Here is a 130,682-nt window from a genome sequence, read left to right on the forward strand (position 1 = left end):
ATGAGCTGAGGCCAAGCCCTTGTGATCTGACCCCCTTGAGCACATGACCTTAACAGTCTAGGATACAATCCTAAGACTTGGATGATGACAAGAGAACTAACTCGAGTCCAAAGGACACAGGAATGAGCAGGAACTAAGATGATATTCAAACTGAAGTATTTCTAAGAGTTACAGGAGGTTTATATACTGTAGGTATCATATAGGAATCAGTCAGCAAACACAAAGGCTATGTATGAAGCATATGCAAAGTCTATTAGTAAGTAGGACGGATCACCAATAATGCATATTGGAAATGAAATGTATGTAATGGATCAATAATCAGAAGGGAAACATAGTTAACCAGAGTCCAGAGACAGGGGAAGTCTAAATGGGGTTGGGCACTGATATAGGGTTTGGATTCCAGATGTCATATTCCATTCCAGACTCTCAACTCTAAATCCACTTCTCTGGATATCCAGATCCGAGATCTGGATCTCAAATGATCTGATCTATCTTTATCTCCCTTCTGGAATCCAAACCCTATATCAGTGCCCAACTCCATTTAGACTGCCCCTGTCTCTGGACTCTGGTTAACCATGTTTTCCTTTTGATTATTGATCCGTTACATACATTTCATTTCCGGTGTTCATTATTTGTGATCTGTCCTACTTACTAATAGACTCTGCATATGCTTCATACATAGCCTTTATGTTTGCTGACTGATTCCTATATGATACCTACAGTATATAAACCTCCTGTAACTCTCAGAAATACTCCAGTTCAAATATCATCTTAGTTCCTGCTCATTCCTGTGTCCTCCGGACTTGAGATAAGTCTCTTGTCATATTCTGAGTCTTAGGATTGCATCCTAGACTATATTTCCAACTCTACCTTAAGGGTAGTCCATCCTCTGTTAGTTTCTAGTCCGGACTTCGTCCAGATTAGTCTTATCCGCTTGCCCAGGTAATATCCGGACATCCGTCAGATTTATCTCACATTTCAGATCTGGACATCTGTTATCCGCCCTAGTCAAATCCCGGAAACTCCGGACAACTGTTCTAGCCCCCGGAAATTAAGGGCACATACTCGGGAAAGGGGCACAGCATACAAGCTGAGGCCAAGCCCTTGTGATCTGACCCCCTTGAGCACGCAACCTTAACACCAGAAGGGAGATAAAGATAGATCAGATCATTAGAGATCTGGATCTGGATATCTGGAGAAGCAGATTTTGAGTTGAGAGTCCAGAATGGCATGACACTCTACTTAAGTGTAGTCCACCTCTGTTTGTTTCTACATCAGTGAAGGTGAGGACTAAGGGCTATGAGAGAAACTGACTACTACTAAGGGAACTCTATAGCAAGACCTGGATGTGAGACAGAACTTGACCCAAAGGATAGCTTATGAGAGAGAGACTCTGAAACTGAGTGGATGCTAGAGGATGCATGAAGTGTGAATGCTAGAAGAAGCATGGTTGAAATGCACCCAAAAGCATGCTGGGACAGTAGAATGCAAGAGCATGTGCAAGGATATGTGGTGTGTGTGATGGGGGTCTGAATGTAGAGACAAAGGGCTACCTAGAGGCTCAATCCAGTGAAGAGAAGGTCAAATTGATGTAAGGCAGTGGCATTTAGACAGGCATGCATGAATTTGGACTTCTGAGGCTTTAAACTTGCTCTAGAGTGCAAACTATTGCTACTACACAGAGGTGGGGAATGCTAGGATAAGATACTCTAAAAAACTATAAGCCCCTGCTCTATATCAAGCACTAGACGATGCTTGTAGCACAGAAGTAAAGTGAGTAGGTAGCAATATCTGTATGTAATGGTGCTTAAGTGTGCACATATGCACTTACAGCACTGTAGTTGGTCTGGAAGATATGTCAGAGTAATAAGAACATAATCAAAATGCATCAGTAGACTTAGTGAGGACATGGTTCTGTCTTGCTTATTGATCCTTGTATGAATCTTCATCTTCAAGTTCATTTACTTATGTTTCATCTTACTTACTAATGTGTTTCCACATGCTTGTACATAGCCCTGCTCCTTTGCTTACTGATCCCCTCAGATATTCTCTAGTATATAACCCTTGTATGTTATGAACTAGGATAGTCACAACAATAGTAGTTCAATAAAAACATCAGCTAGAGTCAGTTCAAGACCTTGCAAATGCAAGGGTCGTAAGACAAGGCAAGGAGAGTGTCCTTGTTAAAAACCATGCTCAAGGGAGAGAGAGACTGACTCAGAGGGGCTTGGCATCAGCTCATACACTGTGCCCTTCATTTCAGAGGAAGTCCAATGATGGTCCATCAAAGTCTGAAGGACTTCCAGAGGCTGGCTACCCTGGTGGAGGGTGCTAGAGGACTTCCAGAGGAGTGTGGGAGAGTTCTGGAGGAATGCAGGAAGTGCTCAGGAGAGTTCCCACTGCAAGGTAATACTGCTACAGGAAACAGGATGGAAGGATAGGAGGTCCAGAGGACAAGATGTCCAGAGGTACACAGGACAGGACATGAAGGTATGGAGGACAGGATGTCTAAGGGTTAGGAGGATGGGATGTCCAAAGGACAGGATGCCCAGAGGTACAAGGGACAGGAGGTCCAAAGGTACAAAAGACAGGAGGTCTGGAAGGAATAGGGGCTACATCAGATGAAGTCCAATGTAGAAGCAAACAGAGGTAGACTACCCTAAGGTAGAGTCAGAGAGACAGGCAGTGGACCAAGGTCTGGAGAGAGGGTAAGTGCCAGAAAGGCAAGACTCCAGCCTAGGGAAGCAATCCCTAGACTTGGGACAGAGACATAGGGGACAAATCTGAAGGTCCAGAATTCCAGCCTAGGGAATCCTTCCCTAGGCCTTATGGAAAAGGACGAGACTCAGACAGACTGAAGTCCAGAAGATGATTGGCAAGTAGAACAGGATCTAAGATGATATTCAGACTGAGGACTCTACAGGAGTTGTACAGGGGTTATATACTAGAGGATATCTGAGAGGATCAGTAGGCAACAGAGTAAGGCTATGTATGAGCATGTGGAAACACATTGGTAAGTAAGACGGAACATAAGTAAATGAACTCAGAGATGAAACTAGTACAAGGATTAATTAGCAAGATGGAAACAGAGACAACCAAGAACTGGAAAGGCAGAGATGCCTAAATGGGGATAGGCGCAGGATCTTGGATGGAGGGTGGGAATGGTCTGGAGGTAGTACAGTTAATATCCAGAGGTCTGGAGATCTGGGGATCGAGAAGGCAGGACAGAAACAGGACTGAGATATGTGAGGTGGGAGTGTCATATCCCACAATCCGGACTCACATTCCATAGTATTCCCACGCCTTCTGAGCCTACATCTGGACCACACTTCATATCTAACTCATTCCCAGATCCCCTTCCACTGTGTACTCCACACCTCAGCAGGATCAACTACACTCCAGATTTACCCCTGAGCTCTGGACCATCAGATCCTCACTGCTAGCCTGATCCATACAACCCTATCCTGTCCACCCTATGCACACTCCATCCAACAAGACATCCGGACTTCACCTCATCTCGGATTCTGGACTATATCCACCTTCTCATATTCCAGTTCTGTATCCACCTTGTCTTCCAGATCCCCAGATCTCCAGACCTATTCCCACCCTTTGTCCGACATCCTGCACCTATCCCCATTTAGGCATCTCTGCCTTTCTGGCTTTTGGTTACTTCTTCCATCTTGCTTATCAATCCTTGTACAAGTCTTCATCTCCGAGTTCATTTAGTTATGTTCTGTCTTACTTACTAATGTGTTTCCACATGCTCATACATAGCCTTGCTCCTTTGCTTACTGATCCCCTCAGATATTGTTCAGTATATAACCCCTGTAGATACTCCTGTAGTTTCCTTTGTTTGAATATCAACTTAGACTTGCCCAATCCTCTCTTGGACTTTGGTCCACCTAAGCCTGTCCCACCCATCAGGCCTAGGGATTGATTCCCTAGGCCGGAGCTCCACCTTTCCAGCACTTACCCTCTTTCTGGACTTAGATCTAATCCCTGTCTCTCCGACTCTACCTTAGGGTAGTCTACCTCTGCTTGTTTCTACATCAGACAAAGTCCGATGTAGCCCCTATTCCTTCCGGACCTCTGGATGTCCTGTCCTTTGGATGTTCCGCCCTCCGTACCTTCAGACATTCCATCCTCCTAACCCTCAGACATCCTATCCTTCTGTACCTTTGGACATCCTGCCCTCTGTACCTTCAGACATCCTGTCCTTCATACCTCTGGACATCCTGTTTTTCTGTCCTCCGACATCCTGCCCTCCTGTTCTCCTGTCCTCCTGTCCTCTGGACCTTTGGACCTCCTATCCTTCCATCCTGTTTCCTGTAGAAGTATTACCTTGCAGTGGGAACTCTCCTAAGCACTTCCTGTGTTCCACCAGAACTCTCCTGCGCTCCTCCAGACATTTCCTGTGCTCCTCTGGAAGTCCTCTAGTGCTCTCCAGCAGAGTAGCCAGCCTCCGGAAGCCCTCTGGACTTTGTCGGACAATCATCAGACCTCATACAAAATGAAGGGCACATACTCGGGTAAGAGGCACAGCGTATGAGCTGAGGCCAAGCCCCTCTGAGTCAGTCTCTCTCCCCCTTGAGCAACATGGTTCTTAACAGGGAGATGTAGTCCAGAATCTGAGAGGAGGTAAAGTCTGGATGTCTTGCTGGATGGAATGTGCATAGGGTGGACAGGATAGGGGTGTACAGATCAGGCTAGTAGTAAAGATCCGGAGGTCTGGAGCTCAGGGGTAGTTCCATAGCAGATCTAATCCTGCTTAGATATGCAGCACACAGCAGAAGGGGATCTGGGAATGAGTTGGAGGTAGGGTCCGGAAATTGGTCTGGAAAGCATGGGAATATGATAGGATCTATGTCTGGCATACAGGATATAACACTTACCATGGTTCCCGAAAGCAGCAAAACATTTTTTGGGTATATCTCAGACCTATCCAGTGACTCTGAGTCAGATTCAGACATTGAGGACTCTGACATTAACTCACCAGATACTAATGACAACAATGAAATGATGCCCACTGGTAATGGCTGGCTGCCAAGAGTCCCTCCTCACAAACAGCAGAGATTAGATGTGCCCCAGAGAGTTCAACAGGAGTGCAAGCAGGAATATTGGAGCAAGGAGATGAATAAAGCCTTGGAGGACATGGACAAGTTGCTAAAGTCAAAGAAGATGCAGTTTATTGGTAGTCCATGAGGTCTCCAAGCAAGATGTACCCAAGCAATTCAAAGCCACCTGAAGCTGGTAGCAACAAATGGAAGGACATTTCTGGATGCCTCAGAGTGTGCAGCTGAGGCACATGGTTTTGCTGCCAAGTGGGGTGGAAGGCAACTTCAAGGTTGGACCCACAAATGATTGAGTGATCCGGATGACACAGAATCATATTCTATGTCATCATCTGGCCCAAGGTATAGATCATCTAAGGAATATCTAGTAAATAGATAAGACATGATAAAAATACAACATACCTAGTGATAACCAGGACACAGAGGACTCATCCACATCCATTGAATTGTAGTCAGTAACCAGAGGGTCATTAAATCGAACAGTTGGTTGTGGGTTTATATTGTGTGAGGAACTGATTGACTTGTTGACTGATAATTGAAAAAACTTCAAAGTTCAATACAAAACCAGCAATTGCCGGAAGTTGAACCATGACCAAACAAAGACAAACAATCAACAATTATATAGATCATCCATCAAATGTCTTGTTTCTTTTGAAACTTCATCCTTGTGACAACTGATTTCAACCTGATTTCAAGATCTTTAAATCTCTCAACTCAACCATCATGTCTACTCCAGTTGACACCTCTTTGACCAGTCTCAAGGCATCCACTGCCCAGATCATGGCCATCATCAGTGGTGCCTGGCAAACTCCCCCAGGTCCTAGCCACTTTGCTCTGACATCACAGGTCAGTTCACTTGTGGTATGTAGCATTCTTTGTTTTTTTCTCTAACATCCAGGCAGGCTCATGTAGTCAAGGACTATGGGGCTGGGCCCCCTGCCCAGCATCATGCTTTTTTGCTCCAAGGAGCTAATGTGCATCCAGAGCATGACTCTCTAGGTCTGGCCCAACTGGCACAGCATTAGGTATGACAATCCCCATCTCTTGAAGCACATCTGGTACACCAAGCTCCTCACCTGGGAGGTCTTAGGTGACCATATCTTTGATCTCTCAGTTGCTACTCCTCCTTCCACAGGTCTGATTCCAGTTGACCTTCCCTTCCCACCTGTCCTCACTGGCAATGTTGCTAGTCCTTCCACCAACACCACCACTGAGTACTGAGACAAGGGGAAAGGTAAGGCCATTGTTGCTGACCCAGAGCCTGAGGTGGAAGGAAGTAGGAAGAGGAAGTCTCCCATGATTTCAGCACTCTCCTCCCAACTGCCAAAGGCTCACATTTTCTCATAGCCATTTTCAGGTGGAGTGCTGGAGGTTGTCCTTCCCCAGCTCTCCAATTCACCTCAATCACCCTGGGTTCTGATGAAAAAACCTTTTGGCGCTGCCACAGCTTATAAGTCACATTTATGTGTCTGGGACTTGGGTGTATGTTTACAATATAGCAGGTGATTGCCAGCAGTCACCTGGCAGTCATCAAGCCTTCCCAGCCAACTCCTAAAACCAGTCAGTCTCATGGCCTGTCCAGAACTCTGGGTATCACTGCTGTGACAACCCCCAAGACCCAGATGCATGGTCACACCAAGACCATACTGTTATCAAGGCACCTGCACCTGCACCAGCTTGTAAGTCACCCCAGTTTTTTTTCATCACTGTCTGACCTTAATTTTCCCTTATAGCACTTCCTTCTTTGAGTTGGGCAGTCCCTGCTGCAGCACTGAACATACCCATGCCAGATCTCCATGCCATGGCAATTGTGATTCAGGATGGTGCAGCTCAAATCACTATTCTCGAGGCTCATGTGGCAGAGCAGGATGGTAAGATTGATACCCTGCAATGCATCCATGAAGGCCTTAGGCGCGAAATTATCAACCAGTACCCCTCATTCCCAATTCCTGACCCTCCTGCTAATGCAACATCCTTGTTGCTTGATCAATCCATCCCCACATCCATGTCACCCCCCAAATCTGCACTCCCTCCTCTCATTGATCTCTCGGTGGCAGGGATAGTGCCCACACCCCTGAAATTCGAGAATACCTCTGCTATTGAGGGTCTCCTGTTTGAGTACAACCAAGTTGTTCATCCAGAGGATCCAGATATGTCTGGTGAAATTATGGACCCAGGTGATCCAAGCAACCTTGTCCCAGGATACAATTCTTCTGATAACATGGATGTTGAGGTAGATGTTGAGGTGAAGGTTGAAGCATCTTCTGAGGAGGTTGACATGGCTACATAATTGCATAGTGATAGATGCTCCTGCTCTTGATCCCTAGCACACAATCCATCAGCATGCCTTCCTCCCTGTCCTGCTTCCCCTAACTGTCAATGTTTGCACCAAGACCATAAGCACCCCAGCCATGAGAAACTGTCTATTCAGTCCAGTGCAGCACCAAGTGGCCACTTTTCCTGCACTCTCTGTCTTGGCTTTGCTCACAATGTCCACAAGTGCAAAAGGGAGTTCCTGTAGGACAGCAAGAGCCCCACCTTCTGCTGTTGGAACGCAGAAGGTCAGCTGGTCAATGCACAGGGCATGCAGCTCTGTTATGACTGGCAGAACTCCAATGGTTGCTCAAATGGGAGCAAAGAACACATCCACCAATGCTTGGGATGTGGAAGCACAGATCACAGAGCTCAGAACTGTTCTCAAGGACAGGAGGCTTAAGGCTGACACATGGCACCTTGCACTTACATCAGAATATATTGACCCTAATATCCTTCCTTCCCTAAACATGCGATATAGCAACTCTGCTTTCTGCTGTGATATCTTCATGATGGTATTGTTCCAGCAACATTCATATGCCACTTCAGTGAGAAAACCTTTAGTGTTAAAGAACATATGTCTGGTCTTGATATTGAAGGTGAGGATAGCCTCGTAGTTGTTAACCAATGGTTTGCATGAGAGACAGAATTTTTGGTGCTGTTTGAAATGTTCTATGATGGCCAGACCTGCTGTATGCTCGAGAAGTTACATGAAGTTTTCAGTTGCTTCATAACAATCCACCAGTTGGAGTGTGGTTTCTGCTAGGAATCCAGACACATCCAAGACCAGCTTATTTGGGTCATCTAAGATCATTCCTTTGTGCATTGTAATGCAAGTGTCATATGCCATTCTGGACTCTCAACTCTAAATCCGCTTCTCCAGATATCTGGATCTCAAATGATCTGATCTATCTTTATCTTCCTTCCAGAATCCAAACCCTATATCAGCGCCCAACCCCATTTAGACTTCCCCTGTCTCCGGACTCCGGCTAACTATGTTTCCCTTCTGATTATTGATCTATTACATACATTTCATTTCTGGTGTTCATTATTTGTGATCCGTCCTACTTACTAATAGACTTTGCATATGCTTCATACATAGCCTTTATGTTTGCTGACTGATTCCTATATGATACCTACAGTATATAAACCTCCTGTAACTCTCAGAAATACTCCAGTTCAAATATCATCTTAGTTCCTGCTCATTCCTGTGTCCTCTGGACTTGAGATAAGTCTCTTGTCATATTCTGAGTTTTAGGATTGCATCCTAGACTACATTTCTGACTCTACCTTAAGGTAGTCTATCCTCTGTTAGTTTCTAGTCTGGACTTCATCTGGATTAGTCTTATCCACTTGCCCAGGTAACATCTGGATGTCCGTTGGATTTATCTCACGTTTCAGATCTGGACATCCATTGTCTGCCCTAGTCAAATCCTGGAAACTCCGGACAACTGTTCTAGCCCCCAGAAATTAGGGGCACATACTTGGGAAAGGGGCACAGCATATGAGCTGAGGCCAAGCCCTTGTGATCCGACCCCCTTGAGCATCCAACCTTAACAGCAAGAAGGGTTAGTGTGAATCTTCTCAAACACAGATGGTGTCAACAGAGTGAGAGGAATGTGAATGTGTGACTTTACCAGGTCTATAATTATGCCTGGTATTTCAAAAGCATTGTCAAAGGATGTGAAGAATTTTACTTCCCCATCATCAAATGTGTATGCTAGCATCACACTGATGCATCAGAAATGGGCTGAGGTTGAGGTTGAGCAGAAGAGGAAGACATGGTGATTACATTGATCAGTAAGGTGTCTGTATTGACAGGGTGTGGGTTAGGTAGATCTCTTGATCATCCACAGGAATGATCAGGAGATCCTCATTGTCATCGCCCAACAATCAACCAGAGCCTCATTTTCAACAATAATGTCATTATGAGATGCCTGTGTTACATGATGACTAGATGATCCAATTGCTCCACAATTCTGTTCTGGTCTATGTCCACAACTCTAAATGCCTGGTTCAGAGCTGAAGCATTTTTACCCCTGACTCCCTGAGGGAGTCCAGAAGTCTGAAAATTAGTCATTTTGAGTGGTGTCTAACTGATATAAAGACTATATGTATAGAGTTCTTTAATAAGCAAAATGCTACAAGCAAATGCAAAGGAAGATGACAAGAGGGATGTGTGTCAGCAACATGTGTATGTATGTGTTTGCTTGCTCAGTAAGCACTAGTTTGATCTATTTGCTCACAGGCTCACATAAGGATCAAACTGCACTATTCTAGTAGTGTTGGTTATCTGATTCTAGAGACCAGTGGCCAACATCTTACAATATTGTGTTAACTCATTCTTGGACACTGACTCTTTACCTTACTCACACTCCATCACACACTAGTACCATTAAACAGTCATGTCTCTGACCATGACTCACACCAGCAATGTCTGCCATACCCCCATAGACACCATGAAACCAGAACTAACTTGACTGCACAGGGAAAACCTCAGCCCATGACTTGGAAGCCAAAGGCTGGAAATGGCCAGCCTAATCATTAGTTGGTGAAATCAGCCACCCTGGTTTTCAAACCATTGGGCAATGGAACTGAGCCCACAACAAACATCTTCAGGTTGAAGATTCTGACATCCTTACCACCTGGCATACATAAGACTGAGAATAACAATCTACTACAGGCATCTACTGTGGCTATGGTTCTCGAAAATCCTTTATTTGACATGGATGATAGTAACCTGCCGTGTCATTCCAGTCATCAGCTTACCTCAAATATGTTGTATAAGAATCGAAGAATTAACTAATTCTGATGGTCATTCGAAGATGAGCAAAGAATACTGAAAATAGCTGAAGGGACCTCAAACACTGGCAGTGTCTAGTGTGTGATTGTATTCTGAGCCAAGTCAAGGCAGAGTCTTATGCTTACCAAATATTTCAGAAATTTCATGATGTTGAGGCATGGGAATACAATGTATTGCAATCAAGGTTGACCTATGACTGTAAGAAGCGCATCCTCCTTGTCAATATGCACAAGTGCCATTCATGAAGCACCCTTGACCAAACTCAAAGACTCATCCACTTCTACATTGCAATGTCTTCCCTACAATCATAAAATCATTTGTTCAGACATCAACCTGAATTTATAGTTGGAGGTGTAAGGTGGATTGGTTACACCCAATATATCTATCTCATTGATGAAAGTGAAAGGGCATTGCAATGAGCTGTAGATTCCATCAGGACTCATCCTGAGGTTGCTGTGGCAATCTTAGCAATAGTCCGTGAGGTGAAGGCATATGAGTCTCCTGAAGAAGATTCCATTGCCTCAAAAACTCTCTTAACTCTGGAGACACCAATGCCTCATAGTGAATTCATCACCGAAGAATTCGCACTCCACAAACCTATCGTGATCGCAGGTCATACCTGGTGTCATCTCCACTTGGTGAAATATATAATATGGGTAAAGCAAGATGGTGAGGTGTAGATAGATCTTGATGATCTTGATGAAGAGCATATGGCATGTGGCATGCGATTTTCCTCAATGTCAGATGATGAAGACCCCTCACAAACCACTGGCAAAGTCAAGACCCCTCACAAACAATTTGTCACTGTCCTCATTGGCCCCCAGCTACAGGCGCTATATTGAGATCCACAGAGTGCCCACAAGATGCATTATTGCACTAATGAAATCTTTGCAGAGCGCAAACACAAGAACAGACACCAACAATCCTGGAATGATTTTATTGATGGTAGTGACTATATTCAGGCTGTTGCAGAAGGCAAGATCAAGGACAAGGATGGTGCGCAACTTTACAAATCCAAGGCCTCTGACTGTTGGATATTGATATGGGTTGTATTTGATCAGGACTCACTGTATGGGATGTGATGTGCAACATGACTTTCATCTCCCATCCTTTGCTAGCACTAGGAACTGCTGACAGCCCTGGACTTGCGCCCATCCAGATGTCGGACATCATGCACCTTATTTCCCTCAACATTCCTGACCTCTTGATCCCTCTGTGGTGGGCAGTTCTTACCAGAAATGTCTGGAAAGATTTTGGAAAGGCCATCCATGGGAATTCACCCTCCTCTTATATGGGATAGGCCCCTTGGTACTTTACAATGTCCTCCCACTTCCCTACTGGCAACACTTCTGTAAACTTGACCATGCAGTTCGCATAATTTCACAGCACAACATCACATGTGAGGAGCTTCAAGTTGCTGCTAGATTATTAGTGGAATTCATCAAGGAATTCTACCACCAGCGCAGGCTTAAATGGATTCACTTCATACAGCAGAGCATTCACGCTCTCAGACACTATGCTAATGAAGTTGCAAAAAAGGGTCCTTCACAGTGGACCATGGAGTGCATGATCGGGAACCTGATTAGCAAGATTCATCAGCCATCAAACCCATATGCTAATCTCGCACAGCATGCCATTCATCATGCTCAACACAACACTTTGATGATTATGATTCCAACTCTCAATCCCAACTACAACAAACTATTGTATTGAAGATGGTAGAAAGAGCTGCTACCAACTGCCTTCGAGGGCAGGAGCTCGCACATCAAATCATAGGGTGGCCAGCCTCTATTTTTAAAAGGCTTTGCAGCCAGGATACTCTAGATTATACCAGTGTGAGTGCAGGGGACAAGAGTAGAGACAATATTTACCTTGATAACATCAGCCCAAAGTCCTGCTGATTTGGCTGTAACATTGGCGCCACGGTCTGGGCTCCATGCTACACCTGAATAATGCATGACTCTATCAACAACATGAAATGTGGAGCAGAGCTGGAGGCTTATCAGTACTAATATCAGGCATGTGATAGTGACATACCTGAGACACTTTGTCACACAGGAATCAGCTGTCTTCGGGGCACCAACAGTTGTTGACTGAGCAATATTGATGGCAGCCTGAGCCCAAAAGGACTTGTTGAAATTCAGCCCATCACCACCCTTGGCATGGTTGTTCTTGACATAGATAATTAGATGTGTTTCATCTGCTGACATCCAGGTACACCTCTGTTCTGATTCCTGACTCTGGCCATCTGAACTTGTGGCAGCTTTCTTCCTGGGTGCCATGAGACACACACAAGTACCCTTAGAACGATGAGAATGAGCAGAAGATCGAGTAGCGGGCATATTCTCTTTAATATTGATTATTGATGGTTATGTATGTCACACTGATATCCAACAATGACAAAGCAACTGAGATTTTGAAATTTAGGTCTTAGTTGCGCAAAATTTGGTGTCTGAACAGACTCTAAACAACTTGTTAGAGGGAATAGACAAAGCTGCGAAAAATGTAACAACTACAATGGACCACCACATGCAAATAGGTGCCATATGGAATGGGTCTGAAAGACCCAGATCCTACACTGCCATAGAAAAGTTTTCAATCCCAGGACCACTTACAAAGCTTCTTTCATGCACCGAGGGTCAACCCAGACAAATCATTATAGACAGGTAATGACTACTGATGCCAAAAGATTCAACAGCCCAACTCACTGAGGAGCAGCTGGTCTCCAAGGCAAAATTGGCTCTCAAAATGATGAACAAGAATAACATCCTGACCTCCAATGACCTATCCTTTGTGTCAGCAAGAAAACTCTCATGGCAGCATCCTATATGAATAAAACCCTAAGGAATTGGCAGAACGGTTCAACACTCCTTCAAATCACAGCAACTTTCTAGATTGATTTAGCACCAATATCACAATCGAGAATCAAATATACCATGTCCTCATGGAAAATATACCAATAGCTTTCTGCCCAGATTCAACAGCAGCCCTCACAGATCCTAAAAAGAAAGCCAGCATCGCACCGAAGAGCATCCTGAAAGCAAGATACATCAAGCCCATTGTAAGAAGAAACCCAAATGAGGGAACAGCTCATGTAATGAAACTCCTACCCAAACCATCTAGATGCCTCAAGTGTCACTCTTATGATGGCAGCCACATGGCAACCTGGGCCATGCTACTTGGAGTTGCAAGTGCCCAACATTCAAAGACAAATGAAAAGCTCACATGAAGCACAACAGTGAATCAATATACAGGTTCTACCCAATGGAAGACCCACCTAGGAGAAAGTAAACAAGGCACCAGAAGAATCACCTGAACCTCACTCTGAAGGTAACACCCCCTATACTACATGCACTGACCAATGGCCCTGCCCACTCCCTCCCAGACCAAGCAGACCAGACAGACCAAGACTAATCAATTACAGATCTACCTATTTAGCATGCCCTAAATCCACATACCCAAACATCATCCCACTAGGCAGGCACCAAGGCACTCACCCCAACCCAACACCCAATCAATAACAGGATGATACTCAATCTAGAGACTCCTTCTGCTCAACACTCAACTACAACCATGACAGTAATGCAGCCAGCAGGTGGGACTAATGCCATACAAACCTGAAACCCAACATCAGCCTGCATCCAAGAAACCAAACCAAACAAATGAGTGGGCGCATCGTTCTACTCTATGTCCATCGCGTCTTCATCACGTTCAAGACTCGCAGCACCGGCCGTGGTAACCTCCTCTACCGACTCTGTTTGTTCATCGACTTGATGAGTGGGGGAAAGTGGCCGCAACAGCCGATACAACACAAGAGCACCCCCTCCCGTACTGGGCGACAAGATGGGAATAATAGGCTGCGGTGCCGTCTGGTGTTTTCGTAGGCGCCGAAGCAAAGGCGTCGATATTATGCTGGACAACTCTTGCAATGGCTTTAAGAAGGATCTTATCTTCTATCTCAATACTCAAGTAGATCAACCTCATTCCAGAGCTCAACTTTAAAACATTGATCTTCCTCTCAGTCATATAGACATTTACCATGGGTTCAAATTCTGTTTGGACTCATTAGGTAATGATGTTGACTTTGATTATGAGGAGTCGGATACAGTCAAGGCAAAACCTCTAATGGGTGGCAAAGCAGGACACTTTGATACAGTAGTGGTAATGGATGGGTCAAATTGTGAAAGTACTGGTTTACAAGGTTAGTTGTATCACACTCTATAAGCAAAGTTTTTATAATATTTGATATTAATAGGTACTAGAATTGGACGTCTCAAAGTAATGTTTTGCCTGCCACAACAACTATATGGTTCTGTCCATCCAGTCTGGACCAAAGAACCTCTAGCTTATGTTGAGTGGTACTCTCCACTAAAACCAGCAGCAGAAGACTACCATGAAATGTACATTTCCAATTCATTATTAGTGGTCCTTTCCTACTTACCAATAAACTATCCATATGCTTCATACATAGCCTCAGACCCTGCTGATTGATCATTCCATTAGATACCTACAGTATATAACCTCCTGTAAATCTCTGTAGCACCTCAGTTCAAATATCATCTTAGTTCTGCCTCTGTCTATGACAGTTCATTACTGATATTTTCTAGTCTGGACTCATCCAACCCTCCAGATGTGACAGTCTTGTCCTCCTAAAATAAGGGGCAATACCTGGGTAAGGGGCACAGCGCATGAGCTAAGGCCAAAGCCCTTAGGATTCATTCTTAACAGGAAGACAGATCATACCAAACCTGATATAATGGAGTGGAGGATGGATCTGAGTTGAATTATGTGGTGATGAATCTGATGAGGGTGTTTGGGGAGGATTATATGTTAATCTTGAAATCTGGAGTGGGAAAATTGTCATCTTCATCCTCCATAATCATCTGTAGATAGCTTTGAAAAGATGCAACCTTCTCCCTTCTTGTAAGCCAAGCAATCATCTGAGGTTTCTCATTTCTCCCATTAGATGCATACCAACCCTCTTTGCAAAAATCAATGTGAAATCTTTCAAACATCTCAGTGTTGTAGTTATCTGTTGTCCCAAAGTTCTGGATGTTCTCCAGATAGTGTTGTGATGAGTGAAATTTTGGAATATTAAGATCATCTCTGATACTCAAATTGATGATGACTTCCTTGTGATGATGGAAGTCCTTTAGGGCTTGTTGCATATACTCCAGAGGTGAGTTGGGTATTGGGAGAGCTGTGCTGTCATCACCTTCATGCGATCTGCTGTCCTCCCTCCTGTGGGTTTGTTGGCCTGTGATGAGGTGCCTGGCATAACCCTGCATTCTTGCACTAGGGAACAGGGCATGCATGCAAAGAGATTGAGTTCTGGATCTTGACACTCCTTATGATACAGTGTCATATCCCACAATCCGGACCCACATTCCATCATATTCCCACGCCTTCCAAGCCTACATCCAGACCCCACTTCATATCCAGCTCATTCCCAGATCCCCTTCCGCTGTGCTCCACACCTCAGCAAGATCGACTACACTCCGGATTTACCCCTGAGCTCCAGACCTCCGGATCCTCACTGCTAGCCTGATCTATACAACCCTATCCTGTCCACCCTATGCACACTTCATCCAGCAAGACATCCAGACTTCACCTTGTCTTGGATTCCAGACTATATCCACCTTCTTGTATTCCGGTCCTGTATCCACCTTGTCTTCCGGATCCCCAGATCTCCGGACCTCTGGATATTAGCTCCGGACCTATTCCCACCCTCTGTCCGATATCCTGCACCTATCCCCATTTAGGCATTCTCTGCTTTCTGGCTTTCAGTTACCTCTTCTTCCGTCTTGCTTATTGATCCTTGTATGAGTCTTCATCTCTGAGTTCATTTACTTATGTTCCATCTTACTTACTAATGTGTTTCCACATGCTCGTACATAGCCCTGCTCCTTTGCTTACTGATCCCCTCAGATATTGTTCAGTATATAACCCCTGTAGATACTCCTGTAGTTCCCTAGTTTGAATATCAACTTAGACTTGCCCAATCCTCTCTTGGACTTTGGTCCACCTAAGTCTGTCCTACCCATCAGGCCTAGGGATTGATTCCCTAGGCCAGAGCTCCGCCTTTCCAGCACTTTCCCTCTTTCTGGACCTTGGTCCACTTCCTGTCTCTCTGACTCTACCTTCGGGTAGTCTACCTCTGTTTGCTTCTACATTGGACTTTGTCCGATGTAGCCCCTATTCCTTCCAGACCTCCTGTCTCTTGTACCTCCGGGCATCCTGTCCTTTGGACATTCTGCCCTCCATACCTTTGGACGTTCCATCCTCCTAACCCTCGGACATCCTGTCCTCCTGTCCTTCAGACATCCTGCCCTCTGTACCTTCGGAGATCCTGTCCTTCTGTCCTCCATCATCCTGCCCTCCTGTCCTCCTGTCCTCCAGACCCTCGGACCTCCTATCCTTCCATCCTGTTTCCTGTAGAAGTATTACCTTGCAGTGGGAACTCTTCTGAGCACTTCCTGCATTCCTCCGGAACTCTCCTGGGCTCCTCTGGAAGTCCTCTAGCGCTCTCCAGCAGAATAGCCAGCCTCCGGAAGTCCTCTGGACTTTGTCAGACCATCATCGGACCTCATCTGAAATGAAGGGCACATACTCAGGCAAGGGGCACAGCGTATGAGCTGAGGCCAAGCCCCTCTGAGTCAGTCTCTCTCTCCCTTGAGCAACATGGTTCTTAACATACAGCAAATTCATTCACAGTGCAGGAAGGATGGAAGAGTGGCTGGGAACCCCATTGCCACCAGTTGCCTTTGCCCACTCCATCGTCATTTTCTGAGGTTTGTAGAGATGGGCAAGATCAGGATTTGTACATATCTTGACAAGGGCATTGGTGATGATGTTGAGCATTCCTGAGTGGGTTGGTGCAGCATTAGTGAAAAGATGCTCTCTCATCTCCTTCAACATTGTCTTCATGGGCTCGATAGCCCAGTCCTCACCTAACAGCCCCTCCACCATAGAAAACCCTGCATTGGTACCAGGATAGTGCTGTTTCTCCACTGCTTCTTGCCAAATCTTCATCTCAATGGTATTTTTAAGCCACCTATGAAGCCACATCTCTGCCTCACTTGCCATGTCAGTGTTTGGAACTTTTTTCAATGTGTACAGCCCATCAAACATGAAGGCAAGTGTCAGGATGACATAATAGTAGCTCTCCAGATCATGGACTATCTCATGTTGAATGGCATCTGTACCTGGTCATTGAGTGAGCATCATCTGAATGGCCATCCAAGTGCAAGTGCCCTACACACACAACGTAATTAGCATTGGAGTAAGAAGATGGTTGTCAATACAGACTGTCAACTCATAGATTCCACCCTTATCTGCAAATTGTTCCAGATCCTCATCCGTTGTTGGAGACCCATAGCCTGCAATGTTGACTTGGAGACTTTGCACCACATCTTTGGGCTTGATGTGGACCTTGCGCACATAGCGAGCAAGTTGCTTCAGTGGGTTATCAGCTGGTATATCTTGAGCTGAACTAGTAAGGGTGCATTTGCATAGGTGAGAAGAGACTGAATCAGAGGGCGGCTGACCACTGGCAGCAGTTAAAGGTGACTCCCCAGTAATAGTTTCAGTAGTACATTTGCATCCACCACCACCATGTCCCCTGCATTTAGGTCTACCTGTTCCCTGCCCTCCACGTGATGGCAGAGATGAATTAGGTGGTGGGGAGGAAGCATGTGGAACATCTGGCTGTGATGAGACCATGGAAGTAGATGCTGCATCAAAAAGTGGAACAGGAGGACATTTAGTATTGGGAGAGGGAGTGTGAGCTGGAATAGAGGGAGCATGTAGAACAGGAGGACATTGAGGGGGAGTATTGGGAGAGGGCATGTGAGCTGGAATAGAGAGAGCATATGGAATTGTTAAGAACCATGCTCAAAGGAGAGAGAGACTGACTTAGAGGGGCTTGGCCTCAGCTCGTACACTGTGCCCCTTGCCTGAGTATGTGCCCTTCATTTCAGAGGAAGTCTGATGATGGTCCAACAAAGTCTGGAGGACTTCCGGAGGCTGGCTACTCTGGTGGAGAGTGCTAGAGGACTTCTGGAGGAGTGCAGGAAATGTCTGGAGGAGTGTGGGAGAGTTCCGGAGAAATGCAGGAAGTGCTCAGGAGAGTTCCCACTGCAAGGTAGTACTTCTACAGGAAACAGGATGGAAGGATAGGATGTCCAGAGGTCTGGAGGACAGGAGGACAGGATATCCAGAGATATGGAGGACAGGAGGACTGAAGGTCCAGAGGACAGGATGTCTGAGGGTTAGGAGGACAGGATGTCCGAAGGTATGGAGGGTGGAACATCCAAAGGACAGGATGCCCAGGAGGTGCACAGGACAGGAGGTCTGGAGGTCCAGAAGGAATAGGGGTTACATCAGACAGAGTCCAATGTAGAAGCAAACAGAGGTAGACTACCCTTAGGTAGAGTTGGAGAGACAGGAAGTGGACCAAAGTCCGGAGAGAGGATAAGTGCTGGAAAGGCAAGACTCCAGCCTAGGGAAGCAATCCCTAGACTTGGGACAGAGACACAGGGAACAAATCTGAAGGTCCAGAATTCCAGCCTAGGGAATCCATCCCTAGGCCTTACAGAAAGGATGATACTCAGATGGACTGAAGTCTGGAAGGTGATTGGGCAGATCTAAGGTGATATTCAGACTGAAGACTCTACAGGAATTGTACAGGGGTTATATACTAGAGGATATCTGAAAGGATCAGTAAGCAACAGAGTAAGGCTATGTATGAGCATGTGGAAAACACATTGGTAAGTAAGATGGAACATAAGTAAATGAACTTGGAGATGAAACTAGTACAAGGATCAATCAGCAAGATGGAAACAGAGATAACCAAGAACTGGAAAGGCGGAGATGCCTAAATGGGGATAGGCGCAGGATCTTGGATAGAGGGTGGGAATAGGTCCAGAGATAGTAACAGTTAATATCCGGAGGTCTGGAGATCTGGAGATCCAGAAAGCAGGGCAGAAACAGGACTGAGATATGCGAGGTGGTGGATGTAGTCCAGAATCCGAGAGGAGGTAAAGTCTGGATGTCTTGCTGGATGGAATGTGCATAGGGTGGACAGGATAGGGGATCCAGGAATGAGTCAGATATGGGGTCCGGAAATAGGTCCGGAAAGCGTGGGAATATGATGGGATCTATGTCTGGCATACAGGATATGACAACCTGCCATTGTGCATTGTAAGTGCTAGTTGATATAAATGTGAACAGACAACATACCAGGATCAGCAAGTGATAGGTACAACACAAGCCTCAAGTATTCCTCCTTATCATCCATTATACAGTGGCTCAAAAAACTGTCCACATATTTTTGCATTTTTTACTATTTACAATATTGTGTGAGAATACATAAAGACCTCAGTGACATGCTAATACCATATTGTAGTGCTGCTTCAGGGCTTTGGATTGAGCACCACATTGTGAGGATCAGAGGAGATATGGTGGAGATACAAGGCTTACAAAATCATGACTCATGTGGACAGTTTTTTGAGCACATATTAAAACTATATAAATCATCATTTATGACACCATAACAATCATGCCACCATTAAATAAATTATAAAGTGGTGTCATTATGTCATTTTAAAATCATACCTAACTATACAAACCAAAAATTTCCATATGTCATGGTTATATTCACTATGAAAGCCACCCCCCCTGCTCAAAGGGATAATATCCTCTCTCTTTCCTATTCTGGCCTCTCTGCTTGTCAAATTTCCTCTAGAACTGGAGTATCCAAGTCCACTGTGGCCAAGTTCATCAAAGAAAGTCACACAGACAAGGAAAACTTCTGTGAAGGGCGTCCATCCAAGCTCACCTCTACTGATAGGAGGGCTAACCATGACATATGGAAATTTTTGGTTTGTATAGTTAGATATGGTTTTAAAATGACATAATGACACCACTTTATAATTTATTTAATGGTGGCATGATTGTTATGGTGTCATAAATGATGATTTATATAGTTTTAATATGTGCTCAAAAAACTGTCCACATGAGTCATGATTTTGTAAGCCTTGTATCTCCACCATATCTCCTCTGATTCTCACAATGTGGTGCTCAATCCAAAGCCCTGAAGCAGCACTACAATATGGTATTAGCATGTCACTGAGGTCTTTATGTATTCTCACACAATATTGTAAATAGTAAAAAATGCAAAAACATGTGGACAGTTTTTTGAGCCACTGTATTTAGCATATCCAGGCAAACAGCACCTCTATGATCAAAGAATGAAAATGCAAACTGTTTGCCAAAGTACTGCAACATTATGATGGAGGTATGGGCATCCTAACAGCCCCAGATTGTGTTTGTGTGCTTGGCAGTCTCATCAAACCATTCCTGTTTCTGCACATTGACACTGTGCTGCTTCATCTTGACACAGGAGACAGCTTGACGCCAATCCTGGACAAGAGGTTGCAATGGGTTATAGGGCACCAGAATAATGTCAGGCTTGCATTCTTCAGCACATCCAGGGAGATACTTCTGGCAATAGTCTGAACTCCATGTCTGATGAATGAGTGATTCGCTCACCAATTCAAGTGCCACATCCACTACTTGATTCATGAATCTGGCCATTAGATCTTCTGTGCTGCTTCTGCCACCAGCTTGGTGGGTGACATGTGGTGCTTTCAGGTTTGAACAATCTATCTTTGCTGACCAGCGACCTACAGATCTAATTAGCATCAAAAAGTCAGAGACCTTCACCACTCATACCTTGATTGTCCAGGTACCCTCTTTTATTGAATTCAATGAGAATATCCTTCACATTCCAAATCTTGGCAGGATCATTGAGGTTTTGCAATGTTGGAAGATAACTTCATCACAACATAACTCATTGATGACTTGGTGCATAACTTCTTTGTTGTTGTCATTCTGCATGGCCACAAATCCTTCAGATGGGTGTGCAGGGTCCAATGGTTTGGTTGGGGGCTCTAGAAATGCCCTAAGTTTGCAAGCCTGATTGGCAACTGTGTTTTGGTACATCTCATCAGTCTTTGCAATGAAACCCCTTGATTGGACCTCACAAGCAACCTGTCAGATTGTTGCAATACAGGTATAGAAAAGAGTGACTCACTGTGTTATAACTTCTAGGTTCCAAATGTACAAAATCTGGGCTGGATAAAGGTGCAGATGATGCCATTGAATGAAAGGGCAAAGAAAGGGTGGAGACAGGTTGTTCGGATAACCATGGACACAAGGGTTATCAATGAAATCATAATTGAATGAAGTTGAGTACATGGGGTTATTGCACCTTGATAGAAGACTTACACTTGATACTTTTTCCAAATCAACACCAGACTGTCATTGTTGACATGCATAACCTACATTGCAGCATGCCTTACTGAGGCTTATGTATGTCCACAGGAAGGCCTGAAGGTGGATCAAACTGGTGACATGGTATTTCATTGGTGGAGAGCCCTGATTGGTGGAGAGCCACATGATTGTGGGCAACTTGCAATCACAACCCTAAGCTAGGGGCAATATTTGGGCATTTTGAGAAAATTTATTCTATTGCAATGCCTAAGTAATACATACACATTTCATGTAGATATCAAATGTACAGAAAAGGAGGTGTTCTGAGAGCCTGTTCTATCTAGGATGAGCAGATCATTCTGGAGAACTCCAGCCTAAATGAATACCACAAATAACACTCACAGGAAGTTGGGTGCTCAGTGCTCTAATGGTCACAGTGGAAAAACAGCTGAATGGAACAAATGCAGGCATCACATGACTAGATACAAATAATGCATCAACAAAGGACTTGGTAGAATCTTGTGCCTACAGCATGCTGCTAGTTAGTACCTCTGATGCCCCCTTTCAATTCTAGTTTGTCAATTCTGCTCACTACTGATGCAGCAGACAGTCTGTTGCAGGTATTGGAAAACAGTGTGCATGTTCCTCCTGTGCTCCTTAGCCTGCACCAACTTTTGATTAATGAGGCTCATTGTCAAGGTGACTTGATGAATGGTATAGTCAAGGGTGATGATGCATATAAACTCTTATTGGTAGAGTGTTGTACTACTCATATGTTCCATGTTCTGGCTAGCCTATCAAAGCACTGCAAACACTAGAGCTCATTTGCAGGGGTAATTATGGACACCCAAGCCCACACCTGGGCTGCCTGATACTCTCTCTCTCCCACACATTCTTGATGTCCCAAGCAACTTGTTACTGGCACTAACTTCTAGTGATGTTCCCTCACTGGCTGGCCATTGCAGGGCATGATTCCAAGTTGAGGGCCCTGATTATGTTGATTTATCACACCTTACCAAGCAAGCATGCAAATCCACAACACTTACAGATGCTGGGCCACCAGGGGAACTGCCTGAGCCTCCTTTCAATCCCCCAAATTTTGTTGATGACAATTGCAAATGTGGCACACATTGGTTATGGCTTCATCAGCATTGTGCTGCATGACTTGGCAATGATCCTTTTGGACCTAAGGAGTATGAAGTGAAGGAGGAGGAGGAGGAGAGTGATGGAGAGGAGGTAGCTGGTGCTCATTCCAGGTGAGGTTTATGGCATTGGTGGCCCTCAAATGACCCCAAGATCACATGCAGTGAGGACCTAGCAACAATGATTGCACAACTTGCATCTGCACTGTTACAGTTACATACACCCCTATTCATTTTCTCCTTACTACCCTTGTATTATGTCATGAGCCGCATGATGCCACTGCTAGACCTGTCTCTGATATTTGTATTACATCATGATCACTGCTGCCATTGCTAGATGACTCATTGTTGACTTATGCCTGCCCTAAATTGTCTACAATCCTATATATAGTCAATGATGTACTCAGTAGTTCTTCACTTTAATCTTACTAGGTTTTTACCTGAACATTCTCTTACTTAGGACTTCCAATCCTAAGTTGTCTGAACCGATATTCAAGCCAAAGACACTCTCTTCATCTTGTCTTATGACCCTTGCATTTGCAAGGTCTTGACTATAACTTCAGCCATTGCTCTTAACGAGCTGCTGTTGTTATGACCATCCTAGTTCATAATAATCTGCACACTGTCACTTATCTGCCAACAATCCTCTCAACTGGTTGCAAGATATCGCTAACCATGTGCAAATACTGTTGGTAGAAGATGAGTCACTAATTTCTGTTGTTGTGAGATGTCGAGGGATTGTGAGTAAGGATGTCCACATTAACTTCCTGGTCATGGTGAACTACATGACTCTTGTCTGCAAGTGCCAAAGGTATGTATCCTAAACCTTTCTGTGTTCCAACTGGTTCAAACAGTTCTTCTTGATAGCATATGCCTCAAGACTGGTCTTTGCTTAACAGACATATACAAGAAAGAAATCAAACCAAATGCCTTGGTTAGGGCAATCTCTTACCAAACCTTTGCAGAATGGCACACAATTGGCTGCAGGTTCATTGCCATCGCCTGCAGTGGTTCCATTTATTCCTTGGTACTTATCGCCAATCTGGGGCTCATGGTTGCTGTTGCATCTATGGTAGGGACTATGCACTTGAATTTAGCAAATATGCTACATTTGCTACCACCAAGTAAGTTGTTCTTCTGATTTGTGCTGTAAAATTTCAGTAACATAAGTTTATTGCACAGATTCTCCTGAAAGAAAACTTATCATGGAATACATAGCACCCACAATTGCTCACATGCATCTCATGTCCCCACTTGCCATGGACACAATGTTCTCTCCTTTGCTAATTGCTAGATTTGCAGTGTCAAAGTCAGTTGACTGCACTGACCTCAGTGTCTGACTGTTTCTTTGATGCTATAATGCAAAAGTGAGTGTTAGACATTGCAATGACACTGGCATGAACTGACTTTGTTATCTTTAAGTGCATTCATTCCCCTCCAAAGAAACCAGCATGTTTGGAGGTCATGCATTATGCCTGTGCCAAGCGATTCTGGCCAAGTTCCAGTACACACTTTCAACAACGAGGAATTCTATGGCTCAAGTCACCCTTACAGTCCACCACTGTCTGATGTAGAGGAGGACGAAGTTGAGCACATCATAATCAAGACTTCTTACAATCCATTGTCACCTGAGAACCAGCACTTTAAGGCACCCTGGAACAAAGTGGATAACATTATCTGGAGCACAACAGAAAGGTCTCATGCTGAAGCAGGGGAGTGAGTGAGAAGCATCAAAGGTTTGAAAATGAAGGTGTGTGTATGTAGCTATACATTGTTCTACTAAGCTAATGATCACTCCCTGGTTGTATAGCTTGCAAAACTTTACCACAATGGCATCAAGATAATGCAGGACACATACTTGTGCATTCCAATGCATATTATACCAAAGTGTGTTCATATTCCTGCAGTTGTACTTTTCAAATTGATCTCAGCAGTCATCATTTGGAGCTACGAAATGCAGACAGTTCACTCATGGCTTTTGTGTCAATGGCACTCCTGGCTCATATATAATCTACTCTTGAGGTGAATCTTTTGGCAGCATTGGAAAATCTGGACCTACTATGGGAGACTGACACTCAATTGCCCGGGTGTCAACCCTTTCAAGCAATGCACATGTCTTGGTACAACAGACACTGTACCTCAGTGAGCAACCTTTTTTGGACACTCAACTTATGGTATACGCTAATAATGAAACAGGGTCACGAGGCTCCAACAGATGTCCAACCATGGGCATTAGAAAAAGAAGGCATGCACACCAATCACTTGCAGGTAATCCCCTACCTATCCAAAGATTTGCATGAACACTGTTGCATCTATAGTATGATTTCAAAGTTATATGAAGAGTTGTTTGAGTGGGTTTGAAAATTGGTGCATCATCATGCCATTTTTATTCTTGACATTTATATTCACATTGGTAGATGGAGACCTATCTGCAGAAGGAATTTGAGCTGCTGATGGAAGTCACAGTGTCCTGCATGATTTGGGAATCATGCATGGACATGACTACTAGGTAGCCCCCTAAAAGACAAAGTCTGTTAGCTTAGGCATCAGGCTAGTCAACCCATACCTTGGTTTCAAACCTTGGTCAAATAGTTCAGTTTCCCCTCTGTGATTCATGAATTTATTATATCTTGAAGAAAAGTCATTTGTGAGATGGGAATCACATAATGACCTAGTTGATATTGTGAAGCAATAAGAAGGTTAAGGTATTGCCTTGCCTTTGGCTTATTCACTTTGGCTAGAGAAAACCATAGAGAAAAGTTCAAAGCCTAACAAAAACCTATCTAAAAAGCCTGTGTTTTGTGTCTTGTTATTGTATTATTATTTCTGAGTTGTTTTCTCTAGTATTTCCTTGATTTATTTTTCTATTGGAATGCTCTGACCCATCAGATACTTCACAAATTGTACCTACAGGGTATGATGTCATAATGATGTCATTTGTTCTGGAATGTTCTGCTCCACAATGACTCACCTCTGATGTCATTACTCCACCTATGGAATATTCTGGAACACTCTGCTCCACTTTCTGGAATATTCTGCTCCACTTCTGATGTCATTGCTCCGCTTTTTTACTTACATAATATTCCCACACAAAATGTATATAAGGAGGGCCCATTCTCCCCCCCAAAAAAATAGGATATCCCACTTGCAATCATTTGAATCTCAGTCTGAGCTACTCACTGTGAAGATTGTTGCTTACAAAGAAAGCCCCTTTGAAGTACCAAGTGCAGGGAAAAGACATTCCCTTGAGATTACATAAGTTTCTTATGATAGAAACTTAGTTTATTTGAGACCAGCTTCTCACCTATGTAGTTTTCTGATATTGACCAACATGAGCTTTGGTCAATCTGTTTGTTTGTAAGACCTGCTTCTCACCTAGTTTTCTAATATTGACCAACACAAGCTTTGGTCAATCTGTTCATTTGTGAGACCAGTTTCTCACCACTTTGTGCCTATTTGACCAACCAGTTTTTGGTCAACATATTTGTATTTGAGACCATTGTCTCTACAGAGAATTATCTTAACAAGGAACCATGTTCCAGTGTCTAGATAGTTTATCCTAGACAAGTTTATAAGTTGGGATAAAACATAAAGCTCCAGCTAAGTTAATCACATAGATTGGTTTAGCAAGCCTCCCAAGAACTCACATGTTATCTACCATGAAAGAAGAAAAAGTCATAGACCGTGTTAATTGAGGACCAGCAAGAAGTCTTATCCTAGTGTAATTGTGGTGTCATTAATTTTACACACATTTATATAGGACCCTCAGTTATTAAGACAATAGCAGTCTTGCCTGGAAACTGCTCTCCCCCTGTTGCAACCCTTTGTATCTTTGGTCAACAATATCAATGTGTGCACCAAAGCCCATAGAGACAGCCTGGATCGCCATCTATGTCTTGTCATTCCCATTGGTCATTTTGAAGGCAGGGCCTTGTGCCTACTGGAGAATGGACTTGTCCTTGAGTCGCAGGCTGGAGATGTGGCTCTCTTTAGATCTAGTGAGGTGATGCATTTCAACTTGGATTACAGGGGAGCAAGGGCATCTCTTGTCTTTCAGACTGACAAGGAGTTTGCAGCCTGGCTTAGGGATTGCAATGGCTGGGTAGACAATGAGACCATGCATCCTTTCATATGATGCGTATTCTTACAGTTTGTTAAGGTCGTGTGCTCAAGAGGGTCGGATCACAAGGGCTTGGCCTCAGCTTGTACTGCTGTGCCCCTTTCCCGAGTATGTGCCCTTAATTTCCAGGGGCTAGAACAGTTGTCTGGAGTTTCCGGGATTTGACTAGGGTGGATAACGGATGTCCGGATCTGAAACATGAGATAAATCCGACGGACGTCTGGATGTTACCTGGGCAAGTGGATAAGGCTAATCCGGACGAAGTCTGGACTAGAAACTAACAGAGGATGGACTACCTTTAAGGTAGAGTCAGAAATGTAGTCTAGGATGCAATCCTAAGACTCGGAATATGACAAGAGACTTATCTCAAGTCTGGAGGACACAGGAATGAGCAGGAACTAAGATGATATTTGAACTGGAGTATTTCTGAGAGTTACAGGAGGTTTATATACTGTAGGTATCATATAGGAATCAGTCAGCAAACATAAAGGCTATGTACAAAGCATATGCAGAGTCTATTAGTAAGTAGGACAGATCACAAATAATGAACACCGGAAATGAAATGTATGTAATGGATCAATAATCAAAAGGGAAACATGGTTAACCAGAGTCTGGAGACAGGGGCAGTCTAAATGGGGTTGGGCGCTGATATAGGGTTTGGATTCTGGAAGGGAGATAAAGATAGATCAGATCATTTGAGATCTGGATCTTGGATCCAGATATCCGGAGAAGCGGATTTAGAGTTGAGAGTCCAGAATGGCATATGACACAGTTGTCAATTACTAAGGTGGTGCCTGGCTGCTGAGTAAGTGAGTTTTAAAGGCAGCTTTAATTCACCTCATTCCCTTCTGATGACCTCATTGGTTTCACTACTACATCTCTATATTACAATGTCTCACAAGGCCAAAAGCAAGAGAGCAAAGTCACCCACACCTCCACCCCCTGTATCCAAAACCAGAGGACAAAAGAAAGCTGCTTCAACATTACAGGTCCCAGATGAGCAATATGAAGAATTCTTGAAATTTCAAGCACAGAAGAAGAAGGAAGCAGAATGCAGTCATAAAGAAGGTATGTTAAACAGAATTATAATGAATGGAAAATACTCTAATAAATGTTTATGTTATAGATGTCAGGAAGAAAGTTGATACCTTTATGGATGAAAAGAGTGACATTGAGCAGGAGGTCTTAACAGACAAAAAGAGAAAAAGAGGTGCACTTTCTCATTTATACTAGGGGCAGAAACAATGATGTGTACTTTACAGTAACAAGAATGCACTCAGTTGCAGCAGTGCCTACAATGGAGGGTGTGGACATAGAGGATGATGCCAATCTATCTGATATTTTGCCCCTGCTTGGCCCCACCAAAATGAAAACACCTGTAGCAGCTCTTGATGGTTGGTCAGTGTTTGTGTGTGTATACAGTGCTAATTATATATTAGAATCAGATGTTGAAGTCAACAATCGAACACTGGCAGATAGTAGTGGTGAAGAGGGGGACAATAGTAATTCTACTGCAACCACAGAAGTTAGGAGAACTAATGGGGTATGTAACTTTATCTGCAAAACATTGAGCCTAACCTACTATAACATATCTAGCTTATTCAGGTCAAGGATGAGTCCACAGACAACACCACAGATCATCTCAGGAGGAAATGTGTCCCCAAAGGCAATGTCAAACCACTAACTACTCTAGCTTCATTGAAGAAGGATGAATGTGGACCCTTGGTTGATCTCACTCACTAGCTCCTTCAAATCAAAGTTGCTTTGGAGGTTGCTTTTCCTGGACCTTCAGTAGATGTCTAAGATTCGTTCACATGGGACTGCATCAAGGAAGCAGCCAAGGATCCAGGCTCACCCTTGAAGCCCATGCTTGATATGATTGGCAGCAACGATGTTCTAAAAAGCAGGGCCATAGCTTATGTAGGTATTGTAATCTATTTGAGACATGACACTAATATTCTTGTTAGGTGTGGCCTGGTGCTAGCCAGTTGAGGGGAGAGCTGGTTAGAAAGGTGAGAGATACTGTGATATTTCAGTTACAGCAAATGCATCCTAAGGAAATTGGTATCTTTTTTTTATATCATTCATTTTGAGTATTTCACTGATTGGTATCAGGTGATATCACCAACTGGCTTCTTACTACCAAGAAGGACCCATTTTTCTGCAGTGAATTGGACCTCAAAGTATGTAAGTCTATCTTTGCAACAAGGGTACAATACTAATTGATATCTGTAGGCCAAGACATTCAACAAGAATCTGCCTTTCAGAGCATCACTGCTGTGTCAGCTTCTTTATAGTCAATTTTTCCAAGGACCAGGATCTGAGGGCATAGCATATATGGAATGCTTCCAGAAACTTCCCAACAATCTCATAGCTCTACTAGCTACTGTGGTAACTATCTTTCCTCATTGTCATATGTTGCTAATACATGACCTTTGCTAGGGAGAATGTGCTTATAAAGGCATGTTAACAGGTTCACCTGTTGTTGTTGACTTTAAGGAACCAATATTCCAGCACAGGTAGTAGCTCATGTCTGCATCACTCACTTATGTACTGATCAATGATTTCACTGTTTTTAGACATCAGTATTATACAGTGGCTCAAAAAACTGTCTGCATGTTTTGACATTTTTCACTATCTAGGATATTGTGTTTGAACAAACAAACGGCTCAAGGACATGCTTATAGCACATTGTAGTATGGCTTCAGGGCTTTCATTTGAGCCCTACACTGTGGGAATTGGTGGAGATATGGTGGAGACATAAGGCTTATAAAATGATGACTCATGTGGACAGTTTTTTGAGTGTATATTAAAACTATATAAATCATTATTTATGACAATATATAAATTATGAAGTGGTGTCATTATGTTATTTTATGACTATATCTAACTATATAAACCAGAATATCTCATGTATCATAGTCATAATCACCATGAAAGCCATCTCCTCTGCTCAAAGAGATAATATCCTCTCTCTGTCTTATGCTGGCCTCTCTGCTGGCCAAATTTCCTCTAGAACTGGAGTATGCAAGTCCACTGTGGCCAAGTTTATCAAAGAAAGCCACCCAGACAAGGAAAACTCTTGTGGAGGACATCCATCCAAGCTTACCTCTACTGACAAAAGGGCTATTATCCAACATATCACTACAGGAAAGGCTGATAATGCTGTCCAAGCCACCCATTATATCAATTCCACCATGACTACCCCTGTCTCTTCACAAACTGTGAGGAATGTTCTCAAGGCAGCTCATCTCAAGGCAGTAACAAAGAAGAAAAAGCCTCTTCTCTTCATCAAACATAGGCAGAGAAGACTAGCCTTTGTCTTAGCTCATCAACACTGGACTGTAGAGGACTGGAAGCATGAAGCATGTTATATGGTCAGATGAGACCAAAATCAATAGGATTGGGTCAGATGGGAAGGTATATGTATGGAAAAAGAAGGGAGATGGCCTAACAGACAGAGAGGTTAATGGGACTGTCAAGTTTGGAGGAGGTTCTTTAATGGTATGGGGCTGTATGGGATGGAATGGTGTGGGAATGCTTGCTGAGGTTGAGGGGAAGATGAATGCTGAGCAGTATGTGGACATTTTAAATGACCACTTGCTGCCTAGCTTGGCAGAATCAGAATCAGGGATTGATGAAAAAGATATCATTTTCCAACAGGATAATGATCCCAAGCACACATCCAGAAGAGCTAAGGAATGGTTTGAAGAACATAACATCAATGTTCTTGACTGGCCAGCACAGTCTCCTGATGTCAATGTCATTGAACATCTCTGGGGAACACTCAAGAAAAAGCTTCAAGCCTATGAAAACCCCCCTAAAGGAGTATGGAAGCTTTGGGAGAGAGTAGCAGTGGAATGGGGGAAGATCACAGCTGAGGATTGCCAGAAATTAATTGAGAGTATGCCTAGAAGGATAGAGGCAGTAATTAAAGCCAAGGGAGGCCATACAAAATACTAGAATACCTAGTTATTATTGTAAAATACTTGAGTCAAAAAACTGTCTGCATGAGTCACCATTTTGTGAGCCTTGTATCTCCACCATATCTCCACCGATTCCCACGGTGTAAGGCTCAAATGAAAGCCCTGAAGCCATACTACAATGTGCTATAACCATGTCCTTGAGCCATTTGTTCGTTCTCACACAATATTATAGATAGTGAAAAATGTCAAAACATGCAGACAGTTTTTTGAGCCACTGTAATTAGCAAAACAATCAAAATGAAAATGACATGTACAATATGAATAGCTACTAGAACTCTTCATTCATGATGTGGTTATCATAAGGAGTGAAAAATTCAGCCTGGGCTGTTGCAGAGATATGACCTTGATGGTATGCACTCTTGAGCAATTAAAGAGCCTCAAGTGTTGTTGGCTTCAAACAGCTGTGATGCACAGTCCCAGTAACACCGCTGCTCAAAAATGCTCTCTCAGACACAATAGCTGATCCCTGAATGGCGAGGTAATCCTTTGTGATGCAGGAGATAGTCGGGTATTGTATAGAATGGTGCTTGAAAGTTTCTGATCATGTTAGTATGCAAGCAACACAAAGAAAATAACAAGACATACACCCCACCAGGCCACCACATTGTTGATGTCCTTGAGCGGTGCATCTAGATAGTCCTCAAGTTCTTGACAAGGCCTTTGTGTGGTTGTGTCATTCATGACACACAATTTGACAGAGCTTCTCATCCAATTATGGCCATACAAGCCTTGGCGAGCAAGCAAGGGAGGCACAGTAACAGATGGCTCTGCAGGAGCCTGTGAGGGAGTACTACTGTGATGTGATGGCACAGCCTGAATGACAAATGAAAGAATTGAGAGTGCCATTGGATGCAGGAGGGGAAAGGAGGATGGTAGTTTCATCATCTGGGTCATTGATCTACTCCATCTCTTCAGCACTTTTCAATGAACCATCAGGATGATGGGCTGGTGCAGACAACTCGAGCATAGTTGCAGCAGGGAGTGCGAATGTCAAACCTATACCACAAGTGAATACATATCTTGAACTAAATAAAAAAATATTGCGCACCTTTGAGTTCCAAAATGACAATCCATTGTGCAAACTTGGTGGAAAACCTGGGAATCACCACAGTAGTAGGTATATTCTGAAAGAAAAAACATTAGAAGTTAGCAATTTATCAAACATGAGAGATGGTGAACATAGTACTGGTGCTTCAAGTTGTTGCATAGCTGAAAAGGCACCCTTGTTGCTAGCACAATGTTGGGAATGCTACTGTTAGTAGAAGAGAAGGAACAGAAAATGGTGAGTGCACTACTTAAACTGACAGGAAGCCTCATGAAAAACACACAGCTGGAATTGTGTGTGTGGTGCAGGTTCGAACTGGTCCAGACACATCTGAACCAGTCTGCATTTTTCAGTGATGACACCAAACCCTGAACCTGTTAGGGGGTTCAGTCCAGGAGAGAGACCAAACCTGTGACCAAACCACTGGTCCAGTCTGGATGGGTCTGGGTTCGAACCAGGGTTTGGGACCAGACTGCAGCAGCACTACAACAGTAACACTCCTTGGCTGCCCTGCCACCATCGCCGTTTCAGGGACATGGAAGATGAGGATTCCATTGCCAGTCTGGATGTTTTGCAGGCCTTACCTGCTCCTATTAAAGCCAACTTAATTTAGATTATATTTCTTTGCTGTTCCTTTTTGTTATTGTGTTGCTCTGATGTTATCTTGCACTCTCTCTGTATACTTTGTAATTGTAGAACTAAATGTATTTCTTGTCGTGCCTGATAACATGTCAACAGAACCAATTAACACCATGTACAATTAAGCTGATTAAGGTAGCTTAAGTCACGTGGTATTTTACTGATTGGCATCCTCATCTACGACGTACAAGTACTTGTCCGTCGGATTTTCCAGTTCCCTAGTGTTGCAAGATATACTGGGCCTTGGACTCGACACTGCTGACATTGTAGGCACCGAAAACATAACCATATATTGCCATATCTTGGTCATGCAATTTTTGTGATGGAAGCCTGCCACGTGTGTCCTACATGCATGTTCTGGGTGGCATCTCTTGTAAGCTCTAACCGGCCCTAGCGAGCTTTACCGAAGTTTACGAAAGCTACTGAGTCACCCTACTTATTATTTATCGTTTATCGCGATCAATCACTCTTAACCGCTACTTGGTGTCATAGAAAACCGATGGATCGTGTTTTGGAAGCAGGGCACAAAGACGTCTATAGACACTGACAGATACTCGCAGGCCAACACTGTGTCTAGGCACATCATAACAGCCTGTTCCATCACGACTGATGTCTGATGCTTGTCTAGCTCTTATAGATAGAATGGAGAATGCAATACACAATCCGGAATCAGCTCAAGCAAATCAAAACATATTGTGAGTGTGTTGGGAAGTTGTTCTTCTCCATGACGCATCTAGACATCAAAGCTTCTCATGCGACCTCAGGATAATACTGCATCATGCTCCTAAGTTCTGTTTCCGGAATCCTCTTCTCAAACTCAAATGTGCATGGCAGGACATTTGGCATCGTCCCGCTCATGAACCCCGTGTCCTCTAGTGGCTTCGTAGGATCCAGAGTGAGCTTGTAGGCCCAAAGAATAAGGAGGGTGGTTATGAACACCGATCTGTACCAACTAAAATGAGTTTGGAAGACTGCATGCGTGCGAAATAACTTTACCTATTCGCGACATGTTGACCGGGGCATACGCTGGGAGGAATGTCATTCAAAAAACGGATGGCTGGGGGACAGTACTGACCGTCGACCAAAGCCGTAGGCAAAGAATTTTAAATCATCTCTTAGGCTACCTTTATCGTCAATCCAGCGTTGAGGCTTGAACGCATAAGGCTCCGGATAGACATCTGGATCCCGAGAGATAGACCTGGGCGGTGACCATTAGACCCTTCATTTCTTGAAGGATGGTGCTTACCAATGGTTGCCGAACACCGTAGTCCCAGCTGGAATACAATAGTTTTCCTGATAGACCAAATCATCATTTGCGCGATTGGTTGTTCAAAGATCACTTACCCAAATCACGTCCTCGGTTGTTCGGTGAGCCATTCCTGCAGCGTGAATGTTGTAACACCAAGGCACAAAATGAAAACAAATATGCCCACCAGCAGAAGCCACAGGTCGCCATCTCAAAGCCTCAGAGATGAACGCTTGCAGGCAGGGAAGGGACCCTTGGTCGGCAAAGGTCGGCGCTTTAGTGCGGAAATTATTGAATCCATGGGACTGCAATACGGAAACCAATCTAGCTACCTCGGTGCCTTCCGATGACTGTGTCGAGCTCGGCCTGAACTTTGGCTTGCTCATCAGGGAAACATGAGGCTGCCATGAGCACCGTGCATATCGAGATAGAAGTCTGTCGCCTCTTATTTTAGTCGCATATCTTTGGAGACAACAAAACACCTCACTGTGTCTAATCCAGCTCCAAAGAGGGCACCACCGAGAAAGGCCACCTCGGTCTCTGTCAAACCATGGGATTGGTCATTTTCCAGCATATGTTTCATGAACGAAGGGCCGATGTCCACGTCGCTCTGCTGTGGAACAACTCAGACATGAAGTCGAGATTCGAAAGGAAATGTATACCATATGCTCCCTCACGCGATTTAACTGACCAAGGTAGACTGTTTTCCTCCTCTCAAACAACAGTCTCAACTCTCGGCCATACCAAGGGAGGTATTTGAGCCACGGGATCGACTCCACCAGGTAAGCACCAGGACGCTGGATTTCAGTAACCTTTCCCATCATTTGAAGCCTCTCAATGACTTCAGGATCAGCCGCAGACGTGGGCGTATTCTTCCCGTATGTTACTTTCAAAATTATAGATGCAGCATAACTTCAAAGTACCCGTAAGCAAAGTACTGATACTGTCATGGTTGACAGTGCTTACGTTACCACATGGTGCCGGAAGTTGTGTGGATTATCAAGAACGCCAAGAACTATGTTCTTCGCATGTGACATCTGCAGTGGCTGATAGGCCTCAGCTGCTTTAGGTTGGAGATGAGAATGAAGTGCTCTGCATCACGTTGAAAGGTAAGATGGATGAGGGGATGTATCGCAGATTACTAACCTACGCATGCGACGTAACCGGTCCACGAAGGGTATAAAGGCAATACTCATTCCGCCGCTAAACATTTCGCCAGCAGCAATCATGGGGGGACGATCAGCTAGAAATTTGCCCTGATTCTCCATAATTTCCACGGCGGCCTGAAAAAAATGTTATTGAGCCAGAATATGACAACGCAGCGTACAGGGACTGACTCTGTAACGCCCGATAATAATGATCCGCTCTAATTTTGATCGGATAGTAATCAGAGGACCGTACTCGTCAATCCATTCTGCTATGGTGAGGAATGGTCTTGCCGGAGATAGGACACAATCAGCATTCAAAACTCGATGACTCAAATTGGACATTTTACTTGCGAGGTGGCAGGACGTGCCCTCGAAGTCTCCAAGTGGGAGGGGAAGGTGGAAGAGGAAGGCCACTCTTTGATTTAGGACGGTAAGCCCAAAAAGTTACTCCCACTACAGTAAGACAAGCCGCAGCACTGAAGACCAGCTGCGTGTTGACAGGGTCAGGTTGTTGGAGTGGGATGAATGCAAAGAAGGATTGGAGGGAACTCATCGTAAGTTGCGGTGCATTTGGATGAAGAGTGACTTTTAAGCACCTCCTCCTAATTGATGTGCCACCTGTACCAAGATATGAAGTATTGCTGGCATGCAACGGTTACGGCTTATCATTTCTAGCCGTGGAAGAACTACAACAGTCATACCACATCGCAGGGTACTTTCACCCAAACAACCATTCTGATGGACATGCGAATGGGGACTCGCTTACAGCTGAATTTGCTAGCACAGTTCATCCTATCATATCAGTGATTCGGAAACGTATATCAGCGATTTTTGACACCGTGTCCGACATGCGAATGGGGACTCGCTTGCAATTCATCTGGCTAGTATAGTTCATCCTATCATATTATAGAATTTATTAGCGGGCTTTGGCGTCGTGTCCGCACCATCAATGTATGGCTCACCACGACGCTGAGGCATGCCCATCTAAGCCAGAGGAGACAGTTCCTGCTACTAGCGTGAATCTATTCACCAATGGAAGACGAACACTCTAGCATCGACACCAACGTTCGACACTCAACAGGACAGATCCACACTGTGGGGTGCTACCGGTGGGGTGCCCGACATTAATTGACTTGTTCTCGCCCTACCTCCATGGCTCCAACAATACCCTACTAATCACCACAGTCAGCACCAAATTGCTACCAGTACTAAAAGACTCGAGAGGCACGCACGATTTGCTTGTAGGAGAGTCTGAATGTGATTTGGATATTACTAAGTGTCGCATCATGATGACCCCTCTCTAGGTGGTTTTCTTACTGGATGTTGTGACCGATAATTTAGAATTTTCAAACTCCACTGTAGTCCTTCTTGCCTTTTGCTAGTCAGTCTCGTCGTCGTCCTTGTTGAATATGTCTTCATATAAATCAGCCGCGTTCAGAAACAAACTGCTCTCTGATTCTTCGGAATCAAAATTTCACCCTCAAGTTCAAACACTCCAAGAATTATTCCCTACCTGGTCAAATGAAGGTGCGTCCTTATTTTGCAACATGACGTTCGTTAATTCTCCATACTTTCAGATCTCCAGTCTCTCCTCAATGAGGTCGGTGGTGATCTCGATCTTGCAGTGATTCGAATCAGCGAAGGCATGTCGTATTTGTTTTTGCATTTTTCTTGTCATGGTTTTGTTAATTCCGTAACGACCCATAGGGCACGCGGAACAATGGGGCTCAGTTACGCGCAAAAAGGACAAAAAGACTCCTGTAGCTCAGCACGCACCGTCAAAGGACCCAAGCATCTCACGTAGTGACTCGCGCGGCGGTCGAGGTGGGCGCGGGGGACGCGGCGGTCCTGGTAGAGGCGGTGGTCGTGGTCGTGGTGGCGCACGGGGTGCACCAGTCAATGGTCATCCTTCCTCTCGTGCCAAAGCTCATGTCCCCGCTTCCGAAGACAAACCAGCAGTACAGGTTGAGGATCTCACTGAACATGCTGTTGATAAACCAGAGTCAAATGAAGGTTGGGGTGTTACACAGGACGCAAATGAATCGACTACAGCTATGACCTGGCCTTCGGAGCCTACAATTGCTGAATCGACTTCTGCCCAATTGCAGCCCACAATATCTGCTTCGTGGGGTGCTAATACTGGATGGGGTAACGTGGCTGCTGTGTCCAAACCTCCTATATCATCTGCTAAATTTCCGGCGACTTCCAAACTTTCCTGGGCTCAAATTGCAAAGTGGGCATCGTTTAAGAATTCAATTTGGTATTCCACAACTAATCATTGCTTGCGTACAGACCACAAGAGAAACTCGTCGCAGCGTCACCTCCTGCACTTCCTGCGCCAGCAGTCGCCACTCCTGCACCTGAACCAGTCTTTGAACACGATCCTCTTCCACCATCTGTTAATGGCGATGCAGAACCAGTATCGGAAGGTCGGGAGGATCCGACAACTGTTCAGCCTCCTGAGTGGGATGATGAGCCTCAACTTCAACCCCAAACCCAACATCAACCTCCTGCAGACGTTTGGATTTCTTCTCAACCTCTGTCAACGTCGGAACCAGAACCGGTACCAGAGCCCCCGACTGTACAAGAGGAGCCCGCTGCTTCCGCACCCGAGCCTGTGGTCGTCGTGTCGGCTCTTCCAACCCAAATTCAAAAGCAGGATGCCCCCACTCGGTCCAAATCGCCTGTGTCTCTTTCTTCCCGCCCTGCGGTTCGTGGCAAGTACAAGGGCATCGATCAAGCTGTTGTCATGCCATTGTCGACTGTTTTCACCCCTGGCCTTGAGAAAGTGGGCATGCAATTTGGAAGTTTGAGTCTTGGTGGGGATGCCATTGAGCCGACGCCGTGAGTTAAAATCAAGAACTGATATGAAGATCATAAACTGATATATTTCGGTTAGCGTCGAACCTCCCGTAGCTGAACAGCCGCCATCCCCACAGCAGGCCACTCAGCCACTCTCACCTCTTGCGCCTCCTGCACCTCCTGCACCCGTGCAACAACAAGAACTTCAACAGAGCACTCCCGCACCTGCACCGTCCGTTGCTACCTCTATCGCTACTTCTCCCTCGCAGCCTGTTCTCCCTTCCCCAGTGCAGCCTGTCCTTCCCCCTTCACAAACAACGCAATTTGTACCTCCCCAACCTACAGCACCAATCCCGCAGGTACCTCAGCATACTCTTGCACCCTCAATGTCCCTTCCTACCCTTCCGCCGTCGAGCACCAGCTTCACTCAGCAGCCTCCCTCACAACCGCAGCACCAGCCTCAGCATCAACACCAGCACCAGCCGCAACACCAACCTCAACACCAGCCTCAACACCAACCTCAGCATCAACCCCAGCATCAACCTCAGCAATTACCCCAGCTTCAGCCGTATGCCGCTCACTTGCACCTAGACAGCCCGCAAACACAGTCTCAACAATACAGCCCTGCCCAGCAGGTGCAGGCCCAGTCTGCGGCCTATTTCCGGCAAGATGCACCATATTTCAATGCACCAACGCCTCCTCAACAGCAGGATTACAGTGCATCCATGAGTGGTGGTATGGGTCCTTTTGGACAGATTGGGACGCAGCATCAGCAACACCAATCACAAGGGAATCACCTTAGTGGCTTTGGAGGTAGTGAATACTACGGTGATAATCAACGCGTCAGTACACTGTTCCGGCTTGTTGTACTTGTGTTCTGATGTTTAAGTGCAGCAGGGCTTTTACGAATCCTATGCGCAATCTCCAGGGTTTGGCGGCAATCGCAATGTCCTAGGTCACGATGATGTCAAGGGTCTTCCTACTTCCCAACACCAGCACCAACATTCGCAACCCCCCTCGTCCGTCATCCCTCCGTCTACGTCTCAGTCGTCGCAGCCTGCCGCCGCAAGCGCACAGCAACCCTACGCACCGCCAATGCCCTACTATTATCCGTATCCTCAAAACCAGTACTATGGCAGTCCCTACAACCAAGGTTACCCTACGCCCTTCGTCAAGTACCCTGCTCCTACACCACCGGCGATGTTCCAGCACCAACACCAGCCCGCAAAACAGAATGACGGGTTGAGTATGGGTGCGGGCGTGCAGCGCGGATTTGGCGGGTATGCAGATGAAATCGGGTACCACCAGCCCCCGCAACAGCAGACACAAAGCAATCACCATACACCCAGTGAGAGGCAATTGTACGGACACGGTCAAGGGTTTTTGGGTCGCGGAGTAGCTGCACAGAGCGGGTCGCCTGAGGCTTCTTATCGCAAAGATTCAGCGCAAGGGGTTGGTGTGCAACAGCAACCTGCAGGCCGTGGTGTGCGAGGACAATACCCGCAGGTGCAGGGTAATTCAGAAGGTAATTTCTACCCATACCAGCCGAGTCGCCAATACTGGCAGTAGGTGAATGCGCAATAGGCGCTTTCTGCCGAGTCTCGATTTTTGTACGTATGTGCCATTGATACTGACCAGTGTTACACGCGTTTTTCTTTCCCCGTTCGTGTTCACTTGCATACTGTTTCTTCCTTTTAGTCTTGATATCACGTTTCTATAGTCTGCATTATGTGTGTTGCAATTGTAGTACCGTTCTAGCACCACTTTATCATATTGTGAATACGACTGGGAGGGCTCATCGATATCGAGGAGCTCCCCGATTGACGCGGTACTCTGACGTCTTGCGTGAACGACTGAGTTGTGTACATATGTGGTGAGTACCATAGCCATCTTAAATCTCTTGGATCCTCCTGTCTCTCTCGCCTATGGCATACACGTTGCCCTCGCGGGCTTTGCACACTTCCTCTTTATTCTCCACAAACGTTTGTGGCACACCTGCGGGACGCTCCTGAGCCTCCAGCAGTAGAGACCAGAGAGTAGTAATGAACGAGGGCGTTGATGCCGTGAGGAAACCTGTCAGATTTATTTGCGTTTTCTTTGGGTCTGGGGTCTAAAGGAAAATACAATGGACACGGAGAAGTCTTGAACGCGTAAAAAAGCTTACGGTGTGATTTGGGTCGTCGAGGAGACCCATGGCATACTCGATGACCACTTCATCTTCAAAGCCAACGGGTTCTATGACTTTTTTGATGGTGATTCATGGGCGTATGATATTGAGATTTACTTTTTTGAGGTCCACCTGAGGAACGAGATAGGAGTTATGTAATTACCTGAAGCACCTTTTTATCAAACTCTGGTGGAAATTTCACATCAATAGCTTCGTCAGAGTAGCGACGGTCCGAGTCTGCAGAAGTGCCTTTGAAGGACCCTGTTATTCCAGACAGTGATCAGGATCTCGGCGAAAGGAAACTTACCTGTGTCGGCCGTGACTTGACTATAGTACTACTAGTAATAATCAACTTTTGATACCCCGTTCTTCAAGTTCGGAAGGAACCTGGAACAATACCTTTTTTTTTTTTTTTGGATCCTTGTTTATTGTCCGTGGGGGCGAGGCCCTATGTTAGACAGTACATGCGGTATGGAACAATACCTTACTATACTTTCCGTCACGCACAGTACCAGTGAGTCTTTCCTACTAGGTCTAAAGCGATACTGTTGCTGTGCATGATCATAAATATCAGGATCCAGAGTTTTTCCGCGTCAATTCAAAATAGTTTTCAGTGCCAGTGTTGTTGGCAAAACTGGCTGTGCCGGTCCTCAGCAGAACTCACGCGATGGCAAAACTTGGTAGAACTCCAGGGTATCCAAGACTCGCGGAGACGTAATTTAGATCTCTGATAACATAGTTTGAATTCAAGAGAACATGCAAAACGACGTCCCTAAAGTAAGATGGTGCATGCTGGAGGACACCCCCTCGCATCACTGATCAACGACGATTTCGAGTGCCTGGAACAAGTTGACAACAGCTCGCATCGTTACTACTGGAAATGCAGACATTGCGGTGACACTGATAACTCATCAGGTGCTCGGATCCAAGGTCGAGGCCTTATAATCAGTCACTAGCTCCATTCGCTGGCGGCCAAGCAGACGACTTTTCTTGGTAGAAAAACCTTCCAATCAATTCCGAAATCCACCCACTCAAGGCCTTCTCTGTGACAATCCTCTCGATCGTAGGGCATGCAGGTGAAGTAGAGCACACATTCTCTGATATCGGCACAATACAATCTGCACGATGGTGTAATCTTTCAGCTGACACATTTGAAACACAGCAAAATTCGTGCAAACACGAGGCTCAGTCGATCTTGCTGGTCTAGAGAGTATCTCGCCTGATGACATCGCCACTGAATTTGCAGCTCATGAAGAGCTGAAAATGACTGAAGAAGTTCAAAACATTAACGAAGTTAGAAGTGCTCGAGGGAAATGCTCTTGATTTTGACAAGTTGGATCGGGTCGAACAAGGATTAATACCACAGACTGTTCTAGATGAGGTTGAGGTGGTTGTTTACAATGGTGAGGGTAACGGCTGGGACGAGGCAACATCAATGTTAGGGATGAGTCGTACACATGGTCTACGTATACATAACCTAGCTGAGTGCCTATAGAGTTTTGCCAAGTTTTGCCGGCTATAACCGGCAAAACTAAAGCCACATAGTTTTGCCCCCCACAGTGCCATGGCACACTAGTTCTCACCGCCAAAAATCATATAGTACATCATGCGTTTCATGCTAAGTCACGTCCCCCTGGCCGCACTGGTCTTGGCCAACAAGTACTGTCTCATCTGAAACTGCAATTCAGGTCTCAGTTTTGATCGCAGCCATCATCTCTGATCCGAGTCTGATGCCCCTTGTCTCACACAAGTGCGGCGATATTCCTCATCACGCTACGCCTGGGCCCTACAAACTATTGTCCAATATTGTTGCGATATCATCAGCCTTAGACTTCATTGCGATGCATGTGATGATTTAGCTTCAACTATCCACGAAAGTCTGTTAAGTACCTCCCATCGAGCAACCGTTCTGGAGTCTCTATGAAGTTCAGAGTCTCCGCTGCAGCGCTGCTCTGGTGTCTGTATCCATTGGTCACAGTGGTATCCGAATCACCTGCCTTCAAACACTATGGCAGAGCCTCGAGACACTTATTTATGAGATGTATTCTCATCCCTCATCCAAGGTACACACACAGACCATTGACTTTATATCCTAGTAGGACTGAGGCTGTAATCATGTCCGACACACTATTGCAAAATTCATTCTATATTGGCAATGTTTTCAATTCCATTCTATACGGTGAGCACTTTGACAGGTTATTATTCTTGACTTGATAGTCTACAGGTGTGGAGTTGATGCTGTACTTCAACACTATGCAAGCATACTTCGAAAAACAATTAGAGCACAGGCCCTCAGACAAGTTCTACATGATCTTCAGTACTATAATACTCTTTCTTATCACGATCTTTGTGGCCACGCAGTTAGTTTTGGGACAGGAGATGTGGATCATTAATGCAGGCTACCCTGGTGGAGCGTTCGCATACTTTGTTGCCCACGTGTCGGTATGGTATCAAACAATGGGTTCAGCTGCGTCTATCCTGCTGCAGTTGATGACTGATGCTCTACTCGTGAGTGCACTCCATAGCTCATCCCGGGATGAGTGTACTGATGAGCAGTCAGATTCATCGATGTTTCACGGTCTGGATTGGAAATTATCGCGTGCTTCTCGTTCCTTGTTGCCTCTGGTTATCGTCTCTCGGTAAGATAGTCACTTTCTTCCCTTGCGGCTACTTAGTCGATCGACAGTGTTCGGGATTCTCGACCTCACCACCAGTGGTTCTCCGAATGGCGATTTCTTTGAGGGGCTGGCAGCACGCGTTGGATTGGTGTATTTTTCCTTGACCATTGGCCTCAACGTCATTACCACTTGTCTTATCTGTGGCCGCATAATATTTTATGCAAGGTGCATGCGAAACCACCCTGGTCCCGAAGTTGCGAAGGTTTACTTCACTACAGTGACCATTGTTGTCGAGTCTGCGCTACCATACACATTATTTGGGATCACATTTCTGGTGTTATACGGTCTTGACAACAATACCTCGATTCTCTTCCTCTCGTTATATGGCATGTTTACTGTGAGCGGTGACAGCTGTCATATCCGAACTTCTGTTACTCAATTCTTTCTTAGTGTATTTCCCCCCAAATGCTAATTCTTCGCGTTGTGAGGCGAAGGGCGTGGAGCGCCGAAACAGCACAGCCAACGACTCTGGTCTTCGCTACTCACTCGGCTGCAGCGCCTTATACCACCTCCGAAGCTGAGACGTGTAGCTCGGTGGTTTAATTTGTGCGCTAAAGTACTGCAAGGCAGTCCATGAGTGGGGACCGGTGCTATTTCAGTAGCATTCAGTAGTTACTGTTGTTTATTTTTATCTTTGCCAAGAAAAGATTTCCAGTGAGAAGTCTTCGATATCAAAAGATGAGAGAACCTATAATGTATCATAGAGAAGAAGGATATTATTACGGCGAGTGGAAGCAGACTCACTGCCTCGGTGCTCAGCCCTTCGAAAATCTCGCTCGATCAAATATTGACCAGATCCACAGGACAGCTAGGATACACGTAAACAAGGAATCGTTCTGGTCAGCCGATATGCTCGCAGATATGACTTATTGTGGTGAATAAGTATTAACGTGGACCTCGATGATGATGCCACATTTGCCTCCTTGCGGTAACATGCCTGACGATCTTGACATGACCGCAATATGAATCATCTAAGCTGGCCGGCAGAGCCTCAGAGGACAATTATACACGATCAGCGCTTCAATGTTTTCTTGAGTGGTGATCTTGCCGTAAATGATTCATCTGGACAGATACGGAGAAACAACTGACTGGGCACCACACGACTACGCGAATCAGCAGGGAAGGCAGTCCTGCGACAGGATCCCTCATTTGTACCCAGTGGAGTGTGAATCTCACACGCAACCTGTGATGCCCAGCAGGTATATCATGATAGATAGTCCGGATCTACTTTGTTGGTGATCACCGGACATTAGTGATAGCTGCCCATATGTACATGTTCAATGCAACATTAGCATGGTGTGCGACATGCATATGAGGGATGCATGTAGAAAAATATGCCGTGAAGCCTGAAGCTGGCCATGGACGTCTGAATAGACGACTCCTCGAAAAGCAAGTGGATCAGTCGCTAGAACGTAATGAATTAATTAATTATAGGCCGAATAGAGAGCAACTTCGGCCGGCCGGGGTCTCGGCTCTCGCGGGGTCAGGAGGTATTCCGAATCCGAGTAACCATAGTGTAAGTAACCAAGAGCACGACAGAGCGCTCTTTTTACTGTTCTGAGTTCGTATCTCTGTTGCTGGTTTTTCTTTGACTGATTTTCTGCTAACAGGATAGCCTGTGTCATCAGCTCTAGTTAGACCTAAAACCGCTGTGACTTGGAAACCGTGGAACTTTGGTGGAGTGACCCTCCTTCTAATAACATCTTAGGACATGACTAGGCTACGCCCACCAAATTTAACGATCCAGTCAAGATCATACTCGTTCGAGTCCGAGTCGAATGCGTTTCCCAACACGTTTCCTGAATCAATATCAGAATCTCCGCTCGCATCGGATGATGAGCTTTTGCAGCTGTCTTCGCCTTCTTCCTCGTCCTCGAGCCCCATAGCCTTAAACATTCCTGATGCAGAAGAGTTGTCGCGAGACTTGGCAGAACTTGCTCAGCTACGCCAATCTGTGCAGAAAAATCTTCGTCTTCGACCAATTCGTTCGTTTAGCAGACTACCGAAGACTGCTATCCCAAGTGCTACCACTATCCCATGGCGCCAAGACCAACACCGCCGCCAGCAGTTTGATTCAGATTCTTCCTCTCCTAAAAGTGCAAGCAGCACGTACCTTACCCCCGTTGACATCCACTTTCCCAGTCCTCCTGCCTCATCTCCCCCCGAACCTCCAAGCCGTGCCCGGAAGCCTCAGCAACGCTCCGCGTCTATGCCATCCCCCCGCGTTCCCACTTCTGCTATGGATCCCGCTGAATTACTTATTCGTCTCGTCTCTCCCACTCGTCCACTCCTCATCGACACCCGCACTCACGTCGCCTATACCGCGACTCACATTTTAGGAAGTATTAATATCGCCATGCCGTCCCTAATTCTTAAGCGTTCAAAACGCACATTACCGACTTTCGCATCACTTCGCCAGTTCATCACCAGTGACGAAGGAAAGGAAGTTTTTGATTCCTGGGACATCGACGGGGATATCATCATCGTTCATGGGGAAGAGACTGATGAACGGGAGAGAGATAATCCGGGCGTCATTGCATGGGCCCTCCTTTCAGTTCTCTCAAGGTTCCTGAACCCGGACAAGGTGTGGTATCTTCGCGGAGGGATTGTAGGTGCTCAACTTCATGCACGACTTCGAAGATATATCATCAATGTGCCCCATTCTCCTCCTTCTCCTTCCCAAGCCTCTTTGCAACTGCCAAACCCACCCAAGAGCGCAAAGGGAAAGGCATTCCTTCAACTTGACACTCGCAGTGCTGCTGGGCCTAGTAGTAGCGTGCAAATAGAACAGGCAGATCAAGGCCATGGGGGCGAAGTGGAAAGACAAGGACACTCACCATTACCAGTTATGCCTGGGCTCTCGCTCACTCTTGATAGCCCTATAGATTCTGACCCTCCGCCCTCCAAACTTGCCTTCCGCCGCCCACCTCCCCCGCGGAGATCAAATAATGTCAGTGTTGATAGTATCAAGGCAAATGGAACCAGTAATGGAGCAAATAGTAGCGCAGAGTGCGAACAGACTCTGGCGAAACCAAACAAACATGTTGTGACAACTCTCCCGCGGCTTCAGATTCACACAGCCCCAACGCGCAGCTCTACGCTCCCTATCACACCCTCGCAACAGGCCGTGTTCCTCCACCCACCGCCTGCATCCCCGTCGCATCTCACGCTCCTCCATTCCAATCACACACCTCCAGCGAGCGCGTATAACTCGAGCTTCAATTTCAGTCTCACCAATGGTAGCTGCCTTGGGAATGCAAGTTCATCTCCGCCAATGCCCGTGACACCATCTACTGCAAGGCCGACGCCCACAAATTCCACACCCGGTAGCACTTCCTCAGATGCCGAAAACGAACGTGAAGAATTCGTCATCTCTACGATCCTCCCTAACTTCCTCTTCCTCGGCCCTGAACTTATTTTACCTGCACATGTCTCCGAATTAAAATCCCTAGGCGTTAAGCGAATCATTAACATCGCGGCTGAATGTACAGACGACCGTGGGCTAATGCTGCGGGAACGGTTCGAGCGGTATGTGCATATTCCGATGAGGGATTGTGTCGAGGAGGAAGGAGTACGTAAGGGGTTGAGTGAGGCCTGTGATGTGCTTGGTGAGTACTTCACTTCTGTTACAATCCAATATTTCTGTCGGTAGAAAATTGGGTTTCTAATTCAAAGCTTCTCTCGTTTCCACCACTATACGTTCTTCCTCGATGTACATGAACTGATTTCCGATGCAGACGAGGCTGCTCTCTACAACGCACCCACATATGTGCACTGTAAAGCTGGGAAGTCACGTAGCGTCACCGCAGTGATGGCGTATCTCATCCACAGCCACCACTGGCCACTGGCACGTGCATACCAGTTTGTCCTAGAGCGCCGCAAAGGTATCAGCCCGAATATCGGGTTTGTAAGCGAACTCATGGCATTTGAGGAAGCAGAGCTCGGGCGTATAACGAAGCCCAAGCCATCTGCTGCAGTGAGTGAAAGTAGTGTTGGTGACGTCGGTGTGGGCACGGGCAGGCGGCCAGCGCATGTTAGGGAGAGCTTACCACCAATGCCTTCATGGGACCGCGAGGAGGAAGAAGCAGGGGAGGAAATAGGCCAGGACATGGAGATAAGGGACCGGGAGGGACGGTATCGACATGTCAGGCGGGCTCCGGTGGATGAGAACACTTTGCAGCCAATGAGGCGAGTGAGCAAGGCAGGTCTCGAGAGTGCTGGATCGATAAATAGCAATGACGGAGATGTGACGTGATGCCGCATAAGAACTTGGTCATACCCTGCTGTCTTAGTGCATCGTTGATGGACCATTCTCTGATCTTCGTATATACTTAACGAATTACCTTAAGCCCAATGACTTCACTTGTTCAAGCAGTCGACTTTGGAATGAGTAACGTCGCTGTTGCGTCCGATTTGACAATCTCAATCAACTGCGTGAAGCTTGACTTGCACTTGCAGGTTCACGGGTGGGGAACATGAGGATCGACATTGAAGAATGTATATAAGTACAAGAAACTAGCCATCCAACAGCAATCAGACCCAAACCCACTCATCATCCAGTCGACGCTGCACATCGATGATTTTGGCCCTCAGGTCCTGAGCCTTACTAGCTTTGATGGAATACTGCTCGATCACCTCGATAATCCTATTTAACGCGTGGTCCCTCTCGAGACGTGCATCAGAAACTACTGAGGGCACGCTGGATTGAATCGCTGCGTGGACATGGTTTTTGCTCGCCGCATCATAGGCCATCATGGCAAGCTTGATGACAGGACAAGAGATGGACCATTTGGGCGCAAGTAGGAACAAAATCTGCATTGTGCATGTCAAGTCCACAATATATGTCATGATCCGCGACAAAGTCATGTTGCTAGATTGAAATCTCTATCCTGAGCAAGTTCATGTTAGTCGAGGTATACATTTACTCACGTCGGCCGGTAGATCTCATGAGCCCACGCAGGCGTGACAACACCCGTAGTGGCGGACACGCTAGGTGCGAAGTCATGTGGCGTAAGGATATCCACTATTGCGGAGACTACAGCAAGTCCGAAATCAAGATCACTGCAGGCGCTCCATGAGTTGGAACGTGTGCAATTAACCGCGACGACTCACGACGCATTTGTCGTATCTGGAAGCTGGTTGACATTGTCCAGACCTCGTAGAAGTAGTTGTTTGAACTCGGGACCGAGCAGATCCTTGGTAGATACAGGTTATATAGTCATGATTCATGGTGAGAACTCGTGCATAGTTGACATCTTACCTGATGGGGGTCGTCGAAGTTCCAAATGTCGATGATATCCGCATGGATCGCAGACAGACATTCCCACATTGTGTAACCCGTGAAATTTGTACCCGCTGCAAGACATTTCCAATGCCCTTAAAAGGCCATAAGTCATAACATCGTCTAAGAATATGTCAGTGATGACACCAACGTTTCTTGCCAATGCTACACTGATGAATTAGAGCAGCAAAAGGGCGATGATTGTGCATACACAATTGACGCCTTGATCTTAAGACCGATGTCCACTTGCTGAGCCATCATTGCAACCAGTGCCGCTTCCCCTGCGACGTATTTGTCAACATTGGTGGTTGTGACATCGACTAGCTGTTGTACGGTGTCTTCTATCGCGTCCTCTGCTGACGAGGTTTTTCAATACGGATTTGCAAAATGACTGGTCATTTCGCACCAAAAACAACGACATGCGGTATCTCACTATCGACTGCAGCTTCAAGTGGTTCAACACACGACTGGCGGAGTGTTTTTTTCGTATCTTCCAATATTTGGCCAGCTTCCATAGCATTGTGTTGCGCATCATACAAGTCGAATTGGGTAAGAACGACAACAATCGGAACTGTCATTGGAGATGAATCACGAAAGCACAAGCTGCGGGAATTGTACACACTGTCACGGCCGAGTACTTGCTTTCTTGATCTCAAAAAGTCCTGTACACCACTCTCAAGCAAGCATTCCTTGATACGAGGTATCGGGATGCAAAGCCTTGGACGATAGGTTTCTAGTAAACAGCTGCAAAGACAACCAAAAATCGTACCAGATAGCATGTAATTTATCCTCCAAGTCAGGCATCTCAAGTCGGCGAGCGATGAAGTCTTTCACGATTGAGACACTGTTGCCGTCGCCACTTTCAAAGCCACCGCCATCGTGAAGGACAAATTTTGAATTGTCCGTGGTAAAGAGCTGCTTGTTAATATCCACGTCGCCTCGCATGTGTTTGGAGATAAACTGGAAAGGCAGGGGAGTGTCAGTACGTGTTCAAAGACATTGCTATGGTCTCCTGACTCAACTCCATCATTTATTTTGAATGCATGTTGAACCAATGCCGATTTTCCTACGCCAGTCTAGAAAATGGTCCTGATTCATTCATGCATGAAAGCAATAAAAAGGCAGACCTGCCCTAACACCAACAGTCGGAACCTGGGACAAGCCCGCACGATAGCGTCGACAGTTGACCGCAACTGCCTGATGAACTCGCATGAACGCGGATGCAATATAAAATTCTGAAAAAGCTAGAAAGACACTAACCATATTTCGATAACGATGGTCATCTTCCCTTGGGTCTCGTGAAATTCTAACAATGATATCACTTCATATACGGGTAGAGACATGTATTGATGCGGGCGAACCTCGTTTGCCATCTCTGTTAACTGATCTATGTAGAATCTTGTCTCTAGTGAATGATAAATCCACCAGCTTCTTCTGCGAGATCAGACCCATGATATTGTGCCGACAGTGCACAGACAGAGAAAATTGGTCGACAATCACCTCCCTAATAATGAGAATGATAAGAGATTGAAAACACTGAGGCAATGATGCTCACACGACAGGATCAAAAGTTGCACTGAGCGTCAATCCCGCGACTGAACTGTGAAAGCCTCGCGTATGACCACCAATTTTTAACTCGGCAAATTCGACCCTTCTTTTCGGGTCATGGATAGTTATGCCGATGCCTACCATGGAACGAGTAATATGTCAGTGAAATCACTTGGTTCAGAATTGTATGAGTCCTTACTGGAGATGCAAAGAGGAGGTTTTGGCCGATGATGAGACATTTTGGAAGAATAGGGGCACTTGGACAGAGGAAATATTAGCGGAGTTACCATTGTTTACTCTCCCACAGCGTAAGACGAAAGCACGGCCTGTCCCTGCGAGCATATTTGAAGAGTTTCCACTTAATTAATACCACCAAATTAACAGACGCCAGCCCATCTTCACTGACGCCTACAATACCCACTCATGACACCAACTCGGAAAATGAGCACGAGGAGTATATTGTATATAACTATTCTTCCCAACTGAACCAATTATACAAATTCTAATGCAAGTGTTCATGTAGACTTTGATAAGAGCTCGTTAGATTTGGGAGTACTCACATTAGATACGGTCGCCGGTCACAGATTCCCATACTCGACTTCCCCATCGATGACAGTTGCTGTCACTTTGGCACCCAAGATATCTTCTATAGGCACCGTCATGAAATCACGGTCCAGAACGACGAAATCAGCTTTCTTCCCGATTGAAAGCGAACCAAGAATATCTTCAGAAAAAGACGCGTATGCAGCGTCGAGCGTCATGCCTTTGAGCGCTTCAGCGCGCGTGAGACGTTCGGATGGGTACCTAGAAAGAGGGTAATCAATAATTTTTGAAACACCGCATGTGAAAGCATGTCAGAAACTCACCATCCTCCAGAACCATGAGGCGAGTCGCCTTTTGCAGAGAGACGTGAAACAGCGGCATAGAAACCAAGAAGGGGGTTGATGCCCTCGACAGGAAAGTCAGAGCCAAGGGGCAAGACTCCGGTTGGAGATGCGCTGTGGGGTATTAGTGCCACCTCGATACAAGCCGAGAAGAGAAAGTAACTTACTTGAGTAGAGCTCGATATGCATATGCGCCTAGGATTCTCTTTGGACCCTGTAGGAACCCAGTTTGATGTGCTCCAAGACGAGATAAGAAAAAGGACTTACCAACCGATCCTCAGCGTACCACATGTCGCTTGTCCTGTAAGACGAGATATATCAGTCAGACAGTTGACAAGGTACGTCGACGGACTCACGCATGGGTCGGTTGCACACTGGGTATCACTGGAATTTTATCCCATCCATAACACGAACGTGAAGTGAAAATTGGACTCTTACCACCTAAATTTCCAGTCCGCTTGATATCATCCAGTGTCAAGATTTGCGCATGCTCAATACGAGGTCGCAAAGCACCTATGGAAAACGAAGCGTTGGCGAGAATATCCTCATAAATGTCAAGTACGACATGATTCGCCCGGTCCCCAATGCAGTGGATGTTCTAGTGGTAAAGGTCAAATAGTTGAGGTAGTACAAGGATGAAAAGAGATCATAGATATCAGACACTTACAACTTGCCAACCATCGGTTGAAAACTCCCTTACTAGCTTTGCCAGTACTTCCGGCCGCACTCGCATGATACCGCTCGTTGATGGATTATCACTATACTAAAATCTTTATATCAGCACATTCATGCTTGAACGGTAACGTGGGTAGATGCTCACGGGCTCAAGCAGTGCAGCACCGAATGAACCAAGCGCACCTATTTATTGAAGATGAATATAAGCACAGAGCATCAATTGGAACGGAACCGACCATCCAAGAAAAGTTTGACGCTGCGCACTGTCAATCGTCCACCAAATCCGTGCTGAATCAGTCTTGGAATCTGGCTTCCCCAGTAGTCATCAGAGTTCACATTGCCCATGAGATAAAGCCGGAGCTGGTACCCATGTCAGTAAACTGCTACGCTCCAGGAGACCGAGAACTAACAGGTAGCTTCTGAGTCTCTGAAAGTCTGGAAGATGATTAATTCAAAAAATTTTGGGAAAGCATGGGTAACATACTTCTTGTAGAACCGTATTTCTTCTGGGACAGAAAATGCGTCGTGCACGCTAGTCAGACCCACAGCGAGGGCATCACTACCAGCGCGGGTGAAGTACTCCATTGCGCGGGCCTCGCTGAAGGGTTGCGAGGGAACGAGATCCATAGCATTATCGACAAATATTCCTGTAATTCCATAAAGGTTTCAGACAAAGAGGTACTGCCTCAAGAATAGAACTCCCGAAGGAGAGAAACACACCGATGGGTTTCCCGTGCCCGTCACGAATAATCAGCCCCCCATCGATGTTCTCGGGGAGGGGTGCCATGAGCTGCAGCACGCGATTGGATACCCAGGAGGCATGAACATCGATACGGGCGAGAGAGATTCGTCGACCGCGAAGAAGTGGTTCCCTATCAAAGTCGTCCTTGGGTATTGTGAGGAACTGTGAAGAGAAAGTAAATAAAGAGACATACGGCATGAGGATATTGCGCTCCAGGCCATTTGTTCTGATCCCATCCCATGCCCTCTATCCACCGAGTTGGATCACCCAGAATGTCAGGATGTGATATAACATAAGCTTTCAAGCGGCTCAAAACCTCTTTCATGCTGCATCAGTATGTTGACGGTGGACTACAAAGCCAGTCGAAACAAACCATCTACAGAGGCACAGTCTTCCAAGTTGAGATTCATCTTAAAACCATAGTGCAATATATGAGCATGGGCGTCTTCAAGGGTCAAGAATGAGGGCTCGAAATTCGAATTCAAGTTGGTGATTCGTACCAGCCAGCCCGGGAACTACGATACTGTCAGGTTGGATGTCTATTACTCTCAGAGATGGTTCGAGAAAATTAAATGGCCAAGGTAAGTGGATGACGCCTGCCAGTGGGATCTCTGACCACCATCGACCCCGCCAGCGTAAGGTTACGTCCTCTATCACAAGCGCAGCGCGTGAGTTGGTTGCATAAACAAGGCCACGTTGACTCGCGCATACCTAGATCACCTGTGTCTGAGATGAGGGTATCGTGTACAACGATGCATTGGACATTCGGAAGATCTGAGTCGACTGTGTAGATGGTGGAGTTGGCAGAACAGACTGCATAGTCTAAGGAATGGGTTTCAGGTTTAAGCCAAGTCACGGTCGCTGCCGTGGCTCCCAGCGCAACCAAGAGTGCGAGGGGCCGTGATCTAGCCCACCAGCCTTGTTTCTGAGGTGACTTGATACCAGTACTAGTACTCTGCCCACTGGCGCTTGCCGGCTTGACTGGGAGTGAAGAGCCCATATATGTCGTGCGAGAAAACACGCAAAGCGAGTTGGGATACAAGTATATGTAACTAAACTTCTACAAAGAGTTTGATCCCGCGGAGGCAATTCGCATCGATGCCATGTGTGCGCTCCACTCGAACCCCTTTACCAGGTACTCCAGTAACGGTTTGGCTCAGGCGTGCACTCCCCTCAAACTTTTTTGCTGACGCGTTCTCGAACCGAACAACCTGGGAACACTCGGCACTGCAGTTTCAGTGATCGAGCAGCCCGAAACAGTTTTCTTTTGGACCTGTACCGTGCTTTGAGCCCCTCTGAGACTCACAGTTGAACATCGTCATGGCGTCCTCTTGCTCATTCTGTATCAATAGTATGTCAGTATAGGCTGTAACTAAACAAAGAAAAGGTGGTCAAGTCACCCCTTTACCACGGTGACGGCCAGACTCGGAATGGGGGGACATACATACGTTCATTTTCGCTGGGAACGAAGAAGACACGAATCTCGGCGTTAATATTGAATGGCTCCATGGCCTGATACGGTCATAGCAGGTTAAGAATCATGTACACACTGCAAGTTGAACGTTAAGCCCCTGATCTGAGTGAACGGAGATTTTGAGCTTACATAGAACATCCAGCTGTAAATGATATTTGCTCGACTATCATAACATCGTGTCTAATGATGCACTACTACATTTCATATTGTCTTAGGAAGGTCGTCAATACAGTCCCGAATGAGACGGGAAGTCTCAACCTTGTCGTATAACACATGCGGGCACTCGGTATTAGGGCACTTGGCATCCCAACACGCGATCGCCTCAGGCCAGTTCGTCAATCCCACATCAACGACCGTATCTCCTAGCGGTCGTATATCCATCTCCATCACAACTTTATACTTGAGCTCTCTCCACGTATGATGATCAATCCACCATCTGCACCGTGGGCAAGATGCCACCGTGCTTCCTGTCACAAACGGCTGCTCATTAAGTTGTTTCCGAATGCCTTCGCGTCGATCGCGATGCAAGTTTATCAGGTCAAGCACAGCGCCTGTGCGTAGTTTTTGGAGGATAGGTTGATGTTCCGGTGCATAGATGTTCAGAGCAAGCGACTGCGCGGATGCCTGTTTGGCCTCTTCTACCCATCCACAACGTGTTGCAGCTGCATAGAGACGCAGAGGCTGGTCTAAGAGCGGGGGCGTCATAATAAGCGCGCGTATGAGCGAGACAGGCCCTGGCATTTCGTATTTTTCCGCGGCGAATAATAATGCATCAACCTCGTCATACGATGTGAGCGGATTGATCGACAGACCGCAGATCATAAGTAGCAGACTCTCTAGTGTATGTGAGTCCTCGTCTAGATTGATGGTCTCAGGGTGATTCGGAGGGCTTTGTTGAGGCATGGAAAAGAGGGATCGGAACCAGCCCGATGTCGTCTTGAGCGTCCATGAGTGGATACGGAACAGGGTATGATCTTTGGCACCGAGTATCACATCAGCATCTGGAGAAGAGAAGGACCTGTGGAAGACGCCACCATTCACTGGCATCATGTTGACTAAAGTCGCACCAGGAATGGACTCCGTCTCCACCATCGTGACTTGCAATCAAGTGAAATGAGATGCACGGCAGACTAGAGCAAAACTTCAAATCAGTAACTTACTTCTTTTAATATTATTAACAACGAGAAAACGGCCTGACTTCGTGGTACCTTGCACAGATCTTGCAATTGGGATTTGTAATTGTCAAGCTCGTCGAGGACTCGAGGGTTGAGACAGGCAACTGATCACATGATCACGCGTTCACTTGTCAAATGCATCCGCGCTCGACTGAAATTCTTAAGCTTCGGTTCCCTGGAATCTCATCACTCTTGAGCAATCACAAGTTGTCTGTGACCGGACTTATCCTTAAAACACTATCAACAAGGGATTAGCGAAGTCAATACAATACCCTACAGACACAATATGTCTTACACAATCCCAGTCAGAACTGTCAACACTATGCCAATGGCGGGACGTAGAACAACACAGAATCAATCTAGACACCCGTAGAAGTAGTATAACACAGATGAAGCACTGGAATGTATGTTATATTATGGTGTTCAAAGGCTATGTATATAGGCTGAAGTCGAGCAAGCTCGCCATTCAGACTCATCTAGTCAGCTTCGACTCGAAACTTGCCTGCGCACTTACACGCCGGCTAGCGCTTATCATCGAAGTCTGACCCCTCAGCTTTGAGTTCAGCATGGCCCATCTTTTCCAACTTCCCATCGAAATCGCGCTTCCGATATCCTGACACAATGCGTTCGAGTAGTTCCGAAGTAGACACACCCGGTGTACGCCGAGTAGGAATGAATTTACCTGGGCGTGTCAACTTTTAAAGGAGTAGGGGGAAAAGAATTGGAACAGACCTAGTGCCTTTACAAAACCATAAACGTCATCATGACTGGCCGACACGTAAGGGACTTCGTCGTGAGCAACGTAGTCGATATTCCACTTGTCGATAAAAGCTTGGTCAAGAACCCATGGGGAGTTAGGAATGACCTCATCGACCCAGCGACAATGTCGCACAGCCTCACATCTATATCAGTGGTGATTGAGTATTCAGTTGTGGAGAACCGGAGCATCGTACCGTTCAGCCTGTGTCATCACACAGCGTGCTTTATTGGTGACAACGTCCTCATCGGAGTTGACACCAGCGAGTAAATATACAGATGGAAAGGACAGCTTGGCTTGCCGTAATTGCAGGGCATGACTAGCTCGAAGATCAGTACCATTATAAAGAAAGGGAGGGACGGATATACCCAAAGTGAAATAGATCATATACTCCTAATACGAATTAGCACAACATTTATCAAGATAGAGGGATACTTGCCATCCGCAAAAACTCTAACAGGCCTATTCAGCGGTGGTTGATTAATCTTGTAGGGTCTGGAGGATTGGCCCTCAATAGCCTCGCGTATGAAGGCCTGGATATGTTCGGGAGTGAGGGCAGCAGGGTTAAACGTAGACGTTGCTTCAGCAGTAGGCATCGGTTCATCAGGTGCAAGCGCGTCGGGTGTCGAAGACGGTAGCACATCATCGATTTGAGAGGTCAATGTTGATGCGGATGAAGAATGGTGAAGGTTAGGATGTAGTGTCCTGTTAAAGGGATGTGAACCGGCTGCTGCAGTGACGCTGCTCTCTATATCGCCATCATATGTTTGGGAATCAGTGCCATCATCTGAGAGCATACTGGAGGCCAGCTGATGACGAGCACGAGATGCTGTTTTTGATTGAAAGGGGGGTTTAGCTGAACGAGAGATGGTCGGAATGGACAAGGAAGAGCCTCCGTCATCGGTACTGAGAGGGTCATTATCTTCTTCTGACCTGAACACGGTGTAAGCTATATAGACAAGGAAATGAAAAAGAAGTAGTACTTGCGCATCATAAGTAGGAGATTCTGTTGAATGATGCTTTGCAAACGAACGTTTCGAATGCAAAGTTTTTTTATGATGATGAAACGATTCAGTAGATGAATCCATGATCGTTGGTGCTCGTATACGACTCATGATAATTATTTGCGATATAGCAGCACGTGATAATGTAACTTACATAATTACAGGTGTGGGAATGTATACGTGTCATTTGCGTGTCCTTTGAAAGACATAAATACATCGGAGCTGGTTCACCAACCAAGTACCAACTTCTCTTGTGACAACAATGTCTGGCCGTCCGAGTCGCGCCAAATCATGGCGTATGGCGTCTTCGCTCTCCCTCTTTTTCCTTGCTTTCCTTGCTCTGTTTTGTTTATGTCCCGCTGTTGCAGCGGGTTCGAACAGTGAATACGGTACGGTAATAGGCATAGGTAAGCGTACTTACACTGCGTCATTTGTTTCGAATATCTAACATCCTTATTCGCAGACTTGGGAACAACTTATTCGTGTGTCGGCGTTCAACGCGGTGGTCGTGTCGAAATTATTGCCAATGACCAGGGTCATCGTATAACACCCTCATGGGTCAGCTTCACTGATGACGAGCGGCTGTAAGTTTTATTCTGCAAGCCAGGAAATCTGGGCTGACCAACTTCCTACAGAGTTGGTGATAGCGCCAAGAACGCGTTCCATTCAAATCCGACTAACACTGTATTCGACGCTAAACGTCTCATTGGTCGAAAAATGGACGACTTGGAATTAAAGCGTGACATCAAACACTTTCCCTTCGACATTGTTGACAAGGGTGGTAAACCCGCTATTTCCATAGGTTACAAGGGCGATACACGCCAATTTGTGAGCTATCAAGATCAGACCTCTGAATGCCTTACTGACCGCGTTCTTCAGACTCCAGAGGAGATCAGCGCCATGATTCTGACGAAGATGAAGGAGACCGCGGAAGCCTATCTCGGCGAGAAGGTTACTCACGCAGTAGTAACTGTCCCCGCATGTAAGTCTAACGCTGATCTGACCTTCCCTCGCTTACGATTTTTTTCTTCAAGACTTCAATGACGCCCAGCGTCAAGCCACGAAGGATGCTGGTACGATTGCCGGGTTAAACATTCTTCGTATTATCAACGAGCCTACCGCTGCCGCTATCGCCTATGGTCTTAACAAGAAGGGGGCGAGTCCCAAATTATCGTCTACGATCTTGGAGGAGGAACTTTCGATGTTTCTTTGCTTTCGATCGATGACGGTGTCTTTGAGGTCCTGGCAACTGCTGGTGATACCCACCTTGGTGGTGAGGATTTCGACAACCGTGTCATCGACTATCTGGTCAAACAGTATAAGAAGAAGACTGGAACTGACGTCACCAGCAACCTCCGCGCCATGGGCAAGCTAAAGCGCGAGGTGGAGAAGGCCAAGCGCACTTTGTCGAGCCAACAATCGACTCGCATCGAAATCGAATCCTTCGAGGATGGCAACGATTTCTCAGAGACGCTCACTCGCGCTAAATTCGAAGAGCTCAACATGGATCTGTTCCGCAAGACTATGAAGCCCGTTGAGCAGGTACTGAAGGATGCGAAGATCAACAAAGAGGACGTTGACGAGGTGAGGTGACTGACAACTATCATGCTCACTGCCTAACACGGTTTCAGGTTGTCCTTGTTGGTGGCTCGACCCGCATTCCCAAGGTTCAACAACTCCTCAAGGAGTATTTCGGCAAAGAGGCGTCAAAGGGTATCAACCCCGATGAGGCTGTTGCTTACGGGGCTGCTGTCCAGGGTGGTATCCTCTCCGGTGAGGAGGGCACCGAAGATGTTGTCTTGGTCGATGTTAATCCTTTGACACTTGGCATTGAGACCACCGGTGGCGTCTTCACCAAACTCATTCCCCGCAACACTGTCATTCCCACTCGCAAGTCGCAGATGTGAGTCCTTCTGTTTCGCGAGCGAGTGAAACGTACTGATGATGATCTACCAAGCTTCTCAACGGCTGCTGACAACCAGCCTACTGTCCTGATCCAGGTCTTCGAGGGTGAGCGATCATTGACTAAGGACAACAACCTCCTTGGCAAGTTCGAACTCTCGGGTATTCCCCCTGCTCCTCGTGGTGTTCCTCAGATTGAGGTTACATTCGAGATCGACGCCAACGGTATAATGAAGGTCGGTGCCGCTGATAAGGGAACGTAAGTCAATGCCTTTCAGTCAGCCCTATATGACACTGACTGTGCTCTTAGTGGTAAATCTCAATCAATCACGATTACGAATGAGAAGGGTCGTCTCTCTAAGGAGGACATTGAGCGCATGGTCCGCGAGGCCGAAGATTTCGCCTCTGAGGACGAAGCTAACCGCAAGCGCATTGAGTCTCTCAACGCCCTGTCCACGTTCGTTTACGGACTCAAGTCACAACTCGGTGACCAGGCCGGGCTTGGCGGCAAGATCGACGACGAGGACAAGAAGACCCTCCTCGCGACCATCAAGGAGGCCACGGAGTGGATTGATGACAACGGCCAGAGTGCCTCCACTGAGGAGTTCGAAGAGAAGCTGTCGGAGATTCAGAGCGTCGTTAGTCCCATCACGAGCAAGCTCTACAATGGAGGAGGTGCAAGCGAACCCGAGGATGATGAACCTTATTATGACCACGATGAGCTGTAAAGCCGGCGCAGCGGGGTAATCCCGATAAAAGTTGTATGTCAGTATCAATAACATAGAGTCATTTATTTCAATGGACGCATTCCATCCTCCTGCACTATCTTGCGCGAATGTGTGATGCGCCTGCCTCGCAAAGCCTGTAGTGTATCTCTTGATTGATCCAGCTTTCAGTGTGTAATCTCAATCTCGTCAATTTTTGGGTGCGCGCGTAACATTTCATTCCATGAAGATTGTCACACGATATATGACCTCCCAATTGATTACCATGTTATAACCGTGATAAAACTACAATCGATCTCTAAGTACATTGTGATAGTGGTATTTTGAGAACGAATAGAGGAGCTCTATATAACTCTATATGTTACGATACTCGAAGGCAGGGCTTCCAGGTTCGGAGGACTCTATGATGGTGCGCGTAAAACCATGACCCTCTCTTTGTAATGCCTCCTCAACAGAGAAGACTTCCACATCTTCCAAGCTCAAAGACTTTTTCAGATACGGCAGCAACTCCTTCAAAATCTCAGACTCGGAGAACAACAATGTTCGCCGGAACGCAGCATCGACACCAATTTCTGACATTCGTTTCTGCGTTTCGAGATGAGATGAGCCAGCAAAAGAGGGTAGTCCCTTACCTTGAACGCCTGAATAAATGGCATAGCGCGCTTGTCCTTGATCAACCCTTTCTCTATCAGGATATCGCGCACTTTCGCGTCGTCTACCTTATCGTCTGGGCTTGAGTACGAATCCTTGACAGCCTGTACGCACGTCTCCTGCCACTCAGGAACTTGGTCGCAACATAAATCCGGACGGCCTTGGGTTTCTTGGGGTCGAACAGCGCATCTTCCGCGCCCTTGCCTTTCTTGCCCTTTTGCAACCTCTTCAACAACGTAAACTCAGCATCGCGGATCGTCTTCAGCGTTCCACGCATATACACGCCGGTCTCAATGATCGACCTGTCCGCGATGCGCCCTGGGTCTGGCCACAGTGCCAGCTGTACGGAACGAGGCTCCTTCAACACCTCCGTCCAGATATGCTCCGCAAAGTGAGGAGCAAAAGGTGTGATCATCAACGCAGCAACGCGGATCCAATATTTGACCAAGTCTGCGTGCATTCCAATTTCGGCGGTGACTTCTCGGTACCAGTCACGGGCACTCTGCAGCTCGTAGAAGCCGAACTTGAGAGCGTCCTTGAAAGCGGTTCTAGTGTAGACAAATGAGACCATGATAAAGAGCTGTTGGATAGTACTCACGCGTCATAATGACTCTTCGTAATGTTGATCAGGTCGACAATCTCCTCCTCAAACACGCGATCATGGTAGGAGTTCTTGGAACCAGTACGTAGGTTAGACTCGTCCTTGAATATATCCTAAAGAAGTCGTTAGTACATCGTCTCGTAGAGATCGAAAATTTCATACCTCACACCAGGTCATCAACGTATGCAAGCGCAGGATGTTTGCGTTAGCAGTTTTTTCATCAAAGTTAGCATCTTCTACGCCATCGCCAGCATCCGCCAATGACAAACGCATTGCATCAGCGCCAAACTTCAGCACGCCTTCCCTCAGCGTCAGTGAGTTGCCCGTGCTCTTCGACATCTTCTTGCCATTCAGCATCAGATGTCCGTTCGTGCGGATGCCCTTGGGCCACTTGTCTTCAGGAAAGATTGCAGCGTGGTTGTAAAGCAAGAACGTCAGGTTGTTCTGGACCAAGTCTTTGCCGGAGGAACGCATATCGAAGGGGTAGAAGTAATTAAATTCGTGCTTCAATGCGTCAGCCTTTTCCTTTGGGAACGGCTCTGGGTCTGGCCACGGTCCGTTGCAGAAAACATATTCCCAGGCCTCGTCAGTCATCTGTTCGGCGCTGACGCCCAGAGGCCCCGGTGTTCGACCAAATATGTCACCATCTAAGTGAATGTGGTCAGCGAGATGATAAATGTTGGTTCTAAACACTTACCGTGCAACAGATGTGCAACAGTGTAGTACGCCATGTAGATAGTCGAATCACTTAAACTCTCGACCATGAACTGGGGGTCCCAAGGTAGCTTGGACCCCAAGCCGTATGTCCGAGCACAAGCCCACTGATTCAGCCATGCTAAGGTGGCCTCGAACAAGTTCCGAGTCTCGACCGTCCATGTCTCCATCTTTGCCAGCAACCTGAAGTCCAGTAGGTAAGCAAAACAAGAGAAGAGCTACGGAATACGAACCTCTCGGCTTCTGATCTCCAAACAGGTTCGCCGTAATCCATGTACCACTGGTCCATCAGGGCGACAACGCACTCATCCGCGCTGCGCGAGATGACCGGGTTCTCAGGTTCGGCGTATGCGAAAGCCAATCCCTGTTCGATCATGCTTGCGCGCACTTTGGGCTTTGCCTCTTGAACGGACAGACCCTTGAACTCGCCGACCAACATCACTCCACTGTAGAAACCCTCCTTGTACGCGATTTCCTTTGCCTCTGCCAGCTGTTTGACGTCTTTTTGGGACTGAATCTTCAGCTTCTCAACCAATCGGGGCGCAGTCAGCTCGCCATAGGTCGGAGTCGTCAGCACCGGGATCGGATCGACGGAAACCCAATCGCGATCGATCTTGTAAAATTCAGGTTTCTTGCGTAGATCGTTGATGGTTGCGAAATCGTCGGGAGAATCTGATGGCACAGAAGTGACGACACCAGTACCCTAAGACTAATGTCAAAAAGGTCAACGAAGGTATGATGAGCAACTCACCTTCGTGGACAACACATTATCCATAGGCAACACATACACCTCAGGAGCTAATCCAAATGGTGCTTTAATCTTTGTGCCGACCAAGGCCGCACCATCTATCTCCAATAACTGTTGAGTCTGGCCGCGCTCAGGCGACAGACCTTGAAAAGCCATGTTACGAGCTGCACGATACGTGCATACAAATGCCTCTGTATCGTTGATCGCGAAGACGCCATATTTTATGGACGTGCCCACAAAGCAATTTGTTTGACCGTACCTGTGGGACGGGCTAAGAGACAATAATTGAGATGAAGATAAAAATACTTACATGGTTTCGGGGCGCAACGTCGCAGCGACCAAATATACTTTCCGATCATTGACTTTGCCTTCAATGACCTTCGCAGCGGGACTCCATTCTACGACCTCCATCTTGATGCCAGTGTACTCTTGGGGGTTGACACCTTCACCGTCCGACCGATCATGGTCCATACAGGGCTGTCCGTCTTTAGGGCTGTAGATTGTGTATCGCTCCCCGAACTTGACTTTGCCCAATGCATGCAATTTATTCATTTGCCATCGAACGAACGAATCGTAGTAAGGGTTCAGGTCGGTTGTGACAAACGAACGTCTCCAATCAATACGATTTCCCATTGCGTTGTTATCCTCCTACAGTACATGAATGAGAACATGAGAAAGTTAGGCGGCGATGAGCGCACCTTACAGATCGGCGGGAAGTGCTCCAGCCAGTGATGGGGGTCCGCAAACTTCTTGACTTCCACGCGCGGGACGCCGATTGACAACATGATTTGGAACTGGTACGTCAGTCCCGTAGATTTTGCGGCAATCTTGCCCTTCGTAGCTTTCCCGACTGCTGCTGAAGGTGCGGCTGGGCCGTTTGGCGCCGCTTTGATAGGTTTATCGTCTTGCGCGTCCTCATCGAATCGTTCGAAATCGGGGCCGAACATTTCCATTTCACGAATTATCTTGTCAGCGGCCGCCTGTCCAAGAAATCAGAAATCAGATTAACTATCTTCAAAAGTCTGGGATCACTCACCTTGATCGGCATGCCCGTTGCATGTAAACCATGAGGAAATAAGACACGCTTGCCCAATAATCTCTGGTATCCGGCGGCAAATTCGATTTTGGAGATGGTGAACGCGTGTCCCAGATGTAAAGAGCCGTTCATGTATGGGTAAGGGAAATTGCCAAACCACTTGGGGTATTTGTCCTGGACTCGGGCAGGTGATAGGCCCTTCAGTTCAGTCGGATGAAGGGGCATTAACTTCGAATATACGATCCTCCTGCCATTTCGTTTGATACTTTTTTTCCAGCTCTATGAGACGATCGCGTTTGCCTGTCTGTTATGCATCCGCCTTGTAAACGAGGAGAGTTTAACATTGAACGATGGGGAACAAACCTGGACCAATTCCATAGTATTCGCCATAGTGTGCGTATAGCGCCGGAGTTGGTGACTCGTAAGTCGCAGAATCGTGGTAATAATAGATATTATGATTGATCAGTAACTTATTAGTGGAAGGAGTCTTCAATTGTCGGATCGATACGTCTAATTTCTCACTTGCAACCTTACATAAGTTTTCGGCTAATTCCTGCCACTAGACCCTCCGTACGGCTTGACCACTATTCAACTCGTTGCAAGTTTCAGAATTTCGGACTGCTCACGATACAGCAAATTGCCCGACTACTTCTCAGGGGACATCCAGGAATTGGACAGTCTATACACATGGACTCGATGCAGACTCCGTGTGCAGGTCTCTATCGGCGTCTTTCGGGCCAGTGCGCGTCATCCGCTGATTACCCTATCCCGCCCTCGTGCCGGCCTCTCCCTAGCTAGCCTTCCTTGCAATTGTGTATGTTGTTATACTTCCTAGGAGTCGAGCTACCTTTCGACTGCTCCACTGCCCACTTGTCTCCCCGTGTCCAGATTCTACACCCGAAGAGTCTTGTCGTGGGGGCCAGTGACGAGGAGATGGGTACCACGGATGAAAGCTATCTCGTTCACCGATTTCTCATGACCCTTGAGCGTTAGTTCGAATCTGACATGAGGCATTTCCTTTTGAGTTGGCGCTCGGGAGTCGGGACACTACTATGTGAGTGGTGGCCGCCATTGAATCTTTTTCTGTGTCTCGGTCAGCAGGAGCGTTGATGTGGGAGCGGTCACTTGCACACGCACAGATCCCTGAATCCACATGTCGGCCTTGTTGTAGACATGTGGTGTCCCGCATACAAGTTAGTAATACTTTCAGCACTTGTTTTAGTAGTACTGTGCTTCACCATGTTGCGGCTGATTCAATTTCTCGTTCCATCAGTCTCTTCTCGCATTGATCTTGTACTGATAGACGACCACATGAATGCAACAAGTTATTGGCTTAATGGCTGCAGTAATATCATAATTTCAGCCTGAGGGAGAAGCAGCTTTTCGTTCCTGCCGACATCACTGGCTCTGGCTGGCAACTACTTACCTTCTAGGTATACTCGATTACACGACTTCTCCCGACTATTGTAAGTTGATTCCGTCTACAGATGCGCAGCTGTACATGTGGGCTGGCTCATATAAGGGCGAGATACAAACTGTCATCGATACGGGCCTTACGGCCTATCATCGATTGGTGACAGGACACTACAGTTACATGCATTCTCATCGAGGACCACCGCTAACATCAGATTCTTCCCATGTTCGGCGTTCGCGCACTTTGTACGGCTGCGCGAGCTGGTACATGTAGGTCTGATTCGCAATTTACGACACTATGGTTAGCTAGTGTCGTTCTCGCCAGCCCAATTGTCGGGCAGACCTTACCCATTTGGCATGTTTAGCTTAAACTCATCGATTTATCTTAATTAAGTCTTAGCCAGGTGGTTAACATCAACATCTGTTCCTCCTGGATTGGGCAGGTTCAAAACCCGCCAACAACGGTTTTTATCCATGATTGCACCTTGCAAGCTGGCGTGAGCTCACGGAGAGGTTTTCGAACGTCAAGACTCATGGCCAAGTGGTCAACAGATTTGAAATCTGTTCCTGCTTGATCGTGCAGGTTCGAAACCCGCCGACAAAGATTTTTCTCCATGATCGCACCTCCAAGTGGGCATGAGCTCATGGAGAGGTCTTCGAATGTCAACCACGAGAATTACTCATGACCAAGTTGTTAGCAGATTCGAAATTTGTTCCTCTTGGATGGTGTAGGTTCGAAACCTGCCGACAATTTTTTTTCTCTATGGTCTGAATGCTGCGTATCATAGTACAATGACAGTCGTTTATTGGGAACAATATCGAATTGCATGTGTCTTCAAATCAGTCCATGTATCTACTCTAACATAAATTTTCTGAAAGGACAGAAAGCCTAGCGGCGCTGCGGAAGATGGAAGAAGATGAGCTTGTTTGTCGAATGCGTGAAAGACACAGGAACCACCTTGTGAGAATTGCAAAGCAGCTGATGTCTGGGATATGTTCAACGTCCAACGGGGAAGGGAGTCTGTTACTGGTACTTTTAGTTTGCAAAAGTTGCTGGGGCTGCTCCGTCAGTCATATTGGATGTCTCTGCTGGTGGCGTGTGGCAAGGGGGATGTAGTGGCTGCTCCAACCTATGCTTGTTTCAACTGTGGGCATCAGTAGTGCGCTACGAGACAATATCAGCATCACAATATGGATATCGAAATGTTAGTAAAACTTACATATTTGCCTCGCGTCGCAAAGACCTCCACAAGGGGAATCCTGCGTGAGCGAGGAGTATGGCCCTGGGATGTGGTGGAGCGAGAAAAGAGACAATTCATCATGTTCTTCATTCCGGACCCTTCGGCGTGGCGAGTGGTAGCAACGCAGTTGTTGTGTCCAGATGGAAGACGTAGATAAAACTGTCAAATGATGGTGAGACGGATACCAACACTACTGTACCATATGGAACTCTCGCGGAAGATCTCCTGAGTATTGCCTTCGACGTACACAGCGGAGCAGTTGAAACGTAGCTCGAATCCTAGTATAACAATGTACACAGCTGACAATAACCTACATAATGCACAATTCAGAGTCGGCTTAGGCAAAATTGAAACATACTACAAGTCCGGGAGGATTCATTGGGAGCTTGTTCTTCGTTCTCTCCCTAACCCGTTGAGGCATCAAAGCTTCTCACACGACCTCAGGATAATGCTGCATCATGTTCCTGAGCTCCGTCTCCGGAATCCTCTTCTCAAACTCTAATGTGCATGGCAGGACATTTGGCATCGAGCCAGCCATGAACCCCATGTTCTCTAATGGCTTCGTAGGATCCAGTGTGACTTTGTAGGCCCAAAGAATAAGGAGGGTGATTATAAACACTGATCTGTACCAATCAGAATGAGTTCGGAAGACCGTGTGCGTGCAAAATAACTTTACCTGTTTGCGAGATGTTGACCGGGGCATACGCTGGAAGAAATGTCATTCAAAAAACGGGTGGCTGAGGGACAGTACTAACCGCCGACCAAAGCCGTAGACAAAGAATTTCAAATCGTCTCTCAAGCCACCTTTGTCGTCAATCCAGCGTTGAGGCTTGAACGCATAAGGCTCCGGGTAGACATCTGGATCCCGAGAGATAGACCTGGGCGGTGACCATTAGATCCTTCATTTCTTGAAGCATGATGCTTACCAATGGTTGCCGATTACCGTAGTCCCAGCTGGAATGCAATAGTTTTCCTGATTGGACCAAATCATCATTTGTGCAAGTGGCTGTTCAAAGATCACTTGCCCAAATCACCTCTTTGGTTGTTCGGTGAGATGCTCCTGCACAGCGAATGTTGTGACATCTAGGCACAAAATGAAAACAGAGATGCCCACCGGCAGAAGCCACAGGTCGCCATCTCAAAGCCTCAGAAATGAATGCTTGCAGGCGAGGAAGGGACCCTTGGTCTGCAAAGGTCGGCGCTTGAGTGCGAAAATTATTGAATCCATGGCACTGCGATACAGAAATCAATCTAGCTACCTCGGTGCCTTCCGATGACCACGTCAAGCTCGACCTGAACTTTAGCTTGCTCCTCGGGAAAACATGCGGCTACCATGAGGACCGCGCACATCGAGATAGAAGTCTGTCGCCTCTGAATTTAGTCGCATATCTTCGGAGGCAACAAAATAACACCTCACTGTATCTAATCCAGCTCCAAGAAAGGCACCACCAAGAAAGGCCACCTCGGTCTCGGTCAGACCATGGGACTGGCTATTTTCTAGCATATCTTTCATGAACGAAGGGCCGATATCCACGTCGCTCTGCTGTGGAACGACTCAGACACGAAGTCAAGATTTGAAAGGAAATGCATACCATTTGCTCCCTCACGCGGTTTAACTGACCAAGGTTGAATTTCTTCCTCATCTCAAACCCCAGTTTCAAGTCTCGGCCATACCAAGGGAGGTGTTTGAGCCACGGGATCGAGTCCACCAGGTAAACACCAGGGCGCAGGACTTCAATAAACCTTTTCATCATTTGAAGTGCCTCGATGACTTCGGAATCAGTCGCAGACGTGGGCGTATTCTTCCCATATGTAACTTTCAAAATTATCGTTGCAGCATAACTTCAAAGTACCCGTAAGCAAAGTACCTGATACCGTCATGGTTGACAGTGCTTACGTTACCACATGGTGCCGGAAGTTGTGTGGATTATCAAGAACGCCAAGAACTACGTTCTTCGCGTGTGACGTCTGCAGTGGTTGATAGGCCTCAGCTGCCTTAGGTTGGAGATGAGAATGAAGAGCTCTGTATCACATTGAAAGGCAAGTAGATGAGGGGATGTATCGCAGCTTACTAACCTACGCATGCGACGAAACCGGTCCCCAAAGGGTGCAAAGCCGACGCTCATTCCGCCGCTAAGCATTTCTCCAGCAGCAATCATGGGAGGACGATCAGCTAGAAATTTGCCTTGATTCTCCATAATTTCCACAGCGGCCTGCAACGGAATGTTGTTGGGCCGGGATATGATAACGCAGTATGTAAGGACTGACTTTGTAACGACCGATAATAACGACCCGCTCGAATTTTAATCGAAGAGTAATCAAAGGACCGTATTCGTCAATCCATCCGGCAATAGTGAGGAATGGTCTTGTCGGAGATAGGACACAATCAGCATTCAAAACTCGATGAGTCAAATTGGACACTTTACTTGTGAAGAGGCAGGAGGTGCCCTTGAAGTCTCCAAGTAGGAGGGGAAGGCGGAAGAGGAAGGCCACTCTTTGAGTTAGGACTGCAAGCCCAGAAAATTACTCTCACTGCAGCAAGACAAGCTGCAGCACTGAGGACGAGTTGCGTGTTGTCAGGGATGCGCAGACTAGGTAGTTCTAGTGGAATGAGCGCAAAGAAGGATTGGAAGGAACCCATCGTAAGTTGCGGTACATTCAAGTGAAGAGTGAATTTTCAGACACCCCCCCTGCCAACCGACGTGTCACCTGTACCCAGATACGAAGTTATGCTGGCATGCGACGGCTACGGATTTCATATGACCAGGTTATGGTGAGCACTCCGACGGTCATATGTACCACATTACGCAATACTTCCACTCAAGCAACCATTCCTGCGGACACGTGTATGGGGACTCATTTGCAATTCATTTGGCTAGCATAGTTCATCCTATCGTCAAAGAATTCGTCAAGCATTAATATTAGCGATTTTTGACGTCGTATCCGTACCATCCAATGTAATTAAATGCATGAGTCACCACGACACCAGCGTAGATCCACCCACCAATTGAGGACAAACATTTTAGCATCGACGCCAACGTTTGACACACCACAGGACAGATCCACACCATGTGCTCATGTCTGAAACGTGTCAACCTCGAGATTCCGACCACCGCTTACTGTTGTTGGCAGAACTCGGGGAGTTTTGCCCGCCGGTCTGGTAAAACTGGTTGTGCCTGGCCCACAGCGGAACTCACGCGAAGGGATAGTGGCAGAACTCCAAGGTACAGACTCGTGGAGATGTAATCTAGATCTGATAGTACAATTTGAATTCAATAGATTCCACTGTGTCCGACTTGTTGGCTGGTATTATTATCCAGTTAGTATTGCCGCTTGATCAATCCGCATTGCCTATGTAGGAAGATTGCCAACGCAGAGGGGCAACAACCTGACTATGGGCAACAGTCAGCTTGAATCGGATGATATTGCTCCAAATAAATCGACGACACCGCAGTTTAATGAAATGGATATTGCATGCACTAGAAGCTGAGGATAGGACAAGTCTACAGTACAACATCTGAGTAGTGATATAGTATCGCCTCGTGCAGTAATGTGGGGTACATGCCAAAGGTTGTATCGAAACGTTAAATCCATCGCTCGTGTCTCAGTTGTGGAAGTACGGACTGGCGGAAGAGGTGTATACTAGGCAAAATAAGTTTTGGCACTTACTCGCATAAAATTGTTTGTCTGTGTTGGGATCGCTTTGAAAGCTATCACCGATCGGAAGTTGCTGCTAATACTTACTACCAGTCTCAATTCAAAATCCGACTCAACTTTGACTCAAACTCAAGGCACCGTATACTAGGTGACTCGTATTCAAAATTCTGAATCATTCTGCACAACATCTCCTTTCTTAGATACTGAACGCAGCCCCCTAGTCCCTGTCCATTATCACCTGCATCTTGCAGGTATATATCTAACATGTCAGCTCACTTGCATCTGGAGGATTATCAGCTCATCAATGATCTGCACCGACTCAAAGAAATTGCCCAAGCTAGTACGATCAGCAGTGTACAGCACGCCGTCAGGTCCCTCCGTCTCTGTTCGAAGCTGGAAGATGAACGAGTTCAAGTAATATGACACTCCATCGCCTTTTCCGATGCTAGCGAGAGGTTTGTTCAGCCATGAAATTCCATGTGGAGATGACTCCAGGGGAGAGCAAGAGTGCCAAATTGTAGCTCGAGGATATGATAAGTTCTTCAACATTGGGGAGGTCCCGTGCACCGATGTAAGTTGTTTTCATGTCAAACTGCCTGATATCGCCTCATGGGGATTCGTGCGCGGTGGTCAATACTCTCCTACAGGACCCACGTATACGCTGTCATTAAAATCTAAAGGGTGTATCATATTTGTCGCCCCCATTTCTCCTCCGAAGCTGATCGTCACGTCCAAGCAGTGCACTGGGATCGATGCAAGGGGTCTCAGAAACTCATTCCGAAGTCGGCTGTCGGTGGCTCAATAAGCACTTGGCAGGAACAGCTGACATCGAGATTATGGGAGAAGAACTGGACAGCAATCGCCGAGGTGTGCAAGTCATACAATGTAGGCAAAAGTTCTAGAATCAACTGCTACCCCACAGCTTTGATGAGCATGTGCTCCCTTATCCTGTCGAGAAGTCAGGTCTACACCTCCACGGAATAAACAAGACTTCGAGAGAATTTCATACCATGCCTACAGAAACGGTTGACGCATTCCCAGAGGAATGGGGATCTATTAAGGCGCCTGCCATCACCCTGAACGCAATTCCAGAAGTAAAATCCTTTACCGACGATACCGCGAAAACTGGGAAATGGAATGGCGAACCATTCGAAGGATTCGTAGTCTGTACGCACATCATCTGGGTCTACCACTCGCGCAGATCCTCTTTCTTTTTCCAAGTGAAGTTCGATGAACCATACATGATGTATCGCGACTGGCGGGAAGTCACCAAAATTCTAATGTCAACGAAAGGATTACTCAACGACGTCAAACTATCAAAGTCAAAGGACATCGATCTCATACGCTCGAGCCTAGAGTTTTACAATTGAATGATATAGAACCGGAATCAGTCAAAGCCCGTACCTCTGTAAATTTCTCCACATCGATTGACACTGGTAATCTCCGCATAGCTAATCGAGATGATGCTCACAGTCAAATCGAACGGTGATACTTGATGGTCCAGCAAGCGCGTTTCCTTGATATTGGGCAGTCCCACTGTCACTGATCAACACAGCTGGTTGAACCACGATTATCCGAGCACCTGCAACTTTGAGTTTCTCGACACGTTTCTTCCGCATCGTGCACTTACTCAGCACTGGCAGAAAAGATCACCAGGTGGTGAATAAAAAATCTTCAGACTGAAAGAACAAAGTAGAGGTCTGAGTATGGGTGGCACCGGTGTGCTTTCGTTAGGGATTGTATCGTGCCTTCGATTAACACTTGAACATGAGGTGTTTACTGGGACATCTGTGTTCGTGAGTGGATGGTAATATTAATATCATAGCCATTGGACATGGACTCCATGGTGGTATTTTATCGCAAGCTGTATTTGATGAGGGAAGACATGATAGAATGGGGACCTCAAGGTAGAAACTATATAATGCACAATTCAGAATCGGCTCGGGAAACATACTGCAAGTCTGGGAGAATTCGTTGAGAACTTGTTCTTCGTTCTCTCCCTAACCTGTCTAGGTGTAATGCTGCTAAAGAGTTCGACGGGGATTGATGGATCACGAGTGATGAGTGATGAGTAAGGGGGAGTGAATTCACTGAAGATACAGAAGGTGAGAAGAGGTTATATCTAAGTGACTGGCATACAAGTAGTCAGCGGAGTAGTACTTCGAACCGTGTCGAAGGGAATTCCGTAGCCAGCGCAGTGACGTTCCTTATATGAGCATCAGAGCTTCTCACACGACCTCAGGATAATGCTGCATCATGTTCCTGAGCTCCGTTTCCGGAATCCTCTTCTCAAACTCTAATGTGCATGGCAGGACATCTGGCACCGAGCCGGCCATGAACCCCATGCTCTCTAATGGCTTCGTAGGATCCAGAGTAAGCTTGTACGCCCATATAATAAGGAGGGCGGTTATGAACACTGATCTGTACCAATCGGAATGAGTTCGGAAGACCGTGTGCGTGCAAAATAACTTTACCTATTCGCGACATGTTGACCGGGGCATACGCTGAAAGGAATGTCATTCAAAAAACGGGTGGCTGAGGGATGGTGCTAACCGTCGACCAAAGCCGTAGATAAAGAATTTCAAATCGTCTCTCAAGCCACCTTGCTCGTTAATCCAGCGTTGAGGCTTGAACGCATAAGGCTCCGGGTAGACATCTGGATCCCGAGAGATAGACCTGGGCGGTGACCATTAGATCCTTCATTTCTTGAAGCATGATGCTTACCAATGGTTGCCGAACACCGTAGTCCCAGCTGGAATGCAATAGTTTTCCTGATTGGACCAAATCATCATTTGTGCAAGTGGCTGTTCAAAGATCACTTGCCCAAATCACCTCTTTGGTTGTTCGGTGAGCCAATCCTGCAGTGTGAATGTTGTGACACCTAGGTACAAAATGAAAAAGGAGATACCCACCGGTAGAAGCTACAGGTCGCCATCTCAAAGCCTCGGAGATGAATGCTTGCAGGCGAGGAAGGGACCCTTGGTCTGCAAAGGTCGGCACTTTAGTGCGGAAAATATTGAATCCATGGCACTGCAATACAGAAATCAATCTAGCTACCTCGGTGCCTTCCGGTGACCGCGTCGAGCTCGGCCTGAACTTTAGCTTGCTCCTCGGGAAAATATGCGGCTGCCATGAGCACCGTAAATATCGAGGCAGAAGTCTTTTGCCTCTGATTTTAGTCACATGGCTTCAGAGGCAACAAAATAACACCTCACCGTATCTGATCCAGCTCCAAAAAAGGCACCACCAAGAAAGGCCACCTCGGTCTCGGCCAAACCATAGGATTGACTATTTTCTAGCATATATTTCGCGAACGAAGGGCCGATATCCTCATTGCTCTGCTGTGGAACGGCTCAGGCATGAAGTCAAGATTCAAAAGGAGATGCATACCATTTGCTCCCTCACACGGTTTAGCAAGCCAAGATTGAGCTTCTTCGCCCTCTCAAACCATAGTTTCAAGTCTCGGCCATACCAAGGAAGGTATCTAAGCCATGGAATCGAGTCCACCAAGTAAGCACCAGGGCGCAAGATTCTACCGACCATCCCGACCATTTGATGCATCTCAATGACTTCGGAATCAGTCGCAGACGTGGGCGTATTCTTCCCAAATGCAATTTTCATAATTGTTGTCGCAGCATAACTTCAAAGCACTCGTGAGTAAAGTACTGATACCGTCATGGTTGACAGTGCTTACGTTACCACATGGTGCCGGACGTTGTGTGGATTATCAAGAACGCCAAGAACTACGTTCTTCGCGTGTGACATCTGCAGTGGTTGATAGGCCTCAGCTGCTTTAGGTTGGAGATGAGAATGAAGAGCTCTGTATCACATTGAAAGGCAAGTAGATGAGGGGATGTATCGCAGCTTACTAACCTACGCATGCGACGGAACCGGTCCACGAAAGGTATAAAGGCAATGCTCATTCCGCCGCTAAACATTTCTCCAGCAGCAATCATGGGAGGACGATCAGCTAGAAATTTGCCTTGATTCTCCATAATTTCCACAGCGGCCTGCAACGGAATGTTGTTGGGCTAGGATATGATAACGCAGCGTGTAAGGACTGACTTTGTAACGGCCGATAATAACAATCCGCTCAAATCTTGATCGAATAGTAATCAGAGGACCGTATTCGTCAATCCATCCTGCTATGGTGAGGAATGGTCTTGTCGGAGATAGGACGCAATCAGCATTCAAAACTCGATGAGTCAAATAGGACACTTTACTTGTGAAGAGGCAGGAGGTGCCCTTGAAGTCTCCAAGTGGGAGGGGAAGGCGGAAGAGGAAGGCCACTCTTTGAGTTAGGGCTGTAAGCCCAGAAAATTACTCTTACCACACCAAGACAAGCCACAGCACTGAGGATGAGCTGCGTGTTGTCAGGGATGCGCAGACTAGGTAGTTCTAGTGGAATGAGCGCAAAGAAGGATTGGAGGGGACTCATCGTAAGTTACGGCACAGTCACCTTGAAGTGAAGAATGACTTTTTAAGCACTGTGCCCCTCGGGTGGTGTTGTGGGTAGAACTGTTTTGGAGCAGTTCCGCCGGCAAAACTTGGAAGAACCACATATGTTCTGCCAGCGTGGCAAGTGACAGAATTGACGAAATTTTTTGACTGTGTGCTACATTGATGCGAGCCCACTACTCTGAGGTAGTCCAAGTCCTTGCCAGTGCATTGTAGTCCGTGACCATTTGAGTTCTGCCGCCACATTCCGCCCAGGAGGTTCTGCCATCTGCCCACAACACCACCCTGCCAATCGATGTGCCACCTGTATCCAGATACAACGTCATGCTGGCATGCGGCGGTCATGGATATCATATGACCATGCCATCAAGAGAAGCCGTTGGGCTCTGGAGAGCACTCCGACGGTCATACTACATTGCACCATACATACACTCAGAGTAAGGCAACCATTCCGACGGACACACTCGCTTGTAATTCATTTAGCCAGCTCAGTTCATCATCCAATTCAAGTGCCACGCCTCGAAGGATCTCGCGACCTATAGTCTCTCAAAGGCCTAAAACACTGTGGGAAGTAAATACCCTGAAAGTGACGTAGTCCACTGAAAAAAGAACCCGCAGCGTTCACGTGAGGGTCACGTCCATCAGTACTTGTGACACTGACTAACTGAATTGATTTTTCAGTGTTCACTTGGCCAGTGCTGCAAGTACTGAATATTTTTTCAGTATCCAATGGACTGTGTTTCTCTATATTGCATGTTCTGGTCTACTTGTCATAGTGTATGTTAATTTCCTTCAAATATATCTTAATAACTCAGCCCTCTTCACCCATTGTGGAAATCTTTGTACTTGCTCAGCATCCAGCAAGTACTGTGGTCACCATGTGTCCACCAAACTGCAAGCTGCTCACAATATTCATGTGAGGCTGTGACATCTAGGAAGTTCAGTGTCTCAATCACTTTTGTGGATTTTCTTGAGGGCACTGAAGCTGAGCACTGAAGCCCAGTGAGAACCATCAGTGAACTGTGAGGAAAGTAGAAGGCCATATATCATGATATATAATACATAACCACAAGAACCAGCATAATTCTGCTATTGACAATCATATTGTTATGTTTGGCCTTAGAACCATGGACTGGACCATTGGTTCAGTCCAATAATGGTCCAGTTCCAGTTCATCAGGGTCCAAACCCTGAACTGGACCATCCAAATAGCCCCCAAAAAATTCATTGGCTGAGATGTAGAGTAGTGCAAGATAGTAGTTATGTCATATCCGCATATCTGGATCTCAGATCCGACCCTTATCTCATCTCAGATCCACATCTTATCTCCAACCCTATCCACATCTTATCTCCCTCCAACATCTCATCATTCAATCTGTTCCACTCGTCCAGTCCAGGTCCACAACTCATCCAAATCCACAACCAGCGCTTGTCTCCTTTCAGTAACCCCCTAACTCTGGTATTTCAGTTATCTGTATATCTGTCCTGCTCCCTTATCCACTACCTATGTTTCATTTCATGTTCATGATTTGTGATCCATTTCTACTTACCAATAGACTATCCACATGCTTTGTACATAGCCTTGGACTCTGCTGATTGATCATTCCATTAGATACCTATAGTATATAACCTCCTGTAACTTTCTGTAGTACCTCAGTTCGAATATCATCTTAGTTCTACTCATTCCTGTCCTCTGGACTTGAGTACCTCTACTCTTGTCACCCTCCGAGACTTAGGATTGATTCCTATAGTCTATCCGTATCTGCCTCTGTCTCCGACAGTCCATTACTGTTAGTTTCTAGTCTGGACTCATCCAGATTAGCCCTATAATACTTATCCCTCATCCAGAAGTTGTCCAGATCCGTTACGCTACTCATCCGACCTTCCGGATGCATTAGTCTTGCCTTCCTGAAATAAGGGGCAATACTCAGGTAAGGGGCACAGTGCACGAGCTGAGGCCGAAGCCCTTCAGATTCAGTTATCCCTTGAGTACGACCTTAACAGTATATTTGAACTCACACCTTACTGAGTATACTTACACTTCCTATGGCTCCAACCAAAACTGCAAACACTCTCCGAGTGGCCGGATTAGTATCCACCTGCCATGATTCTACTCCTATCGTCAACACCTTCAATAGCTTCTCACAGTGTCATGTTAGCCAGCATGCTACTGCCAGAAGCATCTTGGAGCTTCTGAGTTGTCAACATCCGGAGACCCCTACATGGACTCCAGCCCTAGCCCCTCTGGGCCAAAGGGATCTGGATGACAATGACATTGATCATGATACCCCTGGTGGAAACCCGCTGGATGGTAATGGTGGGAATCTGGATGATGATCCAGATGATGAAGACAATGATGATAGAGACAATGGCCTGGGTCCACAGGATTGCATTATGGTACTCCTATCCAGAGCTATCAATAATCTTGCCTGAAACAATTGTTGCACCACCCTCCCTGAAGATCCTAAAGTCAAGGTCTGGGAGCTGGATGTCTTTGATGGACCGAGCCACTGGAAACTTCGTGCATTCTTTGTCCAGTGCGAGCTCAACTTCCAGAGCAAACCCAATGCTTTCTGTACCGGAAGGTCTAGAGTCAATTTCGCCCAATCCTATCTCAAAGGAATGGCCCTTGAATGGTTTGAACCCAACCTCCTTTCTAATGAACAAACTGATTGTCCAGGACTGGATGGATGACTATTCCAAATTCATGCTTGAACTCCAGACCAATTTTGGACCTCACGACCCTTCTGGAGATGTGGAAATGCAGCTTGAGCAACTCAATATGTGCGATGGACAGCGCATCAACAAGTACATTGTAGAATTCCAACGGCTTGCCTCACAGGTCCATGGATGGGGTGACGGAGCCCTACGCCGACAATTCTATAATGGACTTCCTGCTCATATCAAGGATGAAATCAGTCACATGGGAAAACCTGGCACACTCTTGGAATACAAAACCCTTGCACAGACCATTTGTTAAGGTCATACTCAAAGGGTAACTGGATCTGAAGGGCTTCAGCCTCAGCTCATGCACTGTGCCCCTTACCCGAGTATTGCCCCTTATTTCAGGAAGGCAAGCCTAGCGCGTCCAGAAGGTCGGATGAGTAGCGTAATGGATCCGGATGACTTCCAGATGAGGAATAAGTATCGTGTGGCTAATCAGACGAGTCCAGACTAGAAACTAATGGTAGTGGACTGTCGGGGACAGAGGCAGATACGGATAGACTATAGGAATCAATCCTAAGTCTCAGAGGGTGACGAGAGTAGAGGTACTCAAGTCCAGAGGACAGGAATGAGCAGAACTAAGATGATATTTGAACTGCCAGTACTACAGAAAGTTACAGGAGGTTATATACTATAGGTATCTAACGGAATGATCAATCAGCAGAGTCCAAGGCTATGTACAAAGCATGTGGATAGTCTATTGGTAAGTAGAAACGGATCACAAATCATGAAACGGAAATGAAACATAGGTAGCGGATAAGGGAGCAGGACGGATATACAGATAATCGAAATACTGGAGTTAGGGGGTTACCGAAAGGAGACGAGCGCTGGTTGTGGATTTGGATGAGTTGTGGAATGGACCGGACGAGTGGACAGATTGAATGATGAGATGTTGGAGGGGAATAAGATGTGGATAGCATTGGAGATAAGATGTGGATCTGAGATAAGGGTCGGATCTGAGATCCGGATATGCAGATATGACACCATTGATGCCTGCTATTGGGAACACAAGGGGGAGATCTCCTACAAAACCAAATCCTCTGCACCCAATCCTCCTGCCAAATCTTCTGAACAGACCAATGCCAATGCGTCTGGATCTGGAAGCACTTCCTCCGGAAACAACAAATCCAGAAAGACGACTTTGTCCACTACCTCCACTTCTAAAGCTCTGGACCTCAACAACAAATTGGGTAAGGACGGAAAGCTTACATCCAAAGAACATCAGAGAAGGCTGGACAGGAAGCTCTGTCTGTTCTGTGGTGGACCTGGGCATACTGCTTGGGACTGCACAAGATCAACTTCATGTGCTACCAAAGGTCGTGCAGCTACAGTCAATCCGGAAACCAAACTGGATGCCTCAGATGAGGTGAAAAAATAATCCGCAACCCTCCTGACTCCGCATGGGATGAGGGTTGCATTGACTCAACCTGTGCAACAGAGCTACAACTCAACGCTGTTTCCTTGTCCAATCCGAACTCTCTCTGTCCATATGTTTCCATCCCTACATATTCTGATATTTCCGACTTTCCAGCTCTTGTAGATTGTGGTTCCTCCCGTTGCTTCATAGAATCCGACTTCATCCATAAATATAATCTACCTACCTATGCAATTCCTCCGATTCCGCTCTGTTTGTTTGATGGTACTTGTAATGCAACCATTTCCGAAGCTATAGATCTGCCCATCCATTTCTCGTCTGGTGTAGTCACCTCCAATATGTTCTATGTAACTCCTTTGGATTCATCCTGTCTTATCATCCTTGGATATAGCTGGCTGAACTGACACAATCTGTTGACTGACTGGGTTTTGCACAGCATCGAGTTCCAGACTTCATCTCATGGAATGCCATTGACCCCTCCAATATCGCCTCCGCCACCTCCAGTGGAAACTACCCCTCCGACTACTCCAGACACCTCCGCTGATACCTCTGAGCCTAACATTTCTCTAATCAATGCAGTTGCCTTTTGCTGGGCCTGCAAGTTAGAAGGCTCCAAGCAGTTCAGCATCTTCCTACGTCCTTCTGGTGCCAAGATCCGTTCCATATCCACTTCATCCGATGCTCTGGATCTATCTGCAATCCCTCCGAGTATCATGAATATGCGGATGTCTTTGACAAGGGAAAAGCCAGCCAACTTCCTCCTCATACACCTTACAACCTAAAGATCAACTTAGAGGAAGGTACTGCTCCACCCCTAGGCACCATAGATTCCCTTTCTCTGGTTGAGCTTGAAGCTCTCCGGAAGTTCCTGGATGAAAATATCTTGTCCAGACTCCTCCGTTCCTCCTCCTCTCCGCATGGAGCCCCTGTCCTGTTTGTCAAGAAGAAGGATGGCTCCCTGCATCTTTGTGTGGATTTCCGTGGCCTGAACAAGATCACCAAGAAAGACCGCTATCCGTTGCCCCTCATTGCCGACCTCTTAGACTCTCTGAGCCGCGCCAAAGTTTACACTAAGATCGACCTCCAGTCTGCTTACCATCTCGTCCAGATCTCTTCTGGAGATGAGTGGAAGACAGCATTCCGGACGCACTGTGGCTCCTATGAATGGTTAGTTATGCCTGAGGGTCTCACCAATGCTCCAGCAGCTTTCCAGCATTTTGTCAATAGCATCTTCACCGATATGCTTGACATATGTGTTGTGGTGTATCTGGACGACATCCTCATCTATTCCCATGACCTTGCATTCCATAAGCAACACATCTGAGAAGTACTTTGATGACTCCGGAAGCATTGACTCTATGCCAAACCAGAGAAATGCGAGTTCCACTCCGATTCCGTAGAATACCTTGGTTACCTCCTGTCTCCAAAAGGCCTTACTATGTTGTCCAATAAAGTCAAGGCTATCATTGACTGGCCAGAGCCATGGAAGGTCAAGGATGTTCAATCCTTCCTTGGATTCGCAAATTTCTATTGTCGTTTCATCTTCAACTACTCGGACATTGTCACTCCACTCACCTGGCTTACACACAAGAATGTCAACTGGGACTTTTCGGAGGATTGCCAGAAATCATTTGCTGCACTCAAGAAAGCTTTCACATCCACTCCAGTGCTTACGCACTGGATCCCAAACGTTCCTATTGTTGTTGAGACTGATGCCTCTGACTATGCTATCGCTGGAATACTGTCCATTGTATGTCTGGACTCAGAGCTTCGTCTGGTAGTGTTCTATTCTAGAACCCTGTCCGCTCCAGAACTCAACTATGATACCCACAACAAGGAACTCCTAGCCATATTTGAAGCTTTCCAGACCTGGCGACACTACCTAGAAGGCTTGTCCGAGCCTATTGACATTGTCATGGACCACAAGAATCTTGAGTACTTTGCAACCACCAAACTCCTCTCTCGCTGTCAGGCACATTGGTTGGAGTTCCTTCACCAATTCAATCTCATCATCCATTTCTGTCCCAGAAAACTTGGAGCAAAACTGGATTCCCTCACTAGATGCTGGGACGTCTACCCCAAAGAGGGGGATAAGGACTATGCTCAAGTTAACCCTCATAACTTCCATCCAGTGTTCACGTCTGAACAGTTAGCTTCGTCCCTATGAGCATCAACCCTGGCATATCCGGTGCTCCGAGCAGCTGTACTCATGGATGTTGACCAACTCTGAAATGATATCCTATCCACTCTCCCTAATGACCCTATTGTGTCTGCTCAGATCTCTGGTCCTCCGGATCCCAGATGGACCACGGATGATAGTGGTTTCCTCCATTGTGACAATCGTATGTATGTCCCTGATTCCAATGACCTCTGACTTCATGTCCTCCAGAACACCCATGACCATCCCCTGTCTGGACACTTTGGCCAGAACCGGACACTAGAACTCATCTGATGCGAATATACCTGGCCAAGAATACGCACCTATGTCAAAGACTATGTTAAATCATGCACCACCTGCGCCCGAGCCAAGGTTCCAAGACATAAGCCATATGGATTGCTCAAGCAACTTCCTGTTCCGGAAAAGCCTTGGAACTCCATCTCCATGGATTTCATTGAGCAACTTCTGGACTCCTCCAGCTTCACAGCCATCCTTGTCATCATAGATTGTCTATCCAAGCAAGCAATATTCGTTCCAACCCACGACACTATCACCTCTCCAGACCTTGCTTGCTTGTTCCTACTCCATGTGTTCTCCAAGCACAGTGTTCCATCTCATGTAACCTCAGACCAGGGAACAGAGTTCGTATCCCACTTCTTCTGGTCCTTAGGAAAAGCATTAGATATGATCCTCCACTTCACATCTGGATATCATCTGGAAGGGGACAGACAAACCGAGCGTGCCAACCAAACCCTAGAACAATACCTCCGGATCTACTGTAACTATCAGCAGGATAACTGGTCAGAACTACTCCCCTTGGCTGAATTTGCATACAACAATGCTCCGAGTGCTACCACTGGAGTCTCCCCCTTCTTCGCCAACAAGGGATACCATCCAAACATATCCATCCACCCAGAACGTGACCTTTCCTCCATCTGTGCACAGGAATATGCCATAGACCTCAATGAGCTTCACCAATTCCTCTGAGAAGAAATGACCCACGCACAAGAACATTATCAAAGACCTGCAGATGCAAGGCAGATACCAGCCCCAGACTTCAAGGTTGAAGATCAAGTCTTTGTCAAAGCAAAGTACTTCTGTTCCACTCACCCTTCCAAGAAGCTCTCAGAAAAGAACTTAGGTCCTTTTGACATTATATCCCATCCTGGATTGCATTCCTTTACCATCCAACTCCCAGATTCCATGCGTTCAGTACATCTGGTCTTCCATGTCTCCCATCTAGAACCCACAGTTCCAAACACCATCCCTAATCATATCCAACCACCCCCACCTCCAATAGAAGTTGATGGAGAACCAGAATATGAGATATCCGAAATCCTAGACTCTAAGTTGGACCACTGGAGATGACAATGTCAGCTTCTCTACCTCGTCCAGTGGTCTGGATATGAAGGGATAGATGAAGAGATGTCCTGGTTACTAGCCACAGAGCTTGGAAATGCGTTGGATCTAATTTCAGTATTTCACTCTTCATATCCAGACAAACCTGGTCCAATTGCATTACAATGAGTACAAAATCAGATACAAGTACATTAGGGGCAGAAGCGGAAATCCGGAGCTCCTCACCCATCAGTCTCCATGTCCCCTCTGGATCCTCCAGCCTCCTCCTCAACATCCTTGTCAGCATCATCTGGAGTGGAGGCATCCACAATCCGGAATCCGTTCTGGATCCTCTCCAGGAGGATGGACTGGAAGTCCCTCTGCTGCTGGATGAAGTCCTCCATGTTAGTATTCATCTGCTCCATCACCAACCTACTCCCTTCCGCAGCTCCAATACTCTCCTGGAGAAGCCCATTGGTCCAGGCCAGTTCCACTGCTATGCTGTTGGCAGCAGCAACCCAGGCCTGGTCATCATACTCCACACTCCCCTCATCCATCTCTATTCCAGTCCGCAGATTGGAAGCTTCCTCCACTTCCAGTTCCTCAGGGGTAGGGCTCCTCTGATGTCTCTTACCCTTGGATTTCGGAGATGGAGTCACCACAGTGTGCTGCCTCTTCCGCCTCGGTTCCCTGGGCTTATCTGCACTTCCAGGACAGGAGGCCCTATCAATCCTGCAGACATTGCAAGACTTGATCTATCCGGATATCAGTACACCCGGTTCTGGACATCCGAGGCAAAGAATATCTCACCAGCGCATTAGACTTAGCATCCTCCCAGGAGCACTTCTTACTCTTACTGACTGTCATATCCTGTATGCCAGACATAGATCCCATCATATTCCCACACTTTCCGGACCTGTTTCTGGACCCCATATCTGACTCATTCCTGGATCCCCTATCCTGTCCACCCTATGCACATTCCATCCAGCAAGACATCTGGACTTTACCTCCTCTTGGATTCTGGACTACATCCACCACCTCACATATCTCAGTCCTGTTTCTGCCCTGCCTTCTGGATCCCCAGATCTCCAGACCTCCAGATATTAACTGTACTATCTCCAGACCTATTCCCACCTTCTGTCCAAGATCCTGTGCCTATCCCCATTTAGGCATCTCTGCCTTTCCGGTTCTTGGTTATCTCTGTTTCTGTCTTGCTGATTGATCCTTGTACTAGTTTCATCTCCAAGTTCATTTACTTATGTTCCATCTTACTTACCAATGTGTTTCCGCATGCTCATACATAGCCTTACTCCTTTGCTTACTGATCCTCTCGGATAGCCTCTAGTATATAACCCCTGTACAACTACAGTAGAGTCCTCAGTCTGAATATCATCTTAGTTCCTGTTCATCACCTTAGACTTGCCCAATCTTCTTCTGGACTTCAGTCCATCTGAGTTTGTCCTTTTCCATAAGGCCTAGGGATGGACTTCCTAGGCCGGAATTCTGGACCTTTGGATTCGTCCCCTATGTCTCTGTCCCAAGTCTAGGGATTGCTTCCCTAGGCTAGAGTCTTGCCTTTCCAGCACTTACCCTCTTTCTGGACTTAGGTCCACTTCCTGTCCCTCTGACTCTACCTAAGGGTAGTCTACCTCTGCTTGCTTCTGCATTGGACTTCGTCCGATGTAGCCCCTATTCCTTCCAGACCTCCAGACCTCCTGTCCCTCATACCTCCGGGCATCCTGTCCTTTGGACATTCTGCCCTCCATACCTTTGGACATTCCATCCTCCATACCTCTGGACCTCCTGTCCTCCATACTCCAGACCTCCTATCCTTCCATCCTGTTTTCCTGTAGAAGTATTACCTTGCAGTGGGAACTCTCCTGAGCACTTCCTGCATTCCTCCGGAACTCTCCCACGCTCCTCTGGACATTTCCCGCACTCCTCTGGAAGTCCTCCCGCACTCTCCACCAGAGTAGCCAGCCTCCAAAAGTCCTCCAGACTTTGTCGGACCATCATCGGACTTCCTCTGAAATGAAGGGCACATACTCAGGTAAGGGGCACAGCGTATGAGCTGAGGCCAAGCCCCTCTGAGTCAGTCTCTCTCTCCTTTGAGCATGGTTCTTAACACTGACACAATGAGTGCAGGGAGCATCCTGAGCTCCGGACATAGAAGCGGACTGGGACTAGCATACCCCTCAGTTCCAGATCTGATAGAGTTAGCATCACTCACCCTCCTGGCCACCTCAGCCCTCCGCCTCTCCTCTTCCTGTGCTACCTGGAGCTCAGACTGCTCAATCTGCTTCCTCTCCTCCTCACATTTCCGTTCCGCTTCCTGACACATCCACTCCACTTCCTGACATTTCCACTCCTCTTCCTCTTCCTCTCTCTGAGCTGCAGCCTCCGTGAGTGCCATCTGGTGCTGAAGTTCCACAAGAGTCTCCCTAGCAGATTTCTGACCACTGGATTTGTTGCCAGACATTATATTCAAAAAGCTAGTATGAGTGGGTAAAGTGAGGGAAGGAAGGAAGACCTAGGATGCTTTGACATCTGTATATCTGTGCAAACCAGAACTCACAAACTCCATCCATCAGCTTCTCCATCGATTCTCACCCTCATATCATCCAGTCCAGATCGTCAGATCTTGTGCCTCTAGGGATCGGCCCTAAAGGGGGGATACTGTCATATCTGCATATCTGGATCTCAGATCTGACCCTTATCTCATCTCAGATCCACATCTTATCTCCAACCCTATCCACATCTTATCTCCCTCCAACATCTCATCATTCAATCTGTTCCACTCGTCCAGTCCAGTCCACAACTCATCCAAATCCACAACCAGCACTTGTCTCCTTTCAGTAACCCCCTAACTCTGGTATTTCAGTTATCTGTATATCTGTCCTGCTCCCTTATCCACTACCTATGTTTCATTTCCATTTCATGATTTGTGATCCATTTCTACTTACCAATAGACTATCCACATGCTTTGTACATAGCCTTGGACTCTGCTGATTGATCATTCCATTAGATACCTATAGTATATAACCTCCTGTAACTTTCTGTAGTACCTCAGTTCGAATATCATCTTAGTTCTACTCATTCCTGTCCTCTGGACTTGAGTACCTCTACTCTTGTCACCCTCCGAGACTTAGGATTGATTCCTATAGTCTATCCGTATCTGCCTCTGTCTCCGACAGTCCATTACTGTTAGTTTCTAGTCTGGACTCATCCAGATTAGCCCTATGATACTTATCCCTCATCCAGAAGTTGTCCAGATCCGTTACGCTACTCATCCGACCTTCCGGATGCATTAGTCTTGCCTTCCTGAAATAAGGGGCAATACTTGGGTAAGGGGCACAGTGCATGAGCTGAGGCCAAAGCCCTTCAGATTCAATTATCCCTTGAGTACGACCTTAACAGAAGCCCAAAACCCAAAACCCAAAGCCCAAAGCCCAAAGCCCAAAACTCAAGACTTGACACCTGAAATTTGAAAACCAAAAACCAAACACCAAATCTCGAAGAAATGCATATAACATGAATTCTTTTTATTTCATTACACAATTCACTGAGTGTTGAGTGCCAAAACCCAAAGCCCAAAACCTGAGACTTGACACTCGAAATTTGAAAACCAAAAACTGAAAACTGAAAACCAAAAACCAAACACCAAATCTTGAAAAAATGCATATAACATGAATTTTTTTTATGTCATTACACAATTGACTGAGTGTTGAGTGCTGAAGCCCGAAACCTGAGACTTGACACCCAAAACTCAAAAACCAAACACTGCAAACCAAATCTCAAGACTCAAAAACTGAATCTCAAAAAAATGTATATAACATGAAATTCTTTATTTCATTACACAATTCACCAAGTGTCAGGTGCTGAAGCCCGAAACCTGAAACCCAGACATATGTTTTGTAGTACCAGAGACCACCAAAACCTGAAACCCAGTACTACTGACTTCCAAGTGTTGGGACTCAGGACTCAGTAGTCAATATAGGCAAATGATGATGAAATAATGAAAGTTGTTATTATGCTTAACTTTCTTAACAAAGGTTGTAGTCCGAGTCAAAGTGAGTGTCTTGGTAGTCTTTCCTTGTCAATTGGTTATCATTTGACCAAGATATAAGCTAAAGAAATTCAAAACATCGATGATAATGAACAAATGAAAATCATTATTATGCTTCACTTCCTTAATGAAAGTTTTAGTCCAAGTCTATGTGAGTGTATTGGTGGTCCTACTGAGTGTCGGTACTTGAGACTTGGGAATCAGTACTCAGTACTCGGGAGTCAGTAGTTGGGTACTCAGTACTCAGTTCTGATGCTCGGTACCTGAGAATCAGTAGTCAGGTACTCCAGCCTACAGTCCCAAGTCCTGAGTACCGACCCTTGGTATTCAGTGGTTGGGTTTGGAACTTGGGTTTCAAGTCTTGATAGTGGGTTCTCAGGACTCGGGACTTATATCACTGCCAAGGTGATAATGATGACTACCAAGTGTTGGGACTCAGTACTCGGGATTCAGCAGTCAAGACTTGGTAGTTGATATTGGTAAATCACTCTCCCTCAGGGATAATGAAAACAATGAAAGTTGTGGTCCAAGTCTAGGTGAGTATATTGGCAGTCTTTTCTTGTCCATCAGGTATCATTTGACCAAGATATATGCTAAAGAAATTTGAAACATCAGGGATAATGAAAAAAATGAAAGTTGTAGTCTGAGTCAAGGTAAACATATTGGTAGGTGATATTAGCACTCAGAGCTCGAATACTGACTACCAACTATTGAGTGTTGGGACTTGGTACTTAAATGGATATAGCATGTATCCATAAAAATACAAAAGATGTTCCTATGTGTTTATTTCTAGGTGAATAGACTTTGAAATTATATCCCCATCATCTATTCAGCAATAGAAACACTGTATCAGGAGCTCAGGACCATAGGGTAATCCTTTATTGTATAGTGTACCTTCCCCTCTCCTGGTAGTTCACTCCATGGGTATTTTTTCCCTGCAGGACCAGACCTCAAGGACAGTAGGGAGTCTATTCCTGAGCATATTTGGAGTAGATATATCATATAGCCAGCCCAGGACACACATGATCCTTCTCCAGGAACAAAGCATAGACAATTGCACTTTTGACATTTTTCACAATTTTCAGTATCTTGCCCTTGCATCCATGATCCAATCTTTTAATATATAACAAGCATAGCTTATATTCTTGCTTCTTATGACCAAGATCAGCTCACAATAGGCTGGAGTTGTGAGCTAGTGTGTATGCTTGCCATTTCTACTGATAAGGGGCCATACCTTCAAGACATTGAATCTTAATAATCAGAAATGTGGAGTATATTTAAAATATATCAAGTATCATAGACATAAATTTACAGACAAATCCACCAAGAATTGAGTGCTGAGGAAGTGGAATAGACAAGAAATTGAGTGTGGGAAACTTCAAAGACCCAGAGCATCGAAAATGGTCAGTTGAGCAGTGGTAGGACTTTAATGCTGGGTCAACTCATATTTTCACTACATCCCTTCCACACACCCCCTACCCTCAGGGCAGTAGGCAGCACGGGTTCCTTAGGTAGTTTACAATCTATCCTACATATTTTTAATGAAATCTTCGGCCAGAATCATATATAAATGTGACTTTGTGTAAAAAGATGCCTATTGTCACTTTTCACACATATGTCATTTTTGCTTGTCATTACATCAATCCTTCATGGATCTTTCTAAGCTTTTAGGGCTATTATAATGGACATATATGGGAGTTATTCCAGGTCTCTGATCACATCACAGGCTTGTTATGTTGGATATCTTGACATAATATGCAAGTCTCACCATTGATGTTCATTCTTTTATCTTTACACTCACTTACTGCAATCACAAACATTTACCATAGTCTTCCATCTCTCACAGATACATATTATAATGTGTCTATTTGTTCTCAGACTGAGTTTTTCATCTCTTGCAGCCTTCTGTCTGTTGCTACTCACATCATGTGATGTAAGGTGCTTCAGGGGGTCAAATAAAGTTGGGAATTAGATTGACTACCAAGTCCTGACACTCAGTAAGCAGTACATCAATATCAATAACTGAGTCTTGACTTGTCATATCCCATATGCCAGACATAGATCCCATCATATTCCCACGCTTTCCGGACCTATTTCTGGACCCCATATCCAACTCATTCCTGGATCCCCTATCCTGTCCACCCTATGCACATTCCTTCCAGCAAGACATCCGGACTTTACCTCCTCTCGGATTCTGGACTACATCCACCACCTCACATATCTCAGTCCTGTTTCTGTCCTGCCTTCCAGATCCCTAGATCTCCAGACCTCCAGATATTAACTGTACTATCTCCGGACCTATTCCCACCCTCTGTCTGATATCCTGCACCTATCCCCATTTAGACATCTCTGCCTTTCTGGCTTTCAGTTACCTCTCATTCTGTCTTGCTGATTGATCCTTGTATGAGTCTTCATCTCTGAGTTCATTTAGTTATGTTCCGTCTTACTTACTAATGTGTTTCCACATGCTTGTACATAGCCCTGCTCCTTTGCTTACTGATCCCCTCAGATATTGTCCAGTATATAACCCCTGTAGATACTCCTGTAGTTCCTCAGTTTGAATATCATCTTAGACTTTGCTCTACCTGCCCAATCCTCTCTCGGACTTTGGTCCACCTAAGTCTGTCCTATCCATCAGGCCTAGGGATTGATTCCCTAGGCTGGAGCTCCACCCTTCTGGCACTTACCCTCTTTCCAGACTTAGGTCCAATCCCTGTCCCTCCAACTCTACCTTAGGGTAGTCTACCTCTGCTTGTTTCTACATTGGACTTTGTCCAATATAGCCCCTGGTTCCTTCCATACCTTCGGATGTCCTGCCCTCCATACCTTCAGACATCCTGTCCTCCTAACCCTTGGATGTCCTATCCTCCTGTCCTTTGTACCTCTGGACATCCTGTCCTTATGTCCTCCATCCTGTCCTTTGTACCTCTGGACATCCTGTCCTTCTGTCCTCCATCCTCCTGTCCTCCTGTCCTCTGGACCTTCAGACCTCCTATCCTCCCATCCTGTTTCCTGTAGAAGTACTACCTTGCAGTGGGAACTCTCCTGAGCACTTCCTGCATTCCTCCAGAACTCTCCCACACTCCTCCGGACGTTTCCTGCGCTCCTCCAGAAGTCCTCTAGCACTCCACCAGAGTAGCCAGCCTCCAGAAGTCCTCCAGACTTTGTCAGACCATCATTGGACCTCATCTGAAATGAAGGGCCCATACTTGGGTAAGGGGCACAGCGTACGAGCTGAGGCCAAGCCCCTCTGAGTCAGTCTCTCTCTCCTTTGAGCAACATGGTTCTTAACATCCACACTCAGTGATTTGTGTAATAAAATTAAAAAATTTCATGTTATATACATTTTTTCAAGATTTGGTGTTTGGTTTTTGGTTGTCAAATTTTGGGTGTCAAGTTTTGAGTTTCAAGCTTTGGGTTTTGTGTTTCAGCACTTGGCACTCAGTGAATTGTGCAATGAAATCAAAAAAATTCATGTTATATGCATTTCTTTGAGATTTGGTGTTTGGTTTTTGGTTTTCAAATTTTGGGTGTCAAGTCTTGAGTTTCAGGCTTTGGGTTTCAGCACTCCACACTCAGTGATTTGTGTAATGGAATAAATTTTTTACATGTTATATACATTTTTGTGAGATTCAAGTTTGGAGTTTTGGGTGTTTGGGTGTTTGGGTTTCAGGTGTTCAGGTTTCAAGACTCAGTGATTTATGGTGAATGAAAAATGGATGTGTTGCACACTGGGTTTCGGTTTTTGGGCTTTTGGGCTTTGGTACTTGGTGATTGGTGAATGTCAGACATGGTGTATTCAGGTTTTTGGGCTTTGGGCTTTGGTGGTTGATGGTAGGTATATCATAACATTTTTGCCACATATACAAGGATACAATGTTTGCCAGTGCAATGCCAGTGGAGGGATGCATTGACAGGAGGCTATCACACTATCAGAGACATGAACAAACCAAATTAGGTTGGTTTCATTGTCTTTACACACTATTTGTCATGATCACTTCAGATTGTTCCATCACTTCTGTGGTGATTTACTGTTTTTAGGTTGGCTCAAGTGGTGAAACACTGATAAGCATGGAAAACATAAATTTGTTTATAGCACAGCTAATCACAACTCAATGCACTTAGAATTTTTATTGGGACATCTTTAAGTATATCTTCAAACTCTGGTCCAGACAGATTTTGAAAATAATTATTTGTTGTACAATGGGAAGCTTCAGAAGGTTTCTTGGCTCAAGTGCCCATTTTAGACTGTAGTAGATATGCCTCCAACTCTGGAATTGCTTCGGCAGTTGCTGGCCTTAGTAGAAGGTCATGGGTTCAAATCCTACAACCACCACCAGAGTGTTTTAGTGGGTAGTGCTAACACTGCTTAGTCCCACATAACCAGCCTAATCCAGCAATGGGTATGTGTAAATGCATTTCTTCCTGGAGAGATAGCAATCTTCTGCCTGAAACATGCTATACTGGTCAGATCTGAATATCTGCATTGGTTCAAATCAGGTGCTATAGTGCCATCTAAGTGGGGCCAGCCAGTGGTGGCTGCCACTAAGACAATATGGCCTCTCAAAAAAAAACAAAAAACATCATTCAGAACCATGCAAATTAAACACCACATACAGACATGACAAACATGTTTAGGGCCAGAGTTAATGCTTTTTTCTGCCAAAAGTTGAAAGATGAGGGTTTTTCAAGCATGACACCAGCAAAACCCACTACTGCTGTAGCAGGAATTCTGAATTTGTTCAATGACTGACCAATAAGAAAGCTCCATACCAAATATGTAATTAAGATTGATCAGCCACCATATTCATGCTCAAATTCTATATATGGCACACATCTTAGAGTAAAACAGATTTTATTTCAAAGTTTGGATACAAGGTGCCATCAGATTTAGGATATTGTCCCCCCAATTTGCCCAAATGTCATATCACAAACATATGTAAAATTTGATATCCAATATCATTACAGTACAAATTCCATCACAAATGCAAAATATTTCTGTGGATATGATGCCAATCTGTCCCACAGACAGATCCTGTCCTGCCTCAGGTGTACTAGCTTTGGCCCAGAGTTGCAAATCATGATGTAGCATGTTCATCTTCCACTCATTTCCTTAGCATAATGATTCTAGAGGGTGATTAGTACATAGCTTGCTGTATGTATTTTTTATTTCATGAAAAATGGGCTGGAAGTACTTGCAGCAGCGAAATACTGTGCAGAACATGTACTTTCCATGCTAATCCATCAGAGGGAAGCCATCTGTCATATCTGCATATCCAGACCTCAGATCTGATCCAAATCTTATCTCCAATTCTATCCACATCTTATCCCCCTCCAACATCTCGTCATCCAATCTGTCCACTTGTCTGGTCTGGTCCACAATTCATCTGAATCCACAACAAGTGCTTGTCTCCTTTTGGTAATCCATTAACTCTGGTATTTTGGTTATCTGTATATCCGTTCTGCTCCCTGATCTGTTACCTATGCTTCATTTCCATTTCATTATTTGTGATCCATTTCTACTTACCAATAGACTATCCATATGCTTTGTACATAGCCTTGGACTCTGCTGATTGATCATTCTGTTAAATACCTATAGTATATAACCTCCTGTAACTCTCTGTAACACCTCAGTTCAAATATCAACTTAGTTCTGCTTATTCCCATCCTCTGGACCTGAGTACTGCTACTCTTGTCACCCTCTGAGACTTAGGATTGATTCCTATAGTCTATCCGCATCCGCCTCTGTCTACAACAGCCACTACTGCTAGTTTCTAGTCTGGACTCGTCCAGATTAGCCTTATGATACTTATCCTGCATCTGGAAGTCATCTGGATCCACTACGCTACCCATCTGACCCTCCAGATGCATTAGTCTTGCCTTCCTGAAATAAGGGGCAATACTTGAGTAAGGGGCACAGCGCACAAGCTGAGGCTGAAGCCCTTCGGATCCATTTAGCCTTGAGTACGACCTTAACACCATCACATGCACCAAAAAATTCAGGAATTTTACTAGTGATTTCACATTGCCTTCTAACACTCCTCTAATTTTTTCTGACATGAAAACTGTGTTGTGTTGAGAGCCATAAATGTTGTATTATCAAGATGCAAAGTGTGACAGGAGAAATGAGCTTGTGTTCAGAGTTGTAAAGTGCTGCTCAGCAACTCAGCTAACACCTGTGCACACACTCACTCATCTGTGAAGTTAAGCTTTCAGTCTTGCAGCACTGGTCACATGCCCAAGAGAAACTGACCCACCAAGTTTTCTTAAGAACTTGAGGATAAAATTCAACATGCCTGCACTATTCTACATGCTTCTTCTTCTCCTAACATTTGTGCCATTGCAACAGAGCACAAAGTCCCATATGACACCCTTCATCAGTGATATCTTGGCAAGAGTCAGTCATACCACAAGGCTCATGTTGAGCAGCAGCTCCTTTCACCAGAATCGGAAACCGTACTTGTTGACTGGATTAAATTACTCAGCTCCATGGGGAATTCACTCAGCAAGTGCACAATTTGCAGCAAGGTAACCACATTGTGTTATGGCAAATCTAAGCCTCATGAGAAGTGGGTCAGAGGCTTTCTCAAATGTCATCCGGATATCTGCTTGGGAAAACCATCAGCTCTGGACCCCAAACAATGTCAAAGTTTTAACTGCACTGTCATTGGTCATCATTTTGAGCTTCTTAAGAAGCTTCTTGATGAAAAGGGGTGTCAGTGAGGTTGTTAAGGTTGCGTGCTCAAGGGGGGTCGGATCACAAGGGCTTGGCCTCAGCTCATACACTGTGCCCCTTTCCTGAGTATGTGCCCTTAATTTCCAGGGGCTGAACAGTCGTCTAGAGTTTCCAGGTTTTGACTAGGGTGGACAACAGACATCTGGGTATGAAATGTGAGATAAATCTGGCGGATGTTCCAGATGTTGATTGGACAAGGAGATAAGGCTAATCTGGATGAAGTCCAGACTAGAAACTGACAGAGGATAGACTACCCTAAGGTAGAGCCAGAGATATAGTCTAGGATACAATCCTAAGACTCAGATGATGACAAGAGACTTAACTCAAGTTTGGAGGACACAGGAATGAGCAGGAACTAAGATGATATTTGAACTGGAGTATTTCCAAGAGTTACAGGAGGTTTATATACTGTAGGTATCATATAGGAATCAATCAGCAAACATAAAGGCTATGTACGAAGCATATGCAAAGTCTATCAGTAAGTAGGATGGATCACAAATAATGAACACCAGAAATGAAATGTATGTAATGGATCAATAATCAGAAGGGAAACATGGTTAACCAGAGTCTGGAGACAGGGGAAGTCTAAATGGGGTTGGGTGCTGATATAGGGTTTGGATTCCAGAAGGAAGATAAAGAGATCAGATCATTGGAGATCTGGATCTCGGATCCAGATATCTGGAGAAGTGGATTTAGAGTTGAGAGTCTGGGATGGTATATGACAGAGGTGATGGAAGAAAGACTTCACTGGAGAAATACTTTGTTCTTCATGGTAGATACCCAAAGTATAAGACATGAAGTGGGAATTTGGAACTGGTCACAGTCATCAAGTGTGTTTTGGCAGATGGTGCAAGCATTGCGCCAGGCTTTGTGTTTGCTGGAAAGTCCTATCACAAGAAGTGGTTCAGCATGCATAAATATATCTGCTTAGTTATCAACACATACCCAAAGTCTAAAAGTTAAATTCTGCATTTTCAGCATGGTGACTTCACCAAATGGCTGGATAGATGACTTCATATGCACAAAGTGGTTTGAAGAATGCTTTATCCCACAAGCCATTGCCTGGTGTGAAGAAGAAATATGTAGGAACTAGGCTGTTAGCAACTAGCACTACTTATCCTAAGAGGCATGAGTTAATAGATTGGCCTGAGAGGACTGCTATTGAAGCACTTCCTTCAAATACATGCAAGGGAAGCAAGTGAGCAAAGGAGTTAAAATCTATAGCAGCCTAAGAAACTAGAGCACAGGCTGTATGTATACCTTCAAGTCCCTATGTCAAAGAATCAACCATGAGTGTGGGCAAAAAATCGACCAGTGTTAGTATCATGAGTGTGGGATGAATACTAGAGGATATGTGCGAGTGCAGCAAATGCCAGATACTGGTGCAGTAGATGTAATGCGCTCAATAGAGCAGCCAGACACAAGAGAAATAGTGTGAGAAGGATCGCACTAAGTTACCAGTCACAGGTTGGGTGTTCTTGCAAGAGCCTAAGTATAAGGTCCTAGCAGTATGGAACTTCAGAGTGGTTGAATTGCGCAAGGTCTACAAAAATCATGCAAGAGCGACTCTCCTATAGAGCTGAGTCCAGGGGAAAGGGAACTAACTCAATTGTATGTACTGTGGTTGTTTTATCATAGCACATGAATGTCCATAATGTGTAGGTGAGAATTGTAGCATAGTAAGCAAGTGCGCAATGAGTCTATAGGTAATAAGACATCATGCACTGCAGAATGTGAGTAATGTGTAATAAGACCTGCAGCTTGTTTAGCAATGACATTTGGGAAAAATAATGCGCCAGCAGAGATAGGTGGACATGGATAGGACATGGGAGGATGGATTCCTAGGACCAGACTGAAGCTAAATGGGAGTGCAGGTCACGGGAGGAGTGCGCGCCTACAGTCAAAGGAGCATACTAAAAGTGGATGAGTTGATATATATGGATTTAATGATCAGCACTTTATCTCCTTTCCTGGGAGTGAGAAGAACTGTTGACATAATCATGCATTCCCAACATGTCATTGTTCTTGCCTCTTACTATGTACTGTACAGCACCTTCACCACTCAGCCACAGATCCTCCATAGATCCATATGTACTCACTTTGCACCTTTTCTCACCTCAGTGTTGTTCTATTAACTTTCACTGAGGTGAGCTCATCTTGTACTGTGTAGTTGACACACCTGCTCACATGTAACCTAGTCTTTACTAGGTACTTATTAATATAGCATTGTTCTATTAACTTCTGCTGAGTCTTTACTAGACTCTCCACAGGTTATGAGCCCTGGGCTCTAGCTAAGCCCAGAATCAAGGAAAGTCAACAAGCTCACTGAAAAGAATCATTTATTCCCATTCAAATACTCACATCTTGTAAAATATTGCAAATCAACCTAGGCATCTTCTACCATGGGAAAATACAATCACATTGTTGAATTGATGAGCATAGATGAATATCCCAGCTGGTATTGTGGAGTAGTCCTTGTGCTACAAGGTGAAAGGTTATGGAACCATTATAGCACTGGTACCGATCCTAATGGCTTTGCAGAATACACATCTGTGATGCCCTCGCCTGCAACAGCTGGAAGTTTCACCGCAGCCGAGAAGCTAGCCATGATGGATTGGATTAAAGAAGACACACAAACAAAGGGAATCATTTGCAGGAAACTCTCACCAGTAGTCCAAGGACTTCTCAGCAAGTCGTCCACTGCCCAAGACTAATGGAATACACTCTCCATGCATTTTGGATGTCTTGACATAAGTTCACAGTTTGAGCTCCAAGCCCAGTTATTTGCTGAGAAGCTCAAAGACACTGATTATGTCTCCCATTACATCAGCGTCTTCAAACACATGAGACAACACTTTGCAGAAATGGCAATCACCTTCACTGACAGGGAGGCAGTTTTCCTTCTCCTGCAAGGTCTCCCACAGATGCTGGAGTGGATGATCTTCAAATGCATGACCATGACCATGTACAGTAACTCTTCTCCCACTCCCACCAGCACAATGAGCTCTGCTGCACCTGCTGCAGCTCCAAAAATGACCTTTGCAACTGTTGCTGCTTCTCTTTCAGAAGAAGCTAATCACATCTGGGGGGAATGGAAGCTCAATGGTCTAGGGTCAGAGTATGCCAATGTCATAGGAGCAGGTGTACCTGAATCCCAGGTGGACTCCAAGACCAGTATCCACATGCACAAGTCCAACCCTAAGGGCATAGCTTGCAATAACCCAGCCTGTGTGGGGCTGCCACAGTCACTGACTCATGACCATGAGCATTGCTTCCAGCCAGGTGGTGGGATGGAAGGAAAGGGCGGAGTCCCTGCCTGCAGCAGAAAACCCTTTAGAAAAGATGTTGCTGCAGCTGCCACAACTGATGCACCTGTGAATCTCTCATCCACATCCTCACCCAGCACATCAAATGCAGATCTTGCATGTGCCATCATTGAAGAGATTGATGATCTCTCTGACTCCTCTCCAACTGCAGAAAACATAGCCTGCATAGTACATCAAGCAATGTCAATGATTCTTGACTCTGGCACAACATTCATGCTGATCACCAATCACAAATTCTTCTGGAATTTCTTCAATGACTCTTATGTGATTGTTAAAATGGCCAATCATGGGCAACTTCCCACATCCAGATGAGGTGACTGTGTTGCTGATCTGAATATCAGGGGCAAAATCTGTTGCATTCAACTCACCAACTGCCTTCATGCTCTGGGTGCTATGATCAACCTGCTCTCTGTTGGTTACATGGTAGAAAAGGGCTGGGCAGTCAATTTCTTACCAGATCTGGCTCTCATTGCTAAGGGTGTCAGTGTTAGTGTCACCACACCTTTGCAGCACTGCGAGTCTTGTATCATTGCCAAGCATCCTTGTCAGCCTTATCCTCCCTCTGAAGAGCCAAGAGCAGCACACATGCTTGACCTCATACACTCTGACCTATGTGGCCCTCTCCCCATTATTACACCTCCCCCAGTGCCCTGTGCACATCTCTGAAACCACGAATGCCCTGGTGTAGGGCATACCCCACCAGTCTGCCGTTCCTGCCAGCTGTTTTAGACATGCATTTCAACAAAGATGAGATGACTTTGAATATGTGTGCATAAGTAGTAAATAGCTATCAAAATGGAAAGTGTAATGCATACTTGACCCTTGCAGGCTAGTACAGGAATTGGTCTGGATACAGTGATATGGGTGTTCTGAGGGACCGGAGGGCTGACAGTAGGTCCTGTCGGATTTGCTGATTTATTCCAGGAAGAGGCATGGTGATTCCATGTAGGTGAGTTTGTGGAAGGAGGTTTGGAGGGAGGATCATTGTTCTTGGTGTTACAGTTATCTACAAGGGGGGGAAAATGATGGGTCATCTGTCTGCAGGCATGTGAGGGAGTGGAGCTTCACCAAATGATACTTTCAGTCTGCCAGAGGCATTGATGAAATGGACTAGATGGGGGGTGGTGTCTGGGTGGTTAGTAGGAATGGTATGGAGGTGGCTTTACGTCCAAGTGCTTGTGTCATGATGTGGCAAGCATGTTGGTGTTGTGAGCAGGTGGTCAGGAAGTGGTGAACAGTTTCTTCAATGCATGGGCAGTGTGAGCAGAATGGACTCTCATTTTTGCTGATACAATGCAAGTGTTGGTTGAGGGAGGCATGTCCTGTGTGAAGTGCCATATAGAGTCTGGTGAGACATTTGGGGAAGCCTGCTGTGAGTTTGACAAATGAGCATTGCATCAGTTTAGGGTCAATCTGGTGCATTCAGTTGTATCTTGGTGATTTATGCCAAAGGCATTCCCAGTGGGCATGTGTCTCTTTTTGGTAAACTTCCTTGAGTGCTGAGATACTCAAGGGCGGTACCAAGGTGATATCAGAGAGTCCCTGGCCATTTTCCAGTGTGGAAGAGTGTGGCTGCTGCACCTACCCGTCCTTGATGCAGCAAGCCATCACTGTAAACTTGAATGGAGTCGGTGAGGAGTTCATGTTCTGCTATGGCATCTTCTTTGGTCTTGGCAATGTGCGTTAGCCATGGGTTTGAGGATGATGGTGGCCGTCGTGATGGGATGAGGGTTTCAATAGCATCAGGGATGATGGCATAACGGTGGGTGAGTTTGTGCAAGGAGGAGCAGTGTGAAGCAATGTATTTGCGTGCTGCTCATCTCAAGGGTTCATACAGTGGGTGAGTCTTAGGATGGGTGGTGAGGCACAGGACAGCTCTATAGCATGTGTTTTGAAGGAGGAGCATGGTAGGCAGGAGGTTGGCATGGGCCTCAAGGATATCAGTGGCTGTGGTCTTCATGGCACCAGTAATCGCCAAGGCTGTAATTCGCTGGACAGTAGAGAGGCATTTTGCAACACCAACTGATCCCTGCTGTAGCTCGTCTGTGCCCTCACGATGTACTGGTGAGAACCAGAGGTCAGCAGGATAAAGCATTTTTGGTACTGCTACAGCCTGATAAAGTTGACACATCAGCCATAGTGGAATTCCTTTAGCAGTGGATTAAAGATGATGTAGCTGGAATACATATGTGGTCCCACGTGCAATGGTGGAGTCAATCTGAGCCTTCCACTGGAGTTCTTGATCAAGTACTACCCCTAGGAACCGGTGGGTGGAGGTGGGACATATGATGGAGCCCTGGATGTGCATGGCTGGTCAGTCTTTGAGGTGATTCATTGAGAAGTCCATCAGGGCAAATTTGTTGGTTTCAAAGCAGGAGTTGTGGTCTTTTGACCATGCGTAACCTCCTCCTGGTTGTTCAAGCATATTGGCCAGGATGTGGTGAGTAGGGGCAAAGTCCTTGGCTATCATGATAAATGCCATATCATCTACAAAGGCAAGGGTTAGTTCTGTTAGTGATTCACAGCCCCTTTGGGGCTTGGTGACATCAACAAGCCCTGAGCTATAAATAATGTATAATATCATAGATAATGGGTCACCTTGCCTGATACCATTAGTGACCAGGAACCATTCCGAAGTGAATCCATTGAATTTGAGTTGGGTATGCCTGTTGGAGAGAACTAGGTCAGTAAAGTGGATAAGATCACCTGGGATGCGGTGCATGTGCATGTTGTGGAGGAGGTATTTCGTGACTGCATTGGGAAAGGTGCCCTCAATGTCCAAAAACAATGCTGACACCACCTTTTGGGACCTCCATGCATTTTTGACTGTCTCCTCCAGCAGATGGAGTGAGTCAGTAGTGGATCTACCTGGGCAACCTGTCATATGCCATTCCAGACTCTCAACTCTAAATCTGCTTCTCCGGATATCTGGATCCAAGATCCAGATCTCAAATGATCTGATCCATCTTTATCTTCCTTCTGGAATCCAAACCCTATATCAGCACCCAACCCCATTTAGACTTCCCCTGTTTCTGGACTCTGGTTAACTATGTTTCTCTTCTGATTATTGATCCATTACATACATTTCATTTCTGGTGTTCATTATTTGTGATCCATCCTACTTACTGATAGACTTTGCATATGCTTCGTACATAGCCTTTATGTTTGCTGATTGATTCCTATATGATACCTACAGTATATAAACCTCCTGTAACTCTTGGAAATACTCCAGTTCAAATATCATCTTAGTTCCTGCTCATTCCTGTGTCCTCCAGACTCAAGATAAGTCTCTTGTCATATTCCAAGTCTTAGGATTGTATCCTAGGCTACATTTCTGACTCTACCTTAAGGTAGTCCCCCTATCATCGAAACCTTCAATAGCTTCTCTCAGCGTCGTGTTAGCCAGCATGCTACTGCTGGAAGCATCTCAGAACTCCTGAGTCATCAACATCCAGAAACCCCTACACGGACCCCAGCCTTAGCCCCTCTGGGCAAAGGAGATCCGGACGACGATGACAATGATGATAATGATGATGATACCCCTGGCGGAAATCCGCCGGATGGGAATGGTGGAAATCCGGACAATGATCTGGATGATGATGATGATGATGATGAAAATGATGGCCTGAATCCGCAGGACCACATCATGGTGCCATCAGGAGTGGTCGTTGTGAGGGTGGGAACATGAGCCTTCCCTCCATTGCTTGGATCCAAAGAGATATACCGGTTGGCTGTCCACAAGTCATTGCCTTCGATGTCCTCAAGCCATTCAATCCAGTGCTGCTTCTTGGTAGCTTTGATCTCAGTCGCATAGAAATTCTTGATGGTCTTGAGTTCTGCATGGGAGGTGTGAAGAGGGAGACCTTGCATTTGATACGATATCCTACTGAGTTGCATGACCCTGTTCCTTAGTCCTGTGAGGCATCAGTTCCACCACCTTTTGGAGTGAGGACAAGGCTTTGAGTATGGGACACATTCGTCAATGGTTGTCGTAATGGACTGAGTGAGGTGGCAAGCCGCATCTTGGAATTCTTCATCGGATGCTAGGGGCTGAGCTGGGTGGGTAGAGATGATGTCATTGAGGCGCTTGTTGAAGGTCTCCCAGTCGACCTCTCGCCAGTTCCAATGAGGAGTCAGTTCAGTCCAGGGTGTTTTGAGATCTAGGATGGTTGGTATTGGAATGTGGTCAGTCTTGGGGCCACAGTGGGCTAACTTGCATGTTAATATTGAAAACCTCCTCAGCAGATTCCGCAAGCTCATTGGAGAGCTATTGTACCTTGCAGTGTGCACTCATCCTGACATCTCATATGCAGTCAACTCCCTCGCTCAACACAATTCAAACCCATCCCCTGCACATTTTGCTGCTGCCAAATGACTTCTTTGTTACCTTTCTGGGACTCAGAACCTCTGTCTCCACTATGGGGGTGCTTGGGTGAATGAGGGACTACATGCCCACTGCGACACCAACTGGGCAAGCTCACCTGAGGACCATCTCTCCATCTCCAGCTATGTCTGGTTCTTTGCTGGTGGGATCATCATGCACATCTCCAAAAAGCAGACCACTCACATGCTGTCCTCTATGGATGCTGAGTACATGGCAGTCACTCACACCATCCAAGAGGGCCTCTGGTTGAAATCCCTCCTTGTCCAGCTCCACGTCCCTTTCACTCTTCCTGTCCTGATCTACTGTTAAGGTCATGTGCTCAAGGGGGTTGGATCACAAGGGCTTGGCCTCAGCTCGTATGCTGTGCCCCTTTCCTGAGTATGTGCCCTTAATTTCCGGGGGCTAGAACAGTTGTCTGGAGTTTCCAGGATTTGACTAGGGCAGACAATGGATGTCCAGATCTGAAATGTGAGATAAATCTGATGAATGTCCAGATGTTACTTGGGCAAGCAGATAAGACTAATCCGGACAAAGTCCGGACTAGAAACTAACAGAGGATAGACTACCTTAAGGTAGAGTTGGAAATGTAGTCTAGGATGCAATCCTAAGACTTCAGAATATGACAAGAGACTTGTCTCAAGTCCAGAGGACACCGGAATGAGCAGGAACTAAGATGATATTTGAACTGGAGTATTTCCAAGAGTTACAGGAGGTTTATATACTGTAGGTATCATATAGGAATCAATCAGCAAACATAAAGGCTATGTACGAAGCATATGCAAAGTCTATCAGTAAGTAGGATGGATCACAAATAATGAACACCAGAAATGAAATGTATGTAATGGATCAATAATCAGAAGGGAAACATGGTTAACCAGAGTCTGGAGACAGGGGAAGTCTAAATGGGGTTGGGTGCTGATATAGGGTTTGGATTCCAGAAGGAAGATAAAGATAGATCAGATCATTTGAGATCTGGTGTAGGGATTTCATATTCTGTGGGCTTGTATAGGCAGATATTGCTTAGTGTTATGTTCGCACTTTTGGTGCTTATGTAATCATCATAGTTTTCACCATCTACCAGTACCAGTCTGAGACTGAGAGTTATTAGCATGATTTCCTATCCTCTCTGAGCACTGAGCTTAGTCCAGAAACCCTTTAGGGTTGAATAGCAGCTAGGCATAGCACATTTAGCCCAACATTAGAAGTCTACTTTTCAGTTCTCTTCTTGTTGTGTTTCCCACACTGGATCTTGGATCCAGATATCCAGAGAAGTGAATTTAGAGTTGAGAGTCCAGAATGGCATATGACATCTACATGGACAATACTGGGGCAATCTCACTATCAACAGAGGCATGGAACCACATTCAGTCAAAGCATATTGACATTCATTATCTATTCATCTGGGAGCATATCGAAAAGGGGACATTCCTACTTAAGTGGCTGCCTTCACACATGAATACTGCAGACATTTTTACCAAGGTGCTCCTGTGTCCTCTCTTCGAGAAACACTTGCCTGGTCTCCAGCTGGTGTCTCACTGAGGGGGTGTGTTGACATAATCATGCATTCCCAACATGTCATTGTTCTTGCCTCTTACTATGTACTGTACAGCACCTTCACCACTCAGCCACAGATCCTCCATAGACCCATATGTACTCACTTTGTGCCTTTTCTCACCTCAGCATTGTTCTATTAACTTTCACTGAGGTGAGCTCATCTTGTACTGTGTAGTTGACACACCTGCTCACATGTAACCTAGTCTTTACTAGGTACTTATTAATATAGCATTGTTCTATTAACTTCTACTGAGTCTTAACTAGACTCTCCACAAGAACTGTGCTAGTTATCATACACACCTAGTGCTGGTATGATCATCACACTGGGATACTTCAGGTAAACCAATACTCCTTATCTATGATGGCCATGGATCACATGTCACACCAGAGATGCAGCGCCTGGTGGTTGAGCATAATATTGAGCAGTTCTGTCTTCCCCCACACACCACTCATGAGCTGCAGCCCCTGGATGTCGGTGTTTTTGGTCCCCTCCAGCATGCATGGTACAAACATTGTGAGGAAGTGTTGGATGAAACCAGTGAAGAGATGGCACATGCTGACTTTGTCAATGAATATATGGCAGCATGTGAGAAGGTGTTCACAACTGAGATCATTTTAAAGGTGTGGAAGAACAGTGGTATTCAGCCGTTTAATCCCAGTATTTTCACCGACCATGATTTTGCCCCAAGCATGGGCACATCCACTGAAGCTAGTGTCCCTGCCTCCTACCCCATACAGCCAAGTCAGCTTCCAGTGCATCCTCCAAACATAGATGCCGACACTCTGCAGAATGACCCAGAAACTGAATCAGACAGTAGCTCAAGCATAGACTCAAGCTCTGAGGATGATGTGGATGATGCCAACAGTACTGATGATGAGAACAAAGATGAGGACAGTCCAATCAACTCAACTGGAACCTCCTTTGCACTGCCCACACACCATACTATGTCCTTCCCTTCCTTCAACACTCCAAACTCTTGCCCACAACTGCCACTACACAGCTGCCATCAGTGCAACATGTCTCAAGACTCTGACATCTCTGTCCTTCAGGACCAAGTGAGGGAACTGGAATCACAGGTCCATGCCACAGAATCAAAGGTCTGTGCTGCACAATGGCATTAAGCAAGGTTAATGCTACAGTATGAGGAAGAAATTAAATTCACATACTGGAAAGAAAAAGACTCATGCCCTCAATATCAATGTACACTGGTTAATGTCAGCTCAAGGACTCAAAAAATGTGAGGAGTAAGAGATGGTGAAAGGAGCTGCTCGGAAGAAGAAGGAGGAAGTGAAGGAACATGCTGTGGCCAGAAAGGCAGCACAGGTAGCACAACAGGCAGCAGTGCAGGGTGCTGGTGCAGTGGCATGTTTTACAGGCTCCTTTTCCACCAAGAACAAGGATGATCTTATTGATATTGCAGGCACCCTCCAAATTTCTACTGCAGGGACCAAACCAGAGCTCTTGAAAGCCATCAAAGAATACTTCAAGTCACATCCAGAACTCAAGACTAATAAATGCTTTGTAGGCCTTTTTGCCAGCTGCTCTTGCACTGGACAAAAATGGACCTTCCATGAAGGCCCTTCTAATGAAACTGATCAGAATGTCCCCCCTACCACATGCCCTCATCTCGATATCACTCCTTCCATTACTACTTCATCACATGCAGGACCATCCTGTGAAGTGCTGTTTGCTTCATCCTCTTGCAGTATTCTCCCAAGCATACCTCTCACTTACTCTTCCCCCTACCATACTAACACATTTAATCCATACTTAGATAGTAATCATATACTGTCCAGTTCCAGCACACATTATTTTTCAGCTTACCTGACTGCCACTAGTCAACACCAGTCACCCTCTCTACATCAGTAAATCATGAGTTTAGTTCTCTAGCTTTTTTGCACTTATTTATGTGGATCATTACAGATCGTCACTTTTTCCCACTATCTGTTTGGACATGAAAAGCTCATGCTTTGAAATTAAGTAACAAGCATATAATAAGTGGAAAAGCTGTAAAAAAGTGACCAAGTCAAAAAGTGAGTTACAAGGAAGAAGTAAACAAGGTAAGAGAAAAAAGTGAGTTATGCTAACATGCTATTTTGAAGGCATGATGGTCAGCATACTTGTTGATGTAGAAAAGGGTGAATATGTCGAGAACATGGTGGGATTTAATCACCAAGGGGAGCATATCAGTACCATAGACAGGAATAAGGTGAGCAGAACAAAAATAGTATCTACATGGATAACCACAAAATGTGTGTGCTGATCAACAGAAGAAGGTTCCACCATCCACATTCCAGTGTCATCATCTGGTGTATTTCTGACTCAGTTGAACCAGTGGACAACCACACATGGATAGTATACACCCCTAAGTTGAAAAGAAAAAAAAGTGAGTACCTGAGCAATGTCCATACCCTGCATTCCATGAGCATTTGGGTCAGTAATGACAAACATGCAATCTTTGTGTGCATGCCCACTTCTCCACTTGGGAGACACACGAATGTATTTGTGTTTCATCCCACCAATCCCACTCAAATCGCTCAGTGCGAAGAACACTGATACTGCAGAATTAAAGACCTGTATCTTCCCGTTGAAATGAGCGCAGTCCATGAGACTGTCAGGCACTTTGGTAGGGTCCATGTCCAGATATAATTGTCTGGCAAGGAATTGCAAGACAAGATCAGCCAAATGGGGGATATCAAGCTTGTTAGCAAGTGCATGGACACTTTGTGCCCGCTTTGTCCCCTCTATTTGAATCAATAGTAAGCATATTAAGATTGAGCAGATGAACAAATGGCATATGAGATGTTCATGTGAGTTCAACATGTGCAAGGACAGATGTTGGTGTGCCATTGTCCTCAGAGTCAGCAATAACATCAGCATCAGGTGCACTGGCACTTTTTGGCATGCTAGGTTCTTGTGAGTCTGAGCCAATATGGGGCTCTTCTGCATCAGTTTGCACAGAGTGAATAGCAGGTTCTCTGTCATATCCCACAATCTGGACCCACATTCCATCATATTCCCACGCCTTCTGAGCCTACATCCGGACCCCACTTCATATCCAACTCATTCCCAGATCCCCTTCCACTGTGTGCTCCACACCTCAGCAGGATTGACTATGCTCCAGATTTACCCCTGAGCTCTGGACCATTGGATCTCCACTGCTAGCCTGATCCATACCCCCCTGTCCCATCCACCTTATGCACACTCCATCCAGCAAGACATCCAGACTTCACCTCATCTTGGATTCTGGACTATATCCACCTTCTCATACCCTGGTCCTGTATCCACCTTGTCTTCTGGATCCCCAGATCTCCGGACCTATTCCCACCCTCTGTCTGATATCCTGCACCTATCCCCATTTAGGCATCTCTGCCTTTCTGGCTTTCAGTTACCTCTTGTTCCATCTTGCTTATTGATCCTTGTATGAGTCTTCATCTCTGAGTTCATTTACTTATGTTCTGTCTTACTTACTAATGTGTTTCCACATGCTTGTACATAGCCTTGCTCCTTTGCTTACTGATCCCCTCAGATATTGTCCAGTATATAACCCCTGTAGATACTCCTGTAGTTTCCTTAGTTTGAATATCATCTTAGATCCTGTTCTATCTGCCCAATCTTCTTCTGGACTTCAGTCCATCTGAGTTTGTCCTTTTCCATAAGGCCTAGGGATGGATTCCCTAGGCCAGAATTCTGGACCTTCGGATTTGTCCCCTATGTCTCTGTCCCAAGTCTAGGGATTGCTTCCCTAGGCTGGAGTCTTGCCTTTCCAGCACTTACCCTCTTTTCAGACTTTGGTCCACTTCCTGTCTCTCCAACTCTACCTAAGGGTAGTCTACCTCTGTTTGCTTCTACATCGGACTTCATCCAATGTAGCCCCTATTCCTTCCAGACCTCTGGATGTCCTGTCCTTCAGATGTTCCATCCTCCTAACCCTCAGACATTCTGCCCTCCATACCTTCTGCCCTCTGTACCTTCCCTTCCACCCTCCATACCTTCGGACATTCCATCTTCCTAACCCTCGGACATCCTATCCTCCTGTCCTTCAGACATTCTGCCCTCCATACCTTTGGACATCCTGTCCTCCTGTCCTCTGGACCTTTGGACCTCCTATCCTTCCATCCTGTTTCCTGTAGAAGTATTACCTTGCAGTGGGAACTCTCCTGAGCACTTCCTGCATTCCTCCAGAACTCTTCCATGCTCCTCCAGATGTTTCCTGCACTCCTCCAGAAGTCCTCTAGCACTCCACCAGAGTAGCCAGCCTCTGGAAGTCCTCTGGACTTTGTTGGATCATCATTGGACTTCCTCTGAAATGAAGGGCACATACTCAGGTAAGGGGCACAGCATACAAGCTGAGGTCAAGCCCCTCTGAGTCAGTCTCTCTCTCCTTTGAGCAACATGGTTCTTAACATCCTCTATCTGCCAATGATTCTAGTAGTGATGAAAGTCATAATTAAATACTAAACATGTACCTGTGAGCATTCCACAAATATGGAAATCCATGTGTGATGCTGCCAATTTATCTAAACACTGATTAGTTAGCAGCATCTGTCCCAGCGCCTTGTATGGGCTGGAACACCTCCAAGGCTCTTTTATGGCTTTGATGTGCTTGGACTCCATGATCAAGGAGCACAGCCCATTTGGGGCACCAAACAGTCAAATAAGGTAGACATAATGAGACATGGAATGTTGCCTAGGAAGCGAGAAGGTAGTGACTACTCCGGTGGTCTTGAAAACCTTGTGATATGTGTGAAAATGAGTAAGCACATCTTCAATTTCAGAGAGGGATTTTTTGGTGATGACATTATGATGGATGAGGTAACAGAATTCAAGTAATGCCTGGAAGGCACGCACAACATCAACTGGGACATAGCCTTCAATCACAGGTAAGTAAACCTTGGGACAATCAGTGCTACAATGTTTTACATAGAACAAAATGTAGATTACCTTCATAAGTGCTTTTGAGTTGCCACCTGTCCACTGTTTGAAGTGACATCCTTGGGGAAATCTGCACAATCCAGGGAATGGAGGAACTGCCACAATCCTACAAAAAATTAAGTCAAAGTGAAATTACAATAGAGAAAACGCACCTTTGGTCAATATCATCTAGAATTGTTAAGAACCATGTTGCTCAAAAGAGAGAGAGACTGACTCAGAGGGGCTTGGCCTCAGCTCGTATGCTGTGCCCCTTACCCGAGTATGTGCCCTTCATTTCAGAGGAAGTCTGATGATGGTCCGATGAAGTCCAGAGGAGCACGGGAAACATCTGGAGGAGCACAGGAGAGTTCCAGAGGAATGCAGGAAGTGTTCAGGAGAGTTCCCACTGCAAGGTAATACTTCTACAGGAAACAGGATGGAAGGATAGGAGGTCCAAAGGTCCAGAGGACAGGAGGACAGGAGGACAGGAGGGCAGGATGACAGAGGACAGAAGGACAGGATGTCTGAAGGTACAGAGGGCAGGATGTCCAAAGGACAGGAGGATAGGATGTCTGAAGGTACAGAGGGCAGGATGTCCGAAGGACAGGAGGATAGGATGTCCGAGGGTTAGGAGGACGGAACGTCTGAAGGTACAGAGGGCGGAAACATCTGAAGGTACAGAGGGCGGAACATCTGAAGGACAGGATGCCCAGAGGTACGAGGGACAGGAGGTCTGGAGGTCCAGAAGGAATAGGGGCTACATTGGACTCCATCCAATGTAGAAACAAACAGAGGTAGACTACCCTAAGGTAGAGTTGGAGAGACAGGGATTGGACCTAAGTCCAGAAAGAGGGTAAGTGCTGGAAAGGCAGAGCTCCGGCCTAGGGAATCAATCCCTAGGCCTGATGAGTAGGACAGACTTAGGTGGACTGTTAAGGTCATACTCAAAAGATAACTGGATCTGAAGGGTTTCAGCCTCAGCTTGTGCGCTGTGCCCCTTACCCGAGTATTGCCCCTTATTTCAGGAAGGCAAGGCTAATGCGTCCGGAAGGTTGGACGAGTAGCGTAACGGATCCGGATGACTTCCAGATGAGGGATAAGTATCATAGGGCTAATCCGGACAAGTCCAGACTAGAAACTAACGGTAATGGACTGTCGGGGACAGAGGCGGATATGGATAGACTATAGGAATCAATCCTAAGTCTTGGAGGGTGACAAGAGTAGAGGTACTCAAGTCCAGAGGACAGGAATGAGCAGAACTAAGATGATATTTGAACTGAGGTACTACAGAAAGTTACAGGAGGTTATATACTATAGGTATCTAATGGAATGATCAATCAGCAGAGTCTGAGGCTATGTATGAAGCATGTGGATAGTCTATTGGTAAGTAGAAACAGATCACAAATCATGAAACAGAAATGAAACATAGGTAGCGGATAAGGGAACAGGATGGATATACAGATAACCGAAATACTGGAGTTAGGGGGTTACTGAAAGGGGACGAGCACTGGTTGTGGATTTGGATAAGTTGTGGACTGGACTGGATGAGTGGACAGGTTGAATGACGAGATGTTGGAGGGAGATAAGATATGGATCTGAGAAGAGATAAGGGTCGGATCTGAGATCTGGATATGTGGATATGACATGGACCAAAGTCCAAGAGAGGATCGGGCAAGTCTAAGTTGATGTTCAAACTAAGGAAACTACAGGAGTATCTACAGGGGTTATATACTGGACAATATCTGAGGGGATCAGTAAGCAAAGGAGCAAGGCTATGTACAAGCATGTGGAAACACATTAGTAAGTAAGATGGAACATAAGTAAATGAACTCAGAGATGAAGACTCATACAAGGATCAATAAGCAAGACGGAACAAGAGGTAACTGAAAGCCAGAAGGCAGAGAATGCCTAAATGGGGATAGGCGCAGGATATCAGACAGAGGGTGGGAATAGGTCCGGAGTTAATATCCGGAGGTCCAGAGATCTGGGGATCCGGAAGACAAGGTGGATACAGGACCAGGGTATGAGAAGGTGGATAGGGTCCAGAATCCGAGACAAGGTAAAGTCTGGATGTCTTGCTGGATGGAGTGTACATAGGGTGGATGGGACAGGGGGTTATGGTTCAGGCTAGCAGTGGAGATCCAATGGTCTGGAGCTCAGGGGTAAATCCAGAGTGTAGTCAATCCTGCTGAGGTGTGGAGCACACAGCAGAAGGGGATCTGGGAATGAGTTGGATATGAAGTGTGGTCCAGATGTAGGCTTGGAAGGCGTGGGAATATGATGGAACATGGGTCTGGATTGTGGGATATGACACAAGCCCAAAACTTGGTGGACAAGGTGGCATTAAGAAAGCAGGGTGCTTTGCATTCATATGTTGAGTGTACCCTGACTGATTTCTAAACCAGCAGTTGCACCCTGGCTTTGTACAAGAGATGGAAAGACTGCTAGGCTTTCGGGGTGATTGTGACATGGTGCCAAGAACCTGTTGCGGTATACCCTTGCCTTGAGTAGATGTATTTTAGTAGACATTTGAGTGTGATATGTGAATGAATTTGAATGACTTACTGAGACTGAATGCAGGATGGAGGGGTGGTATGCCCTTGCCCCAAGTGATGCATGGTATGCCCTTGCCTCAAGTGATGGGTGGAAGAATTCAGTTGACTGACCAGAGGAGGTTGAGCACAGGAGGGAGGGTGGTACACCCTTTCCTTGAGTAGACATTTGAGTGTGATGCATGGAAGAATTTGATTGACTTACTGAGATGAGTGATACGCCCTTGCCTTGAGTGATGTATGGAAGAATTCAGTTGACTGGACTGGAGACTGAGTGCAGAAGGAACTGTCTGATAGCTTGAGTTGACTAGCCTGTGTTGGAGGTGAGTACACATACCTGTAGTGAGTATAGGTGGACTTGGAAAATCAGTATTGAGTGCTACTGAAGGGTTGTTTGTTTGCATTTAGGAAATTTCATACATTCAACTTACTTTGACTTACCTTTTATCACTGTCATTTGCCACATTCCTCTTCTGTCCTTGCCTGCCATTCATATCTGCCATGGCACCTCTCCTCCCTCCTTGCCATACATGTGTCAAAAATGCCACACAATGTCCTGGGCTTGTGCTTCTTGAAGGTAAACAAAAATGATGCACCCAAGCCCAGATTAAGGAGGACAAACAGCATGCCAAGGATGCACAAGACACACAGGAAGCTGATTTGCAGCATGGAATTGATCGTATTGCAAGCATTGAGGCTGCCATGGAGTTGGAGCAGGGTATCCAGGTGACTGCAAAAGCGAAGCCAGTAAAGCCTCATGCTAGGCCAGTCAAGAAAAAGACAGATAGGGTAGGTGCAGCTAGTGAACTTACCTCTGGGAGTCTGCCTGTACCTCCAGCACCAGCTCAGAGTCAAGGTGGCATGAAGGGCCAGGATGCTGGTGATATGGGTGAAGGAGATGTTGAAGCAGTTGGGAACAAGGTTGCAAAGCTGCTGAAGAAGATCAAGAAGGTGCATGAGGCAATCAGTGCTACAATCCTTGGTAGTGATCAGCAAGTCAAAGAGACTGGTACTGACAAGGAAATCCTTTACTGTCAGTGAATTTATCTTCTTACCATCATGTTGATGCTCACTGAATCCACACTGTGTTTTATGACCTTGACTTGGGCACTTAGTAGTAAGAAATTCGGTTTGACAGGAAAGGTCAACAACTGGCGCACTCACATGGAACCTGAAACCAAGTCAAAAGTGTCCCCTGTCGCAAGACCTGAAACTGAACCTTCAGGTGGCTCTGTTTTGTCAGTGACAACCCTGAAGACAAGTCAGACTGTGGCAACCACAGTCTCACTTGCAAAAGACCCACCCCTTTCCTTGATGGATTCATCAGACAATTCCATATCGGACAATGGTGAGGATGGAGGCAATGAAGAAGATGGAAATGGGGACAATGAAGATTTTGAAGAGCACCTGTCTACTAATGTAAAAGGGAAGGTGGGAATGAAGGTGAGTCACTCATCTTCATTTGATGCATACTCACATCAGTTTGTCTTAGTCTATTGTACAGATTGCTGAGAGTTCAGATGATGGATTGTCCAACATTCCTGTATCCACACCATTTAATCTACTGCTGTTTAGTCAACAAGCTGACATAGTAAGACTTGCTCTGGAGCAGGCCCAGCAACCTCACGCAGTCTTGTCCATGAAGAGAACAATCAAGGAAGCCAGGTTGATAGGCTCCTCTGAAGACAACAATCAAGACAACAACAACGAGGGGGAGAAGGAGGAGGAGTTCATTATTGACCCTATGTTAGTCAATAAAGAATCTTCCTCAATCACAAAGGTCCCTGAGCAAATGTGCACTACTACAAAGGTAAGTGTTTATATATATATCTTTATGATGCTAATATATACTCTAGACTAGTGTGACAGTCACTGGCACTGAGAAACCAAACCCACCTAAGAAACTGAAATTGGAACCCATCCTTCCAACAATCCCTGAACCCAGCTTGATGTCTGCTGACATGGCAACACAACCCAAATCTGGAAGTCAGTGGTGAAACATGGATCTCCCACCAATTATGCTGGAGGACAGTGCATGGCATAGGAGCTTTATCCCAACAGTTTTTCTTTGGGCAGGTGCCCAGCCAAAACTTTGGTCCATCAAGGCCGAAAATTTACATCCAGCGCTCCAGGCCATTTTTGACATTGCATTTCCAGGAATGAATTACAATGTTCAACCAAAAGGCCCTATTATGGGCTTGGTATGTCTCACTCTTATTTTCATATCCAACTATTTTAATCTGCACCCAAAGGTGAATCAACACCTTTGCTCCTGGCACAGCAATTTCAGATCAACAGCAATTGCCCTTGTCACTAATTTTTTGGCTACTTCTAAAAATAATGAGATTGATGATGATGACAATGCTGACTATGAACAGGAACTAGCAGCAAGTCTTCTCAAGAATTGGGCTTTCCTCTATGAGGATCCAGAGAATTGTGACCCCAACAAGATCTACCAGTCGGTGTTCATGATAGAAATGATCAAGTCTGCTCACATCAATGCAACTGCTGGATTCCTCAATGTACCGGCACTTGACACAGACACTCTACAAGTGAAGGGCATGCAAGCTATAATCACTGCAAGTGCTGCTGCAGTAGGTTGTGTCTGTTAATTTTAACTTTGATTAATGGTTTATTTTTGCAGCTCAAATGCACTTTCAATTTCTCTGCAAAGCCAAAAAAATTTGCCAATGACTTCAGCACTGGCACCAACAGTGTGAAGGGCAGCATTAGGGCCTGCAAAACACCCCTGAAGTGCAACAAATCAACCAGTAAAGACACCACTACAGCATCAGTGTTTTCAGAGGCTAACTGCAGCTCAGTGACATTGGAATATTATGAATCCCTCAAGAGGCGAGGGGTGAAGTACACAATGGATACAATTGCCTTGGTGCAGAAGTGGCAGGAAATGGCCCAAGATGCTCCTTCTCAGCTAAAGCCGATGGGCAGACATGCCCTGCTCTGTAAGTAATTTTTACTTGATATGTACTCTACTGACCACATGTCCAACAGAATACTTCTCAGCTTTATCCCTCTGTCCCACATCATCTGTCATTTTATTAATGCATCTTTGTCATAATTCCCCCACCTCCAGTAAATTGAGCCATCTTTGGACTACTTCTAGATGTTAAGGTCACATGCTCAAGGGGGTCGGATCACAAGGGCTTTGTCATATCCCACAATCCAGACCCATGTTCCATCATATTCCCACGCCTTCCAAGCCTACATCTGGACCCCACTTCATATCCAACTCATTCCCAGATCCCCTTCCACTGTGTGCTCCACACCTCAGCAGGATTGACTATGCTCCAGATTTACCCCTGAGCTCTGGACCATTGGATCTCCACTGCTAGCCTGATCCATACCCCCCTGTCCCATCCACCCTATGCACAATCCATCCAGCAAGACATCTGGACTTCACCTCATCTCAGATTCTGGACTATATCCACCTTGTCTTCCGGATCCCCAGATCTCCAGACCTCCAGATATTAACTCCGGACCTATTCCCACCCTCTGTCCAACATCCTGTGCCTATCCCCATTTAGACATCTCTGCCTTTCCAGCTTTTGGTTACCTCTTCTTCTGTCTTGCTTATTGATCCTTGTACAAGTCTTCATCTCCAAGTTCACTTACTTATGTTCCATCTTACTTACTAATGTGTTTCCACATGCTCATACATAGCCTTGCTCCTTTGCTTACTGATCCCCTCAGATATTGTCCAGTATATAGCCCCTGTAGATACTCCTGTAGTTTCCTTAGTTTGAATATCAACTTAGACTTGCCCAATCCTCTCTTGGACTTTGGTCCACCTAAGTCTGTCCTACTCATCAGGCCTAGGGATTGATTCCCTAGGCCAGAGCTTTGCCTTTCCGGCACTTACCCTCTTTCCAGACTTAGGTCCAATCCCTGTTCTCTCCAACTCTACCTTAGGGTAGTCTACCTCTGTTTGCTTCTACATCAGACTGCATCCAGTGTAGCCCCTATTCCTTCTGGACCTCCAGACCTCCTGTCCCTCATACCTCTGGGCATCCTGTCCTTCAGACATTCCACCCTCCATACCTTTGGACATCCTGTCCTTCTGTCCTCCATCATCCTGCCCTCCTGTCCTCCTGTCCTCCTGCCCTCCTGTCCTCTGGACCTTTGGACCTCCTATCCTTCCATCCTGTTTCCTGTAGAAGTATTACCTCGCAGTGGGAACTCTCCTGAGCACTTCCTGCATTCCTCCAGAACTCTCCCACACTCCTCCAGACGTTTCCTGCACTCCTCCAGAAGTCCTCTAGCACTCTCCACCAGAGTAGCCAGCCTCTGGAAGTCCTTTGGACTTTGTTGGACCATCATTGGACCTCATCTGAAATGAAGGGCCCATACTCAGGTAAGGGGCACAGCGTATGAGCTGAGGCCAAGCCCCTCTGAGTCAGTCTCTCTCTCCTTTGAGCAACATGATCTTAACAGGCTTGGCCTCAGCTTGTATGCTGTGCCCCTTTCCCGAGTATGTGCCCTTAATTTCCGGGGGCTAGAATAGTTGTCCGGAGTTTCCAGGATTTGACTAGGGCAGATAACGGACATCCATGTTAAGGTCATACTCAAGGGATAACTGAATCTGAAGGGCTTCGGCCTCAGCTCATGTGCTGTGCCCCTTACCCAAGTATTGCCCCTTATTTCAGGAAGGCAAGACTAACATGTCCGGAAGGTTGGATGAGTATCATAACAGATCCGGATGAGTCCAGACTAGAAACTAACGGTAATAGACTGTCAGAAACAGAGGCAGATATGGATAGACTATAGGAATCAATCCTAAGTCTTGGAGGGTGACGAGAGTAGAGATACTCAAGTCTGGAGGACAGGAATGAGTAGAACTAAGATGATATTTGAACTGAGGTACTACATGTTACGAACTAGGATAGTCGCAACAATAGCTACTCGATAAGAGTAATGGCTAAAGTTGAGTCAAGACCTTACAAATGTAAGGGTTGTAAGATGGGGAACATTACATTTCTCTCCATTTATTTCTGATTTCTGAGTTCTGGTTTTCTGGGACCTCCCTGATGGAGAGGGTCAGAGTAGGACTTTAATCCTTTGTTACAAACTAGGATAGTCGCAACAATAGCTACTCAATAAGAGTAACAGCTAAAGTTGAGTCAAGACCTTACAAATGTAAGGGTCATAAGACAAAGCAAAGAGAGTGTCTCTGCTTTGAATATCTGTCTTAGACGACTTAGGATTGGGGGTCCTAAGCAAAAGAATGTTCAGGTGAAAACCTAGTAGGATTAAAGTGAAGTACTACTGAGTACATCGTTGACTATATATAGGGAACTGTAGATGATTCAGGGCAGGCGTGAGTCAACCGATGAGTCAGAGATAAGAATGAGTCAGAGATAAGAGTGGGTCATCTAACAACAGCAGCAGCGATCATGATGTAATACAGAATGAGTCAGAGATAGTCTAGCGGCAGCAAAGTGCAGCTCATGACGTAATACAGGTGAAAAGGAAAGGAAAATGAATAGGGGCAAATGCAGTTGTAACACTACAGAAAGTTACAGGAGGTTATATACTATAGGTATCTAACGGAATGATCAATCAGCAGAGTCCGAGGCTATGTACGAAGCATGTGGATAGTCTATTGGTAAGTAGAAATGGATCACAAATCATGAAACGGAAATGAAACATAGGTAACGGATCAGGGAGCAGGATGGATATACACATAACCGAAACACTGGAGTTAGGGGGTTACTGAAAGGAGATGAGCACTGGTTGTGGATTCAGATAAGTTGTGGACTGGACCAGACGAGTGGACAGATTGAATGACTGTCATATCCGCATATCTGGATCTCAGATCCGACCCTTATCTCAGATCCACATCTTATCCCCCTCCAACATCTCATCATTCAATCTGTCCACTCATCCGGTCCATTCCACAACTCATCCAAATCCACAACCAGCACTCGTCTCTTTTTGGTAACCCCCTAACTCCGGTATTTCAGTTATCTGTATATCCATCCTGCTCCCTTATCTGCTACCTATGTTTCATTTCCATTTCATGATTTGTGATCCGTTTCTACTTACCAATAGACTATCCACATGCTTCGTACATAGCCTCGGACTCTGCTGATTGATCATTCCATTAGATACCTATAGTATATAACCTCCTGTAACTTTCTGTAGTACCTCAGTTCGAATATCATCTTAGTTCTGCTCATTCCTGTCCTCTGGACTTGAGTACCTCTACTCTCATCACCCTCCGAGACTTAGGATTGATTCCTATAGTCTATCTGTATCCACCTCTGTCCCCGACAGTCCATTACCGTTAGTTTCTAGTCTGGACTCGTCCGGATTAGCCATACAATACTTATCCCTCATCCAGAAGTCATCCGGATCTGTTACGCTACTCGTCTGACCTTCCGGACGCACTAGGCTTGCCTTCCTGAAATAAGGGGCAATACTCGGGTAAGGGGCACAGCATACAAGCTGAGGCCGAAGCCCTTCAGATCCAGTTACCCTTTGAGTATGACCTTAACAATGATGAGATGTTGGAGGGAGATAAGATGTGGATCTGAGATGAGATAAGGGTTGGATCTGAGATCCAGATATGCAGATATGACAGTCCAGATGTTACTTGGACAAGCAGATAAGGCTAATCTGGACGAAGTCCAGACTAGAAACTAACAGGGGATAGACTACCCTAAGGTAGAGCCAGAGATGTAGTCTAGGATGCAATCCTAAGACTCAGAATGTGACAAGAGACTTGGCTCAAGTCCAGAGGACACAGGAATGAGCAGGAACTAAGATGATATTCAAACTGAAGTATTTCCAAGAGTCACAGGAGGTCTATATACTGTAGGTATCATATAGGAATCAGTCAGCAAACACAAAGGCTATGTATGAAGCCTATGCAAAGTCTATTAGTAAGTAGGACAGATCACAAATAATGCATATCGGAAATGAAATGTATGTAACGGATCAATAATCAAAAGGGAAACATAGTTAACCGGAGTCCGGAGACAGGGGAAGTCTAAATGGGGTTGGGTGCTGATATAGTGTTTGGATTCCGGAAGGGAGATAAAGATAGATCAGATTATTGGAGATCCGGATCTCGGATACGGATGTCCAGAGAAGCGGATTTAGAGCTGAGGGTCCGGAATGGCATATGACACTAGATTACTTTTTGTCTCTATTTTTCGCGCTTTTGAACTGCTTTCTAGATGCTTTTTGCCTCTACTTTTCCCACTTTTGGACTACTTATTTTCAATTCAGGTAGTTTTTAATGTGCTGTTTCACATAGGTCTCATAAAATAAGTTGTTAAAAGTTGAGAAAAAGTTGAATTTGAGGCAAGAGATCTACTGAAAAAAGTAGTGTTCACTTTTGTTGTCTTGACATGACGTCCCACTGTGTTGTGCGAAAAAGTTGGCCATAAGTAGGTAAGAAGTGAACTCATGATTTACTGATGTATAATCTTTCCTGCAGCATATTCATATATTATACCTGTCTAGTTAATACCTTACAGTCCATAAGCATACTTGCACATTAAAAATACAAGCCTCGATGCTGTACAAAGCCTTTCGAATCCTTAATAACACTTGTCAAACGCCCCGGTTTCGTTCGTCGGAGAGTTAAACGGCAGTGTGACACAGTGTGACACGATGACTTCTATGGGGGCGAGAAATTTTGCAACTCTGTGCTCAAACACTGTTTCGCACCGGCTTCTCTCTGGCAACGTAGGCTGGACAGATTTCTTTATTTTTTTTACATAGCCTTAGAGTCTATACTAAATCCAACATGCTCCTAGTGTTTCTTTATTTTAATGTTGTGTAGTTGTTGTGTTATGAAAAACTGGTCGGAACGTTTTGCAACTCTGGGCAAGTGATAGTAGTGACCTTGGTAAACAAGGTAACAGCTGTAAATGAATTTTCAACATTTTCACTATTTTTGAACCGCCACAAGTCAAGACTTTCTGAACAGTGAGTTAGTACTGTCGGTCAGTGAATATCACGCAAATGCGAATACTAAAAAGTGTAGATGATCGCATTCACTTCTCCTGATCAGTCTTACCCAAGTCTTATACTATCTTAATGTAACCTCATCAAAGAGTCTGCCTGCTTTCACATATGTAGAAGACCCTCTGGATAGAACAACGCGCTGACAGCCGACGTCGAAACATGAGGAGGTACGAATCCTTCTATCTTTCCTTCATCTAAACCAAACCTATCCTATAAGCACGAGTTCTGTATCAACGAACTAACGAGCGCGCATTCACGAGAACGCTGTCTTTCAGCTCGGCTCGGACGCAACATAGAAGACCGCGAAGCATTCATCGTCTCCCTGAAGCCAAATCCCTTCAATCCCGTTCTTCCTCATTCCAAATCTGCTCGCTGCAGGATCTGCGAGACTTCGAGAAAAAAACTCACGCGCAACTCGAAGTCACTTCTCGGGATCATGCAGAGATAAATACTAAGTTGAACACGAGCAATGGGTGCGTGAGCTCTCTGATGAATGAAGTCGTATATCTTCGGGGGACTGCATGATCTAGACAGACCATAGACAAAACAATGAAGGATTTGTACATGGTCCACTATGGTGACTTCACTTGGAACTGAGATCTGACAGATGGTCCGAATCCAAGATTATATGCGAGTAATTTTGAATATATTTCATTCTACACCTTCTACAACCTTTACCTTCTACAAGTCTTGTCATTTGTACAATGTTTTATACAGGTCGACTGCTCGAGCATCACTGCAGTATAAATTAGAGCTTGGGAGCCTCGACGAAGGCGACACCCTGCAATATCGATATCTTTAGGTGAGATTGAATTGGACAAGAGAAATACAGACCTTCTCGATGTTAGCAGAGAGCTCGGGAAGAGCAGCTTGGACAAGCGCGTTCTCAGCGGGGGTGATCTTACCGAGACCATGAATCTTAGCGACACCATCAACCTGGGACGTTATCAGTATCAAAGACATTCAGCATCATTGTGTTAACCTACACCAAGTTCGACCGGAGCAGAGAAATACTCTAGGTCCTTGCCAAGTTCCTTCTTGAGGGCGTCACCACCCGTCTTGTCTGAAGCAAGGTTGACAAATGTCGGGGTGACGATTCCCTTTTCGCCTTTGATGGCACGGATCACTTTCCCGGCGAACTCAGCACCCGCGTAAGCCATGGAAAGAGTTGCTGAGCCAGCACCGTCCTTCGCCTTGACAACTTCGTCTCCACCAAATTGGATGCGGTTGATGAGGCCATCAATAGCGGTGGCGTCAAGGGATGCTGGCAGAGGGTGGGAAGATTGAGAGAGTAGGGGAACAATCTGATGTCATGTTAGTCACTTCTGAAGATGAGCATTTGAAAGCACAACTGACGGTAACACCACTGTGGCCACCGACCACAGGAACTGATACTGACGGTGATAATGAACGATCACCGAGAATTTCAGAGACGAAAGTCGAAGCGCGAACGACATCCAGCGTTGTTACACCAAAAATCCTGATTATGTCCTATTAATGCCGGCCATGCTGTTCATATTACGATCTTACCTCTTGGGGTCAAAAACACCATGCTTCTTAAAGACCTCCGCAACGATAGGAACTGTGGAGTTAACAGGATTGGAAATAACAAGGACGAAAGCCTTCGGGGCCGTAGTGGCAATGCCAGTAGCGAGGTCACGGACAATGCCAGCATTGATCTATGGGTGCATAAGTGGTTAGACGACCTAATATAACTGAGTGAGCTAACCTTGAACAAATCATCACTATATGGCGCCATAAAAATCAGTAACATTGATACATAACGACCCGAATAGCAACACCGACCGGGTCATCTAAGAAATCGTATGAGATGAGCCATCGTTTGATTTGAGCATTGTGCACGAGAACTCACGCCAGGCTTTCTTGGAATACCAGCAGGAATTACGACAACATTAGCACCAGTCAGTGCTTTCTTGAGACCGTCATCGGGGGGCAGGAATCCTTCGACTTTGGCGGGGGTAGCAATATGAGAAAGGTCCACGGCCACCCCGGGAGAGTTTACAATATCATAAAGAGCGAGCTGTATAGGATATATCATTCACCATCTGAGCTGGATGCTTGTTGATTACTTTACCTCTGTCACAGCACGGTTGGCCTTCAGGAGAAGCGATAACGGCTGGCCGATACCACCTATAGTTGATTAAGGGATCTGAGCGATCGCGTAGACAAGGAAGTACTACGGTACCTGCAGCACCGAGAACGACAGCTTTCATGGTGTTTGAGAGTGTGGAAGAGTGAGCTGTGGAAGAGTTCAAGCAGAGATCCGAAGAGATATCGGAAGAGAGTTATTTAAGACTTATTTATCGGCCCTATGTATATATATGGAAATGACATACGGGACCTAGCTCGAAAAGGGTACAGGCAAGGTAAATCTCAGCTCGAAATTCTTGCGTGCTTGGGGTGGTCCGTGATTTACTTGATACCTAGCGTACTTGCAGGCAAGCAAAGCACCACGGAAGGAAAGACTGGAGTTACAGGTGAAAAGTAAACAAATGCATTGCAATCTCTCGCCTCCAAGTCCTCCCAGCATCGTTAAATTTTCCCACCAGCTACCCCGCATATGTGAGAGAGACAAGTAAGTGTAAGTGAAGTTGTTCACGCATCCCGACGTGAACTTTAGAATGAGGGGGCCGTCACTAGCTTGGTATGCTTCATGGGAATGGCTCCATACCAGATTCAACTTTACAATAACCCCCTTGTTATCTCCAACACGGCGACCGGGTAATGCTCAGCTGACTTGAAGAAGCCGAGACAACTAAAGCTTTAAAACTTGGTGAGATGTATAATGCCTGAAATGGTGAGAGAGGTTACATCACGAGGGCAGCCTCCCCTATGATGCACCCTCTCTCACCGTTTCAGAGTAATTGCCAGTGAATCATACATAGATCATCGGTCCCTGGTGTGTTCACAGTCGACAAAGGTTTCCCCTTACATTGCATAGTAGCTGTGAGAAAAAGACATTCCAATAGGACGTGTGCAGATAAACCATGGTCCATGAAGCAAGTCGGACACCACTTCGCAAAAATCGACAGTCTCGAGGTCAAGCTGAAAAGAGAAGAGGACGGTATATCATCTAAGTTGGTATGTGTGACAGAGCTATGGAAAATATGACAACATCAATATAATCACGATCGAAGGGCATCCATATCTGCATTGTCCCGCAGAGTTTGCGTCCCGGTCAAATGTGAGTCATCTCCGTACTGAACAACAGTAGACCCAATTCTCCGTTGTTTCCCAGATCCAATCGTGCTGTATTCCACCACTGATAAGCTAGCATTAGGTATTCTCGGCGAAGCTCCTAATAGATCATCGGTGCACTCCAATACCCCGGTCGCTATCATGGACTTGAAAAATGAACTTATAAGCCATCCATGCGACGTAATTAGAATGTTCCGACATCTTTCGTCAGGATTGTCGACAAGGGATAAGATGTATGGAACAATCTCGCGATTATACCACCCGACGGATCGCTCGAGCATGGCTTCGTGGGATTCAAGGGAAGGTTCGCTTGGGTTCGCTGGTCCTTTGGTTCCTTGTAACTTCCCCATGAACTATGAGGAGACCCCACATAGCAGTGAGCTTCAAGATAACTGCCAGGGAGTTGCAACGCATACTTACCCTCTCTCTCAGAGCTTGATCTTTCACCAAGATGACATCGGGATGATGCTGCAGAATTATTTCAGCCGTCTGCATCAACATAACACGTTTTAGATTTGATCAACCTTGGTGCCTTTCAAGAAACCTAGAGATGTGTACCTTGGAAGCTCTTGAAAGATCGCTCGTAAAAGCTTTGTCGAAGTGGATTGCCTTCAACGCTTCTCCAGTCATAGCGGCCTGGGTTTCTCCTAGATCATTGAGCTGGGAATCAGCTTGGCCTTGAATGATTCTCGCGCGGTTCCACTCGGTCTCCCGTGTCGGATCACATATAAACGAGCGATTACCGTCATAATTACCCTAGTAGGCGCGAAATTCCTTCAGTTGAATTCAAGAAAACAATACCAAGGCAGGTCTCACCAGCAAAAGTGCAGCTATGCTCACCAGGGCAAGGCAGGCAAGCAACACAAACACGAACGTAATAGTCTCACCGGAATCATCCTATCTATGCATCACCCCACGAAAAGTTAAGAGTCAAAAATAATCATGCTAAGTGTACTAAACACCAAACAGCATCAAACATCTCTTTGCTTTATGCAATACCCCTAGTACTAGTAGCGTATGCCATTTAATTTCAAGTCAGAGCTGAGCGCTGAACGCTAATCCCGACTATAAATGAGAGACATTGGGAGTTTATTACAATAGTGCACGATGTTACAACATTACTACATAGGTACTTCCTCGACGATTTGACACTGTATGCATACTTCACTTGATTTCCGTCTAGAGCTCATCGCCAGCACTTTTTATCTTCTCCCCGCCCCGTTTGATACTTTCACCAGCACCTTTCACCTTCTCATCAAACTCCTCCTGTGCCCTCCTCTTAGCACACTCAGCATATTCGCCACCCTTGCCTTTTGCATCATCGCCCTTCTGAGAGCACCAATGCCACGCGCTATCCTTCTTGTCCTCCGCGTAAGCACGGGCATCACCAGCCTTCTCGGAAGTATGGAGCGAATGGCCACTCAGGAGCTAACGAGAAGTCAGTTTGAACGAGGAGGCAGTCGCATATAAACCTACCTCGAGTATTCTGGCCAATCTATCCTCCACTGCGCCTACGCTACTGTCGACAATCTCCTTTAGCTTTGTGAAGATTGTCTCAGCACGTTTAGATGTCTGGACCCAGCGGATGCGAGTCTCCTCTACGATAGATGAATACCAAATATAGTAAATGAGAGCGAGACACGTACGCAATAACCCGGGCCTATTCGTGGGGAGTGCAGCTTCGTTGACACCACACTCGCGAAGGTAAGCACGTAAGCGAGCGTCCGGCCACAAGAGATATGCAGCAGTGCGCGCGGAAACGTCGTTATATCTGGATAGGATATCAGGGTATTTCAAAGCGCGTCGGAGTAATGGTACGGACTGTTTGTTGATCAAGCTCACCAACTCATCACGCTTTTTCTGCGCAACGGTTCTATCATCAGTGTATCCGTGTTCAGAAAGCCATCGACGAATGTCTGAGTCATTCCAAGCGTCCCATACGCTGTCTGAGGCAGAAGCGTAGTTGTCCCTGTAAAGCGATGAGGATCTGGCAAAAGATGAAGGCGGACTACTTACTCAACCATCTTCACCAGTTCATCACGCTTCTTTTGTGCGTCACTCTTGAGGAGACCATGCTCGACGAGCCAAACCTTTAATTCGCTATCAGACCAAGTACTCCAAACCTTGTCGTGTGAGGAGTAATAATACTTCTTCATCTCTCCAAGCAAGGTGGAGCGCGATGCGGTATCGGAGGGTGAAAGAAGGTTGTGCGAGATCAGCCATTCGCGCTTGAGAACATGTCAAGATAATCCACACTCCTGAAGTACGTAGATACATACCAAATACGAGTCGCTCCAGGCGTTCCATACTGGCTCCACAGCCGTACGACAGTAGTTGTTAGCGAGCTTTGTGAGCTCGGTATGGGTGCTAGCCTTTCTAGCCTCAACTACTCCATGATCTTCGAGCCAAGATCTGAGACGATTATCATCCCAAGTTGAGTGGATGTAATCCTTGCCGTCGTCGAAAGCGCGACCAACATTCTGGGTAGCCTGAGCTACAATGCTGCTCGCGCTTTTAGATGCGTCATATAACGTATCCGTAGCATCGGAGTATGCCGAAGTGGCGGTTTCAGACGCAAGGGAAGAGTAATATGACGCAGCATCGGTATAGGAACGATATTTGTGTTTGGCAAGCAAAACAAGCTGTTCGCGGGGTCCAGAAGGCGCTACCACGCCATGCTCGAGCAGAAACGCTCTCAATTTGCTCTCGTCCCAGATGTCGAAAGAATCTTCTTTCAAGTCCTGGAATGCGTGCTGGGCATGAGTATATTTATCATAGCTCCATTGCCTGCTTGCGTCAGCGTAGGTACTAGACTGTTCAGCAAAAGATGGGGGTGTAGGGGTAGGAGAAGCCCAGTTTACTGCTACGAGGTCATGAAGCTGGGATTGATCAAAATGAGAGGGGACCTTGATGTGATGGTCTTCAAGCCAGGAACGTAACTCGGAATGGGACCATTTGTCGTATTCGGGGTCAGAGCCAAACCAGCTCGATGCGTATGCCGAACCAATGACAAGAATAACATAGACTGAAGACCTGAATCGCATGTTTGTGTTGAGGGAGAAAGGGAGGATACCGACAAAACCTGGTACTTATATAGGAGCTCGTGACGTCAGTTCATGACGTCATGTAACAGAAGGCTCCAACTAAGTAAGGTAGACTTCAATCCAGTCTAACCAGTCCACTGTGTCCATTCCCCATGCGATTCCACCGCCTACTCCCCATACTCCATCATGGACGTACGGTTAGAGGACTCCTGCCGGAAAAGACTGGGTCGCAGGCGGATCTGCAGGGAACGCAGTGATGTGGTACACGCGCATAATCATCGTAATAACAACACCCGGAATATCAGCGACGTCTTGCTGGAAGGCGTCGGTTTCGCTGGGAGGAACTGGAATAGAATCGGTCTGGGGCGCCGAGTCCATATCCCCAGCCAGCAGAAAGGCTCGTTGGCCTTCCGCCTCTTCTACGATGTCCACTTTCGCATGTTCTTCTACCGTCATGTTTGTCTGTTCGCTAGCAGACGTCGTGCTCGTGTCGATTTTAATTTCCTTGTTGCAGCACTGGATAGCTGAGAGTCGGGGGCCAGAGTTGAGGATATCGCACGTGCCCAGCCTTCGAACACTCCCGTCTGCACCTGTACTGGCTTTTTGCAGACCAAGGGATGAATCGCGCAGCACCTGCACCACGTTTCCGTGCCGCCTCCTGCCAGTCAGGATTTGGCTTGGAAAGAATGACAAGGCGGTCGTAGGGGCTTTGGTCTTTGGCTTTTTGCTATTTACACTAGGTGATCAAGTAGCACATGCGCCTCTTGTGAGCCGTAGAAATGTTGACAAGAGCGGAAGGAGACGCACCGCTGTGCACCAAACTTGTTGAAAGAAGTGATAAGCTCGTCCTTGAAGCGGTCGTCTTCTTCATCGCTAGAGTCAGGTTCATGTTTACACCCAACACCAGCAAACACGATCCCGCTCTCCTCTTCGTCGCTGGAATTCTCCCGAGAGCTGAGAGTACGAGGAGAACTTGTGAGTGGGGAACCAGAAGCAAAGCTTGCGGCACTAAAGTGGTGATGAGGGAGTGCTGAGAGTTTGAATTTGTCACTGGCCCTGTCGTCTCGGCTGATGGGGGTTTGAGGACAGTGAGTGACAGTTTGGATATTGTCGTGCAAGATACAGTAAACGTCGACCTCGGATCATGAGAGCATTTGAAGGACACTCGGGGGCATATCAACTGTGTTGATATTTCTGTGGACCTGTGATCCCTGCGAACATGTCCATGGTTGTGAGGGTATATTCCATATGGTCGTGTATGTCTGCCTGCCACTGCATCTCAATTCAGCCAAAACTTTTACAAAGGGGTGAAACAAGCCACGACGCACCAGGTATATGTTACCCCTTAACTTTCTCTCTCCTTTGCTCTTGGACCTCTTTCTCAGCAGGCGAGAGCAATGCAACATATCGGTCCTCGTCGTACCGCTGTAGCCCATAAATGACCGTCTTGAGCAGCCCAAGGGTCCGCTTATACATCAAATAATATGCATCAGTTCCAGAGCTGTCAACACAAACAGAAACGGACACCTTGAAACCACTTTCATACCTGGCTCCATCAACACATCGTATTTCAGCTGCAATATCTTGTCGTGAAATGCATCCACCACCTCAAGTGCAGAATCCGTGACGTGGTCGAGCAGACTTTGAACGAGCAGATTGGGGTCTGCAGATGCACGCAGCCCCGTGTCAAGCTGTCGAAGACGCGTCACGATGGGACCTGCGAAGTCGACGAAGTCGGACGGCATGACAGAGATCGCTATGCCTGTGCCAGGTAGAGTCAGCTATGATCATTCGAAATTGGGATACGGCTCAAACCAAGAGAAAAATACGCACAAAAGGCGGCATATGCGTTGAGATGAAAGCATATAATGACTCGATGGTGAATGTTGGCTCAAAATCGGGATATATGCACCGTAAATCATCATACACGTGGCACACCGGATGTGTACACCCCGATCGGCATGAATTGATACAAGTCAAGTAGGTCAAGGAGGAAGGACAGGATATGGCAGTAAATGAGTCCAGTGCTCACCATCTCAATAGAAAAATTGATATCGGGTGGCCGCAAACACATTCACGCGGCCTGCTTTTTTCAGATCAGTGAGAGTTATCTGAGCTTTCTCCGGGCGTTTTTGGGACTGTGCAGCGAGGACGTTACGATGAGTATGCCGTTGGTTTGGAACTGCATTGATTAAGAAGAGAGCAGAATGGAATAGAAAGCACTGTCGACAAAAGTGCAAGTCGAGATATGATGAATCGCGTTGCAAGTTGGAAAAAAAAAAGAAAATACAATAGAAAGTGGAGAAGTTGCGCTGGATTGTCCCCTGCAAGACATATGTAGTGTGATATGATATGCTGTAACATAACGGTACTTCATAGATCCTAAAACCGCCATCGATCGAACGCGAGTGATGATGAATACATGTTGTCGTTCAATCTGAGCGACGTTTTGAACCAAAAGCAAGTCGTCATAGGGGTTAAGAACCCAGATGTACAAACAAGAGTCAACAACGCGTTGCATTCGCGTCGTCAGTTCTGAAGTTCTACTCATTCATTTTGACTATCATGCATGCCACGACGTCTGCCAAGGTATGTCAAATTTCAAGTCAGGCTCGTACAATAAGTATGTTTAAATTTCTGTATAGAAGCAAAAGGAATACATCGATAAACTTCAGGCAGAAATCGATGTCCTACAGAAGAGGATAGGGTTGGAGTAGATAATCGAATCTGACGAAACGCGCTGACCTCTTGAACCAATCTATAGTGAGGACGAGAGCGCAGAGGCTATCGTATCAAAACACATAAACCTGTTGCACCGTTATAATGAAGCCAAGGACGCTACTCAGGTTTGGCCGCCATGTCCTTATATCCTGCAAGCTAACGCTCTACATCAAAGTTGTTGATAGGAAGGGTATTAAACTCTACGAGGTCCTTTAATGTTTCTATGAGATGCTCATATGCTGTTACAGCTCGCTGCCTTGAAGGAAACCACCGTCCGGCAAATTCATAACGACATGGACCTCTTGGATGATCAGTAACCTCTGCCCCTGCATCTTCAATAGCTGGCTGTCTTTCTGTCCCGCATACATTGTGTTTCAAGTTCCAACATAGCTGTATATCATGTTTGTAACAATGTCCAATACTTGAGCAATTCTTGCGTCCAGCGCACATTTTCGCTTCCCGCTCCATCGTCGCCCTGCATGGCATCAACACAAATGTTCCTGGTAGCTGGGTCGACCACCATTGAAAACAGCTTACATCCAATTCACCTATATTTGCGCAACGTGTTCATACACGTCCGTCATTGCTGCTCTCATTGCCAAGTGCATCCCCGGCCTCCACTTCCAACGGCCGAGGGTGAGAAACTCGGTCTTGAGTCGGGAGAAGTCGAGGCAAGCCTTGTCATACTCTTGATTTTCTGTCGTTCTAATAAGAGCCCAAATCGGTGAATTTGCGAACGACTACATCGTGACTTCATGGACTGGACAGCATTTGGCGACGGTATAGGTGCACACCGGCCCAGCGCCGCTGGTAACAGATACGACCAACCAGACCTCGCGCAACAGGATCAACGACAAAATTTACGCGCTGAAGAACCAAGTCCCGATAGTACTGATGAGAGTCTCTTGAGCTCCCCCAGGCCGACGAGACCTCTCCTTAATTGCAGATATATTTTAGCATCTTCCTTCGTCTGTCATTTCAGTTATTGCATGCACCTGTCTTTGCTCTCTTTCCTATCCCTATTTCACAGCACAATTGCTGGGAGGGACACATTGTTAACCTTCTTTACTTCACTTGGCTATGGCGCATCCCAAGAAGGGGGTGTATCCACATGATAGTACATATAGTCATTCAAACATCTACTACTGATGTCCTCACTACATCATGATATCACTACCCGTGCAGCCAAGACAGTCGTGCCTCATAATATTAGTATGGACAGATCAGCAGTCTAGTTATCTAGTACCGATATCCAGCCTACATTCTATTTTAAGGAAAGGAATGATAGCAATGAAATCGCCCTGCTGGTCCGGTGGTGGTGTCACTACAGCGTTAAAAATCAGGATCTCCAGGGGACATTTTGACCGTTCCAGAAACGCCTCCAACTCCTGATGAGGGGACGACAAAAATTCATAGCGAATCTCGAGGGTGCGCAACTTGGGGAGCGTGAGTGCATTGAACAGTACAGGGAGCGGGTTAGATTCAAAGTATCCGGGACAGATTATGCACAATGATTGAATATTTGCGTGTGCGAATCTCATGCACTGAACTCGAGGGGACATGTACGCTGGTTGACCTAAGATGAGCTCGCACGAGGAGAGGCTGGGACATAGAGCGAGGAAATGGAGCACATTTCGTGGACGAATTGCGATTTCGACGTGTGTCAGGTGGGCCCATACAGGATTGAGAGAAAGTAGACAGTCCGGGCCGAATGTCCGGTCTAGGATCTTGAGGCTACGCACAGTAGATGGCAGTTGAGAGAGAGATTGTGCAGTGGCTGAAGCATCGAACCAGTCGCCAAAGCATACGGTAAGCTCCTGAAGTGCTGCAGGGAGGTCTGTTAGCAAATATTCTGGTTCTACGTCGTTCCAGAATGTGATATCAAGAGATGAGACTTGGTTCATGTAAGGCTGAACAAGGCGTCGTAGTTTGGCCGTCCCACCTTTGGCGTAACCAGGGCAGAGTCGTAATGAGAGTGGACAGTCTTGTGATCGCTTGAGCCATGAATCATAGTAGAAAGCTGACCGCTTCCATTCTTTGCGGTCATCGTCAACGTAAAAAGAGAGTTTGCACCACAATTTGGCCGAGCCCATAGCAACATCCCTCCATTGTCGGCATACCCTGGCCAACTGCAAGGGTGACGGATCTGATTTGCGGCTCAAATAGTTGCTGTCCATGAGATAGTAGTCCAAAAATCCCGGATAAGACGTTATCTGGCAGGCGCCTGAGAGCCGATCCAAGTCCCTTGTCCAGGTTCGCCGATTCAGTAATGTGGTCCTGTTTGTCCACAAGCTGCTGGCCAAGGTCTTTTTCTTTATCCCTGACGGAATCAACGAGATCCAAAGCCTTGTGCGAGACCACAACCAACTCTTGATGTCGTTCGGTATTGATATCCTGGTCATGGAGCTCCAGGACAGAGCAATCAAGCTTTGGCTTCCTGCAATGCAGGGGACCGAGGCCTGGAATCTGGTCCATCGTCAATATGACATCAGATCATGCATCTGAAATAAACGATGAATAGACAGACTGGTATGACCACTCGTGAATTCATCTAAAATTGATGAGTATCATGACACACGAATACCTGTAATTTGCGGAATCGATCACTCACGATTTTTCGTGTTGTATCTGGGATGTTGAATCTTGAGTTGGCCGACATCTCCTTTACTGTCTGCATGTTACTTGCTAGAGCCGAGTGGAGAGAGAAGGTTGACTTAAGTATGTTCGAGGGGGACAAAGATCTTAGACAGTGAAATGAACAAAGCCATCCTTGTCGCTCCTTGCTGTTCTTTGTGTTAGGCAATACACCTGGAGTATAATTGATAATTGATAATCAACAAAACCTGGACCATGAAGTTGCGTTTTGGTTGGAGCGTTGTTAGCACTAGTACTATGTAGTACTTGCTAGCAAATCTGCATGGATTACATAATGTATGTTGCCGTGTCGGCACCCTTTCACAGATTTGTTACCAGCTGGCCAGCGTACTAACAATGGGGTTATCAGTCGACCAACGTTTTTAAGTTTTCAATGTTTTCCGGACTTTTCTCAACAACGGAAAAATGCCTCGCCAACGCAACTGTGAACTCAAGAGGACTCTCGGATCTCTCCCAATACTTCCACCTAGCCTGTGGCTATCTTCCTTCTGGACATCATTCGAGGTCTGGCTTGGGGAGACTTGATCCTGTTGTACTTGTATGTGGTGTACAAAATCTGCAGTGACTCTTTTGAAAAATCCCGGATCTTCATACAAGCCGCTACAAGTTTTGTCTACAACAATTCCTGCCTAGAGCTAGCTCTATCCAGTGATACATCTTCACTCCCAGAAAATCAACATTGATTACTTGCTCATTTACGGCAATTGAATCTCAATCCCGTCTGGCCTCATCACCTCGACCTGAGTCTGAGCGAAATGAAATGCGATCGTGGCTAGGATATTCAGTATCGAACAATTACTTGCAGCGCGAACAGCCGTCTCTTGCGGAATTCCAGCATGTATCCTGGACTGACCTCGAGCTCGGGTTGAAATCGAACATTGAACAGGTGGCGTTTACAGGCGAGAGTCTAGTGACGCTTTCTGCGTACCTGTGGTTGACCCGTGGGGGTCGAGCCCGCTTCTAGTAAGCGATGTTTGCGATTTAAGGCCATGCACGTGCACTGACGAATGACCCGGACGTTCGTTCATAAATTCACCCCAAACAGATCTTGGGACAATCCATGGCGAATCTGCAGCACCAAACGTTCTTCTGGGGCGATTTGTGTCCTGTCACTAGTGAGTCACTACCCGAAGAAAAATTCCTTCGAATTTCATGTACTTCAGGCTCGTCTGTTCTTTAGATACTAATACTTGCCTACATGACCTCTTAGTGGGTGATGAAACTAGAGGAGGTGAATAATATTGTGTCATTTCGATCACAAAAGAGTACTGATTCGTGTACATATCAAGGCATTTCTGTCGAAATATTCAACGCTAGGCAATGATTCATTGGACGGCTGACTTACCACCGCGCCGCTCTTTCCACTGCTTCCCGTATAACATCTACTTCACTGAGTTGTGGTGTCGTCATCTTTATGTGCACCTGCTGGAGTAACCTCATTCGATTCAGGCTGACTGACACTATTGCCCACTGTTATATTCTCATCTCTGGTCCCCTTCTTTATTGGCACCCTTCCTACGTAGGCAATATGGATTGACCAGGCGGAAGCGATGAGGATAACAACACCTATCACAGACTGGCACACGCCGAACTTGGGTAGTGGGCGGAAGCAAAGGTGCAAGCCGTTGAAAGTGTTAAGTACGCCCATGGTAGCTGGAATCACAAGAACGTCAGCAGCCGCTCTTCTGGTTTAGCACGAACAACTCACCATAACTATAAGTCGCATATGGAACTGGTCAGTCTGACAAGCGTTGAAGTTACCAATACAGGACGATGCATACTATGTTCTCCCCGCCCTGCCTAGTTTTCCGTCGCTTGGACTCAAGGCTTTACGCGAGTGTGTCTGCGCTTTCGAACTCCACTCGGAAATACTGCTTCCAGCCTGCTTTGGCGCCACCAGTCGAAGACAGCACCAATAGCATCCGACAAGAAACACGCATGTGAGAAAGACGGTCCTCGCCCCGAGCGTGTAGACAGCAACATAGCAGGCATATGGCTCCAGTATTGGAATGGTTGAGCCAAGATAGATGAAAATGACTGTGATGCTGGCTTGCAATTTCTAGGTCATCGTAATCGAGAAGAGATTGACAATGACATTCACCAGACGCTATTGATGATATTAGAACTGTCAAGCGGTAGTGGTCAGTTTCACGTCACAAATTTCCTTTCTACGATCTGATTGCTCACAGGACAAAGATACCAGCACCGATGACTTTCAACACTTTCTTGACAGTCAGCTTCTCAGTCAACGGTGGAGGCTCGGGCAAGTTTGACATGATACTTGTTCGATTGTACTGGTGAAGGTCAAAAATGGTGCCAGGATCGGGACTGAGTGACATACTTATAACCCACACAGGAAATACACGCCGCCATGCGATAATGATGTGAATACTATTCTAGTCATCATTAATGCGAATCCCACGATGAGTCACACGTTCGGGTACAACGAGAATATTCTACTGTCCCAGTGGCTGCAGTGACAGGCAGTGCCTCGTCTCGTCTGACAAAGTCTGTACCTTCACCTTCCTGCTCTTCACGCCTAAGATGCAAGTCGTAAATCCAATTGCTACCACCATATTTCACCTGTATGTCCACTATATTCAATGAGCTAACTCTAACTGGCGAGCTAAATTTTGATGCATGTAGCCTCCGCACCGCGGCAACGCTTTGGTGGGTATCTTCCATGGAGAACTGCAAACTATTTCTTGCGTGTAGTTTCTGACTTTGCAAATTCGCTGTAGCATGGGGATTATTTTCCTGCACCTCGCTCGTAGCGAGCCCAAGATCAAGTACTATGCAT

At 46.0% G+C, this 130,682-nt stretch overlaps 38 protein-coding genes across 38 annotated transcripts in view; 19 read left to right on the top strand and 19 right to left on the bottom strand.

Annotated features, from left to right (window-relative positions):
- Positions 1-4,893: 4,893 nt before the first annotated feature.
- BJ212DRAFT_1535355 (uncharacterized protein) lies at positions 4,894-5,202 on the top strand (the record flags this gene model as incomplete). The annotated part of the gene is made up of 1 exon (XM_041341810.1): positions 4,894-5,202. One exon carries the CDS (start codon positions 4,894-4,896, stop codon positions 5,200-5,202), a length of 309 nt encoding a protein of 102 aa, XP_041188255.1.
- Positions 5,203-5,795: 593 nt separating this feature from the next.
- Positions 5,796-7,362, top strand: BJ212DRAFT_1485379 (uncharacterized protein; the record flags this gene model as incomplete). Its single annotated transcript, XM_041340969.1, has 8 exons — positions 5,796-5,918; positions 5,975-6,046; positions 6,123-6,207; positions 6,263-6,306; positions 6,420-6,554; positions 6,608-6,632; positions 6,689-6,751; positions 6,806-7,362. 8 exons carry the CDS (start codon positions 5,796-5,798, stop codon positions 7,360-7,362), a joined length of 1,104 nt encoding a protein of 367 aa, XP_041188256.1.
- A 4,194-nt stretch (positions 7,363-11,556) lies between these two features.
- Positions 11,557-11,901, top strand: BJ212DRAFT_1281431 (uncharacterized protein; the record flags this gene model as incomplete). The annotated part of the gene is made up of 1 exon (XM_041331616.1): positions 11,557-11,901. A coding segment is annotated over one exon (345 nt), but the record flags the coding sequence as incomplete, so codon positions are not given.
- A 1,186-nt stretch (positions 11,902-13,087) lies between these two features.
- On the top strand, positions 13,088-13,417 carry BJ212DRAFT_1281516 (uncharacterized protein; the record flags this gene model as incomplete). The annotated part of the gene is made up of 1 exon (XM_041331623.1): positions 13,088-13,417. A coding segment is annotated over one exon (330 nt), but the record flags the coding sequence as incomplete, so codon positions are not given.
- A 1,657-nt stretch (positions 13,418-15,074) lies between these two features.
- Positions 15,075-15,374, bottom strand: BJ212DRAFT_1216980 (uncharacterized protein; the record flags this gene model as incomplete). The annotated part of the gene is made up of 1 exon (XM_041329317.1): positions 15,075-15,374. A coding segment is annotated over one exon (300 nt), but the record flags the coding sequence as incomplete, so codon positions are not given.
- A 1,522-nt stretch (positions 15,375-16,896) lies between these two features.
- Positions 16,897-18,036, bottom strand: BJ212DRAFT_1485380 (uncharacterized protein; the record flags this gene model as incomplete). The annotated part of the gene is made up of 2 exons (XM_041340970.1): positions 16,897-17,393; positions 17,451-18,036. 2 exons carry the CDS (start codon positions 18,034-18,036, stop codon positions 16,897-16,899), a joined length of 1,083 nt encoding a protein of 360 aa, XP_041188260.1.
- A 2,934-nt stretch (positions 18,037-20,970) lies between these two features.
- BJ212DRAFT_1303269 (uncharacterized protein) lies at positions 20,971-22,154 on the bottom strand (the record flags this gene model as incomplete). Its single annotated transcript, XM_041333390.1, has 6 exons — positions 20,971-21,240; positions 21,284-21,323; positions 21,478-21,530; positions 21,865-21,910; positions 21,937-21,940; positions 22,055-22,154. The coding sequence occupies 6 exons, from the start codon at positions 22,152-22,154 to the stop codon at positions 20,971-20,973; spliced, it is 513 nt and encodes a 170-aa protein (XP_041188261.1).
- A 1,921-nt stretch (positions 22,155-24,075) lies between these two features.
- BJ212DRAFT_1303270 (uncharacterized protein) lies at positions 24,076-24,750 on the top strand (the record flags this gene model as incomplete). Its single annotated transcript, XM_041333391.1, has 4 exons — positions 24,076-24,320; positions 24,341-24,354; positions 24,415-24,491; positions 24,643-24,750. The coding sequence occupies 4 exons, from the start codon at positions 24,076-24,078 to the stop codon at positions 24,748-24,750; spliced, it is 444 nt and encodes a 147-aa protein (XP_041188262.1).
- A 2,864-nt stretch (positions 24,751-27,614) lies between these two features.
- On the top strand, positions 27,615-29,247 carry BJ212DRAFT_1485381 (uncharacterized protein; the record flags this gene model as incomplete). The annotated part of the gene is made up of 10 exons (XM_041340971.1): positions 27,615-27,792; positions 27,851-27,934; positions 27,987-28,118; positions 28,164-28,267; positions 28,321-28,449; positions 28,555-28,644; positions 28,692-28,788; positions 28,840-28,907; positions 28,960-29,115; positions 29,167-29,247. The coding sequence occupies 10 exons, from the start codon at positions 27,615-27,617 to the stop codon at positions 29,245-29,247; spliced, it is 1,119 nt and encodes a 372-aa protein (XP_041188263.1).
- A 3,897-nt stretch (positions 29,248-33,144) lies between these two features.
- Positions 33,145-35,341, bottom strand: BJ212DRAFT_1485384 (cytochrome P450; the record flags this gene model as incomplete). The annotated part of the gene is made up of 13 exons (XM_041340972.1): positions 33,145-33,337; positions 33,391-33,420; positions 33,470-33,592; positions 33,641-33,687; positions 33,739-33,773; positions 33,828-33,914; positions 33,973-34,075; positions 34,128-34,253; positions 34,303-34,552; positions 34,607-34,732; positions 34,787-34,923; positions 34,978-35,074; positions 35,136-35,341. The coding sequence occupies 13 exons, from the start codon at positions 35,339-35,341 to the stop codon at positions 33,145-33,147; spliced, it is 1,560 nt and encodes a 519-aa protein (XP_041188264.1).
- Positions 35,342-36,132: 791 nt separating this feature from the next.
- BJ212DRAFT_726718 (uncharacterized protein) lies at positions 36,133-39,434 on the top strand. Its single transcript, XM_041343923.1, has 6 exons — positions 36,133-36,315; positions 36,366-36,431; positions 36,496-37,021; positions 37,081-37,632; positions 37,688-38,432; positions 38,485-39,434. Exons 1-6 carry the CDS (start codon positions 36,198-36,200, stop codon positions 39,157-39,159), a joined length of 2,682 nt encoding a protein of 893 aa, XP_041188265.1. The 5' UTR covers positions 36,133-36,197; the 3' UTR covers positions 39,160-39,434.
- A 47-nt stretch (positions 39,435-39,481) lies between these two features.
- Positions 39,482-39,784, bottom strand: BJ212DRAFT_1485386 (uncharacterized protein; the record flags this gene model as incomplete). The annotated part of the gene is made up of 2 exons (XM_041340973.1): positions 39,482-39,700; positions 39,755-39,784. 2 exons carry the CDS (start codon positions 39,782-39,784, stop codon positions 39,482-39,484), a joined length of 249 nt encoding a protein of 82 aa, XP_041188266.1.
- Positions 39,785-41,335: 1,551 nt separating this feature from the next.
- Positions 41,336-43,090, top strand: BJ212DRAFT_1385597 (uncharacterized protein). The gene is made up of 5 exons (XM_041336805.1): positions 41,336-41,936; positions 41,982-42,265; positions 42,318-42,396; positions 42,444-42,772; positions 42,826-43,090. The coding sequence occupies exons 1-5, from the start codon at positions 41,792-41,794 to the stop codon at positions 42,976-42,978; spliced, it is 990 nt and encodes a 329-aa protein (XP_041188267.1). The 5' UTR covers positions 41,336-41,791; the 3' UTR covers positions 42,979-43,090.
- Positions 43,091-43,957: 867 nt separating this feature from the next.
- Positions 43,958-46,861, top strand: BJ212DRAFT_1385601 (uncharacterized protein). The gene is made up of 3 exons (XM_041336806.1): positions 43,958-43,996; positions 44,046-46,043; positions 46,173-46,861. The coding sequence occupies exons 2-3, from the start codon at positions 44,147-44,149 to the stop codon at positions 46,688-46,690; spliced, it is 2,415 nt and encodes an 804-aa protein (XP_041188268.1). The 5' UTR covers positions 43,958-43,996; positions 44,046-44,146; the 3' UTR covers positions 46,691-46,861.
- Positions 46,862-46,968: 107 nt separating this feature from the next.
- On the bottom strand, positions 46,969-49,503 carry BJ212DRAFT_1485389 (uncharacterized protein; the record flags this gene model as incomplete). The annotated part of the gene is made up of 14 exons (XM_041340974.1): positions 46,969-47,305; positions 47,365-47,496; positions 47,548-47,630; positions 47,696-47,811; positions 47,868-47,881; positions 47,928-48,072; positions 48,123-48,287; positions 48,339-48,433; positions 48,486-48,676; positions 48,844-48,913; positions 48,977-49,022; positions 49,078-49,220; positions 49,272-49,401; positions 49,464-49,503. The coding sequence occupies 14 exons, from the start codon at positions 49,501-49,503 to the stop codon at positions 46,969-46,971; spliced, it is 1,707 nt and encodes a 568-aa protein (XP_041188269.1).
- Positions 49,504-49,713: 210 nt separating this feature from the next.
- Positions 49,714-52,565, bottom strand: BJ212DRAFT_1535411 (amidohydrolase family-domain-containing protein; the record flags this gene model as incomplete). Its single annotated transcript, XM_041341811.1, has 16 exons — positions 49,714-50,068; positions 50,131-50,262; positions 50,316-50,362; positions 50,416-50,449; positions 50,505-50,532; positions 50,587-50,746; positions 50,816-50,911; positions 50,969-51,006; positions 51,060-51,183; positions 51,234-51,258; positions 51,308-51,470; positions 51,544-51,709; positions 51,759-51,883; positions 51,939-52,010; positions 52,066-52,215; positions 52,277-52,565. 16 exons carry the CDS (start codon positions 52,563-52,565, stop codon positions 49,843-49,845), a joined length of 1,875 nt encoding a protein of 624 aa, XP_041188270.1. The 3' UTR covers positions 49,714-49,842.
- Positions 52,566-53,145: 580 nt separating this feature from the next.
- On the bottom strand, positions 53,146-54,362 carry BJ212DRAFT_727129 (uncharacterized protein). The gene is made up of 3 exons (XM_041343925.1): positions 54,200-54,362; positions 54,074-54,136; positions 53,146-54,013 (listed from the first exon to the last, which is right to left on the bottom strand). The coding sequence occupies exons 2-3, from the start codon at positions 54,129-54,131 to the stop codon at positions 53,241-53,243; spliced, it is 831 nt and encodes a 276-aa protein (XP_041188271.1). The 5' UTR covers positions 54,132-54,136; positions 54,200-54,362; the 3' UTR covers positions 53,146-53,240.
- Positions 54,363-54,735: 373 nt separating this feature from the next.
- Positions 54,736-56,059, bottom strand: BJ212DRAFT_1281446 (uncharacterized protein; the record flags this gene model as incomplete). Its single annotated transcript, XM_041331619.1, has 4 exons — positions 54,736-54,896; positions 54,947-55,116; positions 55,168-55,294; positions 55,372-56,059. The coding sequence occupies 4 exons, from the start codon at positions 56,057-56,059 to the stop codon at positions 54,736-54,738; spliced, it is 1,146 nt and encodes a 381-aa protein (XP_041188272.1).
- A 178-nt stretch (positions 56,060-56,237) lies between these two features.
- BJ212DRAFT_1449204 (heat shock protein 70 family) lies at positions 56,238-58,605 on the top strand (the record flags this gene model as incomplete). The annotated part of the gene is made up of 9 exons (XM_041338660.1): positions 56,238-56,364; positions 56,439-56,559; positions 56,611-56,803; positions 56,855-56,957; positions 57,010-57,135; positions 57,165-57,559; positions 57,607-57,878; positions 57,933-58,136; positions 58,188-58,605. The coding sequence occupies 9 exons, from the start codon at positions 56,238-56,240 to the stop codon at positions 58,603-58,605; spliced, it is 1,959 nt and encodes a 652-aa protein (XP_041188273.1).
- A 351-nt stretch (positions 58,606-58,956) lies between these two features.
- BJ212DRAFT_1485394 (uncharacterized protein) lies at positions 58,957-62,577 on the bottom strand (the record flags this gene model as incomplete). The annotated part of the gene is made up of 11 exons (XM_041340975.1): positions 58,957-59,187; positions 59,235-59,329; positions 59,368-59,801; positions 59,852-59,967; positions 60,017-60,501; positions 60,552-60,751; positions 60,802-61,271; positions 61,320-61,575; positions 61,627-61,964; positions 62,015-62,296; positions 62,353-62,577. 11 exons carry the CDS (start codon positions 62,575-62,577, stop codon positions 58,957-58,959), a joined length of 3,132 nt encoding a protein of 1,043 aa, XP_041188274.1.
- Positions 62,578-63,906: 1,329 nt separating this feature from the next.
- Positions 63,907-64,506, top strand: BJ212DRAFT_727480 (uncharacterized protein). The gene is made up of 2 exons (XM_041343927.1): positions 63,907-64,120; positions 64,166-64,506. The coding sequence occupies exons 1-2, from the start codon at positions 63,990-63,992 to the stop codon at positions 64,338-64,340; spliced, it is 306 nt and encodes a 101-aa protein (XP_041188275.1). The 5' UTR covers positions 63,907-63,989; the 3' UTR covers positions 64,341-64,506.
- Positions 64,507-64,590: 84 nt separating this feature from the next.
- Positions 64,591-65,132, top strand: BJ212DRAFT_1385641 (uncharacterized protein). Its single transcript, XM_041336807.1, has 3 exons — positions 64,591-64,663; positions 64,724-64,930; positions 64,986-65,132. The coding sequence occupies exon 2, from the start codon at positions 64,759-64,761 to the stop codon at positions 64,924-64,926; it is 168 nt and encodes a 55-aa protein (XP_041188276.1). The 5' UTR covers positions 64,591-64,663; positions 64,724-64,758; the 3' UTR covers positions 64,927-64,930; positions 64,986-65,132.
- Positions 65,133-65,259: 127 nt separating this feature from the next.
- BJ212DRAFT_727386 (cytochrome P450) lies at positions 65,260-67,817 on the bottom strand. Its single transcript, XM_041343926.1, has 13 exons — positions 67,433-67,817; positions 67,275-67,371; positions 67,083-67,219; positions 66,904-67,029; positions 66,599-66,848; positions 66,424-66,549; positions 66,266-66,368; positions 66,121-66,207; positions 66,032-66,066; positions 65,933-65,979; positions 65,762-65,884; positions 65,683-65,712; positions 65,260-65,629 (listed from the first exon to the last, which is right to left on the bottom strand). The coding sequence occupies exons 1-13, from the start codon at positions 67,645-67,647 to the stop codon at positions 65,437-65,439; spliced, it is 1,569 nt and encodes a 522-aa protein (XP_041188277.1). The 5' UTR covers positions 67,648-67,817; the 3' UTR covers positions 65,260-65,436.
- Positions 67,818-68,958: 1,141 nt separating this feature from the next.
- Positions 68,959-69,571, top strand: BJ212DRAFT_727507 (uncharacterized protein). Its single transcript, XM_041343929.1, has one exon. It carries the CDS (start codon positions 69,106-69,108, stop codon positions 69,466-69,468), a length of 363 nt encoding a protein of 120 aa, XP_041188278.1. The 5' UTR covers positions 68,959-69,105; the 3' UTR covers positions 69,469-69,571.
- BJ212DRAFT_727497 (uncharacterized protein) lies at positions 69,454-70,083 on the top strand. The gene is made up of 2 exons (XM_041343928.1): positions 69,454-69,530; positions 69,586-70,083. Exon 2 carries the CDS (start codon positions 69,674-69,676, stop codon positions 70,031-70,033), a length of 360 nt encoding a protein of 119 aa, XP_041188279.1. The 5' UTR covers positions 69,454-69,530; positions 69,586-69,673; the 3' UTR covers positions 70,034-70,083.
- Positions 70,084-70,891: 808 nt separating this feature from the next.
- Positions 70,892-73,101, bottom strand: BJ212DRAFT_1281569 (cytochrome P450; the record flags this gene model as incomplete). Its single annotated transcript, XM_041331626.1, has 13 exons — positions 70,892-71,084; positions 71,138-71,167; positions 71,217-71,339; positions 71,388-71,467; positions 71,496-71,521; positions 71,576-71,662; positions 71,721-71,823; positions 71,879-72,004; positions 72,054-72,303; positions 72,358-72,483; positions 72,537-72,673; positions 72,729-72,825; positions 72,887-73,101. The coding sequence occupies 13 exons, from the start codon at positions 73,099-73,101 to the stop codon at positions 70,892-70,894; spliced, it is 1,593 nt and encodes a 530-aa protein (XP_041188280.1).
- Positions 73,102-102,033: 28,932 nt separating this feature from the next.
- Positions 102,034-103,103, top strand: BJ212DRAFT_1303284 (uncharacterized protein; the record flags this gene model as incomplete). Its single annotated transcript, XM_041333392.1, has 4 exons — positions 102,034-102,303; positions 102,782-102,815; positions 102,885-102,991; positions 103,053-103,103. The coding sequence occupies 4 exons, from the start codon at positions 102,034-102,036 to the stop codon at positions 103,101-103,103; spliced, it is 462 nt and encodes a 153-aa protein (XP_041188281.1).
- A 79-nt stretch (positions 103,104-103,182) lies between these two features.
- Positions 103,183-103,374, bottom strand: BJ212DRAFT_1210850 (uncharacterized protein; the record flags this gene model as incomplete). The annotated part of the gene is made up of 1 exon (XM_041329229.1): positions 103,183-103,374. A coding segment is annotated over one exon (192 nt), but the record flags the coding sequence as incomplete, so codon positions are not given.
- Positions 103,375-105,630: 2,256 nt separating this feature from the next.
- Positions 105,631-105,840, bottom strand: BJ212DRAFT_1209514 (uncharacterized protein; the record flags this gene model as incomplete). Its single annotated transcript, XM_041329201.1, has 2 exons — positions 105,631-105,675; positions 105,727-105,840. Coding segments are annotated over 2 exons (159 nt in total), but the record flags the coding sequence as incomplete, so codon positions are not given.
- Positions 105,841-108,789: 2,949 nt separating this feature from the next.
- BJ212DRAFT_1303285 (uncharacterized protein) lies at positions 108,790-111,219 on the top strand (the record flags this gene model as incomplete). Its single annotated transcript, XM_041333393.1, has 8 exons — positions 108,790-108,825; positions 108,855-109,285; positions 109,367-109,691; positions 109,753-110,058; positions 110,105-110,234; positions 110,325-110,449; positions 110,627-110,842; positions 110,893-111,219. 8 exons carry the CDS (start codon positions 108,790-108,792, stop codon positions 111,217-111,219), a joined length of 1,896 nt encoding a protein of 631 aa, XP_041188284.1.
- A 5,772-nt stretch (positions 111,220-116,991) lies between these two features.
- BJ212DRAFT_1281526 (lactate/malate dehydrogenase) lies at positions 116,992-118,477 on the bottom strand (the record flags this gene model as incomplete). The annotated part of the gene is made up of 8 exons (XM_041331624.1): positions 116,992-117,024; positions 117,078-117,179; positions 117,230-117,547; positions 117,600-117,723; positions 117,774-117,922; positions 118,117-118,284; positions 118,339-118,394; positions 118,450-118,477. The coding sequence occupies 8 exons, from the start codon at positions 118,475-118,477 to the stop codon at positions 116,992-116,994; spliced, it is 978 nt and encodes a 325-aa protein (XP_041188285.1).
- Positions 118,478-119,176: 699 nt separating this feature from the next.
- Positions 119,177-120,392, bottom strand: BJ212DRAFT_1385675 (histidine phosphatase superfamily). The gene is made up of 5 exons (XM_041336808.1): positions 120,279-120,392; positions 120,206-120,218; positions 120,021-120,170; positions 119,883-119,951; positions 119,177-119,815 (listed from the first exon to the last, which is right to left on the bottom strand). The coding sequence occupies exons 2-5, from the start codon at positions 120,209-120,211 to the stop codon at positions 119,390-119,392; spliced, it is 651 nt and encodes a 216-aa protein (XP_041188286.1). The 5' UTR covers positions 120,212-120,218; positions 120,279-120,392; the 3' UTR covers positions 119,177-119,389.
- Positions 120,393-120,546: 154 nt separating this feature from the next.
- On the bottom strand, positions 120,547-122,852 carry BJ212DRAFT_1385678 (uncharacterized protein). The gene is made up of 6 exons (XM_041336809.1): positions 121,742-122,852; positions 121,479-121,690; positions 121,285-121,431; positions 121,109-121,233; positions 120,939-121,060; positions 120,547-120,890 (listed from the first exon to the last, which is right to left on the bottom strand). Exons 1-6 carry the CDS (start codon positions 122,504-122,506, stop codon positions 120,642-120,644), a joined length of 1,620 nt encoding a protein of 539 aa, XP_041188287.1. The 5' UTR covers positions 122,507-122,852; the 3' UTR covers positions 120,547-120,641.
- Positions 122,853-123,975, top strand: BJ212DRAFT_1385679 (uncharacterized protein). The gene is made up of 3 exons (XM_041336810.1): positions 122,853-123,242; positions 123,314-123,778; positions 123,835-123,975. Exons 1-2 carry the CDS (start codon positions 122,931-122,933, stop codon positions 123,524-123,526), a joined length of 525 nt encoding a protein of 174 aa, XP_041188288.1. The 5' UTR covers positions 122,853-122,930; the 3' UTR covers positions 123,527-123,778; positions 123,835-123,975.
- On the bottom strand, positions 123,509-124,491 carry BJ212DRAFT_727786 (uncharacterized protein). The gene is made up of 4 exons (XM_041343930.1): positions 124,340-124,491; positions 124,034-124,268; positions 123,835-123,973; positions 123,509-123,778 (listed from the first exon to the last, which is right to left on the bottom strand). Exons 2-4 carry the CDS (start codon positions 124,249-124,251, stop codon positions 123,683-123,685), a joined length of 453 nt encoding a protein of 150 aa, XP_041188289.1. The 5' UTR covers positions 124,252-124,268; positions 124,340-124,491; the 3' UTR covers positions 123,509-123,682.
- A 522-nt stretch (positions 124,492-125,013) lies between these two features.
- On the top strand, positions 125,014-125,814 carry BJ212DRAFT_1385683 (uncharacterized protein). Its single transcript, XM_041336811.1, has 5 exons — positions 125,014-125,095; positions 125,152-125,213; positions 125,271-125,352; positions 125,403-125,417; positions 125,476-125,814. Exons 1-5 carry the CDS (start codon positions 125,072-125,074, stop codon positions 125,542-125,544), a joined length of 252 nt encoding a protein of 83 aa, XP_041188290.1. The 5' UTR covers positions 125,014-125,071; the 3' UTR covers positions 125,545-125,814.
- Positions 125,815-126,384: 570 nt separating this feature from the next.
- Positions 126,385-128,094, bottom strand: BJ212DRAFT_1385688 (uncharacterized protein). The gene is made up of 2 exons (XM_041336812.1): positions 127,436-128,094; positions 126,385-127,356 (listed from the first exon to the last, which is right to left on the bottom strand). The coding sequence occupies exons 1-2, from the start codon at positions 127,700-127,702 to the stop codon at positions 126,463-126,465; spliced, it is 1,161 nt and encodes a 386-aa protein (XP_041188291.1). The 5' UTR covers positions 127,703-128,094; the 3' UTR covers positions 126,385-126,462.
- Positions 128,095-128,942: 848 nt separating this feature from the next.
- BJ212DRAFT_1303291 (uncharacterized protein) overlaps positions 128,943-130,682 on the top strand; it is a gene marked incomplete at both ends in the record, with an annotated part of 1,946 nt that continues 206 nt past the window's right edge. Inside the window, 11 exons of the mRNA XM_041333394.1 lie at positions 128,943-128,997; positions 129,063-129,091; positions 129,406-129,520; positions 129,632-129,719; positions 129,764-129,894; positions 129,946-130,023; positions 130,116-130,179; positions 130,239-130,322; positions 130,351-130,467; positions 130,529-130,552; positions 130,624-130,682. The exon at positions 130,624-130,682 is cut by the window's right edge and continues 206 nt beyond it. Coding sequence (XP_041188292.1) covers positions 128,943-128,997; positions 129,063-129,091; positions 129,406-129,520; positions 129,632-129,719; positions 129,764-129,894; positions 129,946-130,023; positions 130,116-130,179; positions 130,239-130,322; positions 130,351-130,467; positions 130,529-130,552; positions 130,624-130,682 — 844 coding nt within the window. The remainder of the gene's footprint in view (positions 128,998-129,062; positions 129,092-129,405; positions 129,521-129,631; positions 129,720-129,763; positions 129,895-129,945; positions 130,024-130,115; positions 130,180-130,238; positions 130,323-130,350; positions 130,468-130,528; positions 130,553-130,623) is intronic.

Source organism: Suillus subaureus (assembly GCF_016647635.1).
Source record: "Suillus subaureus strain MN1 chromosome Unknown BJ212scaffold_41, whole genome shotgun sequence".
Lineage (NCBI taxonomy): Eukaryota > Fungi > Basidiomycota > Agaricomycetes > Boletales > Suillaceae > Suillus > Suillus subaureus.

Coding starts and splice junctions, on each gene's coding strand:
- BJ212DRAFT_727497 (XM_041343928.1), top strand. CDS start 69,674: ATGCCTACAGAAACGGTTGACGCATTCCCAGAGGAATGGGGATCTATT.
- BJ212DRAFT_1385679 (XM_041336810.1), top strand. CDS start 122,931: ATGTCCACTTTCGCATGTTCTTCTACCGTCATGTTTGTCTGTTCGCTA. Junction 123,243..123,313: donor TTGGCTTTTTGCTATTTACA/CTAGGTGATCAA, acceptor AAGGAGACGCAC/CGCTGTGCACCAAACTTGTT.
- BJ212DRAFT_1385597 (XM_041336805.1), top strand. CDS start 41,792: ATGAGATGTATTCTCATCCCTCATCCAAGGTACACACACAGACCATTG. Junction 41,937..41,981: donor TTTCAATTCCATTCTATACG/GTGAGCACTTTG, acceptor GATAGTCTACAG/GTGTGGAGTTGATGCTGTAC. Junction 42,397..42,443: donor CCTCTGGTTATCGTCTCTCG/GTAAGATAGTCA, acceptor GTCGATCGACAG/TGTTCGGGATTCTCGACCTC.
- BJ212DRAFT_1385601 (XM_041336806.1), top strand. CDS start 44,147: ATGACTAGGCTACGCCCACCAAATTTAACGATCCAGTCAAGATCATAC. Junction 46,044..46,172: donor TGAGGCCTGTGATGTGCTTG/GTGAGTACTTCA, acceptor TTTCCGATGCAG/ACGAGGCTGCTCTCTACAAC.
- BJ212DRAFT_1385675 (XM_041336808.1), bottom strand. Junction 119,952..120,020: donor ATCTTTCAAGAGCTTCCAAG/GTACACATCTCT, acceptor ATGTTGATGCAG/ACGGCTGAAATAATTCTGCA. Junction 119,816..119,882: donor ATCAAGCTCTGAGAGAGAGG/GTAAGTATGCGT, acceptor GTCTCCTCATAG/TTCATGGGGAAGTTACAAGG.
- BJ212DRAFT_726718 (XM_041343923.1), top strand. CDS start 36,198: ATGTCTTCATATAAATCAGCCGCGTTCAGAAACAAACTGCTCTCTGAT. Junction 37,633..37,687: donor GATGCCATTGAGCCGACGCC/GTGAGTTAAAAT, acceptor TATTTCGGTTAG/CGTCGAACCTCCCGTAGCTG. Junction 38,433..38,484: donor ACTACGGTGATAATCAACGC/GTCAGTACACTG, acceptor GTTTAAGTGCAG/CAGGGCTTTTACGAATCCTA.
- BJ212DRAFT_1385678 (XM_041336809.1), bottom strand. CDS start 122,506: ATGCGATTCAGGTCTTCAGTCTATGTTATTCTTGTCATTGGTTCGGCA. Junction 121,061..121,108: donor GAATAGGCCCGGGTTATTGC/GTACGTGTCTCG, acceptor CATCTATCGTAG/AGGAGACTCGCATCCGCTGG. Junction 120,891..120,938: donor GATTGGCCAGAATACTCGAG/GTAGGTTTATAT, acceptor ACTTCTCGTTAG/CTCCTGAGTGGCCATTCGCT.
- BJ212DRAFT_727786 (XM_041343930.1), bottom strand. CDS start 124,251: ATGCCGTCCGACTTCGTCGACTTCGCAGGTCCCATCGTGACGCGTCTT. Junction 123,974..124,033: donor GGTATGAAAGTGGTTTCAAG/GTGTCCGTTTCT, acceptor TTGATGTATAAG/CGGACCCTTGGGCTGCTCAA. Junction 123,779..123,834: donor TAAGGGGTAACATATACCTG/GTGCGTCGTGGC, acceptor ATTGAGATGCAG/TGGCAGGCAGACATACACGA.
- BJ212DRAFT_727507 (XM_041343929.1), top strand. CDS start 69,106: ATGCTAGCGAGAGGTTTGTTCAGCCATGAAATTCCATGTGGAGATGAC.
- BJ212DRAFT_1385688 (XM_041336812.1), bottom strand. CDS start 127,702: ATGGACCAGATTCCAGGCCTCGGTCCCCTGCATTGCAGGAAGCCAAAG. Junction 127,357..127,435: donor TCAGGCGCCTGCCAGATAAC/GTCTTATCCGGG, acceptor TCACCCTTGCAG/TTGGCCAGGGTATGCCGACA.
- BJ212DRAFT_1385683 (XM_041336811.1), top strand. CDS start 125,072: ATGCATGCCACGACGTCTGCCAAG. Junction 125,096..125,151: donor ATGCCACGACGTCTGCCAAG/GTATGTCAAATT, acceptor ATTTCTGTATAG/AAGCAAAAGGAATACATCGA. Junction 125,214..125,270: donor GTCCTACAGAAGAGGATAGG/GTTGGAGTAGAT, acceptor ACCAATCTATAG/TGAGGACGAGAGCGCAGAGG.
- BJ212DRAFT_727480 (XM_041343927.1), top strand. CDS start 63,990: ATGTTCGGCGTTCGCGCACTTTGTACGGCTGCGCGAGCTGGTACATGT. Junction 64,121..64,165: donor GGGCAGACCTTACCCATTTG/GCATGTTTAGCT, acceptor ATTAAGTCTTAG/CCAGGTGGTTAACATCAACA.
- BJ212DRAFT_1385641 (XM_041336807.1), top strand. CDS start 64,759: ATGTTCAACGTCCAACGGGGAAGGGAGTCTGTTACTGGTACTTTTAGT.
- BJ212DRAFT_727129 (XM_041343925.1), bottom strand. CDS start 54,131: ATGGTGGAGACGGAGTCCATTCCTGGTGCGACTTTAGTCAACATGATG. Junction 54,014..54,073: donor CAACATGATGCCAGTGAATG/GTGGCGTCTTCC, acceptor TCGGTGCCAAAG/ATCATACCCTGTTCCGTATC.
- BJ212DRAFT_727386 (XM_041343926.1), bottom strand. CDS start 67,647: ATGGGTTCCTTCCAATCCTTCTTTGCGCTCATTCCACTAGAACTACCT. Junction 66,849..66,903: donor TTCCGGCACCATGTGGTAAC/GTAAGCACTGTC, acceptor GGTACTTTGAAG/TTATGCTGCAACGATAATTT. Junction 65,885..65,932: donor ACGGTAATCGGCAACCATTG/GTAAGCATCATG, acceptor GTCACCGCCCAG/GTCTATCTCTCGGGATCCAG.